The sequence below is a fragment of the Anopheles nili genome, chromosome 3, assembly GCF_943737925.1.
Source record: "Anopheles nili chromosome 3, idAnoNiliSN_F5_01, whole genome shotgun sequence".
In the NCBI taxonomy this organism is placed as follows: domain Eukaryota; kingdom Metazoa; phylum Arthropoda; class Insecta; order Diptera; family Culicidae; genus Anopheles; species Anopheles nili.
In genome coordinates, this window is record NC_071292.1 from 51,748,644 (window position 1) to 51,851,248 (window position 102,605).

Consider the following 102,605-nt stretch of genomic DNA (forward strand, 5'->3'; position numbering starts at 1 on the left):
AATTTATCTATTTTATCTCGGATCGATCCGGTGCGCGGCGGGTTTGTTTTGCGAGATCGAATAAGTTTTGCGTTTATTTTGTTTATCATGTATTCCTCCCAGCTGCAGTTGTGCTGGCGTGGTTTTGCCCTTTTACTCTTTTCCTTTTTTGCGCGGGAGCTGTGGAATTCTTTTCCACTCCCTTCAAAAACGAGAACCCACTCCATGGCGCCAGCGACGCCGGCTGGCTGGCAAAGCGAACCAAATGGAACGATTAATTGATTTGATTACAAAATTGTCCGTATTTCCGACGGTGGCCTCGTTTAACCAACGCAAAGACGAAGACGAAGGAAGAACAACAACAAAAAAAAGGCACCAACAAACAAACACCCAACGACGGTCGATGGACCCGAACGCGTCCTGGACGCTTTTCCAGAGCTCGCTCGCTCGCTCACTACTTCCAACCAATTAAATCAGCGCGCCATTCGCCATCGTCCTTTCGCTTCTGTCTCGCTTCGAGCTCAACCAACGGCCCCGAGATTGATCGCTGGCTGCGTGCCTGCATCCTTTGGCGGTGTAATGAGCAGGAAAATTCACTCCATTCCGGCGCAGCGTTCCAACGCGGCTCGTGGCAACATTGTTAGGCGAATTCGATATGCATCACAGGGCGCGTCGTCTTCGAGTGATGCGTCCTTGATTTGTGTACGCGTGCGTGTGTGTGTGTGTGTGTGTGTATAGTATTTTTGTGCTCCTTTCTGTCGCGCTTTTCCAATCACGCGCGCTCTTTCTTCGCGAAACACGACCGCTTTTACTCATGCAAAGTGGGCTCCTTTGACGGCCACTCGAGTGCCCTCAACCGGTGCCGCACTTGCGGGCGAATGTCCTTTTACCGAGTTTTGGCAGGTGGCGACTGACTGACGGACGGTAGGGATCCTTTCTTCCCGAAACCCGAGAAGACGCCGTTCCTTGCCGCTTCTCATTATCACTTTTAATTTCCTTACCAGTCGGCATCGCGCGCGGAGGTCCTTGCGTTGGTCCTGCGACGGGAGAAGCGAAATGGAAATGCAAAGCAGCTCGATTTGTCTTGTAACTTTCGCAATTCGCTGGCTCGAATGGTAAACGAGCGAAGCGAAAGACACCCGCTCGAGGTGGTTGCGTACTTTTTTTTACTTTCCTGAAACACTTCCGCAACCTGCTGCGCGCACGGCATGACGGAAGGTTTTTGCCTGCGGTTTTGCCAAGGACATTTTCTTCCATTATTTTCACTTTTGTTGCTTCCGGTTATTCTCCTTCCCCCCTTCCCACCTTAACCCGCCCATTCGTGGTGCGTCTGCCAGATTAGCTAATGGGTGCGAAAGGAAAACAAGAAGCGAGAAAGTGAGCACAACAGTGAGAGAGTGAGAGAGCGCAAGAGATTGCTGTGAAAGCGCGCGGGGCAGTGTAATTATTATTAAATACATCCCGTCGTTTTCATTTGCGCAGAAAGCAATCAGTCATTCCGTCGCCTGTCGCTCCACCACCCCACCCGCCCACCACCTTGACACTCACACCGGACCCCCCCCCCCTCTGGCGGATCCTGGAATGGCGACCAAACATGGCAGCTTTTGATTTGCTGCCCATTCCCACCCCTACCCGTTTTAGTACACAAAAGTTGAGTGGAAAGCGGCGTGGGTTGAGAATTCGCAAGGATGTCTTCGGGGCCGCGAGCGGGTCGCAGGATATCCTGTCACCGGGAGGATGCGTCTCGATGGAGGATGGTGAAGTAAATTTAAATCCCTCGCACAACCGACCACCAGGTAAACCAGTGCGGCTGCGAGCAACACGCGGAAAACTTTTGCTCTCTCTCGTCACTTCGCCTAATGGAAATGTCCTTTCGGTGGCGCGAAACGCATACACGTGCGCTTTACACGAAAAAAAAACGCACACACACACACAGCAATTCTTCTGTCCATTTCATTCCGCAGCCGCGCCTTTTGTCGCCTGCTACGCCCCCACGGTGGCGCCACTGAAATTCTACTCCCACCCCAAGGCAAGGACACATTCGAGCAGATTTCGCTGCTTTCGGTCGCTGTTTTGTTGTCGTGGGCTACTTCCGGTGCCAGAATCGACAATCCATGCGGGACTGTTTGTCGCCAGCGTTCCCATTTCGCCGTGCCTTTACGTCATTCGTTTGATGAGATTTCCGTCCACCCACGGTCGGGTGAGAAGAAACGAAGCAAATGCAGAGAAAAAAAACATAGCCCCTAAACGAGGAGAACAGCAAACAAATAAACGCGGCTCGCGTCAATGGACCGAATGCCTGCCATCATTTGTGGCGGCTTGTTGTTGATGGATTTTCATCAGAGCGAGAGTTGCCCTCATAATTATTTGCTTCGAATACTCGCCGATATTAAAAAAAAATTATCACGCACCCAAGCGTCTATATCACAAGCGTCTATAAAATATCTCGTGGCTTTAAAACAAGTGCAAAATATTTACCCGTGGCTATTTTGCCAGCCGGTTCAGAATGAGGCATTTAGTATAATGTATTAAATTAACATCCTTCGCAAAACATTCTCGCAGCCATGCAAACGCGACATGCAGATGCGTTCATGCGCCACGCTCGGCCCCAGAGATCGATAGCTTCTCGATGCCACGCTCCAAGTGGAGTGCTTAAATAGCCAAAACTTCATAGCTCATCCGGCCCCCGGGGGTTGAGCGTTCGTGCCAGCTGTTACTGCATTAACTATGGCTATATTACCCAAATATTGCCCGGGCAAACGTACTTCACCGAGGATGGCAACTCGCGTACGACTCTTCGCTCGCTCGCTCGCTCGTTCACCATTACCGACCCGGGCCACACAGGGTCGCAGTTATTCGACCACAACTCACCCGACGGTAGATATTTCCACCGGTAAATCGCACACACAACCTTCACCAACGCGTGTGCGTCTGAATTATGATCCCACCCACCAACGCGCCTTAGAAACACGCTGCACGAAAGGCACCCAGAGGCAAAGCGACTCAGAAGTAGTTCCTTGACACAAAACGTTGCTCGATTTCTCGCAGCTGTTGCCGGAGAAACTTCATCCGGATGTCTCACACAACCATGCACGGTAAAGCTCAAGCCAAGACTCCCGGCGACGAGGAGTGCTGTGGCCATTTTTTTCAGCTACTGCTGGTTTCGTGCACCGTCGAAGGACCTCCTAGTCGTTCCCGCTAACACGAGGGTTCATGCTTTTATGGTTCCAGCCCGTAACGGCCAACCACGACGCGGCCATATGTCCCACACCACGGGCGGTTGATGAGCTGGCGAACCTCGACGCCATCGCATAAAAACGGACGCACGCATTTTCGCGAATCATAACATCATAACGCGCTGCGTCCGTGTGTCACACAACCGTTGTGGTTTTTCGGCCCGTCCGGGTCTCTCGTTGCATATGTGAGGTGGAGGTTTCGATCTGTTTTTCGCACCCAATACTACCCCCGTTGGTTGTTTGTTCTTTTTTGTTTTGCTTCACTCTTTTTGCCCTTCCAAGGACCTTACTGCTGCTCGACAACTTCCTGACGATGAGATATATAGTTCCCGCATATTTCTTCATTCCAGTCGGGTGCTTTGACGTGCGCTTTTGGGTTTCCCTTCTCACGCTTCAACCGCTGACGGTGTGTTTTCTATATTTGTTTCTATCGCAAATGGCGGCTATAGGGGCGGGGGGGGGGTGTATTTGGCCCCCCGAAAACAACCCTCTCCACCGGTGGGCAAAGTTGGCCACAGCTAGTTGTTTTTTTTTTTTTGTGATTCATTTCGTCAAGCCAAAAAGAAACCAGTTATGTAACAACCAGCGAGCGAAGGAAGCGCCCAGCTCGCCCGTCTCAGTGCCATTTCGTTCTGGCACGTTTCCCCACCCCCCACTCCCCCCACCCCGTGTGCCGGCTTGCGAAAAATCGTCCTGCCGAAATCGATCGTCCGGCCATCATTTCGATCACAACCGCTGACGGGCGGGAAGAAACTTGCGAAAGAAAAACATCATCCTTCGTGGTCCGCTCGCTCCCCGGTTCAAGGTTCAGGGGTTTTTTTTCCGGCTTCAAGGCTTCAGTTTTTGTCATCAGTGTGTTTATGTTTAATATTTGGACAGGCCTGCGCGTCGTGATTTGGAGCTTTTGCGAGTTTCATTCTTCCTGTCGCTGCTGTGTGACCTTTGCGCTCTCCCCTTTGTGCCATTGTCGGTGTGCAGTGACCGATGATCACGGTACCGATTTGTTCGTCCACCGAATGACGGAGGGTTGGTTTTTTGGTTTCCCTTTTTTTCCAAACTTCCAAAGGGTCCAAACTTTTCGCCCAAAAACAAAGCGAACGTCGCTCGCGATTACACTAACGGTTTCGATGATCGTAGTATCGTAGCTCTCACGCCTGGATCATCAATTATGCGGCAGGAAAAGTCACCGTGAAATATTGTGGCATTGTTGCTCGACCATCTGCCGCATGGCAGGGGTCTGTCTCGATAGACAGTCATGCGGTTGTTTCGAAACGAATGTGCAAAGAAGCCAGGTAACAATGTAGCAAATGTCACAATATCCTCGGCGATAGAATGTTGCGGGATTTCTTTGCAGTTTTATTATCACCCAACCGGCACCAGCAGGTTATGGCTTCTGTTTGATTTCTCACGCGACCCCGATTTTCATGCTTCCCTCCGATGTCGCCTTTGTCCCCGTGCATGACCCACTCGCTATGCTAAACACCCAACGCCCCCATCCGCTCAAAACCCCAGTTCAACCGTGGTTTTATTTGACATGGGTAAATATCGCAAATAAACTCCAGCGCGAACGGCGAAACTGCACTCCGGACAGCGTCCGTTGCCAGCGGCCCTAACGGTAACGGTACGGAATCGTTCGAGAACGTCGTTACTGACCGAACACACCCCAGTGATGCCTCCGTCTTCGCCGTGTAATCATCGTCCTGGCACCCGGGAATTGTACCCAGGCTTCAATGTAACCGTCGCCGTCTCGTATGCGCTCTGTCTCCTGACTTCTCCTTCTCCTCCAAGCACCCGATCCGAACGTCGGATATAAATGTCGATATTGCAAACACCGGAAACGGAACGCTTCGGAACGGCATGATCCTCCAAGGACGCCTCCCACCGCTGACGGAGAGCGCACAAGGAACCGCGCGTCGCTAGGTTTTGTCGCTGGCTGCGACGTATCGATATCGATGCCCGGAGATTGGATATTGAGCCCCGGTAAGACAGTGGTAATAAACTGTGAAAAGAGCATCTAAAACAGCGCATCTCGCCGCCCTCCCGAGAAGACGCCCGGACGGGATGATAAATAAAAATTTATCTGCAAAAATGGGAATAAACACGTTCTCCGCACGGACGCCGGGCTCGGCGTCTGGCTCGGTGTACGGCTGGAGCGCACCGTTGCACACACAAAAAAGCAAAAAAAAAAGCCCGACTCAAGCCCCGTTTGTAGCCGGCGGGTTTTCTTTGGAATCTGCCACGGCGGCTCCTTCTTCTGGGGGTTGTTTTTCTCCCCGCTGCTCTTATTGCTTCCGGCAATAGCGAGTTTTCGCTGTAAAATGTAGAACACTCCCTCCACTCCACTTCCTGCCATCTCACTCCCTCCCCCCCCCCCCACCAACCGCGAATGCTTCCTCGTTTCATGCGTGCACTGTCGAGCGACGATGGAGGCGCCTGGTCACCCATGATACGGTACTGGCTGCGTACGGCACCGCAACCGTACGAATGCAGCCAGACGTTGACCAACGACCGTACGTTGGCCCATTAAGTTTCGAGGGGCGCGAATTTAGCTACACGCTTAGGATGCGCCTGTCCTACATTCCGAGCTCTCCCCGCCCCTTCCAGGGCACTGAGGACGAAACGGTGCGCATAAACAATTCGCCGTCCCGCGGAGCGTGTGATTTATTAGGCTCAACCCCAGAGAGTCCCGATATGGAGTCCGCGTGATGGTAACGGGCAACGATACAAGGCACATTGTAAACTGTATACACCCCGTGACCGAGCCGTACCGTTGCGGACGATGCTTTGGCAGCGAAACTCGTGTCCTAGCGGTCCTTGCACTGCGGTCCCGCTGCTGCTGCTGCTGCTGCTGTTGGAACTAGCCGTGTTTGGGCGCTTGGGCATGCGGGACTGTGGGCCCATATTAAACTATATATTTTTATTACACATCCAGCTGTGACGTTTTGCGAACGTCGGTGCATACCGACCGAGCAAAAGGGATGGCACCCAAAAACAGACCCTCCCATCGGGGGTTGACGCACACCAAAATGACGAGTCTGTGTCGTTTCGGGCACGCTCGAAACTGTCCCCCCGTCACTGCTTTTGGCGAACACGAGCCAAGCGACCAAGCGACACCACATCGACATGTGCCATGTTGCCGATGCACTCCGTTACGGGTAACGGGCACTGTGTGTCCTTGCGCTTGCTATTTGTGACAATCTGTCACTTTTGTTTTTGCGAGATCCATCAAATGGAAATTTAATGTACATTCGATTCGACCAAAAGCGGGGTCCCGTTCGGAACGCACTACGCTGCGTCGCGACTCCGGCGCACAAGATGGATGATAGACGCGTGTTAGTAGCGGCATTCGGCTGCCAAATCACGCCGGAGCGGGATTTTTCATTTCATGCAATGGACGTGTGTGTGTGTTTGTGTGCAATTATCGAACCATCCCAAAATCCCGCCCTGCATCGGACGGATTCGAAACGAATGCCGTAGAGAAAGGCGTTATTTTCTTTCATTCAACCATCAGTGCGTTTGGGTTTAATTCGCAATCAGCATTTGGAAAGCTCGGGAGTTTTCCGCAACTTCCGTTCAATGGGCGAGAGGGCTTCGTGTTCGGGAACCTAAAAGTTTACCAAACATGTTACAAACACATCTATTCACAGGACGAAGCGTAAGCGCACCCTGCAACGTCACGCTGCAGAACATGAATCAGGTCAGATCATTAAACGAAAGAAAGCGCAACCCGAAACACCCAAAAGCGCACCATTTAGCTTCGCCAATCGCCGAGCAAGCACCAAGCCGAGATTTAGTTGTGCCAAAAGAGTTCCAGCTAATTGAACCCGTACTCAACTGCAAAACTGTTCACCCCCCCACGGGCCCAAAGCAACCCAGCCGGGGGAATCCCCATTTTGAAACGTCCTCTCTTACGAAGTTCGAAAGGGACGACGCAAAGGGTCGTAAATAAATCGATGCCTCACCGCCGGCTCGGTAGAATAAAACGGATGAATGGACGGTTTTGGATGGTCGGTTAGTTGGATGGATTGATGATGTCGATTCCGGCTAAATCGCACCCGAACGTAGTCCCCAAAAGGGAACCGAGACCCCAAAACGGGACCGAGCGTTCCGATACGTACGGATTCGGAAAAATGCCGGTGACGTCTCCGAAATTGGCCCCAGCTTCGACCCCGGGGCTTCATTCAGGCGGCTACGTTGCGGGTGTAATTAATTGAAGAAATCCAAAAGGATCAACGATGGCCATCGTATCGAAGCTCGATTTTTCACTCTCAACGAATGTGTGCGTGTGTGTGTGAGGGAGAACGAGCCAGCGACGTAGGGTCAGTTTAATTTAAAACAACCACCACCCGAAAAGTGATGCCCCCGTGGGTTTCTCGTGGATGCGCTTTAATTAAAGTGTTCCTGTTCCGTATCGATGGGCAGGACGGCCAGCAGCACAATAAAAACCCAAAATGGCATCCCAAATGCCCGCAAATGGCGGCTGCGTTTGATGAGCAATATTTATGCTCCCCCACCACGAAAACCACCCAACATTTTCGCTGACAGAAGAAAGCGGATGGAAAAAAGGATACCGGACACGTTGCATCATAAACGGAAATGGGCGAGGGAGTGATTTTTCGATCGCTTGGCGTTCCTTTTTAATTTGTCCACACCTCGGCGCGAAGAACATTGTCACACAATTGCACCAGCGAACGGGTTTGTTCCCTCTAGCGTGTGTGGGTGTTTGTCCGTTTGTCCGTTTGCACCCTCTGGCACGCTGCCAGACGGTCGATAACAACCGATAACTAATTGCTTCGCCCGGATGCGATGGCAAATGCAAATGCACAAATTTCCCCCCGGCGACCTCTGGCAGAGCCCTGCGTGGGAGGCAAGCGGAATGGAGGAAAAAAAAGGACACCAAAAAAACAGCTCCCGGCCCACATTGGCCCTTTTGCTGCCAAATTCATAACGCCAACGCGCGATCGCGAGATACATGAGGCTGGTGTCCTTTCCGCGGCGACGTTATCCTGCCACCGGGTGATCCCTCCCGATGAGAAGTGGGTTGGGTTCGGTTTCTTTTGTACCGAAGCAGCGAAACATAAACCTCTTTATCTCTTGTGTTCCATTCGAAATAAAATAAAAAAAAGGTACGCCCAAACAATCCCGAGCATAGCAGGCCGTGGGAAAGGCGACGAGAATCTGCCGTCTCCACACTCTGCCTGGGAAAACTGAAGCCTGAAGGATGCACTCGCGACGCGGGCAAAAAGCGAGCCATTCGGTTTTGGGAGGGGGAATAAAAAAAAAGCGGGAGATTCCAAATAAACTCCAGATTCAATCACCGATCGTGTCCACGGGGAACCAAGGGGTCACGATAACTCGGTGCGCTGATAAAAGGCTGCATTTTGCTGCGCTCGCTCCGTGCTCCGTGCTCCGTGTTCTCGATCCTTCCCCTAGAAAACCGCGCCCTTCTACGGCCGTGTCGAGGACCGACCGACGACAACTAAAGCCAATCCGTAACGAGATTCCATTCTATTTGGTTTCCTTCGACACGCGCCACCGTTGGCTGCTGCTGCTGCTGCTGCTGCTGGTGCCGTTGCGGACTGAATACTGAATTCGCTTCGTTCTAGTTTTTTTTTGTTCGCTTTCTATTCACAATTTACCGAACGTTTTCCAAAGGCGAGAGAAGACCTCCCCCCCATCCAGTCCACCCCACGGGTTTCACGCGTTCCCTGCCTACGAAAGGTTGCGACTTTCCCTTCGCTCGGGATATTCCCCGTTTTCTTAAGCGCCGTATCTTTTTCCTCAGATCAGCCGACCTACGAGAACAGGGATCGCCCCCATTTTTTTTTATTTGATTTCCTTTGCTCCAGCTCCCTCCTGGAACTCCAGGCACAGGAACGGGGGCACGTGCGAAAAGAAAAGTCAGCCCAAAATATAACCCACCTTCCTCGACGGGCTCCATTCCTCTTCAGTTCGGTGCCGTTTTTCGTTTGCTCGTTTGCATTTTGGTTTTATCTTATTTTATTTCAGCCCACATAGACCCACCCCACCCCCCTAGGTGGGGGAGAGTTTTCTTTTCATCCCCCAACCCATTGTCTTTTGGAACCCTGCATTCGACTGTGTGCGCTTGCTGGCTCGACGTGTGCTCGAGAGCGTTTTTTTTTTCGTTGCTTCCCCCGGGCGATCGGTGAAATCGGCCAAAAACCACAAAAGACGACACCCAGTGCCGGTTGGCCGTGTGGCCACGAAAGCCACCGGGTAACCTCGTTTTCACTCTACTAGCGTTCCCGAGGACGTGCCCAAGACGGGAGCAACCGTGGTTAAACATATGCACATCGCCACCTTCTTGATCGATTACTGCTGACTGCTGAACGCGAGTAACGAGACGAGCTGCGACAGACCGATCGGTCGTCGTCGATTTGTGCATAACCCGGTGGTGCTGCGCATCGTGGGAATTTAAATGTTCCTTTTTTTTGCAAACACGCTGCAATGACATGCTCGGATCGATGTATACGCCCCTGTTATTTTTGTGCCGTTTTAAATCGGAACACATTTTCCTCGGAACGCAGGAAAAAGGAACGACGCCACCAACTGCACCGAATGGTTGAAAAACGAAATTAAAGAACCGCACCGCGTGTGGTGAAGCATCCTTTTTGCGTGACCTTTCGCGTGGAGATGACGTGTGACAAAATTCCAACAAAACACACGACCTTTTCCACGCAAGCTTGATGGCAAAACCGGCGATGAATGAAATGCAGAACGTGATGTGATTCTTGCTAAGAAGAGAGAGTGAAAAACAAACTATCAACGATATGCATCTCATGCCTTGGCAAAGTGCAGCTAAGGGGTGGTACATTTTCGCGGAACATTTTGCACAATCTACCGCCTTGCCGTTGGCGCCAAGGATACGATGCGCTCTCAGTGACTCAGTGGCTGCGAGACGACACATGATTAGAAGCGTGCGTGATGCCTTCCTTCCGGGCAGCTTTTGAGCTCGCTCGGGAACGAGTTTTAATCTAATTAATTGAAACACCAGCACACCACAACGACGCACGGTTGCAGCTATCTGCAAAGTGCCACGGCAACGGAACCGAAAGCTTTCGTCAACTTTTGCCCCCGTTTCGCACGTGTCCACACGTTTCGGGGTTTGAAATAGTTGTCTGTACAATTTGTTTTCGTTTAGTTGCATCGTGTTTTTAAGGAAAAACTTGTGTACATCTTCAAAGATTTGGCTTTTAGGGCGTAGATTTGGCTTTTAGACTCCCTAAGCCATCTTTAGATGGACAGCCTTGTGGCGATGTAAAATTGAAAAATGCACCCCTTTCATGCAATCCATAAACGCAATCGGAGCATCCAATTCGCCCGGATTAATCACTCCTCTTTTTATCACAACACCAACCTGAACGCGAGAGCAGGACAAATATATCGTAACACAGGCTGGGAAATGGGAAATAATTTTCACCCACAACCAGCTGAAGTACAGCTTAGAAACCGAGTGTTCCACGGCGGAATCGATTCCACCTTAGCTACCGATCATACACGGCTCTTTCTCAGGTACAGCGATTCCCTGCCAAGTGCTCTTCGCAAATCTTCACCACTCGACAATCAGACCTGGCACCGGAGCGCTGCTGACCGATTACCAGTAAAACCCATCCCGTGCCCATTCACAGCAGCAACAGCTGCAGCATTTTCCTTCGTTCTTCTCGCGCTTAAAAACGCCAAGTGAAGTGCCCTACGAACTCTCTCCGAGGTGATCTCGGATGGTGAAAAAAAAGAAAACCAGGATGCGCTGTTGCGTTCTCGGCAATCCTTACAGCTCGGGATGGGGAATGCCCCAAGGACGAGTGGCATCGAAGTGCCTCCTGATACGGCGAGCAACAGCAGATTATGTAGCTTCGGAACTACGAGATGCAATGGTCGGAAAGTCCGGAAAAGTACTTCCTAGTTCACCATCGAGTCCACCCGTTGGTCCCGTGACCCGTTTGGTTTCAATGGGATCTGATGAAACGAAATTAATAATAGTTCAAAATGGATTTATAGCATGATGGTGCACAACTCACACACACACACACACACACACACACTCAGTCGAGCTTTTGTTGTGACCAACGCCCGACAAGCCAATGGCAGCCAGTTGTTCAAATATTGGTCAAACGAATAAACTCCGAAGTAAACTTACTCGCCAGGCGGATATTGCAGTTTCGTTTACTGCCCAATTAATGTGTCAGAAAACGGTTCCAATCTTGGCCGGTCGGGAACTCGAGAGACACCACCGGTGCCCCCCCCCAGGAAAAAAGACCCCAGCGAGCCAACCGAAAAATGGGCAAACATATTTTATATCGGCCACCCCGAACGCTCGAGAACCATCATCAGGGGGCAGTGATTTTCTGCTTCCCAAAAACAGCACATAAATCCCTTCACCGTTGGGTGTTACTTCTGCTGCTGCTTCTGCCTGAAACGACGAGGTTGCTGCCCGCATCCGCACGAAAACCACACGCTGTAGCAATTAAGGATTTTCGTCCTTCCAACCCGCGCGCACACCACCACCAAGCAAAGTGCCTGCCCCGAGCCTTGGGGGTGACAGTGGCACGTAGAAGAAGCACACCAATACCAAAAAAAAAACAAAATACGAACCCCAACCATCTCCAAATCCCACACACATTCACGGAGGTTTGGTTTCGTCCGCGCAAAAGATGGCCCGTAATAAAATTTACACTTTTACGACTGACCTAAGGGATGAGAGGTGGGGGGGGGGGGGCAAGGATTCCTGTCACTTGTCGGACCAAGCCCGCTTTTTAATGCCCATCGAGCCTTTAGCAGCAGTGAGTAGCTCTGCCTCAAACTGTCAGCACACAGGAACCCCCCCCCCCAGTGGTGGTGTCGATAAGTGGCTCCGGACGCCCCAAAAAAAGGGCTCACTCTCGATGGGGTTGTGTGCGGGCAGAGAGAAGGGAGGTACCCGCAGAGTGGAGTCCCGAAAACCCGGGTCCCATCAAAGGACACCAGCCAGTGCCGGCTAAACCGCTGTCCGAACCGATGAGAGCGCACGGATGGATGAATAACGAGCGGGCAGATTTATACCCGCTGGTTGGGGTGCTTGAGAAAAATACTAAGCCGGCACAATAAAAGGCAGGCTCCGAAAGCTCGTCGAATCGTTAGCAAAACGGGGCCACCAGTCGGCCAGCCAGTGCCGGTGACACCCGCCCTTCAGGTACCCGGGAAGCTGGAAGTCAACCCGGCGGAATCCGAATCTTTCATCGTTACCGTCATCAGTGGCACCGGTCAAACCGGCGGAATAAACTACCCTAAACCAACAGGCCCCGGTGGTCCCGCACACACGCCAACCCGATTTTCCTCCCGAGGGAAGGCTAACAACTATTGTAACCCACCCAGAGGGCGCTCGAGCGCTGGGAATGATGCCGGGATAACATGGGTTTTATATTATTTCTCCCTTCTTTTGCTTTTTTTTCTCTTTGTTACTCACCCACACTCACTTCCCGAGCAGCCAGTGAAACCACACGCGTACGCCCCGGAGGTGGGGGAAGGGAAGATCGTGTGGAAGGATCGAGGATGATCCAGTTGGTCGGTTCAGCCCACTAACGGACAAGGATTAAGGGTGGGATGGTAAAATGTACAATTATTTCACAGCTCCAACAGTCGCACCAGAGAAACGAACCCCCGGTGGTAGATGTCCTCCGCAGAAAGTTTAATAATTCAAAATACTCTCCTGCGAGCCCACGTGCCACCTCTCTCTCTCGCTCTCGCATCCCACCCAGTCGCCTTTTGGCCGATTGCATGCCTGAAAGTGGGATATACTGGCTGCGGAAAATGGCGTGTTTCCTTTTTCAGCGCGTACCATTCCGTGCTGCTTGCGAGCCCGAGCTGGCGCGTGTGTGCGGTCAAGTAGGCTCAATCATTCGCAATAGCTAAGCGTCGCGTCCTGGAGCGAGATGACATGCGCACATGTACATGGGACATCGTTGACACCAACAGGCGCAATCGTACCGTGCCGGGAAGATGTAACTCGACCGTTCGCTATCCTGGGTGACTGGTGTGCCTTGCTCGTCCTTTTTGTCTGGTTCGTCTTTTTTCTTCTTCTTCTTCTTCTCTCTCTCTCTCTCTCTCTCGCTTTAGTTCTTGTTGTTCTAGGGCGTTCTGGGACCCCCAGCTAGTTTCGAACCGGGTCCGGGTTCTGGATCGAAGCCAACAATTCTCACTATCTCTCTCGGTCCACTGCAGTGGCTCCTTTGGGAGGTGTTCTCACGTGTGTGTGGCCGAGTTTCATTTCGCACGATTTCGTCTAACTAACTAGCGTAAAGTCTATGCGTAAAAGGACCTCAACGTGATACATCTTCCTTCACGAACGGCTCTCATACATTTTTGTGCTTTTTTTGCGAGCTCGTTTCAGTTCTACTCCTTCAGCGTAGTTCCCTTTTTTGGACAAAATCCCGGAAAAAAACGACTGCAATGTGCACCTGAGCACATGTGGGCCGGCATTAATGGCCGGCCAGGGAAAGCGGTGGCGTTTTATTGCCGTTCACCGAAATAAAAGTAGATGGCAGCAAAATAACGCCCCTAGACCCTGTGGCGAACCTAATCCGGTAGCAGGTGCCGGAGGTTGGTCTCTAACTAGCACCGGGAATCTCACCGTTACTGGGGAACGAGACGTACTTCTGTCCGAGACATCTGGAGAAATTTCAATTGCACCAACGGAGAAACAACTCACAGTATGCACGGTGTGGTGATATGTGCGCCGTGCGAGAATTTTTGTGGGGAAAATCTCTCACTGCGGTTCAGAATAAATGCAGGAAAAAAACCCCAGGGTGGAAAGTAAGCTGGTTTTTTTTTGCCACTCGCATCATAAAAATATCATCCGGTGGCTGAGGCAAAATCCACCAAGAAAGCCCCATGAAGAATAATTTTTTAGCCCACCCGTGGACCTTTTCATCCGTCCAGCCGGGGTTTTTCTTTCATCTTTAGTGACGAATTTTTTTTTGCGAACGGACGAGTGCGAAATCTCGTCAGTTTCTCGTTTCGCCCGCCATAACTGGTTAGAATTTTCCTGGAATGTCACAGGGTTTGGGCGGCCTGGGTGGGTGCGCGAGCAGTTTCCACGAGAAATGGAATTATTTCTTCGGTCAAATAAGCCAACGGGATTTTGATAGGATCATGTTACTGTACGAGCCATTGTGTGGAAAAATGTGCTTCTAAACCGACATACCGTTGCACGTTTACGCTTACAGTTGATACAACGAATTGAATGATGACGATTAGTTTGGTCATTTTTGAAATGCACTTGACATTTTCAAAGTAATAGTAATCAAAACGACGGTTGTAATTAAAAGCACTAATTCATTAAACAATTAGCTGACAATGCAGAAAAGCCAGTTGCCTTAGCCAGTCAGCTAAAAAGAGCATTGTTCCAGAACCAACGAACTGGAACCGAAAATTGTAACCATAATCGCGGGCAGTTGGCAACGCTTTCCCGATGTTCCCGTTTTCCGCGGAATCGTAAGCGGCCATTCTAGCCCACCCACCCACTTCCCTTCAAACCTCCATACCTTCCACCCAATCACCACCTCGGCTCTGTGGTCACTCGATAATGGCGTAAAATTGTCATGCCTTTCAGGATTATCGCGCTCAGATAAACGCTCTAATCGAGCGTCTAAACTCTCGAACCCAAAACCGCCACACATTGGCCGCCGGGGGTTCAATTCCCTTGTACAATAGTGTCCCGTGTGTGAGTGCAGCTAGCGAGCGAAAATATGATTGTCCATCGAAAACGGCCACAGCTCGAATGGGAAAAGGGGGCCAAGCCGGATGGAATGTTCGCTTTATCCGCTCAATTTGTGGCCGTCGGTAATTTCGGATTTGGTCAATTTGGTGGAAAATCTTCACCCCACCAAATGGCAGTACGGAGGGCGTCATTTGGCTGGCACCACAAAACCCGGCGCACCTCGGCCACACTCCTGACCTCAGCTAAGTAGCCCCCGTCGCCGAGACACCCGAGCTGTGTGGCGAAACAACAAGTTACAACGAGTTCCGCACGGTTGCAGTGAGCACATCGCCAACACGCCGCCCCGGCGAGGCTCACCGTTCAGGTCAACCTATCAATCAGGATTAGGGTGACCCGAAATGGGCTTCCCTGTTCCCCTTGCGATCGGACCACTTTTACGCTTTCAACAGCAAAGGTCTAATTGTGAAGGTGTGAAGTGTACGTACGGGTGCGAAAACGCGAGAGTAAGCGAGAGGTGCTCGTGTGGGTGAGTGAAAGTGAGCGAGTGATCGTCTTAAGAAAAAGGAGCTTCGGTTGGAGCTCTACGGCTTGTGGACGAAGAATAAAAAAAGCCCTCCCGCTCCATTAGCCCGATCAGAACGGATTGGAGAGAGAGAGAGAGGGTTTTGAAGTTATTTATCGTCCTCAAGCCATCTTAAGCCCTCGAACCCGTCTCGGACACGACCGTAAGAGAGACAGAGCCGACCAGGTCAGGATTAGTGAAGGTGTCCCAATGCCCGAACAAATGTGCTCCATTAGCCGGGAAGGTGTTCGGGAAAAGCCGCAGCCAACAGCAAGCAAGCGAGCAAGCAAAAAAAAATGGGCCACTCATAAATGTACCGCAGGACAGGTGACTAATTTGGGCCCATTTGGCGATCCCTAATCCTTTATGGATTAATTGAAAGCATTCACAACCACCGACCGGGCTGCGTCGGCTGGTCGAGGGTTGCGTTCGAGCAATCGCAAGCGGACAAGCGAAACAGGCACGCTCTGCTAATAAGTGGCGATGGAGCTTTCAGGCCGAGTGCCGGAAAAAGGGTAAATTACGGGGCAGAGCAGCGTTCCGTTAACGGATACCGTCCCCGGGCCTTCACCATGGGACGCGCGTCTCATTAGCGTCTCTGTCCGTGTCGTTTCTTGTGGTGTGAAATTGTGAAACGACAGGAGGCGAAACCAAAAAAAAAAAAAAAAGGACATCACATCGCACCAGCGTAACAGCTTGCGGTGCCGCATTCCCGCAGCCACGACATTATTTATTGCGACCTGTAATTATTCCATCCTCCATTCCGAACCGGATGTGCGCCATCATTGCCCACTTCCTGTGTGAACTATCGTCGTGTGTCGTTTGCGTTTCTGGACGTTTTTTGGCTGCTCACGAGCGTCAAAACAGGACATCTAAATTCTGGCTAATGTCCCACGCCATTTTGAAAACCCGTGTCTCACGGTTCGCTGGAGATCAGTACTTTTCCACAAGGAGAACAGGAGAAACGCGGGCACTTTAACTCCCCCAAAATCTGCGGGCTTTTCCCCCGAACGAACGAACGAACGAACGTATGCAGGTTCACTTTGTTCTCATTTTTTGTTTTCTTTTTTAATTACAAACTCTCGACACCGAAAGAGAGAGAGAGAGAGGGCTTCACTTTTGGTCAAAAACACCACAAAAAAAAAAAGGTTGAAAGACCGAATGGTGGGTGTTATCAAACGAACCACCACCGTGCTGTAACTAGGACACGCTAATTCGTGCACCGCAGCGTGAGGGTTGTTAATTTTCCAGTCCGGTCGCGATGGCGATTTTCGCATCCCCCCGTTGCGGACCCCGTTTGGCCATCCGTTTGACTCAAAAAAAAAAAAAAGGACGACGAACCAGAGGCGACGAACCAGGCGCGCATAATCGTGCCCCAAAATTTGCTCAACCGTCCACGCCCCCGGGTGGGTTTGTCTGGCCGCGGTGGGACCATCGAGCATAAAAATAAACTCACCTTTTGCACCCACCCCCGAAACGGTGTGACACTCCCGCGGGAAGGAGTCACACTGTGAAAACGTGACCGACGGTGCAAATAAAAACAGCAACAACAGGAAAAAAAATATACACACCAAGCACAGTTCTGAACCAAACGGAGAACAACGTCGCAACGAAACACAAAAAAAAGCTGAGTGAAAAGTGACGGAAAAAAACACACACACACACACTGCTCAAGGGGGAGCCTTCCGAAACCATCCGAAGCTTGATTTCCGGAGTTTCATTCACTCACTGAGCCTCCCAATCCCCCACCCTCCACAAACACACACACACGTCACACGTCAGCAAGTTGTCATCGGACATCTTTCGCTCGAAAATGGTCACTCTCTCTCTCGGAGTGGGCGCGCGTTCGCATTATTAAACACACGCGCCCTCCCCGCGCCGCCCAGGTAGCACAGAACAATGCGCGTCGGTGCTGTTAACTCGCGAATTCAGCAGAAAAGCCCAACCACCCACCCGGGGGGGGGGGAGGGTCCTCACGCGCAAAAGGAGTGTGCGGGAGGACGGATTGCGTAAATTGTCACATTATCGTCAGCGGACCGTGTGAACATTGCCATCACCATCGTCATCGTTGGCCACGGTCGTCGGCGTCGTCATCGCCGTTATTATCATCGTCAACATGCCATCATTCTTCCGTACGCGTCCGCACCATCCGTCAGCACATCCAGGCCCGATCCGAGGACGATGGAGGCGCCTGGTGGCTGGTAAAAGGCGTGGTGACGCACGTCGTCCCGTCATCCCGTGTTACCGCGATGCGGGTCAGCCGAACGTAGAACCGGGTTATTCCGGTGTTTCATTTCAGTCCTTTTTTTCTTCCTCTTCTTCTTCTTCTTCTTCTTCCCGTCCTTCTTTCTGCTCCAGCCGGCTCCCCTTTTGCAACTCCATCCTATTTGCATTTTACACTCCACGTGCAGCAGGTCTAGGGGATTCTAGTTTTATATAAATATTATTTTCCATTCCGGGAAGCGGACGACGGACCCGTCTGTTTCACCCACGCCGAGGGGGAAGCGAGGAACCATCACCACCCAACACCCTGTTAGCAAAGAGAGGATGATAAAAATAAAACCAACAATAATAGCAGCAGCAGCAGCAACAGCAAAAAAGTGCCACCCCGAAACCGGACACTCGCGCACGTGTGCCTCTTTCCGAACGGGTGTGTGTGTGTGTCCTGCTGCGAACCCGCGTATGAATGACGATAACGTGGGGCAAACGGGTCCCGTGGCCCTGGAAAAGGTTAGCGAACGGATTCATCATCACCCGCCGGTCATGGCAACTGGCCCGCTCGTTGTTGTGCAGGCGCGGTCATACGTTGGTGTAGATTTGGTGTGCTTTTTTTTTTTGCTCCTTCCTGCACCCAGCATCAAAAAATATAAATACATTCCAAGCCAACACCGTTCACGGCCGGAATGGAATGTTAAATTAAACTCTTCTGCTTGGACTGACGATGTCGCGCGCTTGTGCCCATGGATGTGCTTTTTTTTTCCGTGTCCTGCGATCGAGTGGCCCAGTTTTTCCTTTTGCACCATTTTTCGACCACTTGCTCTGAAATACGTAACACATGGTACACCACGTTAGGAGTTAGGTTGACGTTGTGCGGGTGGTTATACGACCAACGAGAGGGTGGCATTTCGTACAACTCACCCCGATCGTTAGCGGGCACACAGCCGCCACATTAGCACCCCGTCCAAGCGGGAACCGCGTGAATAAAAGGGCTCGCAAAATCCCATCAACCCGCGCTCTCTCTCTCTCTCTCTCACCGCCTCGGTCTCGCATTCCGTTGCATTCTAATTATTATAATTAGCGCAAGTGAAAAAGACCTTCAATGACCGCGCGCGCGGATGACGAGAAGATTGTTAATACCGCCACCGAGAGCGCTGCCCCGGGACGCGAATTGCCCTCGTTTCGGTGGTTCAGCGGGTTGGAACAGCTAATAAATCCTAACGAGCTACGATCTCCCCCTCCAAAACGAGCTGCTGCACTGCATACTAAGCCAATTTTGTCGAAAATCCCCAAAAACCCACCCACCCAGCAGAGCCTGCGTGCCGTTCGTGCTTAGTGTATTCGATTAAAATCAGAACGGATAGCCCGAGCTACGGTACGGGCTGCCACGCTCGAGTTAATCTGCCACCCACCGTGTCGGCCCCTTTTGGCGTTTTTTTTTTTTGTTGTGTCCTCCCGATGACTTTCCCGCGTGATCAGATGCACCGAATGGTTGTTGCGTTGGGCGAATTGGCCCTTTGTGTGCTTCAGTTCGTGAATAATCCGTAACCGGACGGGACCCAGCCAGAGTGCGGCGGATTGGACGGTTGAGCGGTAATTAGTCTCTATTGGAAGCTGAAACAGTTGTGCGATCAAAGGATCGTGAAGTTAATCCCGTCGGGCACGATGTGCAACGCTTGCAATCAAAATTCGTTACAAAAAGGAAAGCATTGTGTTGCGTGTGTCCGTGCGCTTAGGTGAAAGGTGAACGATTTTAATCGATTTATCACAAAAATAAAGAGCAATTTGATTTACGGTGGCCTGGGTGTGTATTTTGATGTGGCATTAGAATAAGAACGAACGCTGGCAAAACTTTTCTTTTTTTTGCGAAAAGCTTTCACCACGTGATCATTTTACAATTGCAACTCCATTTATCATGGCACACAAATAGCGTTCTACCAGCATCGTGGAAAAGTCTTTTTTTTTGGCATGAATCGATTCTAGAGGTGGTACGAAAAAATGCTACTGTGAAGAAAACATGTTTCCTAAGCAAAATAACAAAAAAAAATGCATTCCCACCAAAGCCCTGCCGCGGAAGCGCGCGTGAAAGGAAACAACTTTTGCACCAAAAATCTAAAACCTCACCAGAAAACGCACACCCCAAAAGAAAACCTGCCCGCTGTAAGGCAATCACGAGCGGTCCCAAACGATAGCGACCAAACGATGGCCACCGGTCGGGGAAGAAGGAAAAGAAGAAAAAAAAAGACTTAAACCTAGCCCAAAGACCCAGAGTAAAACACCTGAAAACTTACCTTTGCGTTTGCCAGTGGCAGCGATTTTTCCTGCTTCCTTGTCGCTTGCTTTTCTTTTCAACGTCTCTCGTTCTCTCTCTCTCTCTCACACACACACACACACACTTTTCCACTGGCTTCGGGCACCAGTTCCCGCTTCTGCTCACGTTCCCGCAGGGCCAGCGTCAAGCCCCGACCGATCAGGAGTCTGCAGATGGCAAGTTCTTCACGTCTTTCCATGCGTTACACTCGCAGGCACACGTTTAGCCAGCCGTTTTTGAAGTGTTTGCAGCCATTTTTCACCGACGGGCCGACTTTTTGCAGAGAGGTTTCGTTCCTGCTGCTTTGGTGAATTTGCAGCTTTGTTTTTTTTTTGTTTTCGTTGTACAGCGCGAACTCAACCGAAAGACGTTTTTCTTTATGTTCTACCTTTCGCTCTAAAACTACCTCGATTAGCGTCCCTGGTGTAACGGAGGAATGTAACTCTACAGTCCATTACATAAGCTTCGGGCTCGGTAAACGTGCCACAGGATCCGGCAGATGAGCGCATCGAAAACCATCGCGACACACCTCGCGGATGCAGCAACAAATTACAAACCCACCAACCCCTTCGACTGATGACGCACATGGTTCACTCGCTTGCACTGCCTTCACAACGCACGCACAATTTATCACACACACGCATTGTCCGCTTGCGTCCCAACGGTGGCACAGAAAAGTCACGGCAGGCTCCAAGCCTCCCGAAGCCTACACACTCGCCACTCGTCCTGATTAGAACGGTTTAAAACCTCAACCAAATACACACACACACATACGCGCACACACGATAAAATAGTCAAAGTCCAACCCAGTCACCACTCGCACTCGGCACCAGCGAATCAATAGTATACCTCTTTTTCACGCTAAACTGCAAGGAAGAAGAAGAGAAGAAAAAGAAGAAAAAATGGAGAAACATAAAATGGAAAATAAATACACCAAGCACACCATTACCATCGCAGCGCACCGTTAAGCATTGTTTCAGCTCAAATTAAATCGATTCGACCCGGTTCAGTAATGTTTAAATATTCAGGGTCTCCTCCGTTTTTACTTCGTGTGCCGCCGTTTTGTCTTTCCCCCTCTAGCTTCAGGTGCAAGATGTATGTATGTGCGAGGTGTGTGTGTGTGTGTACGTGTGGCCACATATATCCGCATAGTCCGCAGAATTGTGGCGGGGCCTCGGCAATCGAAAAACCCAGTGGCCTTCTAACCGACCAACCAACTAACCCGACCAAAAACCAAACCAAGCCAAAGTCAGACCCGTGTCCCGGCCCGTGTTACGCCCCGTGTGGAGTGAGTGTGTTGTTGGTCCTGGCAGCGAAAGCACTGGCGCCTGCTGATCCTGCCGATGGAGCCCTTTCCTGGTGCGTCGTCGTCGGCGTCGTCGTCGTGTGGGGTCGTGCGTCGTAAACGCGAATCCAGCGACTCTCGCAGGGGTAAAATTCGTTCGGGGTGGCACGAGCACCGAGATTTTCCTGCGGCACAAAAACACCACCTTCGTCCTTTTGTCGGTGGTACTCAGCGCACCCGGGCTGCTCGGGTCCAGGATGTATCGTGGCATACAGACGCGCGCCTAAAGGTAGGCAAAAAAAACCCCGAACAGTCACGCTCGGCTCCGTTGGGCTCCAGCCAGGGGAGGCTCGGAGTGTCCTTTCGTGGGGTGTTTCGGCTCACCACCGGGAGCCAGGATCCATCAGGAGCGCGTTGCTCACTGCTCTCCGGTGTACTCGCGGTGTTCCGAGATGGCGATTCTCTCGGTTGCGTTCGCCCCGCGGTATCCTTTCCAAAGCGCGCGCCAGTAAGTCTCTCATGGTCAGTGTGTGTGTGTGTGTGTGTGTGTGTGTGTGCGTGCCACTCAAAAGGACACCCTCGCCACGCCAAGGCAAAAACACAGAAGCCCTGTGGGAGCTTTTCCTGCCCTAGGACTCGGGGAGGGTTCTAAAGCCGCCACCGTATGCACCCGTCTTCCGATGCCTTTTTTGGGGAGAGTTCCACTCGCCCAGAACGTCACTCTCACCGGGGATACCGCTTCTTTCGCAGGACCACTAACAACAACAACAGCAGCAACAGCAGTACCAACAGCAGCCGATTATCGATATTTTTGGGGCTGCGGCACGGAATCAAGCGGAATCACACGTCCAACAGCACCCTAAAAGGACGCACCTATTGTGCTTTTCATTGTCCCCCTTTGCAGAGCCGATTGTGAGGATGCTCTGTTCCCACGCATGGTTCCCGCATCCTATCCCCGCCCGGAGCACTGTATTGCGGTGTACTGCGGCAGCTAGGAACCACACACACACACATGTCCCGGCAATACACACCCCTTCTTCAGACGCGAGCGCACATGTCCCAGCTGTCAGCACACGCGTCCTTCGAGCTGGTAGATCGAGAACATACAACCCTTCACAACGGTAGCGCGGCAGGACTCGCAAGCAACTGAAACCCTCCAAATTCCGTGTTTGTGGCTGCGGGGGAAACAAAACAGCAACCTCACTCCCAGCAACACGCTTGTCCTGTTTGCCGCAACAAAAAAGCACCCCCACAGGACTACGGTTTCTAGGATACCTTCGCGTCGGACATGCGAGGATGCGTTTTGGGCGGATAAACTCACTTGCGGCAAAAAAAAAGGGAAACGGCAATCGCCGACCCAAACCGGAGGACAAATCACACGCACGTACACAAACACACGCACACGTACGCACACGAACCGCACGCCAACAACAGTGACTGTGCCACGGTGTGTGGTGCTTTTTGGTTTAGTTGCGGAACCGCCCTAAAACATCACTGGGCGCCTCCATCGGGGCGAAAATGGTCACTCACGGGGCACTCAGCCGTTGAGAGTCTACGAGTGGGCAAAGGGCAAACCATGCAGCAGGCCCACCACCGTATATCCTTCACCGTGTGTTCGGGCGGAAAGAGAATGTGTGTGTGTGTTTGTGGGAGTGTGTACACAAAACCCACACATATACACGGACGGGAGCGCGCGCGCGTATAGAAGAGAGTCTCTTCCGGCCAGCAGGTGGCATAAAAAAAGGACCCACTCGGTGGGGTGGCGGCGTAAGCGCGCAGAATACTTTCGCCAACGGAATGAATGAGCGCATGAGAAGCCACTCAGCCGGGAAGCCACCCCGTGCGTATTTGCAAGTGGCCCTTACGGACGGACGGACGGACGGACGGGTGGGTGGGTGGGTGCTTACAACCCCCACCCACCCACCCACACACACACACACACACCATACGAGCCAAAAAGGAGAAGCAAACGATCTGCGAAGATGGTTTGGTTATCCTCGCTTGTGATAACGCAAAAAAAGGATAACAGGACCTTCTCCGGGTCGGCACCGCGGGTTGAAGGGTGCCTTCCGTTCACCGCCCGTCACCGAATGCCGGTGTTGACAACAGCAGGTTGGGCTCGAACAGCAGGATGAGCTTTCCACGCTTGCAGCTGGAAAAAAAAAACCCTAAACACTGGCTGCCAGCGCGCACGTACAAAAACACGCCCGTTGGGCAGCCAATCGATACGTTCTCGCCCGCGGATCGCCAAGGCCCAGATTTCGGCACACCAAACTGGCAACCGCTCCCGTTTGCCGTTGTCCCGCTCTCGGCCCTTCGCGTGAGCTTTTTGTTTCCCCCCTCCCCCCCTTCCGTACGCTCCCCCTTCGCTTTAGATGGCCATTAGGCCGTATCGCATATTTTTATCAGGCCCTTCCGCGGTTCGCAGAATAATTTGCCACATCAGATGCGAGAGCACACGAGTGGCTCCGGCCCACCAACACAACGGTGCGATGCTGCGATGTGGAGCAGCCCCACACCGCAATACACTCACACTGCGATACACGCAAGCTCACGCACACCAACGGCAACACCACGAGCAGCAGCAGCAGCAGGAGCACCAGCAGGAGCACCAGCAGGAGCACCAGCAGAGATCAATATCGTCCTGCAGAGCTCTCGGTTGTGGAGCCGCAGCAGCAGCACCAGCAGCAGGACCACACACAGGTGATGGGAAAAGCTATGGAATGCTGCCTGAAGCGAAGTTCGTTGGTCACTTTTCACGAGTCCTTGCGAAAGCCTAACGGTGCACAGCCTAATGGTGCGATTTTTCAAAGGAACAATTTCTTACGTTAGTAAAACCACTTGCTCTCGCTGCTCACATCATCAAACATGCGAACGCACACACACACACACGCACTCCAACAACCCCAGCTAGTGGGAGTGCGGGGGGGGGGGGGACTCCGAACCGGGCAGCACTACAGTCCTGTCGAACAACGGCACCACCAGCAGCAGCAGCAGCAGCAGCCTTGGCCAGCGGACACGTTCGACAGTCACCAGGAGTGCGGAAGAAACCGCTCCTTGTGGCCACGGCGGTATCCTTACGCCTCGCTGTGGGATGAAATGACCCAAACACAGCGACAAGCGGGATGGTGGAGGTGCACACTTGCTCTCTCTCTCTCTCTCGCTCTCTCACTCGCTCTCCTTCACAAGTTAGAGGGGGCCTCGTCGTCCTTGCGGTACGACGCGTCCTTCACGTGCAGGATAACGGAACACAACTGAACGCACCCGAACGGACTCCCGCAGGCAACGGTCGACGTCGGTCGGATTCGAGTGTCCGCGAGATTCGAGTGACTTTGGATCTTAGAAGGGGGGGGGGGGGGAGGGGTGTCTATTTGTCTTTTTTTACATTTGTTTAGTTCTTTGCTTCTGTTTGAGTTCACTGAGATCCCTTCCAGCGCGTGAGCGCGTTGAGAACTGGAACGGCACAACTCGTTCAGTTCGTTGAAACGAGCGAACAGTTCGTACTCGTTATTGGGACGTTTTTGCCACGCGGTTGATTTAAAACCTCATTCATCATCTGCATAATCGAGCTTACTTGCAATAGCGCAAGAAAACGCAACGTCAAGGCATTAAGAGAAAGCTCATAGGAGACGGCTTTTCAAAATAATGAACCACGAGCAGCTCGAATAGCTCGCTGACGTATGGAACGAACTGATTCGTTTACGTTCCTTGAAATTCCAAAATTTGACCAGGATTTGAATCGTCTTTCCCACCGTTCCACGGCTCTCTGCACATCCTCGCAAGCACTGAGATTTACTCACACGCCATACGGTCTCTCTAGTAGAGAATCCTTGGATCCTTGGTGTTAGTGCAGCAGGTGTGCTTGTGTTGAACGTCAACCGTTCGGTTGGGGCGAAAAGGTGGAATCTAGCCAGGAGTTGGATACTTTTTTTTCGCTCGTCAGGAGGTGCGCTTCGCCGGGGAACGCATTTGGAACCGTATTATTTATTAATCCATGATGAATGTTTCGCAACAGCCCTCGAACCTATCGCTATTTACCAAGATTTAGGATATAGGCTCTATCGCTGATGATACGGTCTAGTACAAACGATAGTAGATTATGATACGCGGGCAAATTTTCAGCATCCAAAAGTACCGATGGACTCAAATTTCATTCTTGTCAAACATTCAACATTCCAGTAGCGTTCCAGGAATTATAAGAATTATATGTATCACTATTCGTTAATAGCGTTTGTGATTTTTTTTCTCTAACCATGTTTTAAAAACAAAACCCAATCGATTTTACTTAGTTAAAAAAGTTATTCCGAGGCAAAAGAGAGTAATTCTAATGAAGCCTAATCTATTCGGTAATCGGATCTCCGCTGCTAGTTAGAATTTCCCAATGCTTTTCTTCAACTTGCTCGAATCCCAAAGCTTGTACAAAGCACACCGATTCCACAGAAACCACCGTACTCCAACGAACGGCGGTATCCCAACAATGTACCATCTAATCGCACCATATCAACCGCCGATAATTAGATTGGATCACAATATGCACCCTCCCTTCACCGCAACCGAATCCGGACACCCTCCCCCACCCCCTTCCCCATGACCTCGGCACCCAATTGAAGAAACAACACTTTCTAGCACCCCCTTTCAAAACATTCCAATCCTAACAATTCAAATAATCAACCCACGTCAAGCTTCACATCCACTGCCCCAACCGAATGAGGTTGGGAAAATGGTCCCCAAAATGGTTCCCTCCCCACCAATCCTCCCGGCCGGCCCATTCGTTTCGGTTTCTTCTCCCTCGTCGTCACCCTTTGGGCAAACAAAACGTGTTGACCCACGGCGGGACGCTCGAACCAGCAACGAGGTTGCCTGGGATGCGGGACTACCGACGGGCGTCGTCGGGCAGCGTTAGGAAAAGTTAAAGTTCACATAACATAATCCTATTAATAGCCCGACTACTACAGCAACTAGCAACGCCTCTAGTGCCGTTGCCATTCCGAGCATGCACGGCCGGCGTACATCTCGATCGGTGGCGAGCCCCAAGCCTCGGAAACTTACTTGCCGAAAATCCGAAACGAGCGGACGTGGGGTAGGCCACCGGTGACAGACCGAACCGAAGTATTAAGCGAAAAGTTTGGCATGGAAAAGCACAAAACCGTTTGAGAATTGGTCGTGCGATTTCCGGCAGCGTATGCTCGCCTCGTTTCGTCCCAGTCGGACCCAAAAACCGTTGCTCGATAGCAAAGAAAACCGCTGAAAATGGAAACAAAACCCAGCGCCCGGAAGTATGGTGTCTCGGCTACTTCGTCTGCTTGCCGGACGTACAGGAACCTAAATGTTTTCTCTCGCTTCGAACGTTGCGTAAACGCGCTCAAGTACTTTGTCGAAAAACTTAATAATACCGCACGAAGCTTACCTGCTGCAGGGACTACGACCCAAGAATCATACTGCTGATACACTGGACAAGCCTCCCAACGATTGGATGCTGCTCATGCACTTGCAAGTCACAGATTGGCAGCCCAACGGTGCCTGGCTCGGAACTGTGGACATGGGTCCTGCGGGCAGATTGAACTCTGCTGCTCCCGACTGTCAATCATTCGCTTCAAACGCAAGGCATCGGTCCCTGAAAGCAGAAGACTGGAAATAATTTAATCAGCCAGCAAAGCGCGCCATGCATTGCATTCAGTTGACACCTACTCGTGAATGCAGCCCTACGTACTACAACATCCCGAGAGTGTGCACATTGAAATGCGGAGCCGTGTGTGCCGTCTGTCCATCAAACGTGTCCCTAAACCGGTTCGAAAGCGCTTACGGGCTATTGACGTTATCGTAAAGTTTTTAAAAGCCTCTCCCACTAAGCTATTGCGACTGCTCTTCCTATTACTTGTTGCTGATATAACGTTTCGAATGAGTTTAAACAATTGACTATAGTTACACTTAGGAAGAGTCATTAGTCCCGAGTGCCGTTGATAATTCTCGCATCCTGGCGCAGTGATTGATACACCTGGTCAGCAGAATGGCGTTTGCAAACGTAAACGTGGTTCGATAAATTACCCAAACACCGGCACGCCGGTGTGCGGCCAGCTGGAACGATCTATTCGTTGCCAGAATAGTACCATCCAACGAAAGCGCGCAAGCTACCACCCACAGTCGGATGATTTTAGCCGCATTCACTGGCGCAAAAACACGCATCCATTTGGATTAAATTTTATAGCCCTACGATTATTAGCCGACGCCGGGCTGCGGTCAGGGTTAAGGCTTCTGACAGGCTCGGATCGGAGCGTACCGGTGGCGGGTGGTCGTAAATATTGCTTCAGTAATGCTGCCATTGGGTGAAAATCTTGCTTTCAGTCTCGCATTTTGGCGCACAAGTTATGGGCGCATACGGTCGAACTTGCTCGAGGCGCAGGAGAGGAAGTATCAACTTATCGGCCGGCCATCTCGGGCTATCGGGCTCTCACCATTCTCCCGGTGCTGCTATTCAGATCCCATAAAACCGCTAGATACGTTCGGAGTAGTTTTTTTTTCGAGCCTACTTCCCCCTCTACGAAGGCAAGACAGGAATGAGACTGAGTGCTTTCTTGTTTAGCGAAGAAAATACTATTTTATGACGCAGCTATCTGCGCTGAATCATACCGAACATTCTTGGAACCAGCCTCAGCACATTATAGCTCTCCATTTGCTATACCTGAAACAAAACAAAAAGTAGTGTTGAGAAAACAGAAAAGAAACAGAGAAACGGTGAGGAAAACACTCGTTTCTTTCACAAAAACAAAGCAGATACAAACGTGTATGTTTACAACGTTTTAAGCACGTTAGCATGCCTTGAAATTTCGCTATTTTCTAAATTCGCACTTGAACATTCAGTATGTACGCATATCCAAAAATACTAAGTTGTTATTTCGAATCGTTCTTTGATTGCGCGTTTTCGAACGTCAAAATGGAGCCATGTACTGGTAGCCGTTTACACTGCATGGTGCAACCTTTCTGCTCACTGTCAATCCTATCTTGAAACTAATCTGGAGCTTCTAAGGTACACCATCACTTTGTGGACGAATTGGCCGACATATCTTGCGGAAATCGTTTAGAAATTTTGTGAAAATGGATGACCTCCTCTCAAGGTAAACAAAATCAAAGCAATATTCAATTGAAATATAGTGAATAAAGTAAATACTTTACAATCTCGCAGCTTTTTGTTGAGTGAATTAGAATCCCTACCGGACATCAGTTTAATCGAAACGTACGTTTTCTCTGGTGATTCGAGCAAACGTGAATCAGAAAACAACAATTCGAACCATTGCAAAGATCGTAACGAAAAATCAGCTCACCACGATATTGTTGATGACACAAAGGAAGAAACAAAAGAGGAGGTTCGGAACGACTGCGAAGACACTTCCCGTCAAAATAGCGGGCTGTGTGAACGTCCGTGTGGTCTCACAAATGAAGGGTACTTGTGTTATGCCAATGCTATCTTGCAAGCACTGAACGCCACTAAGTTGTTCCAGAAATTCATTCTGGATACAAAATTGCATGTCGTTGATGATAATCCAAACGTTTATCAACGTGCTCCACTGCTGAAGCGAATGCAAGTATTCTCGATAAACATAGGTTCAGATCAGGTAAATAACCGTGTTTGACAATTTCCCATTCTACGGTTTTGTTTCCAGGAGTATCATATTCTTCGCCTTGCATGTCAGCAATCCTATGATACGTACGAATGGCATAAGTCACATCAATGCAACAGAATTGCTGCGCGAAGTACTCGACCTTGATCCCTTGGAGCAACGAGATGCGGAGGAATTTATGTGCTGCATTCTCAATCGGATGATATACGAATGCCAAGATATGGTTCGTTCATCGTGACCTGAAGAATCAAGGATACAAATAAAATAACTTCATAACGTGGCTATTTTTAGATCATGCGCGATGCAGACGCAAACAACAACGCTCCGCCTCTAGATGTTGCATCTGTTTCATTACCCACGCCAATGGTGCAGGTTTTCCAGGGAAAACTGGTTAATTCCATTACTAAGATGTTCGAAAAGGAAGAAAGTACAACTACAACCTCAACGGAAAACTTTCTTACACTAAAGCTAAATGTTCAGGTAACGTAGATGTTTTGAGCACAGCGTTTCCAATTCACTTTGTCTACTACATCATTTCCCACGGGTTCACATTTTTCAGGATTGCACAACGATTTATGAGTCTTTGACTAAATATTTTACTCCCACAAATGTGGAGATGACACGTGATGGTGATGTTCGCATGAGCCACTCAACACGCATCCTCCATCTGCCTCGTATTCTAGTGCTACATTTAAAAATCTTCCAATACAAGGAGCAGTCTCACAAAATCATGAGTAACTATCAGATCTCGGAGAAGATCACAATCCCTGCTGGTAAGTATCCGTGATGGAGTATATATCTGCTTCCTTCATACTCACATACATACTTGGTTCCTCAGAGTTTCTTAGCGAATCGTGCAAGAACGCTTATCATGAGCGCTTACCTTCATATAAGTTGTTTGCTGTGGTATCCCACATCGGGAATAATGCAGACACAGGCCACTATATCTGCGAGGCATTCGACCCGTTGATGAAGGCATGGTACTGTTACGACGACATAAATGTAACACCCATCACGGTGAGCGATGTCATCCGTCGTACCCATCCGTACACCTGCTTATCTTCTATAATTTGGAAAGTAAACTTAGATCATATGCCTTACTTACTTTTCTTCGAAGAGTCATCATAAATTTTACTTCACTGTTTCACTTTTAGTTCACTTGTTTTGTAAACGCATTCCATGGCGCAATTATTGTTACATTTTACAGTTCTTGACGTACTACGCTACCATAAAACATAGGCGTATGTCATCATTTGATTGAAAACTGAAATAAAATACGACTACTTTTTATAACATACTATTTTTGTATTAATAGTTTTTTGTTTTTTTTTTTGTTTTGAGTCTGCCCATCAGTACGCGACCTCTGTATAGAATTTTCTCTACCTCCATACGTCTGGTGTGCTATGCGCTTTCACACTATATTCTTTTGCTTCTACTATTTTACCACACGCTCAGTTTAACCACACTCCCTTGCCCCGATATCCTGTTCCGCACACAGCTTATCCTCTCCATACCACCAGTAAGTTATAATTTTCGGGAACAATCATTTTCGGGAATATTATCGAACAAATAGCAACGATCAGTGGTTCACCTAGACTGGCATACTCAGATAGACGGCTTAGATAACTCCTGCAGAATTTTGCTAGAATGCTTGAATGAAAACTCAAAATAATGGTTTCGATTTACGGATTGCCTCGTAATAATGGACCATTTTATCTGGAGGACTTCGCACGTGCCTTCCGGAAAGAAAATGCTACTATTATTACCGCAGCTATCAGTAATGTGTGGAGTACTGTGCGAGGGTTTTCTAACGCTCAGTATTGATTTTGCTAGCTTCGCAGGCTACCATATCATGTCGTACTGAATGTTCCTGTTCTTTCTCTATCAGTTCCAGTCAACCGGCCACTTGCTAACACGATCCTCTGGGGTCTTAGGTTTCGTGATTCATCATGCGGTTTGCCATAACTAAGTTGCCTGTTTCATATATATTTGTTCCTTCTTTTGTATAATGTTGTATGTGTGTTTGTATATATATAACATACTGGTTTATTCCTTCATTCCATCACTCGCCTCTTGTTTTACTTCAATTTATTACTATCATTACTACTTAAACCAGGTATATGTACTGCACTGCAATTATGATTTTCTTGTTTAGCTTTGCCTAGCGGGATGATTAGTGCGCAGATTCTGAGCTGCATACTTTATTTTTTGTTTTGTTTTTATACGAATTTTGCAAAACGAATTTGTTTCGTCAAATTTTTGCTTTCGTAACATTTTATTTGTAAGTGTCTAGGCTTTGTTTTGTTTTCAATCAGCGATATTTTTGTAACACTGTGTTTCGGTCGGATTTACAGTTGTTACTCCCCTCCTTATTAGATGCTGGTTATTCTGATGCAGAGATTCACCACATATACCTCCCGAAAATATTATTACACTTATTTTCAGTCAGTTCGGTTTGATCCAGTATAGAATTCGCATTTGTTGCTGGCATTCTTTTTCATCTGTATCTGAAGCTTAAAACAAATGTTTCCTTTCTAATGTTAATAATCCTTTCATACCTCTGCCACCTCTGTGTTATTACACAGTATCCATAACGTTACTAGCGGATGAGCCTGGCGCTAAGCTAATCATTAAGCCTTCCCTCCTGTTCGCATACATCGTTTGTGATCTGACTGCGAATGATGAAAGGTTGGACAGGAGTTTGACTCTCTCTCTCTCTCTCTCTTTCTTTTATTTGTTTAAACTACATTTATCAGTCACCGGACAGATCTACGACCGTTCGCTTTATTATCCGAATTCTTGGTATGGTAATCTCCTTCCGATGCCGAAAGGCCCAGAACGATCTATCAGCTGTGCTGAAGCTCTACAACACACCACCCGCCGTTACACGATTATTTGATGCGCAGGTAAACAATATGTGGCAAAAGCACAATAATAATATGCATAAATAGTTTTTAAAGAAAAATAATAGTTAAAATAGCTCTGATTATTATGTAACTCTCTAGAGAACCTTTGATATTACGATTATTCTGAACGAATGTGGGGTTGATCCGCGTTCTCTCTAACTGATGACCTGTAAGGACAGACTAATAATATCTGTACCCACAAGCGGCCCATGAACTGTGCTTTATTTAACGAAAACATTCAAAACCATCTCGAAAGTCACCAACGTAGTTAGAAACAAAAGGATATATTGATTTCCATGGTGCCTTAGTTAATATGAGAAAGGGGGAAACATGATACACAAACGGACAAATTTCGATCAACAATCAGGCGCAAATTGTTCATCGCGATTGCAGGAGTCTCCCAAAACGTTCCAACAATATTAAAACAATTTGAAATCGAAATTACCGATCGTTTTTACGCATAAACAACAGTTGAAACTTAGCATATATAAGAGAGTAAACCTTACAAAACGATAGCTCAAAGCTAACAGGAAACGTTAGTTAGGATGCAACTTAAAATGAAAATAAATGATATCCTTACATCAAATCAAAATTGAGCGATTAACGAATACGTAGTTAATAGAAAGCGGAAAGTGCAGTAAAGCGAATAGATTGATATTATACTTTTATATTAAAGCACTATTCTGTGAGCTTGTTATAATGGGATGCCATCCGAAAAACATCAAATTAATCACGTTTTTTGCTCATGTTGTTCACTAAAAAATTAGCTTTCGTTTTACATGGTTTAAGCACACTAAACCGATACTCATTTATGTCGCGAAACATCCAAATCTTCATTCATATTTTGTCCCAAACATACGTTAATTCTCGATCACTCAACGGCTGCCACTGTTATCTGTTCAATGCTACAAATGTATAGCGACGATGTAATGCGATTAATGAGTGTTTCGCTTTAGTTTCATTTTTCGGACAACAGCGGTCTACCTCGGTTATACATTATCCTTTTTTTATATAATTTGTGTTTCCCCACTTCTAAAACGACGCAGTCCGCAGTCGTTGGATAACGGTTAGACGGTACCTTTTTATGATTAATAAGTGCACTTATCTAAAAAAATATATATATAATAATTGTTAATGTTATCGCACAAGGACTGCTCTTTGTTTGGTTCTTGTTATCGTCACACATAAACGCACATACACACATACACATAATCTGGTAGGTATGCATTCAATAGGTAGCAAGAAACGGAACATGCGTCCACGGCGATGTTGCAATGACGATTCCCTGTTTTTTTGTTTGCTGGACGTGCTACTTCGCTATACTTAGATGCTTGCAGCTCGCATATTCTCGTTATGCATATCCCGTGAATACCTACTATGACCACCGCCTTGATCTGTGCTATTGAATGCATATCAATGACTAAGCTTTATCTAGCCAAGGACCGGATCGGTTGACATGTGACACGAATGATGATAATCTCTGTTATCGAAAGCGTTTGCCAATTATTTGAAACTAGTTGGATGATATCTGCTTCTTCAACCATCAATCTCCAACAGCATGGCGAGGTAGCAGCAGCCTGGCACTCTTCGTTCTTCCCGGTCGATTATATCCTTTTACATTTGGCTAGTATACTGGATTTAGTTATACCCTGCATCACATTCTATTCATCTTCGGTGTACCAACAATTTAACGTTGTTCTATTGTACCGTTCTCTTTTTACTTATCGCTTTATCCCTATCTCTCTCTCTCTTTCTTTCTTTCTAGATTATAACTTATTCCTGGATATTAATTCAACGCAACACGTTTAACATGCACTTCTAGGTGTACCATTTTTTAGTTCAGAATTTGGGCTTTCCTAAATGAGGTTAACAAATTGTTTTCAAACCTCACTATTTACGAGCTGGTTTTCTTAGGTGTTGGGTTTTGTTTTAATTTATCCGCATCAAGTCATTCTTGATTTGAAGCAATTTGCTGGTTGCAGTTCCAGTCATGTATTTCAACAAGTCATTCTAGAATTATTTTGGAAAACTATACTGCTTTCCTACCGTTGGATGATCGATTAGGGAGATGCTTCAACTAACATGCCCTGTATCAAAAGGAACAATAAAACCTATTAACAAATAGGAAATTTCGCTTTTGCGCACAGAAATGTTGCTCTGTGGAAAAATTGCTTAACATTGTACATTACTACTAAACTAAAACAACGCAAACCATCTGTACTGTAAACAAAATAGCAGAAAAACAAAAAGCCCAAAAAAGAAGAAAAGGTGCACGCGAAGAGCAATAGGAGAACAGTGTGGCTTCCCAAAATATGATTCAAACCAGCGTAGCAGTATCTTTCCTCAACGATAAAACCAATATTGTGTACTTTTATGCATGCATGGGTGTGTATAAATTTCGGCTGATTAGGAATTTTTACAAGATACATTATGTTTGTTATGTAATGATTAACTTTATACACAGCCCATTCTATTTATAAGCGTTTGCTTACTTCTGCTATGCCTGGCCTTGTTATGCACCCGTAGCTGCATCGTTAGTATGTCAATGAATGAATGCATTTAATCGGTTTCTTTTTTGTTTTCAGCATCTGTTACAATGACTCCAGGTTATGTCAGTTGCTTTACATTACTCTAATCTAAATCCCTAATCTCTCGTAAATCCTCTAAACCATTTAACCATCTAATGGTTTCTAATATGTACATAACCTATTGTTGGACAATACTAACGTCACTGCGATTGGCACACTCAATCGTCGGCAGAGGATGGTTAAACTATTATATCTGTAGAGCGGAAAATCCGCTACTCCTTGCACTGGATAAAAACAAAATCAAAAACATCTTACAGCATAAAAAACAAATCCTGCACTGCTAACCTAGGAGAACTAAGAACCCTCAACGCACACATACGTAGACACAAGATACGACAACGCATCTGAAACGTTTCATGCTTGATTACACCGGGGATCTGTATGACTATCGTAGGTTATAGGATAGATTCTAGCCCTGACAATTTTATCAACTGTCTACTTAGGAATACTGGACTACGAGCAGTACTGCGTTATCATTAAATAATTTCATACAGCATTATCAACTTGTATCCTCTAAAATCGCATCGTGGGTATTATGCACTTTATCATTCCATTTTGTTGCGGTACCTAGTTTTCCAAGTGAATGCACCAAACATGCACCATTTTATGCAAAACTTATTATACTATTCTAAACCGGACGTAAATCTATCTACACTTAGCTGTTTTTTTAAGGATTGAGGAAAATACTATACAACGCATCTCCATCCATGACGCATTTCATATTTACCTATTTACATTATGAAGCTTTATACAATATCAAACTGATTTGATTCAATCTTTGCATATGTCGTCACGCTTGATCGATATTCGACCGAAACAACAAAAGCGTGAACACATACATCATGTACCCAAGAATGTCGCACGCAGAGCTAAAAAAATATGGAAAATAATATGTACTTAGATGTACTTCGCTCGACATACACGTCGTATTTAAAGACAGAAACTAAATCTCAGTAATATTTGCCCCTTTTGTTGTTATTTTTATTTTCATCCTAGGCATGGTAGAATAGAACACTACTTCCAGCATTCTCATACATTGCTATCAACAAAGCAAGCTTCCATGCTAAACTTTTCGTGTTTTTTTTTTTCATTATTTCTCGTTCCAGTGATTCCGGGAGGAAGCAGCATCAGTTGTATCTATTTTCCAATAGTGCACTAAAGTACTAACAAATTACAATCCATGCCACTTCCTCCCGAACGAGCATGTATAATGCAAGTATGTGCTACCTAAACGACCAGGCCTGTGTAACGGTTTTACATTATTCTTCAGATTTTTCATTGGTTTATCTCCCTCGTGACAACCGATGCCAGGCGCTAGGGAACTATGAGCGTTTGTAACGTGTAACAGCTTACCAATGTCCATTTTCCACACACTCAAATATCTTTTCCTTTCAGTAATTGCTGGTACGTGGTTATGTCGTATCTACATTACATGACAGCCTTCGAGCAGATTTATTTTGCTATGCCTACGACCCTTCCACTCCGTAGTATGAATTCTCTTCTGAAACGATGTAACGATAATTGGTTTGCAAAAAAAAAACAAATATGCATAAAAACAAAAACAAATTCTTCCTTTACGGACCGAAATCGCTTCGTAGTGATTAACACGTTATTTGCCTTTGGATTCGGTGTCGCGCGTCGTTGGTGATTTATTTATTTCGCCAGCTCTCGCTCCTCGCGCAGTTACTTACTCGTACCGCGTAAATAGAGAGATAAAGATGAGGCGGAGGGAGTGGCGTGGCAGTTTCGTTCGATCGTAAAAACAATTTTACATACGATCGTATCAGACACCATCATTCGGGATAATAGCTTTGAAGTAGAGCTTGACGATAGCAGACTCAATCAAAAACTTCCACCGAAACGCATGATGCCGAACGAAAAATACTTAAAAGAACGTTTTGTGTCGTTCGTCCTCGGCACTACCACCACATCGGCACTACGACACTACACACAGTTGCCTTTAACTGATAACAGTTCCTTCTTTGCACACGGTTTTACGGTGAGAATCAGAAGAACTTCTTGTGCACATGGATACGAAGCTTAGTAAGATCGATACAATTCACCTCACCTTTCGATTTAAGTGTCTTTTTCGTTTTGTTCTTTTACACAGCACAGTCACAAGTTTCATGTGTTCTTATTATCAAATTCCGACAAACGCATTGCTGCCGCCAACCTTTGGTTCCGGATATTCTTCTTCTTTTGTGTTTTATACGCTTACTACTTAGTGTTGCCACCGTGATGACCACTATTGCCATGTTGGCCCGCACTACCACCACCACCATAGTAGTTACCCCCACCGCTTCCATGACTGTTTCCATAACCCCCGGTACCACCTGCTCCATATCCTCCTGCAGATCCGCGACCGTGATCATTGCCGTGATGATTGCTGTGATGGTGTCGATCATTGCCGCTAGCTCCACTCATGCCCGAGTGGTACGAGCCCCCGCGGCCATTTCCTCCTCCCGGACCAGCGACTCCACCGGCGTCGCCGCCGCCTCGGTGAGTACTATCGTTGCCGGAACCATGGGTTTGGGTGTCCATTCGGCGGTAATAGAGTAAGTACGGCACGCGAGGGGCACGCGGACGCAATACGTTGTACTCCGGTACCGCTTTCACGATACTATCATCGTAACGAATCCAGCTCCCATACCCAGAATGATACACATCGGTGATGTAGTGGCCCTTGGAAGCTTCCTTACCATCATGATACACCACTGCAAACAGCTTGTACTGCTTTTGCTTCGCCGAGTAGCTCTTTCCTTTAGAAGACATTAATTCTGGAAAACAAAAATCATCGATGTGTTAAAAATATAATGCATCTTTTTCCCTCGACTAGCAGTATGACTCACTCGAATCTATCTTCAGTTCGATCGGAAAGTCCACTGATTTGAGGATTTTGGTGCAGCCATCCATCTTGTAATCGAAACATTTCAAGTGCAGAATAAGCACTACCGGAAGCTCTTCGAGTGTAACCTGCTGCCAAGCAGCTACTTCCTGCTTTGTCTTCGAACAGGTCACACCCTCGAGTTCATCTCGTCCGACCAATTGTTCTAACGCTTCCTTTACTGATGCCGCTTTCTGCATAGTTAATTCAAAATAGGAAGCAAAATTTAATTTCTAATTTTATCGGTTTCTTTATAATTCCTGCCAATGGTACGTACCTCTATGTCTAGGGGAAGAGTGAAGAATGGCTGAATGTTATAGGTCGGTGGCACTCCGTCACGTTGCACGCGGGACCGCAGTTTGCCTCGAAAGATGTCGCAGATCGGTGAGTGGCCAAAGTCGGCCGTTCGCGTGACTGTGCCCTTGTTACGATTACCGCAGATAAGCTGCAATCGAAAAGGATTGTGAGAAAGGCATGTGTATCAGAACAATAAAAAAATAAAGCAACACAAAAGCTGAAAAAAGGTTAAAAAAACTGTCCAACGCAACAATCCTTGAAACGAAAGCATGGAAAAATCCTTCGTTTCTACACAGGCGTAAGTGAAAATTTTATTTCCCCACCATATGCAACAGATTCTGGTATTGATAAACACTGTTTCTGCCGGCTTAAGGATGGTGGAGTGTTGTATAAGTAAAGAAGAAAATTAAAGAGTAGGGAAACGCGCGCTACGGGATTCGAACCCATGCCACGTCCAAAAGGAACAACACGTGTGCACACGCTTAGCCGTACGGCCATCAACAAACACTGCCATGAGGGCGTTACAGACTAATATAAACTTACCATCCAATCGTCGTCCTCTTCTCCGTGAACTTCACCGTTCGTTGGTTCCTCTCCGTTCATGCCAGCTGGATCGGGTTTGTTCAACTTCATGAACTGTTGAAACAATTTTCCACATTTAATCTTTGCAAATTTCAAATGTAAAAGTATAAACAAATTGTTCTCCTATTACCTCAATCATTTCATCGTTCAGACGATTCAATACACAACCGAGAAACTCCTCCGCGTCTTCTTGTCGGCCTTCTATTTGGAACATATCTGAACGGATGCCGTTTAGCATCCTATAGATGATTGCAGGTTCGAACGGCGAATCCTGCTGGATACTGTCCAGGGTATCGTCCTTCTTTCCCTTATCTCGAGACGGCGGCTTCGAGCGAATAGGAAGCTGAGAAAATTCGCCAACCAAGGAGCACCTGACGAGTGAGAAAAGTAACAGAACAGGACAACATAAATGCTTGAGACATTATCGTCAATCACCCCAACAAGTCATGGACAATTGTGCCTTTTGGACATTCTTACATTGCATCTATGAATGGTTTTGGGCATTTTGCATTCTTGGCCGCTGGTAGGGTACGAATCGTACGCATCAAATGATAAAACGGAGGGCACGCGATTAGTGCCTGCAGGATCGTATTAATGTAGCAATAGTTAGATCGATTGATCAATCCACGAGGCATGATGCTGATGCTGCTATTGTCAATATTATATCCGCTCAGAAAATCTGAAATATAAGACAAACAATTAGTGACATATTTCTTTTCAAATTATTATTTCTCAATTTCATAATAATTAAAAACTGGTCAACTGTTTGTTCTCTATCATCTAAACGAAATGTTCAATAGCAATAGTAAAATTAATAATAAATTGAATTCGCTGTATGTTTCAACACTAATGCCATTCCCATTGATATTGAGTGGAAGAGGCAAACTCTCTGTGAAACGGGGTAGATCAACGCTAGCAAGCAAACCACAGATCTATCAGAACGATGGACCAAGCGCGGTGTGCTCAGCAAACGCGACCGAATTAAGGATTCTCTTCCATCTGTTTAACGCATATTACTCTACGGAATATAACCAGAGTAGTTTGCTGACTTCAAATGGATTTACATTCGTTTTACAAAGATAGAACAATGAGAGAGAACAAGCACGGGAGTCTAAAGAGAAGAAAAATAATTTTCCACACGTAAACAAGATTCGAACTAACAATCTCGCCAACCATGAAAAACCGATAGTAAACATATGCCAGTTGCGCTATCAAGCAACTATCTCTACTCACCTCCAAATTTTAGAGAAAATTCATCTTTCTGATCCGCTGCGCCAGAACTTGTGCCTACCATCGCCGTTGTATTTGATGCAGCTTTTACAACATTGTTGTTACCACCGCTTCCTCCTTGCGCTCCCTTTCCTTTGCCCGTGATCGAAGAACTAGTTCCCGCAGAAGAGCCACCGACACCTCCGGATGTCGGATTGGAGGCGGCAGCAGAAGAATACGACATTGGACCACCGGTAGCAGTCGATGAGGAACCTGTAGTTGTAGGGTGGTGTCTTTCGTACGGTTGCACTTTGGCAACTGGTTTCTTCGGTCCAGCAGCATCGGACATGGTAGTGGGGGTATTATTCGAATTATTTCCGGTGTTCATTGTGACTGTAGACGAGGATCCGCTAGTAGCCGATGCAGGACGATTGACAGATGGAGGGGCAAAGTTGAATCCACTAGATGCTGATCCCGTTGCTGTTTGCGCGTGATGTTGTGTGGTGGCAATGTTCGATGAAACTGCAGCTCCAGTCACGTGACCGCTTCCCATCTGATTGACGGCGGCCGGTGGCACGGATGACACGGCTACGGCAGCCGTAGCTGTTGATGCTGCCGACAGAGATGGCGCGGTAGACGATGACACGGAAGAAGACGACGACGAGGACGAATTGAACAAACTCGCCCAGGTTTTGTTCGGCTGGGGAGGAGCTCCAGCGGTAGGAATCATCTGTGGCGGGGGCACAATGATGGGTGGTGGAATGTTTAATGGAAAATCAGGAGGTGGTATGTTTAGAGGGTGGTTAATGACAACCGGTGCTTTGTTCGCAGATTTTACCGTATTGGAGTTCGTATTGGTCTTGGGTACCATTACCACATCATGGTGGTGATGCTTCGTATCCGCAGCACCAGTGGTGCTAGTTCCGGCCGAGGCCATGGATGGTGCCCCGGTAACGGCTGAAGCAGCCGAAACCGTGCGCTGCGGTATAGCTTCCACCTTTTTCGATTCCATTTGCGGAGGAACCTGGTTCACGGAAGTGGCCTGTCCGCCACTGGCAACACCACCACCACTTAGGCAAACGGTGGCGCCCCCACCAGTAACAGTTCCACCGACCGAACGCTGCTGATGTGACTGTTCTGAGTACGATTTCGCACCGGTAGCGAGTGTCTGCTGTTGCTTGTTGGATGCCATCGACAACGAGGCCGAGGTAGATGGTGCCGAGGTTACAGTTCCTACCAGCGATGTGAACGGTACCGGAGACGTGCTTTTATGGTGGCCACTACCACCACCGGCCGAACCTGGAAATTCCTTGTTTGGTATGGCCGACACGGACACCGAAGCGGTTCCTTTCTTAGGCCCAACACCGCTGTTATTTACCCAACCACTTCCCACACCTGATGCTGCCGAATGGGGCACATTGCTGCGCTGCATGTTAGCACCTTGGCCTGGTGGTCTAACTCCATCGCTGCCAACTGCAACCCCTGATCGACGCTGATGATCTTGTTCCTTCATAGAAAGCTTTTCCATCCGTTCTTGCGCGATTTTTACAGGTTCCATATCACCGCGATTCCGAGGCGGTGGCTGTGCCGCAACAGCTGCTGCGTATCCCACAATATTCGGTTGATGTAACGCCTGCTTGTTGCCAGTTGAACTCTCCACTATGTCCTGCTTCGCTGTAGGAAAGCTGGTTGCCCCAACCGTCGTTGCTGGTGACACCGTTGGCATGGACTGCTGCTGTTGTTGCTGGTGCTGTTCCAGAATAGGTGTTGCGTTGCTAGCTGGTAATGGAGGTGGATTCGCCATAACTACCGCATCAACTAGCTTTGCCGATGAGACGACTTCGGCGCCTTTGTGATTACTGTTACTATTATTATTGCTATCGTTTTCATTCGAGTCCATCAGAACAGCACCATCTAGAGTTATAGACCCAGCGTTTGTCGATGGCGGCAGTACGGTTGGACCCGCATGCTGCGTCTGATGATGAAATGCTTGATTCCCCGAAGACGGCAAATCGGTTGCTGCAGATAAGAGAGAAAGCATAAATCAAGAAACCTACTTCTACTAGAGTTCCGGGATCTCATCAATGTTTACTTACAAGAGATAGCAGCTCCCTGAGAAGGCTGCTGATGAAGCAGTGGAAGTTGTTGTTGCTGCTGCTGCTGAGGAGGAGGTTGCTGATTTGGTGGCGCTCCCTGCATCGAGAGAAGCGGTGGAGGAGGATGTGCATGGATGTACCGCGGATCGACGATGAAGTTGTTGTTCATTGGTTGTTGTGCTGCAGTACTATCCATGACCGGTGAGGGTAAAAGCCCAGCCTGTCCGTGTTGCTGTTGTTGCTGTTGTCGCTGCTGTTGAGCATCCGGGGCCACTACCAGGACATCCGACGCGTCCATCGACATCGGTTGCGGCTGGGGAGCCCCAACTAGATACCCGCCTGCCATCATCAACTCCTCCGGTTGCGGAACTCCTCCCATGTTGTGCTGCGCCACGGAAGTCACCACCGGCGAATGCATTGCAGGGTTTGCGTTTGAGCTCACTGGGATGCCATTTCCGTTGTAATCATCAACCTGCGGCTGCTGTACGTTTTGCGGTGGTTGCGACGACTGCATGACGTACTCGTCGGGAGATTGCATCGGAGCGACCGGAACCGGAACCGGTGCCATTTGCATCGTAAATCCGGGTACGTTTGGATCCAGCACGTGATGGCCCATGGGGGATTGCATCGCTTGCGGAGGAGGCGGCTGTTGGGGTCCCCCCGCTCCTGGCTGCATTATTCCACCCGGAGCGCCCCCCATCGGTCCGCTACCGTCTTCCTCATGCACCGGCAGATAGTCTCCCGGTTCAGCGTGATAATCGAGTGCCATGTGCGGTGGCTGTGGCCACATGGCTGCCCCGGGGTGTACTACGCCACCTTCATCATGACCCTGTCCCTGTCCGCCATCGTCGCCTTTAGGATCGTCATACATTTGATACTCAGGCTGAATATAGGACGGAAATACCAGGTTCGGGTAACCGTGCAAGGGCGCATTATAGTACATCTGCATTTGGGGTGCTGTCATGAACAGGGGCGTACCAGCGGCATGCTGGGCAGCCATGTGATGCGGCAGGACGTAATATCCACCTCCAAACCCTCCATACTGTGCCCCAGCTCCACCCATGATCGGAGGCGCTTCCATGTGGATCAACTCCGGCGTGTGCTGTTGTGGAGGATGTTGCGGTTGCTGAGCCTGCTGCTGCTGCTGTTGTTGCGCACCTCCGCCGCCTGAAGTAGGTGGGTTTTGTTGCTGACCTCCTCCTCCACCACCTGCACCGCCCTGCGCTCCTTGTTGTGCTTGTTGTTGCTGCTGAACCTGATGCTGGGGCGGTAGTTGTCCTGCCTGGTGGAGCGTAATAGGCATCATCCCACCCTGCTGCTGCTGCTGCTGTTGAAGGCCCTGATGATAATGTTGATGCTGCTGGTGGTGATGATGCTGATGCTGCTGCTGCTGAATATAGTGCGGCACGTAACCGCCCCGGGAACGGGAATTATTCCCGCCCCGATTGTTTCGACCCCCTCGGCGCATTGTGCCCCGTCCCCCCGACATGGCAACCGGGGTGGGCGGCATTAGCATCTCTGGACCGGTGGCCACATCGGCTTGCATGTACGCACCAGGTGGCGTGGTCGTCGCCAGGTAGGGTGACAGCGCGTGATGATACCCGTGCACGCTGACGTTTGCCGTCAGATTACCGACGAACACGTTGTTCGGCACCGGTGCCGTAGATGGCATCATCTGCACCGGATACATCCCGTGAGGACCCGATGGGATATAGGCCGACGTTGGGAGTTGGGCGTAAACATGCGGCATCACCTGTTGCTGCTGATGGTTCGACACAGGTATGGCCTGCTGTTGCTGCTGCTGCTGTTGCAACTGCTGCTGGTTGCCGTTGTCACGATCAGCATTCCGACCACCCCCCGCGTCATTTCCACCGCCCACTCCTCCTCCTCCGCTTCGACCACCTACATTGTGCTGTTGGGGTTGTGGAAGTTGTTGTTGCTGGCCTCCCGCATGCTGCTGATTGTTAGCTACAGATGCTAGCTGTTGCTGTTGTTGCGGCTGCTGCTGTGATGGTTGCTGCTGCTGCTGCTGCTGAGGTGGCGGCTGCTGCTGCTGCTGCGGAGGGTGGTGTGGATTGTTGGTGTGCGGAGGCATAGTAACAGCCGTTACAACGGATACCCGCGTGGTGGCTTCTGCACCTCCACCTTCTCCACCTACGACGCTCGTGGCCGTTGACTGAGTCGAAGAATCGATCCACTGTTCTTCGCTAGTAAGCAACTGCTCCGTATCTACGACGATGGAACTACTGTTGCTTTCGTTCACTGGAATAGGAGAAAAACGGAAAATAATATTAACCAAATAGTAGATACTGTGGGCGCCAATCAAGAGAGCAAGAGAGACACCGAAAGGGAAGTAGTACGCAAAAAACTCGCGAAAAAAGCAATCGAAGGTAGTATATATGCGCGCGTACAGATAGTAAGTGCCATTACCGATAACAAGAGGGGAAGAAAACCACAAGTTGAACTAAAAATTAAAAATGGAAAAAAAGAAAAAACGAACCCTCCCTGCAATCCAAATGGATTTCTCCATCATGGCCAGTTTTATGTATCCTGCCGCGTTTGATTCATCTTTCAAATATGTAGATTTATGAAAGAAAAAAATAACGATCTTTATTGCAGCCTAATTATGGCAAATCTTTAAAAAAAACTCGCAACGGGAAGAATGCATGTGCCAGTTTGAATTGCCTTTCCGTCTGTCGACTTACAATTTGAACAAAACAAAAAGAAGAACAGTAGAAATGACATGTGAAAGACGATTTGTCTAGAGAAACAAAAGTATACTTTTATTCACTTTACTACTAGCAAAGATGGACGGTCGCGTTCTCTCTTACTTGTAAAAAGATTTTTTAAAAACAACTCAAGATTAGTATCGTATTAATTGCGCTACAACTACTGGGTGTAAGCGGAATGGGACAAATCGTGCATAAATTAGAAGCGGAATGTAATAAGCGAGCTATGCAAAAAAACGAAGCAAAACATAACCAATAAAGTGCGCTTGAATTTTACCCCGACTCGGAAGGTGAGCGCTTAATTTTGAATACGTGTGTGCGTGTGTGTGTATATTTGAAGGTTGGTGAGTCTCAAAGGAGCATTAACAAACAAATTTGCTGGCTGCTGGACCGTACTGTGAAGCAACAATTAGTTCCAGCAACAGTAAACTTCAATGTTGAAGCGAAACAAAAGTATGGAAAGAATACAACATACAGCAATTATCACAAACAGCAAAATCAGGCAGGCAGAGGGAGTTGGAATCAAACAAACGGAATGGTAATAAGTAGAAACAAGAAGGAAAAAAACGAAACCAAATATACGTTATTAAGTGATGCGATCGATATTTCTTTGGTTTAAGCAACAACGCTTACCGAATGTCGGCAGCGGTGCTGATGTTGTCGAGGTGACCAAAGCCGGTGGACGGAAGCCGAAGACCGGAGACCGTGCGGTGGGAAGACCGGAGAGCGGGTTTGCCGCCCCCGCCACGAAGCCGGTGGTGACGGCGGGAGACGTAGCGGACAACGATGGCGGCTGTTGATCCAGCAACACCAGCGAATGGTTTGGAATTGGCACGATCGAGTGCTTTCGCACCGGAACAATCATCATTCTGCCCGTTGGTGGGTGTCCTGCAGGGAAACTATCCACTTCCGGGTTGCTGCTGCCTGCGGAGGATGGCGGTTTAGACATGAGCAACACCGGCACCGGATCGAATACTTGAGCGTTTGGGTTCAGCCCATTCAAGAACGCCTCCTGGGGCGTCTGGAAGCAACCACCTACGCCCAGTACCTCATCCTGTCCGGGATCTTGACGCTGGGGCACGCTCCTCCGGACGTCTACGGTTTCGCTTCCGGTGCTCTCTGGACACGACAACCCTTCGGTGGCAGTAACAGTAGCAGCATCAGCGTCAACAACACCACCGCCACCAGAAGGAACAGGATAAAGGATGCCCATCAGAGCGGACGTTTCATTTTGGCCGGCATCGGTAAGGTCTAGAAACTGATAGCTGCTGCCGTGTCGGGTTTCGTCCTCGGAACGCTTCATCATCCGTCCCGTGGATGATGAGGCGGCTGCTTGGCTGCTTTCGCTTCGCGCCCTTCGCGCCCTTCCGGAGCACGGCGACGACGATCTCGAGAGTGGCGACTGATGGTGGCGGTGTGTTCCGGTGGACTCGAGCGAATGATCATTTTACCGATACCCTTCCGCAGATGTCACCGGTCTCTAGCCGGCACAATCTTGAGAAATTGTGTGCCTGCTCTACGGGGGGTCTAGCGAATCGTCATGGATCTTGTTGTCTAGGTGGGGGGGCCCCCTCTATTGATCGCGGTTTCCTATGTTCTGTTCATTCCAATACTCGCGCACCCTTTTCGTTGCTCCTTGCTCCACCCGGATACCCCACACACACACACACGTGCGCATTCAAACAAATCGTATCTAGTAGAAGTTTCCCACAACTCAAACAACCAGCCGCCAGCCGAAAGAGCAGATTGAGGTCCTTGGTTGGCTACTGAACACTATCGATATATCGCTACCACAATCGGACGCGGACATAGTAGTGGTGGTGCATGCAGAGGTAGTAGTGCTGCCTCGCTATTTACCAAACGAAGGGGGTACTGGAAAAGGGGGGAGCTAATTTGCTTGCATCAACTATTTGCAATCGAAATCATCACGCGTAGAGAGAGAGAGAGAGTGAAAGAGAAAGTAGTTGGAAGGAAAGAAAAGAAAAGAATACAAAATTACATTACACACACAGAATCACATGGAACAGTTAAGCATCTACAATGGAAAATTTCGCATCATCAACACTATCTGAAACAATGGCTCCATTCAACACTCATGAAAATAAGGACGTCATTTGTATGTCAAAGAGCTTTTGCTCTAATTTGTAAGCTCCTAAACTTTTTAATCTCGCTATGGCATAATACAATGCCGTGTTCAGTAATTCACGAATGTTCGAAACGTCGTTTATGAATTATTTTCTCTTTTATTCCATAAAAACTCTAAAAAACGATTCTTATTGTTCATATGTATACTGTAAGTGAACAATAAAGTCATGAATTTCCGATATGGTAGCTGCATCTGAGTGTAACATACATAAAATGGGAGGAAAAAACATGACACATAAAAAAACTCGCTCGTTCAGTATCGTCAAATTTCGACCAATATTTGAATTATAATACTGCAGATAAAACAGGAAAACGAAATCAAATGTGTATTTTTGCAATTTCATAATTATTTTGCCAATGCAGAAAATAATACTAGCCCATTCGGCCCACTACTTGAACATTTACAGACAAGAACCATCGAGAAGAGCATTCAAATTTAACATCAAGAAAAATGCATAAATGCAAAACGCATGCCTACTAATCATGGACCCTAATTCCCTACCATCAATCAATTGCCAAATTTTTTTAAGTTGACAGTTGAGCTTTAAAATCAGCTCGAGGGTAGAATGTTTGAACGTGATCGTGTAACGAACATTCGAAATAGTTTTCATACCATCCTGACACATCAAACACTATAAAAATGTTTATTCTCTAGCGAAACCGAACATCCTTCCCGAGTGACAACCTTCTTCACTCTAAACACAGTAGACACACACACGTAAACGCACACTTCGAATCCAGACGGAAGCGAGACATCACACCAAGTCAGTCACCGGGGAAATTGCTGCGGTTTCGCAGGGGCATCTGTTTTCGCCATCATCCGTTGGGTTAAAAACAAAAAGAAAACAATCTCCGGACCAACGCCGGCATCCCTGGCGGAGGCAATTTCATCACCGTCAGCGATCGGTCAAACGGGCAAAAGAAAACGAACTGTCGCTTAGATCCGCAAAAGGAGAACGCTCCATAAAAGGGGAAGTTCAGCAACCCAAAGGTAAGGGAGGAAGTGGGACACACCACCCCCAACTATCTCTTTTATCCCCTTTTCTCCTCCGAGTATCATTTTCTGTCGATTTGCGAATGCCATCGACACTCTCTGTTGCTGCACCGATTGACACTCGGAAATTCCATTGATGGTGTTTCCTGCCGCGGTACTCGTGAAACCAGGCATCGAATTTCATTTTTCCCATATCATATAGTGACATGTGAAATTCCTTCCACAAGACGGCAAAGATAAGCTCGAAAGAAACGCACGATTAAGGCCACCAACGGCATGCGTAGAAATATGTAGCGAATTTGTATTGTCCAACTGGAGAGACGATCTGAAATCTAGTTCCTCCCAAAAGTAGTTTACACCCAACCAAGCTCGTCAAAAGTAAGAAGCATCAACTGAAACACTATGGCTACCTTCGATCGTTTTAACTCCGTGTCCGCCGACCCATATCCCACCGTGTAGCCGCTAGCGTAAAATCAACCACCTTCGAACACTTACCGTTTTAAGCTGCTCCATCGCACGGGGACGAAGGAAACAGTACATCCGCTCGTCCACCCGGCGTTGGCGGCTGTTGGTTCCCCTGACGGTGGTGGATATTTTCACTGTCGAAACGAGCGAAAAGCGATGACGACGACATTCGTCACCGCCGCTGTTGCAAGACAGCCGCCCTTCGTAGGCGACGACGACGTTGTACTTTGCTGGCTGTCGTTGGATTGTCACTTCAAGAGACTCGCGCGTCCGGAAAGTTGCTTAGAAGAGCCGGACTCCTTCTGTAGGTTTAGGGAATTCTTTCGCCTTTCGGCCGTTCGGCAAATGTGCCGTGTGTGTGAGTGGCTAAACAGCGAATCGTGGTTGTTGATGGCAGTATGGCTAGTGACAGTTCCCGCGGTTTAACCGTATTTTTTGGCTCCCCCGGGAAACGGAAGACCGCCGTTCGTAGCCCGGAAGCGACGCACTTTCCAAGGCCCGAAAATTTAGGGTGGAGAGGGGGGTGCAACCTTTTCTTGACCGCTACACTACACTTCACCCCTCGAAACACGTACACGCTGAGGGGACACACGCACACTCTCCTTGAGCGCTCGGCACACCATATGCGAGCGTCGACAAAGGAAGGGGGGGGGAGGGCGCGGCGAGTCGTTGCAGCCAGGAAAACGTGGGCTCAGAATTTCCAGAAATCACAACATACAAACAGCACACACACGTGTAACTAACACACTGCACTGCGTCCACCGGCCGCTGGCACAACTAGTGTGCTTTGAAGGCTTTTGCTGGCTACCTATCTGCCTATGTGCACCTTGGCCTCCACAATGGCTTGTGACACTCCTCTCTCCCTCACTCCTCCTCGCCTGCTGGACACTGGTACTTTTTTCCACGCGAAAACCTGATTGCTGCGATTGGGAAACGGTCACATTCAACACTCTTTGTCACTCTTGTAACTCCCTGATCTGTGGAGAAACGAAATTTCGTCATCAATGCTTTTGTCGCCTTTTTACTTTTGTTACTAATTTCATAGTCTCGGTTCTGAGAATCCTCACTGTTACCCCTCCCGGGTGGGTGCTGTACCGTGCTGGGGGACCTTTTTCCCTACCGTCACCAAATACACACGCAGCACATGGGGTTATATGGTAAGTGGAAGCCCTTTTGAGGGAGAACAGCGGGGATAGAACAAATGTCAAGCTAAGCCAAAGTTAAGAATAACAAAAGCCAATCTACCGATCACAAGAAGGGCGTTGGATAAAATGGATGAAATGCAAAAATTCACCGAATATTCGCTGTGCCACTCCACGAACACACGCTCCTCAATAGACAATGCACACACATTCACACATACGACCCGCTGCATACACAAGTGAGACTGCAAAAAGGAGAAAAAAAACACCTTTTTCCCGTATTTGTCCACTTTTTGACGTTCTGCGTAATTCGCCTTCAAAGGTGCTAAAGCTACGTATCAAGCAACCGGCAGCCTGGCAGCAGACCCTATGCTCCGGAAGTGAATCAAATGAGAACATCTTCCTGTCTAGCGGCTGAGCAGACCCGTAATCTCTTACCGCAAAGCCTGCTTGCGCCCATCCCGTAACGAAGGAACCAGGCACTATCGCTATTTGACAGCTCTCAACGTATGGCTATCTAATTAGAGGCAAATAAAATTGTACCCGGTGTGTGTGTGCAGACGACTGCCGTTTGTGTAAATTGACGTTTCGCGTTACTGCGATATTTCTGCTGCTGCTGGCTAGGGGACAAGAACGAAGCCGAAATGTGAAACCCTAGCTCTATCTAGCGCTGCCCGTAATGACCGGTCGAATTCGGTCCACACCAGCAAAGAACGCCCATCGTAGCGCGATGCTCGATGGGAGCTTAACTGCAAGGCCGCAGAAAATGTCCTATACCTAGACGAGCTAGAGAGATCGTACGCCTTTTCCGAAAGGCAGATACGGCGGAAAACGACCAACGCGAAAAGTAGGCTTTAATTTTTCCCCATTTTCGTTTCACACGTCACAGTTACACACGCATACGCACGCACCAGTGGACTAGAGGGTAGAAAAAGAACACGGCTGTGGCCGCAAAACGGGGAGCCACTTCTTTTTCTCTTACTTTTCCCGTCTGCTCCACGCTCGCTCGCTCGCTCACCGCTGTATTCCTCGTCGTAGCCGTCGGATTTTAGCCGCTTCCCGACGCACTGCGATGCAAACGCGACACTCGGCCCATAAACTGTGTGGTACGGTTTTAGGACTAGCTACACCGGGAGACGGACTCTGGTTTCAACGGTTGCAAACGGATTGCGGAAAATTCTACCTTTTCCTGCTTTTTGCCGAGCCGACGTCTTACCGGATGTGAAATAGCTCTTGTCAAACCCCGTCGAACACACTTGCAAAACCAAAGTGGGTACAGATGAGATGAGCTCAAGGTACTATTCGTCCTCTCATTTTGATTCGTCATCGAGCTTACAGTGTTAACAATTAGAAACTCGATGAGTACTGGTTGAACCAGGCATATGGCGTTATGCCAATAAACTTCCTTTTTATGATTCCACTTTCCTGCACCTATCACGCTAAACAATTATATAATATAATTTAAATAAAGGTTTCATAAGTCCCTCGAAATGTCACATTGCGGTTTCTCTTTTCTTACCTCAAACGTTTTTTCAGGCACATCTCTCTTATAAACACCTTGAATAATCGCCATAGATTTGATGATAAATCTGTCGTAATTTTTTGACGTTCCGTTTTTCGCCCTCACTTGATTTCGCTCGAATAGCACGGGGATAGTAGAAACAAAATAGGGCAGATATCTATCATGCGATAAATTTCTCAAGTATTACGGACAGATAAATGCCTAGAAATTTGTATAATCCGAAACCAATAAATCCCTGACGGTATAGCACATGTGTAAAAAATGTTTTTCATAAACCACTCTAATGAAATTAATTAAAATTCAAAAAAATCTAGTAGAATTCTGTCCAAATTTCCAAAATACTCAAAAGATTTTATAACTATCGAATATTAACTCCTTATAATTTATAATAAGATATAATTTTTACTCAGAGCTTATGTGATAAAAATGTAACCTGGTTTGTTCGCACCAATTAACTACCCACTATGAACTTTGTTTGGCATCATTTGGATAACGTTCATTGCATTCCGTTTTGAAGTCAGTACGACTGACCCTTGGCCATTGTTTGCCGGCCGTGTTAATAGAAAACCAACAAGTCGTTATCATTCCTGGTGTGTTATCAGCGTGAGTTGCACTTTTCTTAGCAAAGTTGAAAGAAAAGGGCGAAATTGCCAGTAGAAAAAAATATGTCCAGCGAAAAACAACTCACCCATTTGAAGCTAGAACGCTTCGGAACCGTGTTGCGTGTAACGATCAACAATCCGCGCAAAAAGAATGCCCTCAACAGGCAAGCATACCAGGACCTCGCCGATACCTTGAATTCAGCGAACCACGATGAAAGTGTTAACGTGGTTGTTTTAACCGGATCGGGCGACTTCTACAGCTCCGGTAACGACATGGTGTCAGCAGCCACGGAAGAAGGATCTATCGAAGAACGGCTTGCACGAGGAAATGCTATTTTGCGCGACATGGTCCGAGCGTTCATCTCGTTCGACAAACTGTTGATTGCTATCATAAATGGACCGGCCATTGGTATTGCAGCCACCACCGCGCTCCTGTGTGACGTTGTTTACATGGCAGAAACGGCCTATTTCTACACTCCATTCACCAAGCTGGGCCTTTGCGCTGAGGGGTGCTCGTCGTACTCGTTTCCATTGCTTATGGGTCGAAGCAAGGCGTCCGAAATGCTTCTGCTAAACCATCGGATGTCTGCGCAGGAGGCACTGAGCTACAACGTAGTGGCAGCTGTGGTCAAACGCGATGAAATCGAGACCAAGTTGTGGCCCCAGATACTGGAGCACGGCAAACTTCCGATTGGGTCGATTAAGGCCGGCAAAATGTTGATAAATCGATTCCAGCGCGAAAAGCTGCACGAGGCGAACGATCGTGAAACCGAGGCTCTAATGGATCGCTACCAAACCGAGGAATCCCTGAATGCTATTATGGAGTTTATGATGCGAAAAAGCAAAATGTAACCAGTCATCGTGACATGATTCGAATGTATGAAATACAGTTGGTTTGGGGTCGCATTTTTGGTCTACTCCTTATGTACTAATCAATGCGGTAATATTCTAGAATGGCTTACTAGGGCATCTCGGTGTTACGTGATTGTTGTGACCGAGTTGTCGGCGAGGATATCAAACCCACCAGCTGGCAGTCTGCCTCCAGCAGTGTGAGATCCTTACTCGATCCCAAAAACCGTGTCGACAATTCCAGATCCTTCACGCGCAATCGTACTCGTGCACCTCTCACGTAGTCCCTGAAACGAGCGCAAACAAACAAGCAGATTAAAGAAACTGCAAAACGTATTGCAGGCTGCTGCTTACTCTCCATTTTTGACGGGTCGTGTGCAAACGCAATGGAATTTCCACCCGAAATCAATATACAGATCATTCTCCACGACATGATATATTTTCCCCGTTACAACTTTTCCTTCAGGATCACCTAGCTGGAAGGCCGAACGGTTCTTATGAGTCAACAGAGTGTGCATTTCACACGGGGGTCAGCAAACTTACATCGATAAACTTGGAGTTTCTTAACAAGGCAGCAAACGTTTGCGGTGGCTCGTTCGAGGGCTCTGCTTGCAGCGATTCACCGTGTTTTCGGTATGCTTTGGCGAAGCCTCCCTCTTTTCGGCTGCCTTCAGCCGCTTCCTCCGCAAGAGTTGACTCGGTTGTTGTCGATGGTGGTTGCGCCTCGGAGCTGAAGTTGACACATGACCCCAAACGAGCCACACGCAATGTTCGTTGGGTGACCCACCGCAGTAACAAGGCCATGGTGCGTGTGAAACAGTCCTGGTTTGGCCGTACAGCCGGCTTTTGTACAACAAATTCTGGCGGGCGATGAAGTAACCTCGCAGGCACTATGTTTTGCACGCACGGTATGACATCAACTGTCACGCGTACAGTGTGCTGTCAAATAATCAAAACAATATCATCGCTAACCTTTTTGCCAGCCTCGATGCGAATACGTGTGCGGGAACCGAAGCAAACAATCCGATTTTCTGGCTGGTACGGATCGCGAATATCGTAACAGCCCTGGCGGTCATTGACCGCGAGTGTTCTGCGGTCGGACAGATGGACCATCCGAAGTCCGGTGCGATGCAACGCCGCGAAGCGCACACCGCGTCCGGCGGTGGTCGCGATAAACCGGACAAACCAAAAAAGGACAAGAAGGACAAAGGCAAGCACAGCGGTTCGAAGCGCAACAAAAAGAACAAGAAGGACACCACGCAACCGAAGTCCCGCGTGGTCATCCGGCGGTTGCCACCCTCGATGACGGAGGAGTTGTTTTGCGAGCAGATATCGGTCGACGGCCAGCTGCCCAACTACGACGATTTTTACTTTGTCGGTCCCGATTGGACGCTGGGTCACCATGCATCGTGCCGGGCGTACCTGAATTTTACGAATCCGGAGGATATCTTTCGTTTTGCCGACAGCTTCGATGGGTACACGTTTGTCGATGCCAAGGGGCTCGAGTATCAGGCCGTGGTGGAATACGCACCCTTCCAGAAGCTCCCAAAAAACCGCTCCCGCAAGAAGGACCTCAAATGCAATTCTATCGAAACCGATACGCACTTCACCGCGTTCAAGGAGGCGCTAGAGGCCGAGGAGCGAGAAGCGTTACACGGACGGGGAACGCAGGAGTTCAGCTTTAAACTTGAGCAAGGTAAGGCATTTGATTTGAACCCGACATTTGATAGACAACCGAAGCATGGTTCATGGTGTCTTCCAATTGTCTCATTTCAGAGGAGAAAACTACGACGACGCCTCTGCTCGAGTATATCGCACAAAGGAAACAAGAGAAACGTGACGAAAAGCGCCGCAAGCAAGAGGAAAAGCGAAGAATACGCGAAGAGGAGCGGCATATGCGAAAGACCCAAATAGCTAAGGCAATTCCGGCGGCCATCCAGGAGGACATAGAGTTTAACGAGTTCATGGAGCGAACTGTTAAGCCGCACTTAAATTTGATTCAGAACTCAATGAAAGGCACGGGATTTGCTGATGGAGCAGACCGTAAGGGGAGCAACGAAGGGAAATTCCGCGATGAAAAAGATAAGAACAAGAAGAACAAGAAGGACAAGGATCGAAATCGTGAAAAGAAGGTAGATGAATCGAAGGTGCAAGAGGACGGCAAAGCAGAAGGCGATAAGCAAGCGAATAAGAAGCAGGATCGAGAAAAACCTGGCAAAAAATCGAAGGAAAAACCAAACAGAGATGAAAACCGACCACAACAGCGACCACAAGAGCAGTGGGAACAGAAGGGAGAACGTAACGAAAAACCTAAGAAGGAAAAACCACCAGCTGCCGGCAACAGTGACCAGGCGACAACGTCTAAAGCTGACTACGGTACCTCTACGGCCCCTACGAGCAAAAAGGAGGTGAAAAAATACAGTGAAAGACGCAAAGAAACCCGAGCTCGCGCAGAAACTCGATTGGCTGAGCATGACACTAAACCCCAACCGGAGAGCACCACGGTTGCCGGTGCGGTGAACTCCGCCAAACCTGAGGTGAAGAAAATAATACTCACCGCCAACGTACCACCGTTTATACCGAAGGAGAAATCGACCATTCTTCTAGCGGGGCATTCGTCGACAGTGACCAACAACCCAGCCGTCCCGTCAGGATCTGGCGGTTCCGTTGACCGCGACCTGACGTCATCTAAGGTTACGAAGAAAGCCAGCGAATCGCCATCCCCCGAGGGGTCCACCGAGGCCGGCGCTAGCCGGACTCCGAAGGCAGCGAACGAAAAGACAGCTGGCAAGCAGAAAGAGACTCGAGAAGCGCGCAAAATTCGCAACAAGGACCGACCGTCACTAGAGATCTACCAACCCCGCAAGCGGATAGTCTCCGGAGGCACAGGAAAAAGCGAAGACGACCGTGGCCGCAGCGATTCCGATCGTCCATCGGATAACGTGTCAGCCGCAACGACGGCTGTTGCTGCGGAATCGGAAGACGGTGCTGCAAAAGAGCGACGTCATAAGCTCACGAAGAAAGCATCTGATCGGCAGCAGCGGGAGCGCAAAAATGGACGGAAAAACTCTAGCGACGCCGATGGTACGAAGGAAACCGACGCTGGTTGGTGGATGTAAAAAAAGGGCTTCTTTTCTCGCAGCTCCAGCCCGTCCTGGCGTGAGGGATATCAGCTGGTATCGTTTTCATTCGACTTACTTTGCGCGGTTCTACCATGGACGTAATAAACAATACGCGAAAAATAACCGCCACTGTGGCTAATTCAAATAACGCTTTATTGATACATACCTTCGTTGCGTTTTTACGCGCCTCTCGAATCGGTTATCTTGCTAGAAGAGATTAGAAGAGCAAACAGTGCGCGTGCGGTCCCTTGATTAATACAAACGGTTGCACTCGAAAAACAGAGCGCCTTGTTGTTACGATACATAGAAGTCTTGCCCCGGTGGGCTAGTTTTGCCGTTCCGCCAACTGCTTCAGTTGGCGCAGTACCGTCTCAAGGAGTTTCTTTTTGTCCCGCTCGGACTTTGATTTCATCAACGACAGCATGGACTTTTTGTCCGCCTCGCGCAGCTTCTCCAACACCACGATTATCGTGGACGGATGTACAAGCGAGTATCGGTTTTCGTCCTTCCCGAAATCGTGCAAGTAAGCGCTCCAATCCTCGGAAATGAGCAGATCGAGCAGTTGTCGAATTTCGGCGAAGTATTTCGACAGGTCACCCTCACGCAGACCGGGCACCGGATCGGACGAAGCGAACAGCTCGAACTGCATCAGATCGAGATTGATCTGGTCCAGTGCGCCGCCCGAGATCTGTCGAATGTCTTCCGAAAGAATCAACTTCGAAACGGTCGTCGCAATGTGTTCGCAGGCCTTTTTGCATGCGGCCTGCGCGACCCCGGGTAGAATGAAGGAAAAGCTTTGGAATGTGCTCTGTAAGAACGCAACCATGTCAGTGACGAACGGTGACGCGTGGCCGTACGATTCCGGAAGCACCCAATCGTAGTTTTCTAGCTCCTCGAAGAATTCATCCAGCTTGCAGCAGAGTTTGGTCGAAACCTGCTGCTCCGCTTCCGAGCGCGCAACATGGAACATGGCCGACGGCGTTTGCGTCACGCTCTGTACCGTGCCGGTCATTTTGCACACGAACGAGTCCAAAAACGGACCTGCCTTCTCAAGGTATTGTGTGTCGATGATGATCTGAATTACCTGCATCAGGGCTAGACTGGGGCTGCGAAACACGGCGGACAGGCAGCCACTAAAGCTGCGCGTCAACAGCAGATTAGCTGCCTTCCGTACCATGGCGGCAATCTCGTTCGGGGAGAGCGTAAGCTCCTCGGAAAACTTCATGCATGCGTACATGAACTCCATCGCTTGATGGTACACCTCCGGGACCATGCGCGAGAAGGGGAATTTCTTCGGGAACGGTTGCATTTCCAGCTGCTCTGAGTGGAAAGGAAAGCGTTCCAACACCGCATCATACTCCTCCTGGTTGTGCGCTTCTAGTGGCAGAAAGTCACTCTTATCGAGAATGTCCCGGAACTCGTTAACCCAACGCTGCAACAGCACCTCGTTGTAGTGGTCGCGCATTTCGAGCAGCAAATCCCATAACTGCGACACGGTGTACCCGTAGTTCTTCAGCGTCGTAATGCTGAGCATGATCAGGTTCTTAATGCGAAGCAGCACATTTGGATCGGTGCAGGACGACGAAGACATGCTAAGCACGTTGACGGCACGCGACAGCGACGAAGACCACAAATCATCGAGGTAAGTCTGCGTCACAATGTCCCCGCCGGTGTTCATCACGTGGTCTTCTACGACGAAGAATCCCACGATCGAGTAGATGTATGTCTTGTACGCTTCCAGATTATCGTGCATTGTTTGTGGGGCCTGTAGCACGAGTTTTGCCTGATCGCGACGCTGCTTGCGGTAGTCCTTCTCAAAGTATTCCTTATCGTTCAGCACGGTATAGATATGCAAGCAGCGATAGATCGGCGAAAAGTCGATCAAATCCTGTGCATTTACATCTTCGTCATCGTCGCCGAAATCCGAACTACCAGGACCTCCCTGCTCGGCCAGCTGCTTGTACTCGGCGATGATTGTTTCCAGATCGCGTTTCTGCAACTCCTTCGTATGCTTCATCGCGATTTCGCCGATTTTTGGTGAGAATTTGCGAATGTTTTCGAGAAACTCGCGAAAGTCCTCTTCGGATGACTTTTTGATGTTCTCCGTGAGCTTCGGGATCGTGTCGCGCATCTGCTGCGAAAAGCGATACCCAGCTACCTTCGGGAGATATTCGCTCTCCAGCACCTCTAACGTTTTTAGCGCCGGATAGTAGCGCTTTTCGCGAACCTGCCGCAGCAGCTTACTGTAGCATTCCAGCACCGGCAGGCAGCTGGACAGTCCTTCAATTGCCCCTGCAATGTTGCCCTCTACTTTGCGCGCCTTCACCAGATCGTTACCTTTGGCGATGACACCCGCAGACGCTTTTGCCAGGCCATCGTTAAGCGTAAGAACTTCCTGGTTGAGCCCCTGGGCTTGCGATTTTACCAGCAGCAGCTCGCGAATGGAATCGATAAAACCCTGATAATATAGGTTGCATATCCGCTCGATGTCTTTATCATGTGAGCGAATGCGTGTTTCCAGCTGTTCGGAAATCTGATCCTGCGAATTCCCTTCAAGGATAGTACGGAACGTAGGTCCCCAGTAATCGTCTACCGCTTCGATATCCTGCATGGATATGTTGGCCATTGTTACTGAATGTAGACGTGCGTTTGAAGTTAAAATACGATTCTGAGGGTGAATCACCCCACAAGGCACACTAGTGTGATTTTGCACTGCTTATCGCAATGATGTTATTGTTCTACTCACGCGACGCGTGCATTTTGGTAGCATGCATGTTTATTAACCTGCAATTAACATTCGGTATTAGTTATGTAGCCGAAATATTATAAGCTGATAGTAAAACAACACGGCACATTCATTCTCTCACCTTACAAGTTTGCTTGTTACACTTTTTTGTTTATCACCGGAGAGAAAGAACACTAGCTTCTCGCACTTTTACGGTTTACGATAACGACATTCATAAACATAAACTTAAACTATGTTACAATAGTTTTCGAGCGAAATTATTACACAAAATCGTATTTTCAGTAAGAAAAGTGCACTTCACCAGGCGTCATTGTTATCCAAACAAATGTACACTGCAGATTGACATTATGAATGTCAGTCCGCGTTTACACGTTCGTTTCATATTTGACAACAGCGCACTTATGAAATATTTCAAGCACTAAAAAATAATTATAGTATATTTACCTTTTATAAAAAACATTAAATCCAAAAATTAACTAAACATTCAAGGAATATATTAAATGAATATATGAATAATATATATATATATATATATATATATATATATATATATATATATATATATATATATATATATATATATATATATATATATATATATATATATATATATATATATATATATATATATATATATATATATATATATATATATAAGTTTTTAAAACAAATAATAATAGTGCAACAGAATGATTACACGACAATAATCTTACAATAATCAAACCATAGATAACGCCTAAATACTTATGCATAGTTTTGAAAGTTCTTTTTCCGTTGCAAGCCATAACAGAAATAATAAGTCTATAGATTTTAATAGGTGTGTATTTTTGGTGCTGTTTTGCTACTATGTTTATCTATTGGCAACATTGGTTTGCATCAAAATGATGTTGATATTATTTACATCAGCGTTTAAACCTATACATGGGCTCTTAAGTTATTTCATGGCATCAATTCGGTGTGGGTTTGATTTTAAATAACGCATAACAATTATATACAAGTTCTACATCGACTATCTCTTATGGAACTAGCTGTTAGTCTCATGAAATGGCTAAAAAGTGCACTACAATCTGAGCGACAGCCTACCGTCCGTGTCAACTCATTTTGCTTTCGCCGAAAAGGCGTTTAATCACAATCGCTCAGCAGTTTATCACACTTCGAGTTTTCCGTGGCTGGATCCACCGGGGGCTGCGGTTGAGGAACCATAACGCGATTGATATCCTGTTTGGCCGTCCTCTTTCGTTTCGTTTTCATGTGTTTGGCGTTGCGCCGGTGCAGGCAGTAGAGTACAAAGGCGAACACGAGGATGCACCCGACGGCGACGGCTGAAATTTTCATCCACGTTGATTTGGCCTCGATGTCTAGCTTGCGCGAATTTCTCACCTCCATGCACTGGTGAAAATCGGCCACCTTTCCCGGGTTGATCTCTTTACCAACTTCGGAGTTGCAAATGTTTTGCTCTAAAAAGGATAACGAGCCGATTTAGGCACGGCTTGCTTTTACCACCAGCTACTATTCTCGACTTACCGGAAGCAGTCAGCGGGATGCAGTACAGCGGTGGATACATTATTTTAGTCCTGCGAAGGACGAGCTCCGCCGTCAGCACCTGACACGGACAGATCGGAATTTGCGTGTTGTTGAGTTCTAGCGATTTAAGGTTACACATCGGCGAAAACTGTTCGAGTGTGAGCTCCTTCATCGGGTTGGACGAAATGTTAAGCTGCCACAGGTCGGGCAGGATACCGAAGTCCGGCAGCCGCTGTAAGCGACAATCGGCGAGGCTTAGCACCTGTAAAGGCGCTTTTACGGGCTTCTGCAGATTAGTTAGCTCGGCCTCCAGCTCGGTAAGGGCATTGTGACCGACATACAAGTTCCGTAGTACGGGCAGTTGGAACAGTTCCAGTGGAATACTTTTAAGCGCGTTATAGGAAAGATCGATGGCCTGGAAGGTAAAATAAGCCAAACATTAAACCTACTACCGCGTTTATCACCCTGTCCTTACCTACCTCTAGGTTCGATAGGGTGCTGAAGGTTCCTTCCTCTATATTTTGGATCATGTTTTCGAACAGATACAGATACTTCACCGATTCATACCGCGCGAACGATTGAGCGTCCAAATCTCGAATACGGTTGAAGCTGAGATCGAATATCTGAAACGGGAGACGAGTTAGAGGTCTTAGAACGCCGTTGAACGCGCTACATGAAACCCCAAAGCTATGCATCAAGAAGCTAACAAGAGTTTTCTCGTCGAAGGAACTACCATTGGCTCCCAACCGAGCGAGCGCTATTGAGTTAATTGATTTAAATTGGTTTGTTGGTCTGCCCTTCTTTGTGGTTTGGGTTTGGATCAGACGAAGAACTCCAAATCAACTATCAACTGAAACTACCGTTCGGTAGAGGCGGATTGTAAGTAAAAGGGAACTTATATTGGAGGTAAAGCCGCGAGTTCAACAGATTTGTTTTAAAAACACGTTCAGCCGGATGTGGATTCGTTTGGATTGTACTTGTGAAATGTTTACGATGATCCCGATGGGCAAATACTACGCGCGTAACAGCAACTTCAGATCCGTAGTCTGCTTTCGCGAATAACATGAATGTGGGAATTTATTGCGAACGGAGAGTGGATGTTTGGGAGAAACGTATATCTCTTCTGACCTAGAAAAAAGATACCGGGCTTAAATAGCAACAAAAAAGGCAAAGCAAAAACAAAATTCGAGAGTTCTTCCACATCTCAAGTCACCATCTCGGACTGGCAATTTCTTGCCCAAACTGATATGGTTCTTCAGCGGCGACGATACGTCCACGAAGCCGTAGCATGCCTCAGCATCAATTGACCCCAGAGGATCACCAATTGACCAGAATTAGTCACATCACATTCGCTCGCCTGACAATGCCAGACCATCCGCCCCCTCGCATTCGCGTGTGTACACCCCGTTCCGGATACAGCTGCCAGTTCTTACCTCCAGATTTGACTTCAGCCATTGGGGAATTTCCTTCAAGTTCAGATTTGCACAATTGTACCCGATCATCTTGTACGTTCGCTCCAGCTGGCAGCGCTGAGGACGATCGAGCTCCGTCGGTAACGTTGCGAAACCATTCGCGTAGCTTAGCGCCAGCATAAATATGGCCGTCAAGGTTAGCGTTTGGGCAGCGAGGCCAGCCTGTGCGATAACCGGCGATCGCATTTTCAGCATGTCACCGTCGATAGTTATGGGGATCTGGGCTAAGGGAAATTAAAAGGGAAAAACAAAACAAAACTCATTAATTATGGGGCATGCGTTATGGGCCCAATTAAGTGTGGCCAAACGATGATTTGCCTATCGTTTTTTTGCCACACAATCGAAATGCATTGCCATTTGGTTGGGGTCTTTCTCTCTCTGTTGCACGCGCCTCGCTCATTGTTTGCGATGCATCTCAGCATCATGGTTATCATTCTATGACCGATTACATCACAACATTGTGAAGGCAAAAGTTACAATGCATTAGTTATCAGACTACGTACACTAAGGGGGCGATAACACAATTCAAGATTATTGTGCGAGCGATCAAGCTGCACTTGTGACTGGGAAACGGCCAATAAAGCATAGTGAAATATTTAACAAACGAGACCCGATACCTTCAAACGGAAGCTAACACTGCGGTACATTCACATTACAACACACCCGATGTCACCGATGATCGGTGATCAATAGATCAGACCCCTCAAAACACAGATCTTATAGCTACAATGCGCGCATCTACGCGTGAACTCGTTGGCCTAGATCGACAATGCATTCGGCCGTTTTCCACGTGTCCCGTGCCGTCGACCACGCGCGATAGCTGGGTGTGGTTATCACGTTCCCAATATTGTCGAGCGTTCTGGATTGTTGGTTTCGCCAACAAATTACACCATCAATCAATGCTCGCACAATCGATCGCACACTCGTATAAACTCCCGCGAACGAGCTAGGTGTTCCCGCTGGAAGCATTCCTTAGCGAAAATACCCAAAAAAGGCAAACACATGGCGTCGCAGATCGTTGCGCCGGGACGCGTTTGTGTTGCATTTAATTGAGTTTATGGGCCCGTGGATTGTGTGTACTGACTGCCAAATGCCCACTAGAGTGTTGAATTTATTACGTGTTTATTGGCCGCCAATTGTCAAAGCACTGCAGCGAACACGTGTTGCTGAAGGTTTTAGTGCGCCACCAGGGGACTCCATTGCGTTTTTCGTCATGCTTGTTGTTGACCACGCTTCGTTTTGACTCGATGTTTTAAATAATATTTACAAACAACCATCGCAGCGTCAATGTGCGTTAGTATGAAGTAATACTCGTGCTAGTAAGGATTGTGTTTCCTGTAATTCAATCTGGTGTTGGAACGCGACCCTCACAGTAATCACTACAACATCCCTGCTGCAGCGTAAACACGCAGCTGCTGAGGAGCACAGATAGATTAGATTATTTCCACTGCGCTATCAGGTTAATTTATGAGAGCGAGTATGAAACACTGCTCGAAGATGACCCGTATAATTATTCCCTCCATTATGCACTCAAATCTCTTTAAGAAATTAGACACTCTAGGCAGAGTATAATAATTCCAGCAAAACTTACTCACTTTCTGCATCGAAAGTTAACAATAAAACCTGGTCTTAACAATGTTGCGGAGTGCAAAAGTGTGAAAAATATTAGCACCTCCTGGCAATTGCTAACAAAACACACGTTATTCGGTGAAGCGTTACAAAAAGCAACACTCATCAAACGAAAAAACACAAAACATCGTCCGGTTTCGCGTCTGCAGGGGGAGCTGATTTTCGCATGATCGTGTCCAATCGCACAGGAAACGCCAATTGGCTGTCGTTCGCGTGTACGTACGTTTCGAAAATGGGCGAAAAAACAATAATAACATACTGCCGAATACGCTCGCGCTACCGATCAGTTCGGTGGGTTTCCGTTCGAAGCCTGACTAAACCGCCATCGGCTAGTAGAAGGACCGAAAAACTATCTACGCTTTTCACAAAGCACACAAACACGCGGACTTAGGCAACGTGGCACGTCAATCGCGTCAAGATCAATATTTGCTTCTCACATCTTGGTTGCGTGGAACCGCGGTGTGTTGCAATTTTCGCTCGCCTTCGAGCCTGAAAGGGGAGCATGCTCTAAGTGTGGGAAGCATGCGCATCTCGGTTAATTGATTTAATTTCGTTTAATTGAGTCAAATATGTTGCGGGAGTCGATTGTTCGCGCGTCGGAAAGATGGCGCGTGATGCCCTGCGTAGATGGTCTAGTGGTGTGATGAGTGAATCGGGACTGCTAATGCTGCCATTGCTTCCGGTACTCGAAATGCATGCTATTGTTTCACCGGGAGAGACGAGTTGCATTTTGTTGCAAGTAATCGCACACGCCCCGTAATATGTGTGTTTGATTTGGCCTTGTGCGTCTCTCAGCTACATCATAAAGTGTAGCGAAAATTATGATCGACAGTTGGTCGTACGTCAATCAGAGCGACGATCGGAAGTGGTGCTTTATGGGAGACAAATGAGTCAGTAGCAGCATAGCTAACCAGTCACAGATTTCCCGCGCTATTGGACGGAACGTGACGGACTCTACGAGCCTGTCATCGTTGTTCAATGACACGTTTAAAGCTCAGACGTGATTCAACGAGCAAATGAATAAAAAAAACACATCTTTTTTTGAAATATAACGAGATTGCATGGTGCAGCGTTAATGATCCATCATGGGAACAAGGTACACATTTCTTATCAACATGAAGATGGATGGAGTGTAGCAAGACTTATCACTGGTAGCGAGATAAGCGTTTTAAACTGCTAAAGGATAAAGCGCGTGGAAGTTTAAATATAAAAACCCGCCTATCTGGCCTCTCAAGACTCCTACACGTATCAACTGTTATTCGTTTTTTCGGGATAACTAAGACGTGTGTTTCCGTATTGTAAATTACTATTTTTTTCCTTTTGCCGATAGAAAGGATTCTTTATCACTTGCTCACTCACAAACACTCATCGATAGTCCTTATCGTTACAAGACCCACCGTACCTCTTGAGGTCGATAACACACACGGAAACACTTGATTCACACTTGTGATGGATTTTTTTTTACACGTTTTCACGTATTTTTAGAAGTAACAAAACCAGAACCAGCACATCCGCCTACGCCATTGAGCCAGAATGCGCAACGCACTACAAATCCTTCATGCTTGTGTGGAGGTCGCACTTTACCCGTTCGAAGGGATCCTTGGACGCTGGCGTAAGGGTTATCCTTCCAGCTACAAACAGTGTATGCGAAGGCGCGTAAGGAAGCACTAGAATCTCTGTAAACACCCAAACCACCGGTGTTCCCCTGGAGTGTTGGATACGGTCATTCGCATCTTATCGTGGTGGTTTCACGATACTAGGTATTTATGCTTTGTCACTAAGTTGCTCAAAGTATTTTGCGAAGGTGCGTGAGGAAGCACAGTCACTAAAATAACTGAAAACTCCCAAACCACCGGTGTTCCTCTGGGGTGATGGATACGTTCACACGCATCTTATCGTTCCACGATACCAGGTATCTAAGCTTTGTCACTAAGTTACTCAAAGTATTCTTTCGTGCGCTATTCGGGAGGTTTGATAAAGGGAACCACCTTCAACACATCAAAAAAAAAACCTTCCAAATCAACCCCCGAACATATGTACACTTTTCGATTCCAACACCGCGCGCCTGATACAACCGATAATGTATCACCACAGACTTCGATTCCGTTCACTGTTATCACGGTTTAAATGCGCCCTTCACTAGGTTTCTTGCGTTCGAAGACGCGCTCAAGAACGCATCATCTCAGACGGTGCTGGGGATCCCGGGAAACTGATAGGGTTTCCAATAAACACAACAAAATCCCTGAGCACCGATGTTTGCTCCACTTGTTGACGAGGCTTTCAAGCCGCACCAGCTCTCGAATTGATGTTAATTAACGGACGTTTAACAGCAAACGCTTGAACACGTCCGGCGGACGGACCACACTGTTCGGGCAACTCCGTGCGCGCTCTATTCGGAACACACAGCGCATCCACAAGTGACCATTCCCGGCGCACTTCCAACTGACACTAAATCAGTAACGGACTACGGGTTCAAATCTCTCCACACGTTAACGCCGTGGTCCGATCGGAGATGTGTGAGCGCGCGAACGCTCGACAGCGACAATGATGCACAGATGTTCTGCAGCACCGGTACGGGAACATCTTCCGGCGCTCACTGTGAAACCTTATCAGTCCAGACACAGCGGGACGGAGGTTTCTAACCCTCGCCGGGATTGTAATGCACCGACGCGCGTGATAAGAGCCGAACCGTTACTGACGGGGCCGCCTTCCGGCGAATGTTCCATTCGGCAAAGTCCTGCACAGTCTGCCAAGCCGGTTTCCCGAACGAACCGAACCAAACGGCTTTCCTCCGATGCCCGGTTCGGGCTTGGGATGTATTTACCAGAGGTAGCTTTGGGCAGGTACCCCGTCTAGGTCAAGGGAGTCGAAATAACCTTGATCATTAGAGTTCTAAAGTCCAAACACATCGCAGTTCGGCTTACCTGGCGGGGCAGATTTGACATTATTTTGGCAGAAGTATTCTGGCCCGTACGTACGCAAGATTTGAATGATTTTGGGAAAACTTATTTCGCTCCCAGGAATTCATTCGCTTGTTAGGTTATGTAACATTTGAGTGACTTAGTGTGGAGCTTTTTCCTCAATTTATGTATCGTACATGTATTTCCGCGAGACTACCCCACTCGGTGAGAATGATGCTCAACGTAAGACATATGATTCCAAAACCCAATGCCAAAACATGTTTGCAGTAAACGCACGTCCACTTATATTTAGCTTAGACAATTTATTGTACTCAACCGGTCCGAGGTACCGTGAGACCTTCGGCATGAAGCAGAAAAAGGAGAAGATTGTTGCGCCCGTAAATCGCCCGCCCCTACTTTGCTTGTCATAAAATCCAATACGTCTGTAATTAGCTGCTGCCAGGGGAAAATGTACGTACCTGAAGGAGTTGAGCGATCGACCATACGGTCCGTCGGAAACCGGGATCCGGGCAATTGGAAATCTGTTTCGTACTCAGTTCATGCAGAAAACAGGACGAACACGAACGGCTGGCGTGAAGTGTGAATGTGCCTGGCTAGGGGTACTGAAGAGTGCTTAGGCCTTTTTGCCCTGAATACGACGGTGACGAGGCATCGGCATACGGGGCGGAATTGTAAACCTTTTACCGCCCCCAGGCGATTGGGTAGCACATCCTTAAGTAAACAACAGCATCACACTCCAAAGGCGCAGAGATGTGCGATCATCGGTGAATGTATGTATCATCATTACCCGCGAACTGATGGGGGCGCATGATCTGAGGGCCGTCCGGTAAACATGCTCGCGCATGTCGAGATCATTCATAAGTCAGCGTGAAACAGTACCCCAGTTCAAACGGAGGCAACCTGCTGCGAACCTGTCCGTAGCTCCTTTGCGCTTGACGGATAAGAGCGGCATTAACTAGCGACACCCATTTAGGACTCATCTGTTGTGTTCGAACAATGCATGTATTTTGTAGTAACGACCTTCAACATCCGCTCCGTTCAACGCTAGTACACGGTGAGTGAATGTTCGAACAATCCGGCCAGATCCTCCTCCGATTGGCCACGGGGGGCAAGCTTCGTAATGCGTTCCTGTGGGAGCGTTCCCTTAACCAACGCCGGAATATCGGAGTAGTTGAATCCGAGGGCTGAGAGACCGTTTTCGATGTTCAGATCGTGCATGTAACCGCGCACGGTATCAGAAAGTATGGCTCCGGCATCCTTACGGTGACTCTACAAACAAAAAACAATATCGTGGAAAGTATAGTAAGAAAGGGTATTGTACAGTTTTCGGAGAGAAAATCAATATGCTAACCTTTGCTACGTTTGCCCCTAGAATTTCAGCCGCTTCCAAATGTCTGTCCGGGCAACTGGCACCCGTAAATCGGAACACAGCCGGGGCAGTCATCACGACCGAAAGTCCGTGCGGAATGATGGGATGTCCGCCGGTGTATCCTTGCGGTACAAACTGCTTCACAAGACCCGCTATCGGGTAGGACAAACCGTGGCATAGGTGCACTCCCGCATTGCCAAATCCAACTCCAGCCATCGTGGATGCCAGGTGCATCTGCGAGCGAGCCTCGAGATCATCCGCATGAAAAACGGCCCGGCGGAAGTGCTTGCGTATCGTTTCCAGCGCGAAACGGGCCCATACATCCGAAATGGGATTACTGCCCTGGTATGGAGGCCGTAATTTCGGATTTGCCGGCGCTGGTCCTCGCTCGGTGTATGGAATGGCAGTGAAACTTTCCAGCGCGTGGCAGAACACGTCGAAACCACAGTAGGCGGCGACCTTTTCCGGCTGGGAGAGTGTGTGCAGTGGGTCAACTAACCCGAGCGTTGGCCGTAGAGCTTTGCTGGAAATTCCGGTCTTAGCGTGGAGGGGCTTATGGTCGAAGATAATGACCCCGGTCGTTTCTGAACCCGTTCCCGCCGTCGTTGGTACCGCGATCAGGGGTTTCAGCGGCACGGTTACCTCTTTGGCTCGGCCGATGGGGGCGTTGACGTAGTCCAGAAATTCCGCGTTCCGATCGGTGCTGTACAGGTTGGCCGCTTTGCAGGTATCGATGACCGAGCCTCCACCGATGGCCACGAACGCATCGAAATGATGTTGCCGGGCGAAGTCAATCACGTCTTGCAAGCTTTCGTTGGTCGGTTCAACTCGTACCCTGTCGAACAGAGTGACGTCGATTCCGGCACGGGACAACGAATCCAGTCCGGTCTTAACCGAGGCTAGTTGAAGCACATTCTGATCACTCACTACACAAACGCGCTTGGCGTTTAGATTTTGCAGATCGTGTCCTAACTCACGGGTAACGCCGGGTCCGTACCGAATAGTCGAGGATGACATCTAATAGTAGAAAGCGATCAAATAATACCTGAAATGCGTGATCTTTGCACAGAAAACTTACCTCGAAAGCATATTCCTTGGCTGCCGGTGAAGGTTGTTGACTGGCTGCAAGAGGACGCGAGTGTGCCGGGCAGCTGCAACTGTACAAAGGATCAAAGCAAAACAGAAGTATTTAGCTAAAAGTTTATGGTCTAATGAGCACGCTTTCTTCCTTACCTGCCACTAGTCACCGTCCGCATAAGGCTCACAATTCGTCCACGATTTAGCATCTTGAATCTGGTCTCAAACTACGAGCATTTAATTGACTATCTACAAACCTCAAACAAAATGATAACATTCCACCACAGGGCTCAGGTACTGTGTGTAGTAAAAGATCACTAAAATAGGTTTATGTTGTGCTACAGTAGACCCTTTAAAGCTCATTTACATTGATAAATTGTGAAATTCGGCTACATAAAGATGGGTTTGGGGAAATAATAATTTATCTATGGATATACACCGATAAAAGAAAGAAAATAGAATAAATTTGATAATAAACAACGTGTTGCTATACCCTGTATTGATAACAGCTGACTTTGAAGGAAACATAATTGAGCCGTAATGAAATATTTCACGACATGCGTGATAGATGCACGCATGTGTATATGCAGGTGAAATATTTCAATTTAAACTGTTGAAATTACTACTCACAGTATTTTATTACTCGTAGCATTTCTATACGTTTAACTATAATTAGTAAATTTATAAGATCAATTCCTAATTGGTTTAATTACTCAATATTATTTACAATAAATTGCGACTTGGTGCCGTATGCGAACTAATATAATGTAATGAATAAGGTTTGAAACTGATAAAAAACTCAACAAACACCGGACTGTACCTATTGATACTAAAGATTTATTTTATTTTGTTAAGGAATGAGAATTGAAAATGAGAATTGATTAACATGATTTTAACTTTCTACATTTGTGAATATGATAACGAAAACTCTGGAGTTTATTCCGGTTTGATAAAGTGTTTATTGTATCAAATCCATTTCAATTTATTTTGGTAGACACCTCAATAATTTAAAAGAGCAAAAAAAAAATACTCAATTACTGCAAGTTTGGAACCATTCTGTATTCCCCGATACTGTATTGATACTGTATTGATATGCGCAAATATGGAGTGTTTGTGTCTGAAGGAAAGTGTTGCAAAATATTTGCTGCTGCATCCAATCCACTGTTCACTATCGAAGACGGTTTTCCGATCAGTGTCTCTGCTTTTGCTTTGTATAGATTTTCTGTGCCGTAACACAGTACACCGGTATTCAAACATGCTCTGCAACAAGTGTTCCTTCTTTATCAAATGGCACAAAAACGAAGCCTTGTGGTGCACGTATCTTGTTGCGACCGAATTTGTTGCAATTGAGGGAGGAATGTTCTTCGAAAGGAAACAAGATGACGGGAACATTTTAGTTGCTGGTAAAAGTACTTAACACAAGAGCCCTAACTTTTTGCAATTTGTAGAAAAGGTGTAGCTGCTCTGAATCTTGCGTAAATAGTACAAGGAATTTCCGAGAATGTGACCTCTAATTTGAGTCGCAAATTTGACCTACTTGTACGACCGCTTACCTACGAGAAGCAAATCATATCAAGCATTGTCAGCAGGAAACAAAACCGGATCGACAAAAAATGATAAATCTCTGTTAGAAAGAAAGAACTTAATAAATTAAAAAAATATCTGCTCCGCTTGCTGCCCGATCTGCTTTTACTGTCTGCTAAGTACATTATAGCTGTCTCCAGGTTACTACTTGGTGTTTGCGCGTGTTTGCCTGCTAGGCGTTACCATTGATCGGGAAGCTCGGGATTTGTTTTAAGTATGCGCTTTTCTACTAGTAAGACTGTTACTGCCTGACGTTTAAGAAATCTAAAGACAAACCGCATTGTTGACTGTGTGCGGTGTGGAAAATGGCCCGCCGTTCATGGCGGGTCTTTCTGCTTCGCGCTTACACCTGATTGATTGGTGCGTACCGATGAACCTTTGGGGTTGTCGGCGCAGCGATATCCTCGGTCAGCTTCTGATAAACGAAAGAGTTCTTGGAAGCAAGCAGTGCCTGGCGGTAGCGTTCGCCTCGTCGCTTCAAGATCGTATTCACGATCTTGACAGTCATTATGCCCAGCATCATTACGGTGAACATGATCACTCCGGCCATTATCAAATCATCTCCAATGGCGGATTGAATCGCGTGAACTGATTCGTTCTCCAGAATGACTACATCGTCCACGTTCGTTCCTTCCCTGTTCTCCTCGTATTCCAGATCGTCATCGTATTCACCATCGTCCTCGTTGTTGGCGTTGACGCTGTGCTTGCCAGTGAGAATTTCCTGCTCAATCTTCTGAATACCGTTGGCAGCATCGAGAATGTTTTCGCGCTCCTGCTCCTCCTCATCATCATCATCGTCTTCGTCGTCATCATCGCCATCACCGTCGTCATTATCTACGCTGTCGCTATCGGACGATTCGTCCGAATACTCATCCGGTTCATTCTTGCTGTCGACAATCTTGTTCGATTTGGCGTTCGCTACCGCAAGCACATCGGCATCGGCGTCCTCGGAATCGTCTTCATCATCATCATCGTAGTCCTCCTCCGTTTCGCTATAGGACAGCGTCTTCTCTGGGTCACCCTTTGCGCCCTGGCAAATTTCCAACGCGAACTGTCCCCACTGCTTAAGCGTGGCAGAGTTGTCCTTGCGCAGCACATTCATTTCAGCGTGTGTAACGTGATCCTGCGAGTTGCCCACCATGGAAATCTGTAACGACCCATTCGATTAATAACTGCTCTCAGCGAAAACTGCATGTACTGAGGACGAAAGAGTGTCTTACCTGCTTCTGCTGCAGCCAATCGATAAGCGATGGCAGACGTTCGTTGCAGCTCAGCGAGTTGTTACGGATGTCCAACACGTGCAGCTTAGTCATCGTCTCCAGATCAGACACAAATACCTCGGAAATTTCATTGTACGACGCGTTCAGACGCAGCAAATTGGGAAGCACTTCTTCAAGTTTCGTCGTGGCCGACGAATTCTCCCAAATGGTGCGCAGATCGCAATCACTAATATCCAGCTCGCTCAGGTATTGCAGCGGGTGGAAGAGTTTGCTCGACAGGCTGGAGATCTGGTTTCCGGACAAGTTCAACTAAAAATGAAGGAAAGCATTTAGTTACACTTGAGGCATGGCACGAAACATTCGACGTGAACCACGAGGCACATACGTTGTTCAAATTACGATTGTTCTGGAAAGTCTTTTCATCGAGGTCCGTGATCATGTTGTTGCTCAAATCCAAATCCATCAGCTTGCTCAAATGAGCCATTACAGGTGGCCGAAGGGTTTGCAAATTGTTCCACGCCAAGTTCAACCGAGTCAGCTGCGGCATCGTTTTGAACGTGTTGTCGGCGAGTTCGGAGATATCGCAGTTCGAGATGTCCATGAAGTACACGTTGAAGGTGCCGTTGAAGGAGCTCTCGAAACCTTCGTTCGGTAGGCGCTTCAGACGCGGGTTGTTATTCATGCGGATGATATCGAGCACCTTGTTGCCGATAAAGGTTTGGGCCGAGATCTGCTCCAGGTTGTTGTACGACAGATCGATCTGGCGCAGGCTGTTCAGCGAAATGAACGCCATGGGTTTGATCTTCTCAATGTGGTTACCCTTCAGGATCAAATTGGTGAGTCCCTCCATGCCCTTGAACATCTGGTTGTTGATGGTGCGTATCTGACAGAAGCTCAGATCGAGCTTTTGCAGATCGACCGGTACAAAGTCCACATTGTTGCTGATCTTGTTGTGCTTCAGGTGCAAGATGGCTAGCGACGTTTTGGCAAATATGTTCTTCGGCAACTCGGCGATGTTGTTCATCGAGAGGTCCAGCTCTTCAATGGTTTCCACATGGTCGAAAATACCATCAGGCAGGCTGCTCAAGTTATTCTCGGACAGGTTGATGTAGATGATGTTCTTCAGCTCGTTGAACGCATTCTGCTGCAGTTCATGCAGCTTGCAGCGAGAAATATCCAGTTCCTCCACGGTCGGTGCCTTCAACATGTAGTCGGTGTACGGCGTGTTGTGGTTGACGCTCTGCATGGCGCTCAGATCGTTGCCCGAAAGTGTCAGCAAGCGCAGCTTCGTGTTGTTGGCGAAAGTGTCCGGGTGGATCATGTCAATGCCCGAGTTGGTCAAATTCACCGAGTACAGCTCGTCGAGTCCGGCGAACGCCTGCGGGCTGATGTACACGATCGTGCAGTTGGTAATCTTGATCGATACGACGTGGCTGAGTCCAATCTTTTTGAAGAAATCCGGACCAAGCTCAATCGGGAATTTCGGTCCCACATCAAGCACCTGTAGATCCGTGATGTGAGACGTAAACTTTTGCGTATCCAAATCCAACCGACTGCACGTAGCGACCATGTAGGCGTGCATGTTGCGTTCGCAGATGCAACCACGTGGGCAGTAGGTACTGTTTCCGGTATCGGCGTTATAATCATCATCATCTTCTTCATCATAGTAGTAGTAATATTCGGAATCAATCTGCAGGCGGAAAAGACAGCATAAGTTAATCCAACTCATTGTTTTACGTTTGACTTTATCAAATATACTTACAACCTTGGATGTGGTTTTCTTCTGGCTCTTGGTTTTCTTGACTGGCTTGGTCTGCTTTTTGGCTACCTTGTTTACAACATCTGGCGTCAAATCTTCCGCATCATCATCCTCGTCGTCGTCTTCTGCATCTTCGTTGTCCTCATCATCATCATAGTTGTACTGATAATCGTCATCCGCATCGTCATCGTACTGGTCTAGAATTTCGACATTCTGCTTGCCAGTTCCGGTGAAGGCGCTTTTCGGTTTTACAGTCGTGCTGGTGGTCAAGGGTTTCACTGGCTTTTCAGAAGGCGCAGGTTTCTGTTAAAAGAGAAACAAAATACAATCCGTAAGCGTAAGAGCTAAACATCTATCCTTTTGTACTATTCAAACTCCACGGAACAGTTTCCAATCGGTGCCCCTTTCAAACTACGTCCAATCCGTTCCAGAGCACTTACAAGTGGTTGGGCGAGAATTTTGTCTACCCCAGAAAAGTCAACCTGCTCGTCCGATTCATCATAGTCATCATCGTCATCATTTTCTGTTTTAACTGTTGGTTTAGCGGTGGTAGATTTGGAAGGATTCTACAGAAATATTGCCGAACAGCGAGTTGTGTGGTTGTTGAAATGGGAAAAGAAAAGGACAGGAAGGATGTTAAAAAAGTTTCCGAAAGCTTCGATGAGCAACATTACGATCGGGATGATGATGACGATCAGACAGATGGGGTCAATTATTGATTGCATCTTATTGTGGGAAAGCGAAAAAAATAGAACAACGAACAAGCGGACAACAAAAAGCAAAACGACGACCGTAGCGACTTACTGCTTCGATTGGAAGAACTTCGCCCGACAGATCCTCTACTTGGGGCAATTCATCAATGTCCTTTGTCAATGACGGAAGGTTACATATTAGAGAAAACTCCAACGATTCCAAGAAACCTTACTGCGTCGCTACAAATGAAGGTTACTTACCACGTGTTTGCCGTTTCCCTTCAGCAGTTCTTCCTCGTAGCTGTCAATATCTTCATTGATTTTCACCTTGTTGATAGCGACCGAATCTATAATATCGGCTGCGATTAGTTAAAGTCGGGTATAGCTAATGCCATTACCATCGCCAAACTTTACTCACCGACAGTGGATGTCTCACTGATTGCCAGTTTTGATTTCTGAGCGTACATGGGGTTTAGATCTACGGCTTTTTTAGGCGCAATATAGCCATCTCCCGCGGAATCGTTATCTTCGTCGTCATCGCTGTCGGAATCGATCAGGTTTTCGTCTACATCCGGCAACATTTTGTTGAATCGCGGGTCGTGCGCGTTTGGCACCGGATGGGTGGTTTCGGCGAGCATCTTATTGAACAGCGGATCCTGCGCGTTCGGAAGATCCTTCTTCGCAGTCGGAATGGAGTTCACGGTGATCGCGCATAGCGCTACCACGAACACCAGTAAATACTGGCATCTCATCTTGCGGTTCTCGATCCTGCAATGGTTTAAAGATAAAAAAGATCAATCGACAATTAGTAGGATACGAAATAGTGTCCGAGAAAATAAGTAAAAATCTAATATTTTTAAACATTTCTCACACCAATCGGTAGTAAGATCGAAGCACCAATTACATACGGTCTGTCTTTCATTACATATGAGCTATTTAAATCTGAGAATTTGCCGAAAAAGCCGTCTTTTCTCCTCTAATTCCTATCTGCTTTCATCTAGTTGAAGCTACGTGAACAAGATTTCCTCAAACGCGGCAGGAGTGTAAAGATTTTTGTTTATTTTTCGAACGGCTCCACATCACCCCCGTCTAGACACCACCAGCATCGATAAGTGGGAGCGAAAGTGAGACTAGGGCAAAGATAAATCTTCAAAAAATGTTCATAACGTCGGCAGCGCACCATATTAACTGCGATTTATGTACCACGCCACTAAGTTGACCACCAACCCCACAGCAAAACCGATCTGGAAAAATGAAGTTTCCTGTAGGCACAGCCGGCAACAGAAGCGCTCTGGGCTGACCTGGAAAACTGATGGTTGTTGGATAATTTTCCACCCATCTCGGGTGGTTGTTAAAGGGCCCGAGAACGAACGTACAGTGTGTGTCAGTCCTTGAGTGTGGTGGAGCGATATGTTTGGCTTTGCTGTTGGGTTTTTTCAACTTTATATTCAACACGAGCCGAACTAAGCAGGACGTTTATTTAGGTACTTTTACGATGTGGCGCCTGCAATCGTGGAGCCGGTGGAATAAGCGATCCGTTTTCGTGCATTTCCTTACCCGCCGAATCAACCAAATTAACGCTCCTAATCAACTAATTAGAATTCCACACTCACTGGCCTTGGTTTATAGTAGACTTAAGCCTGTTTTGGACGACCGTGTGGTGACTATTTTATCGTTTTACTGTCGAACTTGGTGCCAGTTTTTCTAGCCAAACAGCGCTAGCTTCGCTGCGGGACAACAAAACTTGACGATTTTCTTTGTGCCAGGTGTCACATATCACTGTGGTCGTATAGCCAGGGGCGTTTCTCTCGAGCATACGACATCAGCGTGTGGAAAGCACAGATAAGACCTTCTGGGCGGTGGGCGATAACAGGCCAGACAAATAATGCCTTCATACCGTGGACACTATTATCTCAATCGGAATACGAGGAATGCCACATACAAACAAGAGGAGTTAGCTTCACCATGCTCGAAAAGCGTAATGTGACAGTGGTGGTTCAAATTGCGCCATAAATTCAAATAGAATCACATTGCAAGCTGGGCGAAGGTCTGCCCAGCATAACCAACGGAAGATGGGCATAAATGCATCTCACAGAACGTTCTATCAAGTTGTTGAACGAGTTGTATCGTTTTTTTTCTCGTTTCAACACGACATGAGATTGATACATTTGTAAGGTAAGTATAATCCGATCGTAGCTGCGATCGCGCTAGTGAAACGCAGCTCTATCAAGGTGCCAATTCCATTGTGATATTGATGCAAAGTGAGGTTATGACGCACGTCGTTTCCACGTTTCGATTGAAGTTCGCGAGTTCGCAATCACGTCGCCGATAATTTCCACTCTCACTGGCGAATGGAAATAGTTTTATCTTGTTTGCTCCTTGCGGGCAACGTTTCAAAGATGAAAGGGTCTGGGGGCGAATCTCTCGCGATCGCGCTACATTAGACGCACACACGTGAAAAGCCACCGGCACCGCAACCGGTTTCTTTCACTGTTTCGCTGGTATAGTTTGCATACAGTCTTTTTTTTTTACTTAACGTCTCTTTAGGCTACACCGTTGCGGAGGCGGATCCTCACGTCTGTTATGCAACCTTTAACTGAAACCTAACACCCCAAAAGCAGGCCGCAATGCATCCAACATTCGTTCCAAATACCGGCCTTCCCGCTATTCCCTCAACAGCCAAAGACGTTACAAATAATTAACATGACATCTGGCGGGAGTAATGGATCGTAATCCATCGACTGCACACAAACGCGAGAAAGCGAGAGCGAAAATTTTAAGCCATTTCGACGGTGCAATATGTCGTGATGATTTCCACCCCAATCCGGGCTTTTGGAAAATTGATTTCCGCCATTGTCTCTGACGATTCAATCGAAATGGTTCTCCCTTGCCGACCAAGCAGTGATCTATTTCCTGATCCGTTTTGTGACGCACGATCGGGAAGGTCGTTGGGCGAAAGGAAAAACCAATTTCTTCGCCGTAGATCGCCCTCTGTTTGAAGGGGTGTGGAATGCGTTTGTTTGACTGAAAACCAGCATGTGTGTGTGTATGTATTCCGGCCCTTCGTTAGCGATCATAAAGCGAAAGTTGCCAAACTGCGTTCGTACACTTCGACCCTCGTGAACGATGCTGTTGCTTTTAAGAGGTCGAACCGGCCCGTCAGCCCTGCGATGGGTGATTTTTTCGATAAATAATTTCTAATTTCAATGCTAGCACACACCCGTACAGGTATGCAACAGTGATTGCAAGTAGAACGGGTATGAATCGCTTCACTTCAAGGTTCGTTAAACGGTTGCCGGGACGTCATATCCTTACGAAACGGGGGGTGGTGCACCATAAACGCAACGACGAAGGCTAAAACGACCCATTACAACGTTGCATTAATTGGCTAATCCAGCGTTAATGGGCGCGTAAAATATGCTCTTCTCTACCGCTGCAACAGCCGTTCTGGTCGTGATTTGTGTGCGGGTCGAATTTCCATATATGGGTGCACTGTTTCCAGCGGTGACGTCGATCGTTGTGGCGGCTCCAAACACCGACAGCCGGTAGGGTTTGTTCCTGAATATTAAATTACGCTTCGATGGCGGAGCGCTTCGGGGTGTATTTGAAAAACGCCGCCAACCGGGAGGCTGCTCTCACTTCAAAGACATCCCCCTCTTTTTGAGAGCTCGCGTAAGTGCGCAAAGTTTAATCGAACCCGAGCACAAACGAGCCAAAAGGCCTGCATTGCGGCCCGCTAATTGCGCTGAGTAATTGCATTTTAATACTGCATCTGTCTGGAAGGGAGATTGCCGCGAATGCAAATACGCAGAATCAATTACGCTGCGGCTAACCTGCTGCTCAGTGAGCTCTTAATTGTTGCTTTTCTTCGAAAATCTCTTTGAATTGTTTCCTGTCTATGAACGATCGACTTATGTTAGTCAGTTAACTCAGTGCCGAAGAATGAATCAAACAGTTATTACATAACAAATGAACCCTCAGACTCAAAGTGCCTTATGCTGTCACCAAACTAATGCGAACAATTCCCAATGGGTTGTTCATGATACAATATTGCCGATGACTCCATCACTTCCGTGCTGCTGTAACGGCTAGTTGTTTTTTTTTGTCTCTCCACGATAACGATCACCAATTGAAGCCCTGTTTGAATGGGCCCAACTGTTCGACACCCACTGGAAGTGTCAGACCCATTAATTATTGCCGGTCGCAAATGGCCCGGGATGGTACGATTCGATACGGATCGTCAGCACAATCTAGATCTGCTAGCGCTAGAACAGTTCTCCCTGGGTCTGTTTTTTTTAACTTGCCGCACGCCAGCGCATGTCAGTGATCATTATGACACATTAGTGTTAAACACGAGCGATTGAATTATTAGCTCCAGATTTGATGAACTCTTAATGGGGTGGGTGACTGCGTAATGCTTGCCTCCGGTGAAAATCTGACCTTTTTTCTTTCCTACTTTACCCACCATCTCACTCACTCTCTCACGCACTACTCATTACACGGCTCGGTTTGCAGCAAAGTTTATATTAATTCAAGCGTAAGCACCCTCCCGAGCTAATGGGCTTTCATAAATAAACACCGCTAGGATGGTCAGATGCGAATGGAGAATCGTATCCCGGCGTTGCGCGCTTAATGGAGAAAATCCACCATCAGCACCTGTGGCGGCGGCGGTTGCTGTGGCTGAGCAGGACTTATTTTTCTTATCGTTGGTTGGTTAATTTTCCTGCTCGCCTGCGCACACACAGATGGCGGCTTTCAACGTTCCGACAGCTCGAGGCAAGAACGCAAAAGCGAACAATTACCAGCACCTCACCAACCAGGTTCTTCCACCGGGCCCTGCTATCCGTGGGTCCAGTCTTTCGTATTCGCTTGGTCTTCACAGAGAACGGTTGGTTAACCTCGCGGTGAACACCACGTTTCGAGGCCACTTCCGAGCTTAGGTCCGCCGGTTGCGTTAACCGCGTTAACTTAAGGGTGAAAAGCGCATTTGTTGCCTCCAAAGATCGCACGCGCATGTGGTCGTCGTTGGTGCGGATGCGCGTACGGACACAGTTGCATCGTGCCTTGATGCACACGCAACAACAGCAACACAAACACACGGATCGAGGTAGTGTTGATCGCGACGCACCTTTACGCGGAGGATCGCACCACAGCGCCATCCCACCCGGATCATGCTGTTTAATTGCAGTGGCGTGTTTTCTTGCCCACCCTGCTTTCGATGCTTCTTTTTCTTCTATCTCGCTCTCTCCCCGTGTGCCATCTCACAATCAAATGCTTCATACGTTTCCTCAAAATCACAGACGAGGAATGGAAAAGTTTACTCATAACCCGCGCGCGCGCGGCTTATGCTGCTCTCGAGACCGATTTTCGGAGATCAACGGTTTATCCGTCGCGTCCTGTTGTTCTTTTTCGTTCCTCTTTTGGTCGGGAAATGCGTGTTCATTTAATAAGCGAACCCCGTTGTTCGCTCGTAGGATGCTGGACTCTGTCATCGCCCCTGATCGATGTTCGAGAACCGGAAACGGACGTGCCCAAAGATCACAGAGAATGAAACACTCGAATTGGTCAACCACAAATGGTTGTGTAAGCCCTTAGCACGAGCCAGGAAGCGGAGGTTAGTGACCCTTGGCCAGCATAAGTTTGCAACCTGCCAAATAGACTACTTCGAGGGCTTTTGAGACAGCTGCATCGATGCACCGGGTGAAGGGTGCTGGAATTTTGTCAGTTGCTGCGTTTCCACGATCGTTTCGGAGAACCAATTTTCGGCACGTCTCACAAAAAAAAAAACAGAAGGCCTCAAAAAGGGCGGCTGGTAAAAGGGGGAGATTTTTGCGTTTTTGAGAAATAACAGGAAATAAATTGCTCTCATGCTGTATCTCCAATTTCGTTGATGATGTCAAAGGCAGGCTCCCTCTTCTGCCTTAAGTGGCTTCTGGAATGCCTGTTTGCGAACGTACGCGTACGCATCGTGAGTGTGTTGTCAAACAAAACGTGATCGAGCTCTTCAAGTGACCTATTGTTTGGTTGAGAGTAAACTTACTTATGGCGGGGTTGGAATGAATTATCTAAAAGTAACGCAAGACGCCCCGTAAAACTGGGTATTAATAATCGACCTTCCGATAGCTGGTAGGTGACTGTGAGTTGAATTGCGAGCAGGTACGTGATGTTAAAAGTACGCGTCGAGGTAATTAAAACTTCTCCAATCACATTGAACAAACTCCCAAATGAATTGGGCGCTACTAGCCATTAAAATTCATCAACCCATTCTTTGTTCAGAGGCTAGTATATTCCAAAACAAAACCCCAAAAAAGAATATTTATATCTCCCTCACCCAGTTTCTTCTCCAGTGAAGGAGAAAAATTACAATAACCACCAAAAGGCGCTCCGTTTTGTGCTCGTGAGCAATCGATCAGTCCTTGCCAGCTGCGCGGTTTGCTACGTGATCTTCGCCCGTGTTGGCCAGCGTGGCAATAAATTCCAGTTCCGGTAAACATACGTACATAGTTATTCATTCGCCGCCGTTCTGTTTCGTTTTCACCGTGGTTGGCACGTTCCCCTTGTTGTGGGTTTGGTATGCATCGAAAACCAAACAACGTGTAAAAAGGCGATCACACAGAAAAACGCAGAAGGGTGTTCTGGTGTTTTCCATCGCGACCAACCGACCTGAGACTGGCTGGTTGGAGCTGGCTCGTAAGCTAGATGTCGAAACGGGAATCTTAAGCAACTGGTACACGGAAATGATTCAAAATAGCTCCAGGTGCTCGGTTATCGACTGTCAGATGTAAATAAATTATCATTCAACCGCGTTGGGTCTATTTCACAATTTGCTTATTCTTTTGGCACACAGGAACCACCAAAGGATGCTTCTTTTGCTTCAATAATTCCTGTCATCGATCGCAGACGAGCTTCTCTATCCGCGGCAGCCATTCTGTTCGATTTCTGCCACTCGAGCGCTCGAAGAGATACATAATTAGTGCTGATATATGGAATCCGATACAGCACACGACCAGGAGCAACCTGTTCTCTCGAATCCAACGGCTGATAGTGCCGCAAAAGGCAGCAGTGTATATCAATCAAACGGCAGGCATTCCATGGTGCTATCGCGGTGCAAAGAATAGGATGACAGAATTCCAACATTCTCGCATAATCTCGTAACGTTAGGACGATGTGGTGGAGAGAAGAAAATAAATGGACGCCATTACGGGGGTCTGAGGACGGATTGATTGTGGTTCACGGTTCGCAATGCGAACTACGGTGTGTCGTACTATGAAAGGGTGGCTGATTAGGCGTTACATCGTGGCGTGTACAAGGCAGTTGCTAGATGTAAGGGATTTGCTGGAATTGAGCTCAAATGGCGTAGCTAATGTCGTTCGATCAGTGAACAAGAGTAGAGGCTGCATCGTTCGATGCAACGCGTCAAATTCTGCGAACGGAAAACGGGGTTATATTGGATATAAAATACAAGCCCAATAGTAGCTACCTAATGCAGGGTTTTTACTGTAATTCAAACCCACCATTAAGTGCAACTCTGTACGTTGAATGCGAACGGTTTAATTAGAATTCGATGAGTGTGATCAGTACGATGACGTAGCTGGGCTACTTTGATCGCTCACTAGCGACACCGGTGGCAATAAATTGTACTACGCCACGCCATTCGAACAGCGCGACGTCACGACGATCGTTGATCGACGGTCTAAAATGGTGGCTGCGAATGGTCCTCGGGGTCGATATTATGCGGTCGTAAATTAGCCCCACGAAGCCATACCAGAGCGGAGGACGAAACCGCCACAGCCAGCATTGTGGAGTGTTTTGTGAAGCACCCGGCAGGAATCGATGATTTACCGTTTATCTCCTTCGCGGAACGATGATCGAACCGTACCGAAATTGGAGATCGAACACCCGCCCGAGGGTGTCTTCAGCAGCCGCTATCAGCTATCAACATTCGACTCCTCCTGCTTCACTCCGTTCGTTGGCTCTTGGAAACACGAACGAGCGCTTGTTCGCTGGCCCACTTTGAATCCGTAATTTATGATCGTGAGGAAGCGAATAAATTTGGACATCGCTTTCATTCTGCCAACGTCAGAGTGGCCCGGACTCGATCGCGTTTGATCTCGGAACTCGCTCGGAACAACGGCCAACAGAATCAATAAAATGATAGCGTGTGGTAAACATGTAGCCGAGTTTCATTTGCCCTCCCGATTGGCACAATACGTTTGGCAGCGATTGGTTTTGGTTGGCATAAATCGAGCAATAAAATTAGATGCCCCCACGTCGGCGAGGTTTATGACGCGTGTCTCGACCAGATTAATCACTTCATAATAGGGGAAGAAGCATTACAAATCGGTTGGTGCGTGTTAACAACGCTGAAAATCATCCACGCAGCGTTAGAACAAACGTTACACAGCTGCGTGAAAGCGGACGTTTAGCGAAGAATGTCAAAATTATAACGTCCACGATCGAACGTCGACCATTGCGTGCTGTAAATTAATCGGTACGTTTCCTTTCTGGACCGGGTATTGTTCAGAAACGAGCTGCCTTGCGTCGTCAGTGAGCTGGAAAAACCCTATTGGCAGCGCATAGCTTTCCGACCCTGGTTAAAATCACGTGTCTACATGCGTTCATCGTGCGATCGCCATGATGATCATCGTCAGCGTGCGAGATTTTTCTTGTTGGCAAATGAGAGCAATTAGCTGACATTTAACATTTTGACTTTGGGGTGATCCCGCGGCCCCCAGAATGTGATGTGCTCCCGATCACGATCAAGAGGAGCTCAGATGTTTCCCATGCCACGGGTAGCTGCGGTGGGAGAATATCACAACAATTCGCATCGGAAAATCCCCTTAGCCTGGACGACTGCGTGTCGTCGTTGTAGGGCGGTTTACTCGGAATGTTTCTCCTGTCGAGGGCAACAAGTGTACAGCAAGTAATTAACACTGACAGCTTTACAACACTCGCTTATGGTTCCCCGCCTGGGGTACGAGATTTTCCGAGTAATGTCTGCCTCAAAAAGGAAGGCGAGACAATGTACCGGAAAATTCATGCCAGTGATCCCGCTGCGAAGTTGTCGTGGTATGCTGTGTTCAGGTTCAGTCGGAATGCCGAAAAAAGCAAATTCACATACACACACACACACACACGGACGCACTCGTTTTCCACGCAGCATGAAGCAAAAATTCTTCGAATTTTGGGACGAGATCATCGATCTGGTTTGGAACGCACCATGGTACCTTAGCAAGGCCACTTGGATTAGAATTCCGTTTTGGTTAGCTCGATAAGTCCTTGCACACGCACACCGTTCGGAATTGAACACGATTCTCGAGTGGGTTTGGTTGAGATTTTTGATACCAAGAGAAGTTCAAAGCCGAGGCAACGCGAAGATGTTTGCACTGCAGAGCCTGTCTGGCGGCAGTTGAAATGCGTTGAGATCTCATCCATCGTGGAGAACTCGCCTCAACCGACACCGCATCGAGATACATTAGCGTCCTAGTCGAACGTGACAGCGACGAATCAAGTGTCGCATTTTTATGGTAATTCAATTTACTCACACAATACCTTTTTGCCACCACACGGCTCATTTGCATTATCCACCAACCGAGCGCGTGTGTGCCCCGTCTGTCCCTGAATAGAGGATGGATTAAATTTTAGGTGCTCGTGCCGAGTCCTTCTCATCTTTATGCGAAGGTGTACTTCAATAATCGACTTAGCGGTCGGATTTGATGAGGGATTAAATCAAACCATAACGCAACAGGCTAGTGTTTTGGTGTTTTGTGTTAAAGCGTTTGCATAGCTCGCTGTTTGGTAAACCTTTTATTTGAAAATTGAATCAATGGAAATTCCTACCAGTGCAGCTGCACAGAAACGCATCATTGACGGATTTATTCAGGCTGATCTAACACTGCCGCTCCCATTTACGTCAGCCTCTGTTGGATGTTAATCACATTTACAAATGAGGTTCATAATATTTGCACAAGGTTGGAGCCGTGTGGAGAAAATTAGTACACCTCCTTTCTGTTGGTGTGATGAGCTGGAAAGTTGTTAAGCCGATTGCCCATCCTTGTAGGTATATTTTGAGGGAATGATTTAGTGCCATTTGCGTCAATGCATAATAGTCAATGCATAATAACAACAGTTATAAGACGCTGTGAAAGCAGCAGTTTCTAGCTGCTGGAAGCATAGTGGATGAGAGTAATCGCTCTACTCGTGCTTGTGGCGCCAAACTGAGCCTACTAAATCCATAAGATCGATCTACACAATTTCGTAACCCACGTAACCTTAACGGTATCGGTAGTTCGCCTCGAACAAACACTCTGCCCGGCGACGGGCAAATAATAGACCCTTGCCTAGGATACGATCAAGGATTCATATCTCTCTGTCACTCAACTTCACGCTTGGTATTGTTACCGTGTGATGTATTATTTTTCCTACAAAAAAAAACTCTCCCGACCACCTATTAGAGATGCAAATGGACCACAAATAACGCACTAACGTCCCATACGCCTCAACCCAACGAATGTACAGCTTCACTCGCACTTGAAGCAACCGTCACCCATCGAAACCTCTGGGGCATTCCTGCACCGAAAGGTGTGAGAGATGCAGTTTCACCTTTTCGAAACCGTTGCCGCTGCGGTTTTCCGCTCGCCTGCGATCACCCAACCGATTGGTGGCCCCACATTTCATCGTTTGCGCGGTGGGTTTGATTATTTGCATTTTTATTTATTTCCTCAACCACGGACGTCACCACTAGACCACCAACGAAAAGAAGGTATTCCGATCTCGGTTTCGGCCCCGTGAAAGGGGCGTTCGTGCTGTAGACAAATTAAGGTGGGGAGGTCTATTAACGGGCGAGTACCACACCGAGACGCGGTTCCCGTCCGGTGCGGCCAGTTTATGTGATCTTTGACATATTTATGCGGTGCAAGATATTTTACGAGTCACAGCGTGGATTGCCTCTGCTCGGCGAAAGCGGACCCACCGGCCCTGTCGAGAGGATGAGGAAATTTGAGATGATGTATTGTTTCTCTCTCTCTCTCACTCTCGCTCTGTGTTGTTTCCTATTTACGCCTTTCGATCGCGTTTCGCTTGTGGGATGCAGTTTCAGTGCATTCTGATCCCGGACGCACAGACGCGAGTTTTCCACCGACCGAAGTGAAGTGATGTTTTCCGGCACACGTGCAACGCGCTGCCGTCATGCAATCGGCGGCGATTTATGGCTTTTGAAAATATAAATTAATTCCAGCGCTGTCGCAACGGACCGTACACCGATCGAGCACGTGTTTAGGGATGGCCGATCTGACGGCTCTGTAATGCAAGACCTTGGGAATGCGATTGAAGTCGGGATAGAAATTGCTTGTTTTCTCGTGCTATTCTCGTGCCAGACTTTGAAATGACTTATGAAATATTCTTTTAACATTTGGTATCCGCCACAAGCCGTTGCTTAGGAGTGTACGATCGAGCCAGGCGATCAACAAACGTCGCATTTTAGGGGAGGCCTTCATGATCGGAATTTCATTAGCGGTTTTAGAACAAGAAGTGATGACTAATGCATATGCAGGCCATCGCTCAAATAACCCCTTTTTTTTCTTTACCACAACGCATGCATTATGGATGGTGGCGTTGCACCTCTCTCGTCTGATCGGACGACCGAATTCATCTCCCACCAGACAGAGCAACTCACACACACGGTGCTGAAACAAAGAACAAAATGTCACCCCGTCATGAATATTGATGAAGAATGTCGAAACGAGTCTCCTGCTCGAACCGGCTGGCTTTGCAGCTGTTTCGTTTGAGGTAAGGCGCCCTCGAATAAGGAGTGCTTGAAGGTTCGATTTAACTCACATCACACACCCATCGAGTGATGAGCCCGATCGGCTAATAAGCGGCCATGGAATATTCTTTCGTGCCCGTAAAGGGGCGTATTTTGCCTCAAACTTGCTTGGAGGCTCAACAGCTAAAGTACAAACTGATGGCCATCAAGCAAACGTTTCACCGAGAAGCGAAGGCTAATCAAACACCAGGGGTATTTTTGCAGCGTTCAGTATCGTCGTTGGTACGTGATTTGAAGCACTTTAATGAAGTCAGTCCAGTAGCGCTTTCTTAGCGGGATTCAAACAAAGAGATTCTTCGCAGTGGGTCTGGAAAAATCAGGTCAAACCATTCTTTGTGTGCACTTTCTAGCGCCTAGCTGAATCCTCACACGTACACACGTTCGATCGACGGATCATGAAGTGTTCTTTGCGAAACGATCTTCTCAAGCAACGCATCGCTTCTTGTTGTCAGGTTCGAGAATTTCCCCAGCAATGCGTTGGTTGGCGAAAAACTTCATAAGATGCCTCTTGAAGCTCGGCGGAAATGTCTGGAATACCAAATTGCATATTCCCCATCGTCGTCGTCGTTGTCTTTCGCTTCCAAGCGAGTTAATTCACTGAGGATGAACGATCCCTACGTATATTCCTCGATGAAGAGAGTTGGTTTGAAACGTCGAGATTGCTGTGGAGACTTCCACAGATCTACATGAGAGCCGCTTTACCCGGCCCGGAGGCCTTCCCACGCATGCAACACCGAAACAACCTACCACTCACTCTCTGCGAGCCAAAGGTTTTTAGTTGGCTTTTCTATCGCTTTGTGTCATTTCTCGTTTCGCGCCCCTTCCATAGTCACCATCTCTCACCAGGTCTCTCCCCTTCACGATCAGCCGGCACGTATTCTATCCACCCAAACCTCGCGTGTCTGAGGGAGTTCTCATTTCAAACAAAAATAAAAAGAAAAACCTCACAGGGTGGTGGGTGTTCCGCAACGATCCTCGCGCGTGCACACACCTTCGCGATCTACATGACCTAAGCCCTTTTTGCTCGCAAGCGCACCAGCGAAGCTTTTGTCTCGCGATGTTGCCACGGCGTAGGTAAGTAAGCGGTGCGGAAAACCGGTTTAGTCTGGAGGCGGAGAGCGACACAACCCCCACAGATTGGGTTGAAGTGGTGCGTCAGACGCGCCCCGGCCGGTTTGTGTGTGAATGTCGGAATCAAAGCACAGCAAAAAGAGAGATTGATTCGTATCGGTGGCGGCGGTTGCTGCAGCTTTTTTTTTTCAAATCGCAAGTCGGGGGGTTTTTTCTTACTGATGCTGCTGATGCTGCTTTCCCGTGAACCTTATGCACTGTTGCAGGCGCGTGGTGAAACATCTGCTGGCGCCGCGGAAGGATGCCACACGCGAATGGAGAAAGGATCCTGAAGGAACGAATCCGTCGGGGAAGATGTGTTGTGAAGGGCCATCCATCAAACCATCGCTTGTCACTTGTGAAAGCACCTGCCGTTTTTGTGGACAAAATTCAAACATCCATCCATGGGGTTATGCTGGAACGCATAACTTAACTAGACCGCATAAGAGTGCAGCTCTAGAAGCTCTTATAAACGAACGACGATAATTGTAAAACCACATTTCCCGAGCTCGTAGACATAACATAAGCCCGGTCAGTCATTGTGTTTATGCATATTTCTCCGTAGCACAACATTTAATGCCCACTTCTGTTAAACGTCTTAGGTTTTGCTTTACACCCCCGACACTATGGCGCCAGTAGCTTGAATGTGCTTGCTTCCCCCCACAAGGCGGAAGGCATATCTACCAGAATGCCCACTTTCTAAACCAACAACAGCAGCAGTAAGTCTGTTAGTTCTGCTAGCAATCGTCACAATGCCGCACGCTTGTTGACATTGCAACAAGTCCAATTAAGCCAAACACTCGGCGGGAGGGGTTGGGACAGAAAACTATGATGCCCTCGGTGCATCGCGACGAATGCACTTATTAACACACCGTTCCCACCCGGGGGTTCGTTAGCATCGAGGGTTGTACGTTTATCGGCCACACTCTGCATTCATTCTACGGCATTAGTCGTCAGATAGTGGTAATTGTGCGGGATTTAATCATCTCCCGCGATAGCTAATAACACCTTGCTCGCTCTGGTTGGCTATTAATGCAGCCCTTCACCTGTTTTTTTTCCAATTTCCAATTTGCGTTGCTTATCAATCGTACTGGAATGCCCGAACGGAATTATTTCAACCTTTTGACACTTAGCTTACGAGCGACATCAGGAAATTTGGGGCCATCGGTTTTCAAGCTTAATTAAGCTGCACAAACAAAACACACCTGTGTGTGAACTCGCTCCAGTTTACGTCAGTGGTTTTTTCTTTTGGGGGAGAAGAGTCGGAGAATTGATTAGTGCCTCTTTATTGTTAACTGCATCAAGCGATTGCATCGCAAGCGCACGATGCACGCTCCCTGATAAATGACACTCGAAAAAGAATGCCTCCCCAGGCCTATTGCAACTGCTGAGTGCAACGGGAAGGTTGATTGGAAAAGGTGGTCGCGGCGGACAGTTATCAGTAGTCGGAATCAAAATTCCCCGAACAAACCACGAAAACACGCACCCAAGTGAGGTGAAACTGAAGCAGGAAGTGACCAAAGATCCCAATAAGCTTCCACTGCATCTTTCTTTGTTCGTGAACACTCTTGGGATCGTTTATCGCCTACGTGTAGATCAACTTACTAACACACTTTGTCCTTATCAAACAACCCTTCCAGCGGTCACCGAACGAACTGTCCTCCTCCCGTGGGTTATCGTGGTTGCCATAAAAAAGTGGTTTCGTTGAAATGGTTTTCTAAACCATGGCCGAAGGGTTGCTAAGTGATTTCTATCTCGTAGAAGCCCACTCAGTAATTGCCCAGCTTTACGTGGCTTTGCATGGCTTTTACGTAGATAATCAAGCTGTGCGATCGTGCAATGCAGCAGCTCGGGGAAGGGTTTCGGAAAAGTAGATCAACTCCGGCAACGGGAAACATTCACAACGCAAAATGGCGTTTTATCTGCGCGTGGGCGATTCCAGGCGCGATTAGTACGTGCAGGTGATAAGTGAAATGATCATCTCGTTCATCGCGCAAGCTTCTAGAGTGGCGTTTTTTTTTTGCGATGTAGTTACTGTGTTAAACAACAGCACAATGCAGGAATATTGAACGCCTCAAGAAGTTACCAGGAGGTATTTTTAATTCAACTGCGAGTCAAACAAAAAAAAACATAGAATGAGGGAGTACAACATTATCAGTTGATCGCTGTGGAGACATTCATCAAATGGAACGTTCCAGTGAGCCATAACAGCCGCTGCGGAATGATGACAATCGGTTCTTTTTAGGCTACCGACCAGCTGTTTTCATCGCACATCGCCGAAAGACGAACCGATGTTGTGAAATTGTGGAAAGAGAAAAACCGACAACAAACCTGAACTGAACTGAAAACTTGCCCACCATTGCGAAATGCCTTTCTAGCACGCTTCCACTCCGGTGCCCTGCGGTTCTTTCGGCGTGATCGTACGTATCGGAATGGCAGCTTGCATCCGTTACCGTATGGTAGGAACACTTTTGCGGTTATTTCAGTGTCTTGCCTTGGGGTATTCTGGTTGGTTTGGCGATCTGGTGAGGTAAATGAACGATTAAAATCTCACCTCCGTGTGCGGGTTTTCCGCGGTGAAGATCAATCCCTGAGCATGTGTGTAGTGCACGATCGGATCAGTCGTCGCTTCCGCTTACTCATTAGCCTCGACGTCCACAAAAGAATGAGAGAAAGTTTGATTCGTATCATCAACCCTACCCCGTAGCTGCCTGTTTAATTTTTCGCCATTTTCTTTGTCGGCTTTTTGACGGCGCTTTTCGCGATCTAGCATTCGTGTTGGAGCCGGTGTGAAGCGCCCTGTCGCGCCATCTTGAGCAAGTCACTTTGAACGATCACCCGGGCGCCATGTTTGTTTGGTTTTGTCCATCCGAACCGGCGGCGACGGCGGATGGAAAATGGCGCACCGATGGCGGTCAGCGATAATACCTGGTTCACCTTGAATCATCATCCAGAGGCAGACGGTTTCACGCACACGCCACGGTGAAGTCATCATCTGGTGACAAATATTGGCTCTTCACTTCATAAGGCCTTCGGAAGGCCTTTGCAATGGACAATGTGTCTTGTGGCGTTTGGATTCGCCCTCGCATCATGGAAGGAGTTGGAGTTCCATCACACGAGCTTGACGTTGGGGCACAAATACTGGCAAAACTGCGGACAAAAAGCTTGATCATCGATTGATCGATCGTTTAGAAAAGATCCAAAAGGATACGTTTGATGCATTCTATGATGTCAAACGAATTTTTAAATAAGCATTTACGTTGAGTGGACTAAAGTACCATTTTTTGATACGTTTCAATCCCTCTAATAAATTTAAGACACACAAATAGAGTTTGCTTGACAGTGCGCTATTCGTTAGGAGTTTCCAATCAATCTTTCTTCTACAGATCAGTACACTTCCCGTTTCCATTGATTTCTTATCCATAGAGGGAAAGGAACGCATTCATCCCGTTCGCCCTTTCAAGCTCATTCACACGATCCGTCACCCTTGGCGATCGTGATCTCGAGTACTTTCCAATTGAAAAGTGCATTACACGATGCGTTTGAGAAATTGCCTCCCCGGCCAGACACGGCCATCGGCATTGCGGGATAGCAATAATGGGGCCTAATGATGATGTGCGCTCGGATGAAAGGCATATTTTATTACAGCGCTTCCAGTGCATCATATTTTCAAGAGCTAATTGTAAACATCCCGCGCATCCACAGTATGCAGAAGCAAACGCTTCTATCCGGTATTGATTGCGGTACGATTGCATCTCGCGCCCGCCAGACGGCGGCATTTGTGGCTCACTTGAATGGGAAATTTATGTAACTTTTGAACCGCCGCATGAATCATCAATACAACTCCGGTCAGCGTTGGGTCGTTTGAAGAGCTTACGTGGGGCTATGGGAGTTTGTTTCCCGTAATCGATTCTTTTTTTTTTACTTCAAGCTAAAATACTGCTGGAAGCTAATCTAACCAAGCTCACGTGTTAATGACGGCCACGAAAGAAAGCAACTGACCATTCACGAAATAAGGCCGCTCGAAGACGACAGGTAAAATTCTGCGAACAGATCAATAAAATCATAAAAGCACATGCTGATCTTCTCTTCTCTAAAGCCGCCATTTCCCTGAGCCAAGGATAAAGCGTAAAATTGGCAGGTTCACGCTGACGAACGTGTAATTTGAGGCCCTTTGCCTGTGAAGCTGCCATGCAGGCGGTCAATTCCCTAAGAACGGTTCGTCACAGCGCAAGGCGAATCTTTGGCTCGACCCAGAATGAGGTCAGCGCGCCCAAAACGATGCCCTTTTTGTAAGGCTTCAGATGCAGCACCATTCTCCGTCGTCATCATGTGACCGATCGGGGCAGGAAGAGGATCCTCATCCCACGGAAGAACCTGCAGGACACAGGTTGCGACCAGCCGTATGTCGCCCTTTACCTGACATGATCCACCATGCGAAAAAGGCTCGAGAAAAAGAAGGACCCTTTCAAGACGCGATCGGACAACATCTTCGTCCTGCAGCATTCAATTGGCTACCTTTAGCCTTAGAGTTAAGCTTTCCGTTCCCTGTGCGATGTTTTGTGTTGTTCCTTTGCCGAGTTATTAACTCCTTTTGCGTGTGTGTGTGTGTGTACGCTTCTCATCACAACCTCGAAAACGAAGGGAAACGAAACCCATTGCGGTTCCGCGGCGTGGTAGAGAAAACGAAAAGAAAAACGCCGAGAAAATTAAACCAACCGCACAGCGCAGGGAACATGAAAAGTCGGTCCCGGCCGGAACAAAACGGGACGCTTATGTTTTATGCTCGGTTTGGTTTTACCCACACCATCGTGCCAGAGATCTCAGTGCTGGTGTTTGTGCGATCGTACGAACGGAAGATCGCCCCAGCGTCTTCGCACAGTTCCGTCTTTGGGCTCGGCACCTTTTTTTTTGCCGCAATTGCCCTGGCCACCGGGAAACAACCGAGGGTTGATGTGGGAGAGAAGGCGAGAATAACCACAGAATGAAACACACGAAAAAAAAAACGCAACATGGCGGCGCAACAAGCGGTGCAGCAGCCGTCTGCAATGCATTTATTTTCTCCAACGTCGCATGCAGAAGGTGTCCCTTTTTCTTTTTTGTCTTTTGATGAACAACTCATGCATGCGGGCGAATGTGTGAATGTGTGAATGTGAACAGAAAAATGAACGAAATCGAGATGCATTTCGCCTCAAAAGAGCAGCAATTGATGGCTTGTTTATTATTCTTTTTTTTTCCACATCCAGAAGGTAGGTTTACGCCTTTGAAATGTTGCTTTTCTTCTGATCAACCTCGATCATCAATGATCAATGATTGGCATGGTAGTCCCTAACCATGTAACATCGGCTTAAAAAATAAAGCCTCAGATAATGACCGAGCACTCTGAACCGACTAGAACTATCTCTAGCGAATTAAAAACCCAACCAGTCGCGGGTCATTTGGTTTCGCTTCCGTTCATAAAAACGTCTCGCAACGTTTGGAATAAGTCACCGTCGTCCCTCGGTCACGCAGTTTCGTAAGCCGCTCGCGCACCGATAAGCGATTTACCCCGTGTGTTGCTCGTGTCGTCGTGTGTGGTGGGGCCCTGATTATCCCTCCCAAAGCCTCACTCTATCAGTGCGAGTGCGAGAAGTTAGCCAAGGTTTTTTTTCCGTCGTTTTGCGACAGCCCTAGCAACCAGGGCTGGATATTTGCTACTTACCACACTAGCTTGTGTTCATTTTCTAGGTGGTTTTTGAGACAGCTGGAGTAAATTAAAGCGCTACACCGGAAAGAAACAAAAAACCCCATCTCACGACTTTTCTTCGCACACGTGTGCGTTTAGACAAAAGGTGATCTGCACCATGAGGGTGAAATTAGAGGCATTCGAAAGTGTGTGTGTGTTTGTTTTTTTGACGTCTTTCAACACAACAATAAAAAGCTTGACATCTCCGACCTGTTGATGCGTCACACGTTCAGAATCCAATAGCCGATCGAACCGCATTAGTAACCCCCACACGATCGATCGTTGTGCGCGCGATCGTACGAGCATTGTGTGCGTTTCACCGGTGCAGTGCAGGCTCCAGGCGATCGTACACCTAATGGTACACGCACACCTGCGCCTGCAAAAAAAAAACACCTTTGGGGCCCACTCTAGCTGGGCAAATAAGTTGCTTGCGCAGCGCAATCTTCACCAAACCGCTGTTTGGGGTTGGGCATGTTGAATGCAATGTTTCTGCTGCACAGGTGTGCGTAAATGATGACATATTGGGTCACTGTTTACTCACCTTTCCCGGGGAGCTGTACCTTTGTGTATTCCGCGTTGCGGGTTTAGGACTGGGCGGGCGGATATTTCCGTACGGTGTAGGGGAATTTTTCTTTCGCCCCACACACACACACACACGCACACACGTGCCACTCGATCACACACCTAGCTGGCCACACACAGGCGCACGTACGCACGCACGCACGGACGGACGGACGCAAGCGCCCACTGACACACTGAGGTACTCCGGAAACGGGCCCTTCACCGATCACTGACTGCGTTATCTTCTTTATCAGTGGGGAGATCTTTTTTTTGCTCACTTTTTGCTCCTACTTTTTGCTTAAAACACTTTATTCCTCAAAGCTCGAAAGCCGATGGACACGGGGCTAGATTTTTGTGGTGGAAGAAATAAACGGAAGGGGGGGTGTGATTGGTTATGAGGTGGTGAGGAGAGACATTGAAAAAAAAAACCTTAAAACAACGCAAGCAACAGAAAACAAAAGCACACACGCACACACACACACACACACCCTGGCACACACACACAAAACGGCCGAAAAAAAGCGATCGTTCGATCGAATCGGAGCGCTTTAGAACAACATTCGCTTGACTTCGCGAAGCGTTATGCGCGCGATGGCGTGGTAAAAAAAAACAGGGAAGCACAGTTGCTGGAATAATACTGGAGGGAATACTAACGAAGTTTTGCTAATCGCCACCGATAAAAAACAGGTTCGTAATACGTGCACAGCACTGCGCTGCGAGACACACGTGCGTGCTCGCGGACGGTTGAAATCGAATAGCGAACGATTTTCGGAACGATCCATCACTCGATGAACTGCTGCTGCTAATGGGGTTGCAGGGCGGTCGAAAGGGGTTTGAATTTAGGGCATAAAATATTACTTTTTATTTTGCTTTAATCGAAGTAACAGAAATATAGCTGATAATTAAACCAATGAAGTAAAGGTGGTGTGGCTTAAAAAAGTGTAAATACTAGTGCTTAGTACAAGTGATTAATACTCGATTACTATCAGCCACGAAACAAATCTTATAAGACAAACATTGCAAGAATTGAAAGAAAACTGTATAATGATCAGTGAAACTATCATATTTTTAAACACATTTAAGGTTTGCGCTTAATATTGAATTAAAGATCGAATGTTTTCAAACGCAATTTTCGTGGACTTCTTAAAGGTTTGACATCCCTGTGTTCGACGCATGAAGATCGTCAGATCGTCAGTCAGATGTGTACGCAACGTTGAAGTGAATTTTTCGAATTTCGAAATGATATTTCGAATATTAGTAAGTAAAACATTTATAAATACTAAGTATAACAATAAAATTTTGATAATTGGCAGTCTTCTTTCACATAAAACAAAAACAAAACATTTTCCAGTTTCAATTGTGTGTAAATATTTTGAAACATATCTTAAAACACTATTCTACTAAACCAAGAGAGAAGGAGTCTTTGTTAACTAAGATAATTGCATCATATTTATACATTTTTACATCAACTTATATTTATGAAACAAGTTAGATAAAAAAGACAATTGATTTTGAATTTTTATCTTATAAACTCAACCTAATACCTCCGGCAATATTTAAAATGCTAGTTGTATTCATACACCAAACAGCATTTCGGTTGTTGTACAACCGAACTTTGATTTTCAATACTGGTTTCCATTTAATTCATTTCGTCCTGCTCTTCAATTTATTCGTTTTTGTATTGAGTTTAAGCTAGGGTACCAAAATTGACCAGGGGTACCAAAATTGAGTTTAAACTAGGGTACCAAAATTGAGTTTAAACTAGGGTACTAGATTGACCAAAATTCAGTTCTCCATCGCTTTTTCACACAAAGTCAGTTGATAATCACGAATATAATTTAATAACGATACGCATTTTGACCGTGACCGCCAGCGCACAGTACGAGCAAAATGCTTATAATTTTACAGAAAATGATTCGAACGAGCGAAACGTTTCAAACATTTTTAAGGTTTGAAACGTTTCAAACCGCTGAAAGATTTCAAAATAATGTAAGTTTCTTATTTTTATCAACAGATGACGCTAATAACGCTTAAAAGAAAATAAGCTTTTACTATTCGCCGGTAGATGGCGCTAAACCGTGAAAAGTTTCATGGCTTGAAATGTTTCGAAACGCTTAAAACGACAGCGCCATCTATTAGTGAGTGTTGACACTATGCGACCGCTAGCGCTACTACTGCTTCACAGTGTACTAGCTCAGTACAGCAAAACACAACCTCCTGGTTGGCATGCTCTCCTGTTACTTGTGTAAAATTTTCGCAGTTTTGCCCGATTCATGAGCGGGAGGTTTTCGATTTTCAATATTTCGTAATTTTTGCTTTGTACGTTGTTTTTTATTTGCTTTTAAAGAGCGTATTCCTAGCGAATATATACGTTTGCAATAATATGAAACCGATTTAAGATTGAGTACTTTTCAACAGGTTTTTAAATTTTGGACCATATTTTGATTTAAGCGAAAGTTTTGGACTTATGGTATTATGGTATATTAGTACTTTTTAAATTATTTACGTGTAGTTATTGAAATAAATTCGAATAAAATGATTGACGTTTAGTTTGCTGTATCTGTAGAAGCTATTTAATTTATTTTGCGCATACAGGATTACAAAACACCACTCGCCTTGGTTAATGCATTAGTTCATGCAGGTTATGGTTGCTGTTTTCATATTTCATGTTTTCCCTATTTTAATCCTGCCAATTTATGCACAGATTTGTAGAAAATAAAAACTGAAAGGCAGAATAAACTGTTAGTAGTTATTGCACCAGAGAAGCGTGTAAATAGAAAATTTAATCTGCTGTATTATAATTTCGGTTTTAATTGATGATGTTACTGCTGTATTTTATGAAAGTGCTTACTCGTTCGTCCTGACAGTATAGCTCCTAGAATACGTGCAGTTGAAATGCACGTAAATTCACATGGTGTAACTGGTTGAGCACAACGTAATTTCAAATCTGTGACTTTCCTTTATAGATAAATTGAAATCATAGATCATAGTCCTTGCAATAAAATGCAGGCAAATAAATAACGAGATATGTACGCATCCACGAACCCATTTATAATGAAGGGAAAGACGATATTTGAATTACTTAACCAAATTATGAATCACGAGTAATGTGGTCTAAATAATCTGATCTAACTTTTAAATAAGTCGTACCAATCTTTCGTCTAAATTATCTTTCTTACGCTGTTTATGAGATCTTAGTCTACTTATCTCTTCGTTTAATTTAAACTATATAAGGAAGCGACTATTAATTGTTTTTCATGTGACTGAAATGGGAATACTGCTGTACATTTTCGAAGGAATGTTTTATTATTGCAACCCAGGAACGAATCTTGTCACTCCAAAAATATTAGTTGTTTTGTGTTGTAACGAATCTTTAATTGTAATATTATAAATAGTTATAACATTCTATTGTATTATTCAAACTGCAATGATCATGCATACGTGCACGAAAGCTTCACTGCAGCTTTATGAAACATTTCACTAATATTTCACAGCAGAAATCCTTTTTGAAATGTTTCAATATGATTCCATTGCTTGATTTTCATTTTCTTACGGTTTTCCCTGCCACCAGAAATGCATTTTGCATCAATCGCAGTAAGAAGCGCAATAAAACAGACCACCAGAACCAGAACGCTCGAACAAGTTTGAGGTGACAACATTTGTTAAAAAAAAAACAATAATGAAAAACGTTGAATAATTTACCCTCCATGAACGTCTTCCGTGCATCGGTTTCCATTAAACGCGATCTAGAAACTGGCCTGGAACGCAAAGAGCTTCTTAGTTCCGTCATTCCAGCATTACAAACTCGCTTTTTATGAAATTCCTTTTTAAGACGACACACCTCCTACAGATCGCTTGATCGTTCCGAAGCGAACACTTGAGCGCAAATATACGTCCGGTGGACAGATGCACATCTTATTGCATTCAGCGCATTGAATGGAGCCTCGAAGCATCACGACAAACGGTCAAGTCCTTTTATGGTCGAGCAATGTGCGACCGGAATTCATTCGGCCTCGCGGTCACCAGTTTCCAGCAGCAGCGTTCGAGGCGAGTCCCGAAAATGTTTGTGACGTTTTACGGTTACCGCAAGCTAAAACAGAATCTCGATCCTTTCTTGCACATGGGGTTTTGGAAATTATGTTGATTTGTGCATGCAAAATTTCGCATTGGCTTTCGTCTGTTCGACGGGTGCAGAACGTGCTAGGGTTCGATGGGAGGGATGAAAAAAAAAGAAACTCAGCCAAACGTTGCTCCAGCTGTGGTATGAGTCCTGACAAATAGGATTTGCAGGTGATTTTGAAGCACACTCGTGGCGACAACACGTGGGGATTTGAAAAGACCTTTTAATCCTTTTTATCCAAGAGTATAAAAGAACCAGTAAAACGGGGGAATAATTATGCATGCTCAAGCTCAAGCCCGTGTGTGCATGCGAGACACAATTCGCGTTGGATCAAACAGCACTCAAATATCGATAAAGTAAGTGCAGTACTATTTTACAAATAAAAATGAATGTTTGTAGAGCATTTAAAGAAAAGTGGGTTAAGAAATGATGGTTGTGACATAGCGAGAGAAAAGAGGATTTGATATGAGGATTTTTAATCAAGAACGAGGCTGTTTTCATTGATCATCGCAGCTGAAGGGCTTGATAGGTTTTTGGAAGGGTTAATGTTACTTTATTGCATAAATCAGCATAATTCCTATGGCGAAGAATTAAGACCGAGGAATGAAAAGAAAATTACATGAAATCAAAGACGTTTTGCTCCGTGATCGTCCTGGAAGAAATGATTAGTTTTTACAATTTTATCGATAATAAATACTAATACTACACTCTAGTAGGTATTTTCTCCTATTACTTTATAGGAGAGCTGTTGTGATATCAGGGACACTTTTCTTCGAAATAGTGCAAGAAAAACAGGATAGATTCCACGGTTTGCTCGGTGGAAATACTCGCCTAAAACAGGTATGGTCTCTTCTTACTTGATTGGATTCTTGATTCGTGGAATCAAGACCGTAAAGCAGGTAGGTAAATTTCCATGATTTGATGAGAAGACATACTAGCACGGCCCAGGTATGATTTTCTGTTTCAATAGGAAAGAATTTTCATCCATCGTCTAGAGCAGGATAGTATCATGTCAGGAAGTTGCCTCCTTAAATGATGCCTGAGGCAAAATCCACGCGAAATAATAATGCACATTGCTTGCACCCAAACTGCAACGTTGGTTTTCCCAGAAAAGCGTTACATCGTCTGGCGAATAAATCTGCAGCGCAATGGATACGATCACCGAACGGCATTAATTAATCCCACCCTTTCGAGAGAGAGAGAGAGAGAGAGAATTTCCCATCAACATCTCAACAACCGCGAACAACAGGAAAGTGCATTTCGCTGCAAGCAAGCGTTGCACTTGAAGTTGCATTTGATTTAGCTTCCCGTTTTTTTTGTGTGTGGTTTATGAACTGCAAATCCTTTTGCACCGTGCGCTGCTGGGTGGTTGACGCCCTCTCGACTCAATTTTCCAATTTTCCACGGCACCTGAACCTACCCTGCGTGCATCGTGAGGGAGTGTGTGAGAGAGAGAGAGAGCGAAAGAGAGAACGAATGAAAGAGGAGAACGGTCACTGCAAATCAATAGAACCATTCACCCATCGGATGCATTTCGTACGGCAGCACAGCGACTTATGCAATTCTCGCGCCGTCCTTTGACGTTCCGTTTGTGTGGGGTTTGAATTTTGTTTGTTTTTTTTTCCAATTCGTTCACCTCCCCCCCACCCACGCCACCCATTTCCCACCTCGTTTCGTTTTGTTTTGCTTGATGGCCCTGGCGGTTTCGTTTCGGAAATCCGATACGCGCAATTCGATTATGAAACGTTCGGTTCGGCGAGCTCCCCCGGGGTGGCTGGTTGGTTGGTTTTTTGGGTGCAGATTTTCACCACGCACCGTTCGGAGGGTTTTCCAGTACAGTTTCGTTGTTTCGCGTTCCAAGGTTCGCACCGGAACGAGCGCGCTGGTATCCGCTCGCTTAAAAAGGACTTCCTGCGCCTCGAGCTGGCTGGAATGCCATGGCTAGGGGCTGGAATTTCTACGCGCTAATTGCATTTAAGAATTCTCCCGCACTGCAACGAGAGCCGCCACGCTGGCTCAAGGTCTCCGTCGATGGGTGGGGTTTTTTACGGCCCACCCGGCGGATTACGGGACAATCGGACCATCGGTGCAAGGGATTAGAAACAAATCAACGTCGCTCGGTATGTGAGGCGCCATTTTTTTTGTGTTTCCAGTTTTGGGAAGGTGATCGATTGAAATAACTCAATCGCAAGTAATGTTCTTCGGACGCGAAAACACACCCACACGCGGGAAATCCTCTCTCGGCGCTAAATTACGCAACATCGGCACGTTCCTGCGGTTGGCGTTCTTTTTGGTGGGAATGGTTTGAATCCCTTTTTTTTTCTTTTATTTCGCATAGCTGGTTCCGTTCACGTTCTTCAGCCGCCGGGGCCGAAATTATTATTCACGCTCGCGTCCTCCTTACGTCACCTGATCTTGTTGCGTGGGCGCGTAGACGAGTGACCTAATGGGTGGGTGACACCAAAAACGGTTTGTCCGGCGTCCATTTGAATTTCCGTTCTTCCGATTCGGACGCACGCTCCGGGGACTCCGGGGCCGATATTAATATTTCAACACCCGCGAGCTGCAACCGCTGCAAATTGGGGCAATGAGTAACGCGTTCACGGGTTGGTGCATGGGGCAATTATTTTTGGGACACCTACGCGAGTTGCGATGCAATCGAGCCGTTCAGCACGATCAGAAGGTTTCCTCACGGCATCGAATCTGCGCGTTTGAGAAGGCAACCGATTCGCTCGATAATCGTTGGAGAATGAGCTCTAAAAGTTGCAACAAGCAAACCACCGGATCCACCGATCGGTTGAGGATAATTACCGAAACGGGATGAGCTCGCAAGGCAATCGCTCAACCCGTCGGGGAGCTTTTTCGCGGTCTGTTTTTTTTTTTTCAACAAACAGCACTCCATGGCACTCGTGGCGTCTCAGGAATGTTGGACTGCCGAGGGCACCGAAATTGAGGAATGAAAATGGACTGGTAATTATAAATGATGCGTGCAAAGTGTTTCCATTTCTACGGCGAGCCGACCGTGACTGCTCCAGTGATATCCGTGCGGTAGGTCCGGTGAGCTATTTTCGGGGTTAGGGAAAAGCGAAAAAAATGGAAGCTAATCGAAAAGAAGAAACGCACTTCTTCAGAACGTGTTAATGTCGGCCCTTTTTGGGTTCGCTATCGACGCTCGAGCTATTTTTCTCCTCCAACAAATGAGCGTAACACACGATGCCTGATCTATTATTCAAATGAGACAAATTTCCAGCAAGGCACGAGTTCGTTAAACTTTGCTTCCTCATCGCACACTATCGCCCTCAAAGGGCCGAGGCGCTTTGACTATCTGATTAGTCATTCCGGTGGCGTCGGATGGCCTGCCAGAGCTGACTGTTCGTTGCTCGATGAGGTTCCGTGGTCGCTTGCGTGGTTTTTTTTTTCCACTACCCCAGCATAGATTTATAGGTTTTGATAAATGGGGCGGTCCAACAGCTGATAGTTTTACACTTTCCACGGGAAAAGGCGCGGGAAACATCGAAAGGGATCGTTGCTTCGTCGCACGGTCGTAGTTTCGGTTGGCTTTCGAGGGAAGATTGCTTATCGACAAAATGGTCCGTTGGAGCGGGTATTTTTTTATGGTGGCCTCCGTTCTCGGTGGGCTTCTTACCAGGCGGTAACAATGATCTGTTTTGGGCCGGCATTATGCGGCATTCCCCGAACTGGACAATGTTGATGCGATGGACGGACTGGCGCTTGTGGCTTAAACGGAACGTTTCTCATCGCGATCGTCGCTGCGGATGCAACCGTTTAATAAACAACCCTTCCTGGTGTACGGTATGGTACGGGGGATGAATATGATTATTCTTTTTTCGCCCTACCCCCAGCACTTTACAAGCATTTACGACACCTGTACAGGTGGTTCTCACACGTCAACGATGAACGTCTGCGAAGGGAAAAACACAGCACGTGCGAGAGCGTGCTGCTTGCTTTTCATCGACGAATCGCGGAAAAAAAAAACGATCAATCAATGGCTCATGAAGCCATGGTTGGTTCTAGCTGTTTGAATTGAGAAAAAAAAAACGGAACGAGTTTTCATGGAGGCAAACGAACGAACGAACCCACGCCACAGGACACCTGCTCTCCGACGGGGCAACACTAAAGGGTCGCTATTCTTCAGACGCGAACAAGACGCGCCAAATGAAATTGGAATGACACACGCTGACGGAAAGGACGAACGCGACCGGGACAGGGGGAAGGCCCATAACCCTTCAACCTTCAAACAAATAAACATTCCACCCCATTCGGGCTGGCGAAAATCCCTTCGCGAACGCCCGTAAACGGCATCCACGCGCGCACAGAAACAGGTTGATTGGAGTTTGGTTGCGTACGAAACGCACCAGACCTGGTCGTTCATTTTCGTTGCATCGCTTTTACACTTACACGAGCGTGTTAGGTTTTGTTCTTCACTTGTTCTCGTTGCTGTAAGTGTTGAAGGGAGGCGTGGGGGGCAAGTTGCGAAAATAAAATGAAAGCAAATAAATAAAAACACAACATCAAATCGAGGCGCAATGAGAAATGGCTGCTCGAGATGCTCGACAGCCAGCACACACGCTTCCAATCTAAACCGGTACCAGCGGCCGGCAGCATGGTGAGAACGTGGCCAGTTACCAAAGACCTGAAGGTAGAGACAGGGCAGCATAAAAGCATAAGACGACGCTGGGAAGCATCGGTTGGTCGTCTCGTCGCGTGAAGCAAACTATTTTGATGATACCGACCTGTTCGTACGTTCGTAGCTTACGTACGTTTGCAGTGCCTTCATGCCCCGGGTTGGCATGAAGCAGACGGGATGCGTTTGTCGTTCCGCAGGTCTCTGGGTTTCGTTAGTTAGACTTAGGAGAGTGCATTTTTCCGAGGAAATACGCTAACGTGCAGCGGAAGATCGTCGCCGAACGCGCGCGCGTGTGTTATCATGTCGCGGTAATGAGTTTATGGATGGTATGAGTTTAAGTATGCGGCATGTGTTCACCATGGTGTATCGCTAACCAGGGAGGTCTTGTTAGGGTTTGTCAAATAAAGGGCTTTATTAGATGCCATGCTATGCCGTGGGTCACGAGTCAAGGTAAGCCAAGGATAACTGCCTCGCTGCTGCGTGAGCGCCACTGCAAATAGAGAGTAGCTAAGCTAAGCTAATTCACAAAATGGTACATTTTTCAAGCGAATAGTTAGCCTTTAAAATTCCTTCCACCGGTTGTAGAAGGGGAAAGAAAAAACACGCGAATTAAAACGTTCCACGCCGCTTGTCTAAGCGCCTGAAGTTATGCAATAGTGCAGCCGAAGCAAATTGCTCCAAACTTACCCCGGTGTTTACGATTTCGCTGGTTGCGGTCGAAGTCGTTCTAGCTAACTCCCGTAAAACTATTACCTCGAACATGCATCCGAATCCAGGTCGGGACTGGCACATTTACAGTAAACCCGACAAAAAGGGGTTTGCGAGCTGCATGCCCTGGTGGCTGTCTCCAGCACGCCCAATGCAGGTGCGCTTTCGTTGTTCTTGACGAAAAAAAAAAAACGCGAACAAGGAGGGGGCGCTTGAGGTGGAACCCCGCGTGTATGACCCCTTCTCCACCCACGGTGACGTGGTTCGTTTTGTTCTCGATTTTTGCTGCCATCCAGTGACCCACAAATGCACGCTCGTCGAACGGCGTGTTTCGGTTCGGTTTGTTGATTTTCCCTTCGCGCCTCGCGTTTCGCCGGCGTGTTGATGGAAGGACACGTGAGAGCGTCGTGTGTTTTGTTCTCGCTGCGAGGTCCTAGCTGGGGTCTGTTCGCAGGTGTGTGTGTGGGTGGGTTGAACGATACAAACGGGCGTGCTTTGTGTGCTAGGACTAGGGCAAATACAGCAAGCCAGCAGACGACCGCAGGATGCGAAGGCCACCAGCCAGATAGCGTGATGAGCCACCCCCGTCTGGGGGTCTGCTGGCCTTCGGTAGGTATTCTGGTAATTTTTTTCTCTCTCACTCAAAATGGGTGATTCATGAAACAAAACAAAAAAACAGTGGCTGAAAAAACCGTCGGCTCGCACTGGAAAACGGTACTCCTCGGCAACCCTATCGGGTTGGTTGACCATTCATCTCCCCCTCTTCAGACGGGGTCCGGAAAACAGGTAAGAAAAACACCCCACCCTCCCCAACCAGACGAAGGAAAACGAAAGCTCTTTAATGGAATGGAGTGAAGTAGAG

At 47.4% G+C, this 102,605-nt stretch overlaps 8 protein-coding genes across 8 annotated transcripts; 2 read left to right on the forward strand and 6 right to left on the reverse strand.

Moving 5' to 3' along the window:
* Nucleotides 1-36,143: 36,143 nt before the first annotated feature.
* LOC128724590 (trithorax group protein osa) lies at nt 36,144-45,519 on the reverse strand. Its single transcript, XM_053818313.1, has 10 exons — nt 44,847-45,519; nt 41,485-43,746; nt 40,209-41,407; nt 39,413-40,118; nt 38,657-38,858; nt 38,310-38,550; nt 38,141-38,233; nt 37,578-37,745; nt 37,266-37,494; nt 36,144-37,193 (listed from the first exon to the last, which is right to left on the reverse strand). Exons 1-10 carry the CDS (start codon nt 45,517-45,519, stop codon nt 36,634-36,636), a joined length of 6,333 nt encoding a protein of 2,110 aa, XP_053674288.1. The 3' UTR covers nt 36,144-36,633.
* Nucleotides 45,520-51,146: 5,627 nt separating this feature from the next.
* On the forward strand, nt 51,147-51,972 carry LOC128723111 (enoyl-CoA delta isomerase 2). Its single transcript, XM_053816821.1, has one exon. The coding sequence runs from the start codon at nt 51,147-51,149 to the stop codon at nt 51,933-51,935; it is 789 nt and encodes a 262-aa protein (XP_053672796.1). The 3' UTR covers nt 51,936-51,972.
* An 11-nt stretch (nt 51,973-51,983) lies between these two features.
* LOC128723113 (28S ribosomal protein S28, mitochondrial) lies at nt 51,984-52,824 on the reverse strand. The gene is made up of 3 exons (XM_053816822.1): nt 52,476-52,824; nt 52,287-52,408; nt 51,984-52,219 (listed from the first exon to the last, which is right to left on the reverse strand). Exons 1-3 carry the CDS (start codon nt 52,734-52,736, stop codon nt 52,045-52,047), a joined length of 558 nt encoding a protein of 185 aa, XP_053672797.1. The 5' UTR covers nt 52,737-52,824; the 3' UTR covers nt 51,984-52,044.
* A 212-nt stretch (nt 52,825-53,036) lies between these two features.
* Nucleotides 53,037-55,162, forward strand: LOC128723026 (regulator of nonsense transcripts 3A). The gene is made up of 2 exons (XM_053816728.1): nt 53,037-53,628; nt 53,709-55,162. The coding sequence occupies exons 1-2, from the start codon at nt 53,037-53,039 to the stop codon at nt 55,049-55,051; spliced, it is 1,935 nt and encodes a 644-aa protein (XP_053672703.1). The 3' UTR covers nt 55,052-55,162.
* Nucleotides 55,163-55,174: 12 nt separating this feature from the next.
* On the reverse strand, nt 55,175-57,680 carry LOC128723027 (exocyst complex component 6). The gene has a single exon (XM_053816729.1). The coding sequence runs from the start codon at nt 57,678-57,680 to the stop codon at nt 55,380-55,382; it is 2,301 nt and encodes a 766-aa protein (XP_053672704.1). The 3' UTR covers nt 55,175-55,379.
* A 947-nt stretch (nt 57,681-58,627) lies between these two features.
* LOC128724591 (toll-like receptor 4) lies at nt 58,628-60,982 on the reverse strand. Its single transcript, XM_053818315.1, has 4 exons — nt 60,758-60,982; nt 59,804-59,947; nt 59,325-59,739; nt 58,628-59,257 (listed from the first exon to the last, which is right to left on the reverse strand). The coding sequence occupies exons 1-4, from the start codon at nt 60,980-60,982 to the stop codon at nt 58,923-58,925; spliced, it is 1,119 nt and encodes a 372-aa protein (XP_053674290.1). The 3' UTR covers nt 58,628-58,922.
* Nucleotides 60,983-66,384: 5,402 nt separating this feature from the next.
* On the reverse strand, nt 66,385-68,001 carry LOC128726071 (probable hydroxyacid-oxoacid transhydrogenase, mitochondrial). The gene is made up of 4 exons (XM_053819852.1): nt 67,949-68,001; nt 67,794-67,872; nt 66,698-67,732; nt 66,385-66,615 (listed from the first exon to the last, which is right to left on the reverse strand). Exons 1-4 carry the CDS (start codon nt 67,999-68,001, stop codon nt 66,391-66,393), a joined length of 1,392 nt encoding a protein of 463 aa, XP_053675827.1. The 3' UTR covers nt 66,385-66,390.
* Nucleotides 68,002-68,609: 608 nt separating this feature from the next.
* On the reverse strand, nt 68,610-92,997 carry LOC128726038 (uncharacterized). The gene is made up of 9 exons (XM_053819818.1): nt 92,922-92,997; nt 73,466-73,815; nt 73,309-73,394; nt 73,160-73,219; nt 72,796-72,921; nt 72,359-72,658; nt 70,982-72,286; nt 70,597-70,905; nt 68,610-70,523 (listed from the first exon to the last, which is right to left on the reverse strand). The coding sequence occupies exons 2-9, from the start codon at nt 73,797-73,799 to the stop codon at nt 69,720-69,722; spliced, it is 3,324 nt and encodes a 1,107-aa protein (XP_053675793.1). The 5' UTR covers nt 73,800-73,815; nt 92,922-92,997; the 3' UTR covers nt 68,610-69,719.
* Nucleotides 92,998-102,605: the final 9,608 nt, after the last annotated feature.

Bases quoted from the DNA above. Each gene is read 5' to 3' on its own strand.
- LOC128724590 (XM_053818313.1), bottom strand. From the start codon at position 45,519: ATGATGAAGCGTTCCGAGGACGAAACCCGACACGGCAGCAGCTATCAG. The intron at 40,119-40,208 runs GCACCGGTTGTC...CCCCCGCCACAG, and splicing joins CGGTAAAATCTGCGAACAAA to ATGATTCCTACCGCTGGAGC. The intron at 38,234-38,309 runs GTAATAGGAGAA...TTGTTTCAACAG, and splicing joins TGAACGATGAAATGATTGAG to TTCATGAAGTTGAACAAACC.
- LOC128723111 (XM_053816821.1), top strand. From the start codon at position 51,147: ATGTCCAGCGAAAAACAACTCACCCATTTGAAGCTAGAACGCTTCGGA.
- LOC128723113 (XM_053816822.1), bottom strand. From the start codon at position 52,736: ATGGCCTTGTTACTGCGGTGGGTCACCCAACGAACATTGCGTGTGGCT. The intron at 52,409-52,475 runs GTAAGTTTGCTG...TCGGCCTTCCAG, and splicing joins GAAACTCCAAGTTTATCGAT to CTAGGTGATCCTGAAGGAAA. The intron at 52,220-52,286 runs GTAAGCAGCAGC...CGCTCGTTTCAG, and splicing joins CGACCCGTCAAAAATGGAGA to GGACTACGTGAGAGGTGCAC.
- LOC128723026 (XM_053816728.1), top strand. From the start codon at position 53,037: ATGGACCATCCGAAGTCCGGTGCGATGCAACGCCGCGAAGCGCACACC. The intron at 53,629-53,708 runs GTAAGGCATTTG...GTCTCATTTCAG, and splicing joins CAGCTTTAAACTTGAGCAAG to AGGAGAAAACTACGACGACG.
- LOC128723027 (XM_053816729.1), bottom strand. From the start codon at position 57,680: ATGGCCAACATATCCATGCAGGATATCGAAGCGGTAGACGATTACTGG.
- LOC128724591 (XM_053818315.1), bottom strand. From the start codon at position 60,982: ATGCGATCGCCGGTTATCGCACAGGCTGGCCTCGCTGCCCAAACGCTA. The intron at 59,740-59,803 runs GTAGGTAAGGAC...TTTACCTTCCAG, and splicing joins GCACCCTATCGAACCTAGAG to GCCATCGATCTTTCCTATAA. The intron at 59,258-59,324 runs GTAAGTCGAGAA...TATCCTTTTTAG, and splicing joins CATCCCGCTGACTGCTTCCG to AGCAAAACATTTGCAACTCC.
- LOC128726071 (XM_053819852.1), bottom strand. From the start codon at position 68,001: ATGCTAAATCGTGGACGAATTGTGAGCCTTATGCGGACGGTGACTAGT. The intron at 67,873-67,948 runs GTAAGGAAGAAA...TCCTTTGTACAG, and splicing joins CGGACGGTGACTAGTGGCAG to TTGCAGCTGCCCGGCACACT. The intron at 67,733-67,793 runs GTAAGTTTTCTG...TTCTACTATTAG, and splicing joins CCAAGGAATATGCTTTCGAG to ATGTCATCCTCGACTATTCG.
- LOC128726038 (XM_053819818.1), bottom strand. From the start codon at position 73,799: ATGAGATGCCAGTATTTACTGGTGTTCGTGGTAGCGCTATGCGCGATC. The intron at 73,395-73,465 runs GTGAGTAAAGTT...CCGATATTATAG, and splicing joins CAGTGAGACATCCACTGTCG to ATTCGGTCGCTATCAACAAG. The intron at 73,220-73,308 runs GTAAGTAACCTT...TCATTGACAAAG, and splicing joins AGGGAAACGGCAAACACGTG to GACATTGATGAATTGCCCCA.